The sequence below is a fragment of the Pipra filicauda genome, unplaced genomic scaffold, assembly GCF_003945595.2.
Source record: "Pipra filicauda isolate LSUMZ 115617 unplaced genomic scaffold, ASM394559v2 scaffold234_size1211729_pilon, whole genome shotgun sequence".
Taxonomy (NCBI): Eukaryota; Metazoa; Chordata; class Aves; order Passeriformes; family Pipridae; genus Pipra; species Pipra filicauda.
The window spans coordinates 1-133,162 of record NW_024104348.1 but is presented as its reverse complement, the minus strand read 5'-3'; the positions used below and the strand labels follow the sequence as shown (position 1 = coordinate 133,162).

Here is a 133,162-nt window from a genome sequence, read left to right as displayed (position 1 = left end):
TGGGGGCAAACTTCCCAGGCGGCAAACTACTCGCCTAACAGCAAAGCGATGTCCCCTGTGGGTTTTCTCAGTCTCACGTCGAAGCTGCTCTTTTCCTGTCCGTTCATACAGCAGTGCCAGCGTGCTGCGCTAGAAAATGCTGATACCAGGCTGAGCAAGTTTAGTAAATGTAACTACATCCTAGTAGCACGTCTGGGAATGCAGCTACATCAGCAAAATAAACTTTTCCACGGCTCTAGCAGGTAACTTTTTCAGAGATGCCTGGTGTGCATGTAACTACCTGCGAAGAGTTATAACATAGTTGGCTTTCTTTAAAACTTCAGTATATTGTAGAAATGGATTAAAAAAAAAAATCTCAGTTTTTGGTAAGAACTTAAAGCTAAAAAAGTTCGTAACTCTTTCAAGTTGCAGAGAAAAGACTGAAATCAGGTCCTAAATGTGGCCTAAGGCCTCAGAAACCAAGTGGCAAACCCCATCAATTTCATAAAAATAAGGTTTTCTGATACAACCGAGAGTACATACAATATAAATAAGATGATGTTACAAAATTCAATGAAATTATTTTGTGTGGTTTTTGTTTGTTATATAAAGCCCTGTAATGATTTAGCCACTACTTCTACCATGGCCTATTTAAAAACATGCAGTTTAATAAAAAACCATATATGAAAGGTAGTTCACTTCTCATCACACATATTCACTGCGAACTCTAGGCTAGGTCTCATAATTATGTGACTAACATATTGTTTTGCTCCCATTTCCTTGCCAAATCAACACAGCTCAAAGAGAAGGAATTGAAACCTATTCCTTCCTGTGAATCATCACACAGATTGTTTGCAGGACTCCAGTCAATTGCAGATGGAAATTCACTCAGGAGAATGCAAGTTTTTTAGCGGTGGGTTGATTTTCTTTTTTCCTTTATTGGAGGTAATGTGGAAGCAAACTATTCCACTTAGAACAGAAAGCAGAGAGCTGGGCAAACTTAAGAGACTTAATTCCCCAAACCTATCTGTATTCTATCTGAATAATTTTGTTATGCAGTTTATAAAATAAAGCCTTTTTTCCCATAGTAAATTAGTATTACCTTTCCTTTAATAAAAGGCTCAATTCAATTAAACATTAAAAAAAAAATCCTTTGCTTTCTTCATAATTTTCAGCTGTTTTCTTACAGACAGTGCAATGGTTCACCTTCTTTGGAAATGTCAATTGAATCAAAGTAAATGATCACAAATTCCAGCCTCTGGAATACATCCACCCATTTATGTAGTCTCTAAATTGAACTAAATTACCAGAGCAGGTTATGGTTACCATAGCCTTTACCTTAATGCATTCTGGTGAAGTTAGTTTGCTTTTGGTTTTTTCTCCCATTTTGGGACAAAAGAAGTGAATTCCAGCTTCCAGTGAGAAAATAATAATTCTATATAGAACACATTAAGGGATGTAATGAGAAGACAGAAACTCTATAGACTGTACAGTTCAAGAGATACAAGAGTTAGCAGTGGTACAGGGTCTCCGCCTTCTTTCCTGGCAGGGCTTTCAGCCCCAGGATAACTTCAGGGTCTTTCTTAGTTCTGAACTAGTTCCAAACTGCAGTTGTGTACAACAGTTTGACACTGTGGCAGAGAGGATGAGATTCCTGACTCTGCCAAAGAAGGAATCTGTCCATAGGTCCATTTCACAAGACTACACACAAACTCTTAGCTCAACTTGTAAATCACAGGGAAGGTTTTGCTTGTCTTCTGTACCGGGAACAGGAAACCTAATTCAGTGTCAACTGAGAGATTTAGAGAGCTGTTAATACCAGCGAGTAGAGGAGCACACTAAGTAAAGTATAATATAATAACTTTGCCAACAGTAACAAACCCCTATCCTACTGCTACCAAATTCAGAAGAACTTCAATGAGAATGAGACAACCCTAAAAGAGTAAGAAATCATTCCCTGTCTTTTATGTTTCTGAACCAAAGAGCCTATAGCAGCCTAGGAGCTGTTTCCATCCACTAGGCCTGCCTTTAGGATTCATATTGAACAGTTTAATATGCTTCCATCTTTATTTTAAGATCTCTCCGGGATTTCAAGAATGTTGCATTTGCACGTATGCAACTAATATTACTGCTTTAAGAACAAATGCCCAGTAGTATTTCCTGCTTAGTTTCTCTCCCAACTAAGACTAATTTGGGTCAGATCAAAATGATGGGAAAAACAGAGGTGCAGAAAGAATAGGACTTACACATTGAGAGCTGTGCCAGTTTCTCATTATCAGATCCACTTACTGAAGTTTATACATATCTCAGTAGAAATAGGAAAAAATAACCGCTTTGACTTGACGTTCCCTTGTATTACTTCAGTTCTTGTTTCAGAAAAAATCTTATTGTACTTCAACACTTGAATGGGTTCAGATGGAAGGTAGGAAAATGCATTAAGAACCATCTCAAATGCTTTAACTGGACACTGGGAAAAACATTAAAAACATGGAGCAGAGAAGTGGAACTAGCTTAGAGAGAGAATCAAATGGAAACCAAGAACTTTAGGGGAAGACCTGGTAACAGGGGAGGGAAGTATTAGAGAGACTAACCTTACATTTATTCCCAGACTTCTAAGTGTATGGAAAAAAACCAAACACTACAAAGAAAGAGAACTGAGAATTACAAAGGAAAAGAGAGAGTAAGAAGAGAGATGAGATTCAAGAAGATGGGAAGAAATTGAGGTAGTATCTCATACAGAAGGAACAAAGAAAACCTACAGGTGACAGCAAAATCCTGCAAAAAATAAAATAAATTAAAAAAAAAAACAACCCCCCAAAAAACTCATTTAGAATTAAGGATTTTTCAATATATAAATTAGTTTATTTTCATTTAGATATAAAAGTTATAAATACAATTAATGTAAAACAGTATCTGATAAAGAGCACTGAATCTGTTCATCTGTCTGTATAATTTGACTGAGAGGCCCTGACAGGATCATTGATGTCAACAAATAGCTTGAAGAGCCACTTCTGACAGGCCTAATTGAGTAAAGGGATGTTACCGTGGCCTTCTGAGGACACAGAAAATCATCTTGAATTGGAAATTAGCCTTCTACCTTCAGGTCATCCCAAAATAACACAGGGCAGTTTCCTTCACACATTCCCAGTCAGAAAAATAATCAGACAGGTACACAAATGGATGTCATTTTTCTGGACGCGTAGCAGGAATGCAGAACCATCAGCCAAGACCTCAGAAGAGCACAACTGGAAAGCACTGCCAGGTCTGGTCCCCAGCCTGATGAGCAGGAAGTACACAAAGGCACAAGAGAGATCCATCAGGATTCAAGTTCTCTTCACTGACTGCTTTTCTGATGAGATCATCTCAAGACAATGGCTCACCAGCTAATGCAGAATGGTCATCTGAGAGATACCTGAGATGGACTTCTCAGCATCAATTCATAAGTTACAGTTAAATACAGAGTTTACACATGATTACCATAATTATTTTTTCTGGCAATATCAGAAAACGTCTCCACAAAATTTTGTTAATTTGAAAGAGTGAGTGATATTCACCACTGCAAAGACTCCAGAGACCAAAAGCAATGTATATGCTCTTTGCAGCTTAAAACAGAGTTAGTCTGCTGACGAGGACAATACCCAAAGCTGGAGAACAACTAATTCTTGTCTCAATAGAAAGATGGTCTTTTCCAGGACCATTATGACTATGTGTAATGGCCGTGAAACAGGCAAGATAGGATTCCAAGATGGGATTGTTGCAAGATTGTTCTCTGCTTCAGTAGACAGCAGGTGTGTACACTATGAGGCCTCCATGTCACACTGTGCAGCAATCCACTCTGATGAGTTAAGGCCATATGAATCAAGAGGTGTTCCATGCTGTGACCTACAGACTCCATATTGTACATCCAGTATTAAAAATGGAACACTCGAAGGACACATTGCAAAGCCTTATGATACAATTCCTTTAAACTTACTGATGCCTTTGAAAATACCTGTAATCTCTTTTTGAGGTAACTCCTTCTTATAGTCAGGTTAAAATTATTTATACAAAATCTACTTTAATATGTCATGACTTGAGATAATCTCATATTAAAAAAATGAAATTGGTCACAAACCTATTCCTAGAAATGTAGCAAATTTTATGAACAACAGACAATTCAATCACAACACTGCTTTTCAGGAACAGTACTGTATATTGTTACAGTACTACCTTCTGTCAAATTCAGTCAGATTCTATCATCTATTCAGTCTCATTTTAACAGAAGCAGCAATGAATACAATATCACCATCTGAAAAGGCAGTGTTTGAGATTTGATTGTTCTTTATTTGGTAAAAAGACTGTCAAGGGAGATAGAGAGCAATTAGAATACTGAAAGGGAAATGGATTATCAGCCTTAACAGAGAATCATCTCACAGAGTAAAAGTGTTATATTAGAGCCAATGTCTTATTCCAGCTGTTCCGTTTTTTCTGAATTCATCTGATCAGAAACTCATGAGTAGCATCATCTTCCAGGCTTTAAGGAAGTTTCAAGGGATAGGAACACTTAGCCATTATTTTTCTATCCTAGATGCAAGGAGTTCCAATTAGTGGGCTTAGCCCACTGTCATGCAGCATCTGTAAACGAAGATTCTGAAAGCAGAATCAACACCAATGACAAAACCATCACCTATATTTCTTGTTCTTCCACAGTACATACAGAGACTGCTCCCAAGGTGGTCTACTGCCAACACTCGCAATGCTCTGAGGGCTGGAATGTGCTTTCTAATAAGCCTGTAGAAGCCTGTCCTCCATTTCCCTTCCAATATGCTCTTCATTACTACACCTGGAACTCCTACAAGATGCAAGCATGCGAGTGAGTTCCATGTTTCAAGTCTGTTGTCTTATTCACAGACCAATTTACTGTCAAAGCTGGAGAGTCCAATAGCAAAGGCCTGAAGAGCACAGAGGGGATAATTATAGTCCAGAGTGAACACATCTTCTGCTACACGACCAAACTGCATCACAATGTAGTCAGCTGGGGAGAAAAGAAAGATTCAGAGATGAACAACTTCACAGTGAAGTGAAAAGAAAAAAAACAAAAATCAAATAAACAAAAAACTCCAAACCAAAATAAAAAAAAAAAACAACAAAAAAAAAATCCAACCAAACACAAACAACCCAAAAAACCACCACAAACCAAAAAACCCAACCACAAACAAAAACCCACTCATCTGGCAGTCCCAAATATATTTGGTTGATGTTTCCATCCTTTCCCACCGGAGTGGCCTTGAAATCTGTTCTCTAGAGTTAGTGTGCTGTTCCAGATTACTTTTCTTCTCAGATCCAAAGCTCAAACCACTCTTTTGCTAGGCTGAAAGTGCTGTATTAATCCTTTTCCTTCTCTTCAGGAAGTTTGCATTCGCACCCTCCTTTGCTGCAGCAATGGAGAGCACTGTCTGCACCCACCCCAGAAAGAAGGAGGCCTTACATAATTTTCTCAACAGCTTGCAAGTCCCCAGTAATCCTGAGCTAAATTCCTTCACCCAGCTTCCCTTCTCCAGGAACTGTGTCCTATTCCTCCCAACCCTTATGAAATGAATTGGGTTCTCCCTGTTCAAATAAGTCCCACACACTCCCCATCAGATTCTTACGGTCATTGTCATGGACAATCTGAAAGTTCTTCACTGAGGCCTGAGTGACTCTCCCATGGAAGTTCAAAACATAGGACTGAGTATCATCATTCCAGACTGGAGCCTTGTTGTGCAACTCAATGAGGTTCTCCAAATTTTTGTTTTGCCATTTTGACAGCAGACCCTCATGTTCCTGTTCAGAAGAAAGAAATATATTTATCAGATTTGGAATTGCTCCGCTTTTGAGTATTGCCTCTTGTGTATGCACTGTCACTTGAAGGCCATTCCCTGTTTAATGAAACACAATGACAGCACTTAAACTCAGTCCTACTGAAAATTTCCTGTAAGAACCAGGAAGATACTTTCACAGATTCCCAGTCCAAGCATTTTTTCCACTCAATAGGCTATCACCATATTTCCATTCCAAAAAAGTAAAAAGAATGAGAGAGAAGGAAACGTGTGTGTACAGGAAAGGGAGCAATTCACAGGTCACAGATGACTGCCATCCTGCTGACAGGAATCCCGTCTGAGTCTCATAAGCTTTCTCTGATCCTGTTGCATCCAGCTTACATTTCTAACATTCTGAACTTTAAAATAAAATAATCTACAACTAACTGCATAGTGCCAGGCCCTGACGTGATTCAATACAAAGTCCAAAGGCTGCAACAGGCTGTAAGGTTAAATCTCATCCTATTGGATCTAACAAGTGATGCACAATGTGAAAGAGAGATAAACAAAACAAGGAAGATACAAAAAGGAAGTAAACCAGTCCATTAAATTTGACAAACAATTAATTACAAAGAGGTTCAAGTTGTAGTGAAACATGATGTATAATTTTCAAAGTTCTGCAACAAATAAAATCTGAACTGAAATAATATATACTAAGAGAAAAAATCCAAGCTGAAATTACTAACAGGAAAAAATGCTCATAAAAAAACCTGTTGCTTAGGTCTGACTGATAGGGCTAGTATTGTATACAGATTCAATAATGGATTTTTGAGGATAATCTAAAGGAAACTTACTGTTCGGTTTAGTTACTTTATATCTTTGAATTTATCTTTATTTACTGTTTAAAGATGCAAAAATGACTGAGTACTGGCACCAACACAGTGCATTTAGGCACAATTTTTCCTCCTTTGAAGTGGGGGCAATATTTCTTAGTGGCATTACATTACAGAAAAGGAATGATAAAAACAGAGTCAAACCTCTACACTGAAAGCTTTGTCAACTTTCCAGAACAGCTTTGTGTTTCAGTCTTGTCCACTGTCAGTATGCTTGTCTGATAGCAAAACAGTTGGGAAAATAGGGGAGAAAAATAAAGGCAGGGCGATGGAATCATTACTGTACTGATGGGGGAGATGACGATACCAATTGAAAGACAATGAATAAATGTTCACAAACAGACACAATTTTCCTGCCCATTTGCAAAATTAAATCTCTTTTCCAGTCTCTCATGAGGCTGAATTTCCATTCTTGAAGATTTTTTATTCTGATATCAAGAAATTCATTCTTCTCCTACTCATATCTACTCACAGCATGGCTACAAAACCCATTTTCTAGCCTAAAATACTGGCCATGTCTTAGCCCCTGTTCTTTCTGCCTTTTGTTCTTCTATCACATCAAGCATAAAACCCACATTAAGGGAACCAAATGTTTTTTATCATACACCTTAATATATCTTCAGATACAGGTCTGTAAGCTTTTAGCTATAATGTCCAGCACATGTATGAGAAATACCCGCTAAATAGTCATGACAAAACTTCATCCTTCTCATCCTTCTTTCTTCTTAAAGAATCCTCCTTTCCTGTGACTCCTACAAAGAAGCTGACAGCATTCTGATCAAAAACATATTTACTCTCTTGCTATTACACCAGCCTACCACAGTATCTACCTGTTACCTATCGGTTGCAATTCATATCCTGGCCAAGAATGCAAGCTCCTGGGAGAAGCAAGTGTGCCCTGTGTTCATCCAACTCTCAGCATAACAGGGTCCCACCATGAGGATGGCTTGTAAGTGCCAGAGCAACAACATACAGACAAGTAAATAATATTTAGGCTGACCAAAGGACACGTAAGGATACAAACACTATTCAGAAGGATACAGATTAGGTAAAAGGCAAGAACCAATTAATCAACACATTTAGGCTACATTGTATTTACTCTCCATGAGACTTACTAAACCCCAGGCTACTAACAACCTTGCTCTAAACCCTGATTATTAGTAACACTCACACCTCTACAGGGAAGTTTTAACCTCTTCCTCCAACCTGAAACATGACCGAACTCCATAACTCACATTTCGTGGACGGATTGGAATTCGCTTATGATTCATATTCATTCCTGGAATGATCACAGACATTTTTCTGGGACCCTTGAATCCTAAGATGTTGGTTTCCTGAAAGACAAGGAAAGACATTATTTTCAGTAAATTATATACATCCCAAAGAAGTAAAGACAGCAAAACTGAACTTGTGTCCACATTTTTACTAGTTCTTAGAGTTTTGCTGGCTACAACTGTAGTAGCGGTTAAATAACTCCAACTGTGTTTAATCACTGAGAACTGCTTTCTCTCCCATTTAGAGAACACCATTATAAGACATATATGGTATTAACTAATTTAGAGCAATCCGTTATCCCACTGAAACATTTATAACAAAATCAGACAAGTGCAATTTCCAGGCATAAGTTTTTGCATGTGAGGCAATAATGTGCTGAAATCTTGCTAACAAGCTAACAAGTATGATAAAAGGCAAATATCTTTGACCTGAGTTTATGTTATCTCTATATTACCAGTTAGTCTAAAATGTTCCTGAACAATAAACAAACATTCTTCTTCTGTGCTGTTATTTGTGTTCAAGAGAATGCCTACAATTTTCTCTCAAATTTCTCTCTGTTTTGTAAATGATTAAGAACAGACCCAGAAAGGGAAGTATTCAGCATCTATCCAAACTTCAACTTCAAGTCAAGCAGATTTTTCCAGAGTACTGCAGGAGACTGCTCCAAGTACAAAAAGCAAAGAAGACCTGGTATTCTCAAATCATACGCTTAATAATGTCAGTCAAAATCCAATGGTCCATTTAAAGTGTTCAGTAACAATATCAGTGCTAACCTTTAAAATTCCCAAGGACCAATTAAAAAGCTAGAGTCTTTCAGAAGTACCAAACTGATTGATAGAAGTGATACAGCTTCTTCTAACACGTTAGTGCATTTTGCAGACACAGACAAAGGTCTCTGGATTGCACCCTCTATTATTTCACTTCAGAAAATCTAAGGGCACATATAAGAATGAGGGTACTGATTTGATTCATATATAAACTTTACAAACTTCTTGCAGATAAGTTCAAAATTTTGAAAAGCTGACTTAATATTAACTGCTGTGCTCATTTTAACACCTTGCTGCATTCAACTAGGTAGGGAATTGAAGAATACTGTATACAAAGAAAATATCCAGTAATATTTCCGTAAACAGAACAATACTGCAATTATCACATCAATTCTTTTCCCCCCAAGTGCCACTGAGATCAACAGCAAAAACAAAAAATCAAGATAATGCTCCAGTAGGCTAATGCATCTTTAAATTTCTGCTCCCATACCAGTGAGAAAAGTAAAAATCCTTCCACTTGGCAGCCATCATTTTGTAGAGAACCTCAAATTTTACTCAAACTGTAGGACTGGAACATGAAACAATGTAACATGAGAACCCTCACATAATTCTAGAGTGTCCTTAAGTGTCTCCTCACTCTGAAGCCTTGCCTGAGGTGATTCACAAATTGTGAAGACAATATCTCTAGGACAGAGCTAACAAACTATGATTTCCCTAGAACCACATCCTTATCAACAACAAGCTGCTACAGAAGTAATACCAGCTGTCTCCTATCCTCAAATGCCTTTGATTCTTCAAAAAATAATTCTACTTCACAGGATACTCCCAGTTCCTTCTCAGTGTCCACCAGACACCGGCTGGGCAAGGGGCAGTTCATGCTGTGGCTGGTTCCATGTAAATGGTACGCTGACTGGCCACACACTGAACAATAGGCTAGGTAAGAAGGTCATCAGGATGTTAGTTTGGGTCTTTCTCCCTCCCAGATTTTTGGCACTGATTTTTTTTTTTTCAATAAACTCTCAAGAACTTATCTTTGAGGCCCTTTGTTGTATCTGGTTGAAATTGGTCGCTTGCTTCCAAAGTTAAGTGGGGGAGGCTGACAGAAGCACAGTTTTGTAAGCCCCATTTCATCGTAACCAGGCACAAAGAAGAAAGGGGCAAAAAGAGAAAGGCAGTACTTACATAACAAATAGCTGCAAGTTCCTGTCTTGTATGAGCCTTTTCCACTAGACTTTGTGCCTTGATTGGGTTAACTCCATGGTCATAGACTGTAAATTTAGTTCCCATGAGGTTTGACCTAATGTCAGGTTATGGAGAAACAGAGAAAGAGGCATCAGTGGAAAGTTTTGTCCTCTTCTGAAGGTATTGGTACAGCACAGCGAAAACATGTATCTCCTGCCATCTGAATCTTCCCATTGCCAGCTCAGTAAGGAGCTTCCATGCAGTGCCCACAGTGAACTAAGCCTGTAACTTATCCTGGAAAAGCATCTAGACAGAATTTCTTCTCTGAATTGCCACAGTGAATGGTAATGCTGAAGAAGGCTGCCAACCCAAGTGAATACAGATTACATTCAGCAGAACGAAGTGAGCTCATTCCCTCTGAATCGATACCAGACTGCCAGCCAAAACCACAACACAAATAAAGTGAAAATCCTATCTCGCCTGTCTATAGTTTTCATCAGTGATCCTCACCTGAGTTTTCCAATGAAACTTTCCCCTTTCCGGGATAAATCAGTTGGGTCAACTGATATGAGGTAATTCGATGTTTTGCTCTTCTTTCTTTTTCTCCCTGCAAGAAGGAATGTCTGGAAATACAAAATTTTGATCAAGACTGGTGCTTTGTAAGAATGCACAGGCATTGCTAGGCATTGCTATCCAAACTGTTATCTCTCCATTTGCCATATCCATTCCCCTTTTTGTTCCATGCCAATATTACTGTCTCCACAATTTTGATCTCTTCCAAAGTGCACACCCTGAAATCCTATTCCTCCAATCAGCTCACTCAGCAGTCTCGATTTAACAGAACTGTCCTTTCTAGTCTTCCCTCCTTTTCTTCTGGAGCAGCTCAGTCTTCTTGCTCCTTTTTTAACATTTAACATTTTTATACTTTTTAAATTTCATTTTTCATTGTATTATGGCCTTTAAACCTGCTAATTCCCTCTTAGTGCCCTGGCCAAATATAAGCCATCCTCAACTACATGATGGCTTTCCTCAGCTACTGGTTTCTTACCAGAAGCTCTCCCTTGCACCAAAACTATTATGTGGTAGGAGTATAACAGCCAAGAATGCATACTGTTTCCAATACCTTTCTGTTGTCATCCCTTTCCAGATGCATGTAGTAAGTAGGGAAGAGGCCCCGGTCCATTCCCTTCTTATCTCTAGTAATTCGACACTTGACACTAATACCACGGGGTGCCGGGCGTAATGCAAAATCCTCCAAGTTCTCTACTTCTCCCAGCTGTGCATCTGCCTGAGGGGAGGGACTACAGGAAGCACCTGTTTCCTGTGGGAAGAAGCATCATATTAGCAAATTAATATCCGACTAGAGACTCTGGTATTCCCCAAGAAAATAAGTTTGTTGAAATACAAGTTATCATAACCAGAAGATACTGGGGAAAGGAAGGTTAAACAAGCTACCACCTGTGTTTCTCTGAAGAAAATGGCTGAAGACTTTTACTCTGAGAAACGACTAACCCTCCAAGGGGAATGGAGAAAAGTACCTGTTAACCAGACATAAGTTAATTTCTAGGAAGGGGAGGACAGAGTGAGATGCTGTAAATATTCTAAGCAAAGAGCCTCTCTGCTTTTAGAACTTCAGACTCTGGGAACTAACGCAGTACGATAAAAGCGGGACTGATGGATGCTGCAGTAAAACAGGCTGGAATTTCTGTGACTGAAATGAGCACTGAGATTATGTTGGTTCAGAACAGTAGCAGAAATGGAGTAAGCTGCTGGTGGAACCATATCAACTAAATGTTGGAAGAGCCTTAGAACAATGTGTACAGTGAGGATGCAAGTTATGGTCACCAAAGGAATTGAAATTCTAATGAAAATCTGGTACAGGTCATTAAAGTAATTTTTTCTTTAGGTAGCTGGATCTTGTGAATTGCAGCACCCAAGAGATTCCTCCTTTACTGGGCCTTGGAGATGAAGTTGCAGCTTTATCCCTGTTTCCAGCTACAGCCAGAAGGAAGCCTGAGTCAATAAGCACAGACACATGCACATAGACTTGAAATTCACCAGTGGCTCCCACCCTCTCCCGCCTCCAGCACCCCCACCCCGTATTTCCAGCGGTTTGCACCCACAGCCTAGTCTCCCAATTATCTGACACCCTGAACACTTGTACTACTCCCCCACTAGTGTAACACAGCAAATACATGGTCACCTCGTAAATATACTCAAAGAGGTCTTTCCAATAGTACCATGGACTTTCAAGGGTGTCCAGCATTCATGCCCAAACCCTATGGCCTTTATTTGGTCTGAGTTAGCTCAGACCCTGGGTCTTCCTCATGCTGGTCTCTTCCAACTCACTGGCTAGTACAGCATATAATTTGTCAACATATGTATGTATATATACCTCACACACACACACAAGAAATAGTTAGAAATGGAATCTTAGAAGATAGTGGGACACACTGTCATAATCAGGCACAAGACTTGGGCAGACAAGCACATTGTCTTGCAGCTGTTTACATGCATCTGATGCCTTTTACACCCTTTAATCCCTGTTTTCCCATGCTTATTACTCCCTGATCCACCTTGACACCTCTCTTTTCCCTCTTAAGTTCCTTTCCCTAAACAGTCCATAAAAAGTTTGTCCAATCCTACCACTCTGTTCAATCCCAAAATTCTGTTCCCCCTTGCATCCAACAATAAATGCTACAATCCTTCAGGAAATGATCCCTTCTAAGTTTGCATGGCATTTCAGAGCTTCTCTGAGTCATTTTGGTGGATTTTGCACCAGAGACAATGGCCCAATCTGTCTCCTTTGAGGGTCATAGTGCTGATTCACTGTGTTCCCATCTTCACTGATTAGAGCAGAATTTGGGATTCTCCACCCACTATTGTTCCTTTGATCACTGCTAGGTCTTTGTGTTTAACTCAATAGCCCTTCAGTCAGATAGCCTAACAATCACTACCTTCCTCTGCTTTCAGGGATTAATATGCTGGTTACCATAGCTGCAACTACTGTATTTTAACCCATTGATCAAGGGGTTAGTACTAAAACCAAGCATGTGCCCAGCACTTATTAGAAATAGATTTCAAGACACTCACTGCGAAAGATTTCTCACTGGATGCAGAACTAGGCCTCTCAGATTCAGGGTGTGGTGAATGAGATGCTGGTTTTTTACTAGCTTCTTCCTCTTCTGTGTCCTCCTCATCAAAATTCAGACTGTCTGAAATTCCTGTCAAAATACAAGATCAAGCATGTAATCTCTGAAAGAAGGTTCGTGTCACCACTGATTCATATATGACTCTTGAATAGCTATTCACTCTTTTAATTAATTTCTGTTGTTTCAACTGTTGATTTTCTTCATGTGCTATATTGTTTCCTGAGCCTTGTAATTCAAATCCATAGTGACATTTTGCAGCTGTCACCGTGCAGATGATTGAGCAGCTGTCAGGCCTTTAATAATACATATTTCACATGATATTACATGATGTAACATATTGCTTTAGTACATGTTGTCATTGAATTGATTTTGCCTATTTTTATGCAAAGAAGTCCTTCATGTCTTAAGAACAATAAAAAAAAGTAAATCCAGATCAATATGCTGACACCTATCCTGTACATTAGACTCTGTACAGTTTACATCCTTTATTATTTCCCCTTAGTCTTATACACACTGAAATGGAGTATATTAATTTTTTCAGTAGCAGCCCCTCCTGTTCTTACATCAGTACCAATATAACTCAGGTCTTGTGAACAATATTAACAAATTGATTTTTAAAATAGAAGCACAAACTAAGTAGTTCCAGGACTTATTAATTAAATCTTAACCTAAGCACAGTTACATAGAGTTGACTGTAGGTATATAACTAAAATAACTCTGGATTTATTACAGCATTTATAAAGAGCTTCTGTACATATCACTGGTGTTTCCTTCCACTTGGAACTGCACCATTTTGTTCTTTTATTCCATTATTTAATTTGGCTGTAGAATGGAAAAGCACAGAAAGCATTATAGAAAATGAACAGATTCAGTCTGCTAAGCTGACTTATTTTCTGAGAGACAATGTTATAACAGTGCTCCAACATGGCACTGCATAGAAGGAGCACTGCTGGAAGTCTCAGATAAAACAGAAAAATCTAGTCTTAACAACCTGTCAGTAAACTTCCCAAAGGACGTTTGGGAAGAGGAAAGGCGTTAACCCTAGTACTCCAGCCAATTTCAAAATTCACTGTTTATATTCTACCTCCACTAGTTTCCCTTGAAGTTACTGGATATTCTCCTCTGCTTCCTTTCCTAACTCTTGTGTAATGTTGCTATCCATAGGTAAGCAGCTGTGGCATCTGACAACTGGATGGGAGTACTGTATATGGTAGTATCTCAATACATAAAGTCTATTGGAAGCATTCTGGGAGACAAGCTCTGCAAAACAAAAACAAGCTGGGTATTATATTAAATGCTAGCCAATATTTTGCTGCAAAGTGGTTAGGCTGCATACAACAAAAAAAGGCTTCCCGTAGTACTGGCAGCAACTTAAGATACTTGGCAGACAGAGCTTGACACTCCACTAGGAAACTACTTAATGGGATATAACTATGTTATAGGTTATAAACCTGAGAGGTGAATTTTTCTTTCCCTGCTTCACTGTAAGAAAAACAGAGTTGGGAAGAGGAAGGGGGAAGGGGAGGTTATTAGCTTTACAAAAGGGATAGCCAGCAGAGTTGCATTCCTAGCTAATGGCCCATTCGAAGGCTGGAGCTTGAGATTTTGGGGGTAGCTGGCCGCTCTTAGGGAGGAGAGGTCAGACGGCTAAGTTCTCTCGCCGGGACAGAGACAGGGACTGTGTCCGGGCATTTCCGCAGGAAAAGCCTGGGAGCCAGTCTTTCTGGTTCTTTCGTCCTGGTGAGGCCTGACCACCGGCCTTGCACCGCCACTGCCTCGTGACTCCAGCCGGGATCTCCTGGGTTTTCCATCGGAGAGGTCTGTGCTCGCTGGGAGAGAAGGGAGAGCCTTGGAACACCGTCAGCTCGGAACAACAACCCCCTCCCCGCGCGGGGACCGCCAGAGCCCGACAGCGCCCCCTGCCGGCCAACACAGGGAACGGCAGGCCCTGCACCGCCAGCGACCCGACAGCGCCCCCTGCAGGCCACGGTCAGGACTGCGCTGAAGGACAGAGAAGTATTCGTTCGGACTTTGGTGGTGTTGGTTTTTTCCTTTGGTTTGAAGGGGACTTTTGGGTACAGGACTACTGTCTAGGGGTTTTTTTGTGTTCTGTTATTGTTTTTGCCAACATACATATATCTTTTAATAAAGGGTTGTTATTTCTTCTGGTTTTTCCACACTTCCTCGATTAAAGCCCCTTAATTTTGAATTTACGATTGCTGAGAGAGAGAAGTTTGGTCTATCTCATAACTCATCCTCTTTAGCAAACATTCCAGTCTCTTCAGACTGAGACATTTTTCGCGTCCAACGTGGGGCCTGGAAAGAGGAAAGGTGGAAAAAGGATAACCACCCTTTGTGTGAGTTACGCACATTTTGAACCCCTAGTGTGATTGACACGCGTTCTGAACCAGTAGGCACCATGATGTTAGGGGTTGTTGCTTTCCTCTGGTATATAACCATGCCAAGATATCTGTCCCACCTGTCAATGTGTTTCAGTTCAGATACTAGTACTCTCATTGCGATAAGCACCTTTGAGTTTGTGCATTGGGTTTATGATACGGCAAACTCAGTACCTGTGATTTTCATCCAGAATATGTCCTCAAGGATGCACTACTGTTCTAGCCTAAGCTGTTTCCTCTGGGGTTTTAAGGATAATAACATCCATTCCTATGGAGAAACACAGGGGGATGTATTCGCCCAACCCTTTATTCAGTTTCTTTTTGGATACAATACAATGGCCTCTGGGAAGTTTAAATCCTCTTCAGATGTCAGAGACGTTTTACTTGTTGGGCTCTCTATCCTAGTTTGTGCCATTATAGTATACCTAATATACAAAGCCAAGGCCAAGAATTACCGAGAAGGCGTCCAGAAGCCTGCCCCAGGGGTGGAAAACATCGAGTGGCATGGGTTATGGGAGGACATGGGTAAATTCTTAGAAAGTTGCTCAGCTCCCATAACATGGAAGCTTACCCTTGAACAACTCTTGAACCCTACAAAAGTAATGAAAGCCGTGAGGGAGAGAGGCCGTGACGGATCCATGGAGAGGCAGTTGGCAGCTGCATGTGGGGCTTTGGCCATTGCCTACCGGAAGTTGCTCGGTATAGTGCAGCACTTCCAGGGAAAAGGAAAAGAGGAAAACAAAATGCCTAATACCAAGGTGACTCAGGATAAGGCCAAATCAAAGGGGCAGACCAAGCCAACGGAGGTTGTCCCCATCCAAAAGAAGAAATATAAAGCCAAATCAGTTCGCCCAGTTGACGATGATGGGGAGGCAGGACCCTCACAGGCGACTGCTCCAGAGCCAGAAATCATCACTGAGTCTTTATCGTATAACAACCTCCGGAGCTTACGGACAGACGTTGCTCGTCGTCCGAATGAGCCCGTTCTGGCCTGGATGATCCGAGTTTGGGACTCTACAGGTGATGCCATAAACCTTGATGGTGGTGAAGCAAGGTTCTTGAGGTCTATTGCCCAGGATGGGGGTATTGAGGAGGCGTTTGTGAGGGAATCTAAGTCCCTGTCCCTCTGGGCACGGCTTTTGGATGGTGTGAGGGAGAGGTTCATCTACAGAGATTCCTTGCAGGCAGATCATTATACCACGGGCTGGAAGACCATAGAAGAAGGGATCCTACGTCTGAGGGAAATGGCACTGCTGGAAGTATTGTTTGGAGGGGATGGGCAGCCCACCAATGATCCTGACAGGGTTAAGTGTACACCACAGATGTGGTGGTGCTTCACACATATGGGGCCGTCCACACATAAAGGTTACCTGACATCATTGCAGGCTGGGGAGAAGCGGGAGCCAGTGATGTCTGTAATAAATAAACTTCAGTTGTACGACAGTATGATCGAAGGACCACTATCTGGTAGAGACATATGACTCATATACCTACTCTTTATGGCAAACATTCCACTGTTTTTCTCTTCACCTGGTGGCGCTGAGGACTGGAGAGACCTCAAACTGTATTGAATATAAAACTCTAAAACCCTTGATTGTGACAACCTCTGGCTCAGAAAAAACACCTTTTCTGTTAGTGTCCTAAAGAATTAAATTACAGCATTTACTGGCTATAGATAGCTCTGCTGTTGTGAAAGTATTCAAGCATCTTATCCACATATAACATATCTGGAATAAAAATATCCCAAATTTTAGCAAAATCTAAAGTATAGCGTTTTGTCAGCAACTTCCTTGGAAATGCCAGAAGTTATACCGCATACTGATAAACTCTTAAACATAAATGGTATATTCCAATTCATGTCACAAGAAGGAACTACAGTACTGCATTTCCACATGTAGAATCTACTAGCTGTGCATTTAAAAGTGATATCCTATGGACGCTTACTTCGTGATTCCTCATATTTTTTAGGTTTCTTAATGGTACTGAAAAACATTATAAAAGTAAAAGAGTCCTGAAAAGACATTTGCCCATTATTAACTCTTACCTCGTTTCTGTAAGATTTCTTGCAGATCTGGCTTGCCTGCTGTGTCTGTTAGAGCCTCTCCATCATTTTCCTTATCTGCATTTTCTTCTGTTTCAGTAGATCCAGCAGAGAGAGCTTGAAGCTTGGTCCCCAAATCTTGCACTTCTGATTTCAGGAAAGCAGCTGGTCCATCAATGCCTACAGGCCAAAATGAAACAGAAATATAAAATTTAATTTTTACAGCTAAGGATGCATCCCAGGATCGTGGCTCTTTTCACCTTCCCCTGCTCAAACATCCCTTTAAAGTACTGAAGTATATTTGTTCAATTTTTGTCAGAAGACTTGGGAGGAGTCAGGCCTAACTCTGGTACAGACTGCCTATTACTTTAAACACACCAAGCATCAGTTTCTCCCTATATAAATAGAATGGTTGTATCTACCTTTTTCCGAGGGCTAAAGCAATTAAAACAAGTTGTATTTATCATGCACATTGCTACACTTCAATTTATTTACAGGCAAATACTCTATTTTCTTTTCTTTCACATTCATTGTTTGCTCCTGTGCCAGTAAGTGAGGGCTCCACAGTGAACGTCACAAATCAATTTGATAAAAATATTTACAGCCACAGGCAGAAAAAACTGTAAATGGACGCTCCCTATCTTTTTGTTAGAAATGAAATTTCCATGTTTGAACACACAACAGAGCTGTGCACCACACTTTGTAACTGGTGGAGACATCTTGATGGCAGGGTCTGGCATAATACTTAATATGCATTTGTGTAGCACACAATATGTAAGTTCCAGCTTTGGATTTATTACTTTCCTACTGTTTTCCTTCTTAAAACTTTACTGCTTTATCTAGTCATCATATTTCTGACATGTTTACTCCTGTTATCTCTTCTTAACAGTATTTGTTGCACTGAAGAAGCCTCAGAACTACTGAAGCTAGTAAGTGAGCAGTTAGTTTTCATTTCAGTATTACCGAACATTACTGCCTTAGAAGTTATATCAATCTTTTCTCTCACTCTCTTTTTGACTTGAAAGCATCCTTTAATACAAGCTTTCTTATACTTGATTTTAAACACATAAATGCTACTATCCACATCACCACTTTCCTCCCCATCCTATGATTCTGAAAGACATCTGGAGAATGAGAAAAATATTCAGGAGAGAGAGAACAGCATAGTTCCAAATGTGATCTTCAAAGCCAGTAATACTGGTTTGATTGGGTCTTTAAAATTCTACTCTGCATATTAACTTGTTATTACTACAATGCTTGCATTATAAAATCCTGCAATAGCATGCATCTCGAAGATTTAGAATGTTTCCTGTTACTTTTTTGATAGGCTGATGGGATCCTGGCTCTCATAAACAATTTCCTGACATTTCCACTGAAGTGTAAGGATTTCATTGCTGCTCTTTTTTCCTCCCTGTGACAAGGGAGTCTTAAGGCTCTCAATATTGTATTTCTTTCTACTTCTAAAGGAATGATCATTATTTTACTGTAATTTTTTACTGTTTTGAGATCACCAAGTTATTGCCTTTGGCCCTGATACCACTTTGTGCTTTTGACTTTGTGGACCACTATAGCTTGTTTGTCATGTTTCAGTTGTCTCACTGAAGCCCACAGAAAACCCATTAAGAACCTAATTCAGTATTTATAACACTTTTTTTTTGCTTTTCTCTATCATTCAGTCATATGCAACCTTGAGACAGAGTACGCCATGACAACATAAGGAAAAGTACAAGCAGTCACTCTTGAATTATTTTCTTTTCTTTGCCTTACAGCTTCAGAAGATTTTTTCTTAATTTGGATTTGTATCTCCCTACCTTTGTAGACATTCCTAGCTCATTTCTACAGTTCTTCTAGCCTAACACAAGGGAGAGATTACTCAAGGGCACATGAAGATTTCCAGCTGTCAGAAAAATTCAAGGTGAGGTTTTTGTTTGCTTTTGCAGTTTAGTCTTGCTCAACCATACTGTACTAGAATTCTACTTCTGTACATAGAAAGTTATGCAGTCAATCTTGTTTATCACTTGGCCACTGCCACAGCAACGTAGGTGCCCATCTGTGACATATAATGCATGTACTGGCACTCTGGGGAACATTGTTGCAATTAGGTTGATTACTCACCATGTAAAACAACATCACTGTGGACAGGGGTAGGAGTTTCTACTAAAGGAGTCTGCTCCTCACACCCTTTGGGCTTTGACCTGCGCAGCTTTGCCTCGGGATTTGGCTGTACCATCAATGGATCAAGACGTTTCTTCCTCTGCTTCTTCTCTAGAAGAGCTCTCTGTGGATTGAAGAAAAGCATGAAAGAGATGAGTAAACACATCTACAGAAAACATGCCTCAGCTCTTGGCAATAACATGCCAAGACATTCTCACTGACCAGAACCTCAAACAAACCTGAAATATTCTTGTAATCTCTTACAAAAATCATTGTGTCTTTGGAGTGAGATATTGCCTGTGATTCTCCATGAGAAGTTGATGGGTGACATGGATACCTGTGTATTTTTGATCTACCCTGAGACCACCAGCAGATAATGTGAAATCCTTTCATCCACTCTAAAATGCAGCAATCCTTAATACAAATAGATAAATTCAGCAGTCATTTATAGTCCAATATGAAACAGTCAGCACTTGCAAAGGAAAAGGTTTTTGCCTCAAAAGTCATCATCTTACAGGGAGAACTTAAATAGTTCCCAGAAACCAATGTTGAGAGATAAGACTTAGAGTGGGCAAACAAATAAACAACAATAATTAAAATAGGAATGATTCACTAAAAGGAAAATTGATCTACCTTGTTAAACTTTTGCATGTAATTCAGGACTGAAAGCAAAGAGTGGTAAATCCACATGTTAAAAAAAATTCCAAGATACACATACATTTGATATTTATAATTTATAATTTCCTACTAAACAAGAATAGAAACAACTTCTAGACTTAAATCAAGGCAAATGGGGACATTGTACCACTTTAAAGACAGACATGCCTAATCCTTAAAACCTAAGGCAATGCATGAAGAATGAAAAATCATATTTTAATATTCTGCACCATTATGCAAACAATATGCAAGCTCCTTAGTGTAGATGCAGTTTATTCATGGCTGTACCTTTTTCTGTACCTGAGCACCTCTGGAAGTTGTTTTTGATGACAGAAACCATTTCTCCATTAAATTATTTGGAGTCTTGATGGACCCACCAGATAAACAGTACCAACAATTCAATCCTCTTGAGACACAGACATCTTTGGAGCCCTTTCCTTTCCCATCATTTTTTTCCTCTTGTTAGTTCTTCCCTCTCCTATTAGGCTTTTTATCTCAAATGAGATCAGTTTCTCAGGCAACCTCTCCCCGAGGAATTCCAACATAACTCAGTCCTTGGTTCTTTATTCTTTCTCCTTTTTTCACTTGTCTGAAAAAAAAAACCAAAACCAACCACCCCCAAAAAACCAAATTGAAAAAAAACCAGAAAACAAACACCCAAAACCCAAACAAAACCAAACATACAAAACCCCCAAATAAACAAACAAAAAACCCAACAAAAACCTCAAAACAAATTTACTTTTTTTTTTTTTCTTTAAACTCAGAATTACACTCTGAAGACTGGACTGCAATACAGGTAGTGTTTGCTATTGGAGAATTATTTGCAAGGATTGTCCTGCAGAGCAAGAATTACATAGAATCCCAAATCACACTGGTTTAGAATGAGTGAAGAAAAATAAGCAGTAAAATCAGTTTCTTAGAAACTGCTAATTGTGGATATGTTCTCTAGAAAGGTAGTCAAACCTTCCAGAAGAATTTACATTGGTTTGTGTTGTTTATTTTTTAAATTAATGCTGAGGAAAAGTAAAAAATGTCATGATAGTTTATAAATCTCTAAAGGAGAGAGGAAAAACAAGAATCAGAACATTATACTCAGAATAAGGATTTGAGAATTGTTGTCAAGACTTCTCCACTTGACAAGTAGACAGGCAAGAAAAAACCCCAACAAAACAGACACACCCTGAAGGCAGTAAAAAAATAAGAAAATGCACAGCTACTGCTAGAATGCAAAATTGAATTTGAGATCAACGTAGAATATAATAACTTTAAGACTTACTTAATGGATTATTCTATTACATAAGCTTCATTTCACTGCACACCAGTCTAAATTTATTATTATTATTATTGTACATTGCGTTTCATCACAGAATTTCTAGGACTCACCAATCCAACGGCATTAGTTTATATTAAAACACAATTTACTGCTGGTAGATGTGACCAACCTTCTTCTTGCAAGAATTTCAGAATAATCAAAGTGACAAAATCCGATAGTAATTTGATTTATTTTAAAAGGGCTTCTCTCTAATACTTTGCTTACTGAGCAGGAAAAAACATCTGCAAGTCCACTGACAGGACAGTAAACAGTAGTTCATTTTCTCTCCATACGGTGGCAGCCTGCTCTTCAGTACCATGTATTCCCGGTCTTATTCCACTACAGAAGCAGAAAACAGGAAACTGTATTTTGTTTCGTTTTGCCTACTAAGTAGCCTTTTCCTCCAGCTCTGTGTTACAGCAAAAATTCATATAATATTACAACATAAAATTTAGACAGTTTATGAAATGGACACCAAAACACATAATCCATTAATTAAGTAACAGATACAGATTATGATGATTTGTTCAGCATTTTGTGAACTCCATGCATCAAATACTTTCAGAAACATTTTCTTTGCACCGCAGAAAACAGTAACATCAGAATATAGGACAATTAAAAGATCACAAACCACCAGCTCCTAATGAGTTTTCAACAAGTCAAGAAGTCAGATGAATATATCCTAGCAAACTAGTAAGACAACTAGTTGAGTATTCTGTCTACAATTGTGATGATGGGAAGATGGTATACAGGAAGGTTCCAACTACACCATCAAAGGTGCAATTATTTGCATAGTCCTAACCTTAGCAGGCTATAGAGGATGGATCCTAGCTTGGAAACATCCTTTCCACTCTTCCAGCTCCTCCTTAGCTCATGCTGGGGCAGCAGTGGCAATGCTAGTGATGGTGGCATTAATGAAACTTCATGTCAAGAGTAATGCACCCCACCAGGTGCATTCAGAAACATGTCAGGCTCCATGCTCTCCAGGCACAGGGAGATGGCAGCATTGCACTTGGAGCTGCAGGCACCTCCTGTGCTCAGGCACATGAAAACCTTCTACTAATGAGGGACTAAGCACTGACTGAGCAACCATGTGCTCTTGCCTCACCTCAAGTCCAGGAGAAAAAAGCATGCTGGTTGGCAGAGCTGGCCCACAGATGGAACTTGATGTCATGCACTATTATAAATAGTATTTTACTGCAATTACAGGGTTCCCAAACCCATTATAAAGATGGATGACAGGCATATCTCTGTGCTGTGGCAAATGCTTATTCTAGATTCTCTGTCTGACCAAAGATTTTATCCATGGCTGGATTAAAACATCTTGCATTTATTTTATCCCAATTCTTATAAATGTTTATGACAAATTAATCAACCAGGGCATCAGCTACAACCAGCAATGAGTCCCTCATATCTGGTAGTGACTTCTGTTTCTTCAGAATGCATAGTACTATTCATGTACAAGTCGACTTTAAAAGTAATATTCAATCCCAATTACATAATCATAAATTAGAGAGTGTTAGCATTTCTCAACAAGTCTCATTTGCAAGGGACAGGGGGGTTGTTAAAACCTATTTCAGAGATATTGTCTAGCTGTTGGTTTTGTAGATGATTGCAATCTCAACCAAATCCAAGAAAGATGGAAACAAAATTGCAAATGGAATGCATAATTTAAACTGAACTCTTCATGATTTTAACTGACAGCTGCTCTGAGGGAATTTGTTTTGGTGGAACAGCCATGCATCCCCATGGCAAGGTCTGACACTAGGCATACATTGATCACAGTGCCTAGCACTAGAAGTGATTACTACCAGCTTATGACCCAAGACCGCAGTCCTAAAATAGACCCTGAGGTTCATCACCAAGCATTCAGACCTTCCTTAGTTTTGGAACATCTCACCAAGTGCCATTTGTCAATAAATGCTCCTTTACTGATTACTTGAAATAATGCTTTCTATTTTTTAATTATTTGTTTTTAAACAAGTGTTACTTGATAGTCTACATGTAAAGGACTATCTTAGCTTCCACAAATATGACCAAAGATAAATTTTACCCCTTGACTGAAACGTTTTAGGTAAGAGCCTATATAAACACAGATAAAGTTGGTGATAAATTCACTGTCTGAAGCCAAAGCTAAGCAAACTCAGACTACAAATAACGAATAAGTTCTGGTAAAGAGAATTATTATCCATTGCAAGAGTAGCCTGAAGACTGTTGTGTCTGGATTTAAAGACCCTCAGTTGAGAAAAGGCCTGTCTAAAAACCATACTTTAATTTGAACAAGATGAATTTAATGTAAGACAGTGATTTGTGGTCCATATGAAATGGTCAGCTAGAGAATCTTCTAATCTATTTATAAGGATTTGAAATTTTACAGAGAAAGAATATTAAGGATGAATATTTTATTGCTTTGAAGAACATGGTGATGTAAACATCCAGCAAACAGCACTTCAAAAACTGAGACCTATAACCTAACATCTGACCCATGCTTGGCTGTAAATATTTTCTCTGTAGGAAACAAAAAAAGGTCAAAAGGTGCTGGAAATCTTTCTCAACAGCATTGTTAAGGAGATTTTTCTGTAGGTTGGGGAAACTTTTTCTTTTGCTCTGATGCTTAAAATCAATAATTCCCTGCAGTCTCCCTATCTTTCGATTCATTCCTGTGTTCTGGTGACTCAACTGCAACAAAATGAGAGGACATATGAAAAATGAATGTATCAAATACATCAAATCTACAAGCCATGGCAAGGTTGACTTAAACTAATGAAAACCGTGAAAATCTTCAAAGAAAAATATTAGCAAGTTGGTCTTTAGACCAACCATTTTTAGTACTTCATCCCCATTTCTCAAGTCTCTAGATGGCTGTTTGTTTTCCTATACTTATTTTTACCAGCTTCAGTACTATCATTTACCTGATTCTGTAGTTTCAGCTGTCGTAGTTTCATGCTTTCATCCTCAAAGATGCTGGGAAAGGGAAAGAAACAAATTCATTAATTGTTGCTATTAAACAGTTTCCATTACAAGAGCACAAGATATTCTCAGACTGCAACTTTGCCATCAAGACTTAAAAACAACTGTTAGACATTACTTCTATCCCACTAAAAGACCAAGACACAAGGAATTAAAAATAAAACATACTTTGTATTCTGTCAGAAATAGGACAAAAACTGTAGCTGAATCCCTTTAGTAAACTGCTCTGAAAACATTTTGTAAGCACTAAAGGCTTCACTATTGGTAGATGGATTATGACCCACTACTGAGGTGGGGCTATGAGACAATTTATACCTGAAGGTTTAACACAGTTCAAACTGATTCAGTAAAGTCCCTGCGCCGTCATAAGACACCCAATTCTAAATTAACTCAGTTCTCTCTTGGAGTTAAACCTACATAATTTTCTCTTCCTATTAGACTTTCCAAAACTACTGCTAATACCTGAGAGAATCTGTATTTGCAACATCTGATATTAATTCTTAGAGATAAAATATAATTATTTCACTATTTTGTTGGTTTATAGATAATTTTCATAAGAACTCTAGCTTTTCATTCTGAGTTGTGTTCCATATAGATTTCCCATTTCCTTTTGTATGATAATGGATTACTACATAAAGTGCAATTTAGAGCAGCTAACCCTACATAGGGGAAATGTTAATTGACAATTAAGCACATATTCTGCCTATCACAGTTGTGCACTTCCTCCAACACAGCTTTGACAAAGACCTCTCTGGAACTGAGAAAGCATCAGGAAGAAGATACTACTTGATGTGGGAAATGGACAAATGTTATATATTTTATTAATAGCACACAGAAAAGCAGGGCAAGTCAAAATTTCAGTTTAAACAGGAAATTCTGTCTGGTTTAGGTATCCATAAATGTCCAGTGATGTGAAGCCACAAGCTGGCAGACAGCGCTGAATATAATCCTAACAAGGAAAACCAGAGAGACAGCAAGAGACAGGGAGAGAGGAGGGTGGGGTTTCTGCAAAACACATGCCATGGAAATTGGATTACAGCCCATAGAGCTGAAGAGTGAAAAAGGCCTGAGTCCCCCTAACCTATAGTAAACCCACATTTGTCTCAGCTTCCAGGCAAGCAGATGACAGATCAGAGGTCCTTAGAGACAGCCTACCCTGGCCAACACAGGCCCTGCTCTGGAAGGTGGAATTATGCAGAGAAAGAGTTCTATATACACATCATATATAACAACTTATATGATCTAAAATTTATACTAGTTCTTGAACTAATAGTATTTTAAAGCAAGCTATGACTGCTATTTTTTTTATACACTTTGCAGTTTCGTCATTTCTGAACTTTTTTTTTCTAATGTATTTGAACTATCATCACACAACAGGTCTAGGACCTTGAAAATATCTTGTTTCTGAAAACTGATGTTACTCCTTACTTGGATCTTCAATACATAGTATCTTGGATTCAAAGGCAATGGAGGGCCTGGAAAAATTAGTGTCTTTCTTGAAGAGGAATGGAGAGCTATTGCACATCCCCAAAACAACAGTTACAGTAATACAGTTGTCTTCCCTTGAAAACAGCCACAACTTAAGAAAGAAACAAGCAGAAGCTACTGAGTGCAGCAAGATATACAACAGTTATTGCATGACACTTCAGCATATTTATTATTTATAGCATAGGTGATGGAAAAGGCCATCTTTAGCAAAGTTTGAAAAATGCCTGAAAGCTCCACTTAAGATGTTCATGATAAAAAAAAAAAAAAAAAGAGGGGGAATATTCCTTTTCTTCTCATATACCTACTGATTTAAGAAATAGATTATATTTGTTAACTGCAGTCAAGTTTGTTATAAAGCCATCTGTGTATCTCTGATCAGCAGTAGGCTTACAGACATATTCTTATGGACACAAAAGTGTCCTGTGTAGATACAAGCTACTGCTTGTGGTTTTGTTGTTTTTCCTAATAGAAAACGCATCCCCAAACAACTTGAGTCTATTCTTCAGAAAATAATAAAAAAATACAAACACTACCATTTTAGGAAATAAGTTTCCAGGTTTTCCTTTTTACCTGAAAGTTGACAAAGTGCTGAAATACACATACACATCTTGCGGAAATCCTCAGTGAAAATTATTTACTTCATATGCTAAATTATTTTCTACTCACACTGGAATAAAGTTACACAATGTAACAGGAGTATAAAGTAGACTACACAGCGCTTCACCTCTGGCCACTTAATTGACGCTCAAACATGGCTGAAATACAAAGTTTCTAACAGGTCACAGAGCTTGACAGAGCAAAAAGATTACGAGAGTATTCTCTCTTACAATTCAAAATTGCCTCATAGTAGGCCACAAAAGGAAAGCAGCCATCAATCCATCCTTCCCATTTTAAAAAGCAAGGATTCACACAAGGATCAAAATAAAAAGAAACAAAGCCACGAGCACTGTGGCTCTATAAACAGTTGCTAAAAAACCACAGTAATCTTACAATATTTTTATTCACTCCTCCTTCAACCTTTCCTCGAGCAGTCGGTCATCATGAAAGTGTAACATAATAACCAGACAAAAAAAGAGCTTCCCACACTTCAGACCTTTTCCTACTCATCAGGGCAGAGTTGGTGTTATTACAAACTTTAACAGGAAAAGGCTGTTCTAGAGTCACTCCTGCAACTCACTGCTAAGGAATGCAAGTAGTGTGCTAATCCAGCTGCAGGCTTCAAACAGGAATCCTCCTTCTACTGGGCTGACAACACAGATCAGTGTCTTTGGACATGCCCACACAAAACCACTGTGCTCTTTGCTTTTCTATTTGAAGGGTTTATATGCAAGAAGACTTAAATATCCAGCAGGAACAGGAAAAATTAGCAGCAATTCCATAGCTACAACAACACAGTTCAAAAAATGAAAAAACCCCACAGCCATCAGACCAGTCAAACCACCAAACAAGTAAACTTGTCAAATTTACTTTTGACAAATAAGAACTGAAAATGTGACAAGTAGCCTGTCACGATCTTCCTCTTCCCAAGCACTGCAGTCCAGCAGACTACAAGAGACTCTGCCCCCCCAATTCCTCTGCTGTGTTTATCAGAATCCACCAACAATCCTGCTAAAGCTGTGGACACATGCCAGAGAAAGGAAAAATGACTCAGAATGTAACATACAAGAAAAGACTAATGATAATCCAGGATACAGAATAAAAATGAGAGTGGGAAAGTAATTATTTAACCAAAACACTCAACTGAGAAGACACAACAGCATGTCTGGATGCGGGAGAAGACAGCAAGATATAAAGGGGTTCACGGATCCATTTCCAGATCTGACACAGACCAACATGAAGCAAAGTTTTATTTTTAATTTATAGCATCTCAAATTCCTACTGAAATCAGAATCAGCCTGGTTTCCATTTCATAAACAGAAATTAAAGTGTTGCAAAAGGAATACACAGCAAATTTTATTATAAAAATGTTAATTTAGTCTTTCCTAACCATTTTCAGAATATCAAACAACGACAATGAACAGGTAACTCAAAAATTATTTAACAGATATTCATATATGCAATTAAGGCTTCCTTTTTATGTAGTTTATTTTCCATTCTGTAAAAAAGGCACACTACATCTACTGACACTTCTTTCAGAATGGACATACTGTTTTTCAATAACACTCCAATTTTGGCATTACAAACTGTGGAAAGGCAGAATTTACACTCTTGTTTTCATTGCAACTTTGCTGTGTGTCTGAATATGTTATACTTAAAAAAAAACCCCAAAATAGTTATGTTCTAAACAGTTGGCAATAATTACCATTGAATCAGCCAAATACAAACTCATAGTATAATGCAACTCTGAGAACAACGAAAAACCCTGCTATTGAAGCAGGAAAATGTAGAAAACAGGACAAGAAAGCAATCTATCAGCCTGAAAATGGTCTTCCATTCTGTCCAAGGTCCACACAAGAAAAAGGATTCTGAAAACTGAAGAGGGTTCAGCAGAAAGCTGAACAAATTGACCAAGGATTGGTTTATTCAAAAGAAAAATCAATATGCTCCACTGTATTCCATGGATTTGATGCCACAAATGACTATTGATGAGAGAAAAGACAACAAAATCCAGCCATACATAATTGAAGCTAAACAAATTCAGACTTCAAATAGGGGTTTTTTTATTTAATACTGTGACCATAGAGAGAACTCATGGAGCTGTGGATTTTGAACAGAAAACAAGGGGTTTTAATCAAGGTTGAATATTATGTTAAAAAAAGTCGCTGTCATAGAGTAAGGCTACGGTTTACCTCAGATTTCAGATGTGGTTATCACACAGAATGGGAGAGCTAAGCATTCTTCTTTTAATTTATATCAATTATGTCCCCCTTATATACTGACTGTTAAAGCTATAAGGAATCAAAAAAAAAAAAAAGGCTATTTCTATCATGGACTAGTTTTGCAAGGAATTGACTGGTTGCAGCTGTGAATGAGAGGCAAGAAGCAGAGAAAGTAAGAAAAGCCACAGGAAAGAGGAACTTGTAGAGAGAAAATGAGTGAGAACTCACTGGAAAGACAGATTTGAAAAGATGTTAAACAAAGGAAGACACCATCATGAAAGTTCTTCCTGCATTCAACAAAATGTATGTTCCTCATATGTCCACTAAGAAATACTATACTCAGTTTTTCCTCCTAAACAAGCAATGCAACAAGGCCATGCAGATTTAAAAGTTTCCCAGATGGTTAAATCTATTCTGCAAACATTTGATAATAAAGAGTCCCGGTCTCTTAAAAGAGGAAGGTCAGATAAGCTGATTGAAACAGACTCCACCTTAAAAGAAAATCTGACCCAAGAGAAGCAAAGATAGCTTGTTTTGCTTTTTAATTGTTCTAAGCATCTTTAGAGCCTATATTAGCACTGTATATGCACTGAACTCTTGGTGAGAGAAATTCAGGAATTATTACCTACTTTGCACAGCTCTAGGGAAGGTATTACAGCTTCAGATAGTCCATAGTTTGGCAGGGAGATTCAGGGAAAGTGTCCAGCAGAAACGTCCAGCTCATTGTAAAGTGAATTAGATTTTGAGTTTACAGTGCCTTTTACAAAAAAGCTTGATATTTTTATAGCATTCTGATGCATAAATCCTTTTAACAAACACAATCTTTTGATCTAAACGGGAATATGAATCTATACATTAATAATCAAGATTCCTAAATTTTTAGTTGTTGCCATTGCTCTACTTTTTTTAAAGGAGCTCCAAGGCACAATAACACCATTTCTGTCCACAAATATCCCCAATTTTCCAATATGTTGTGTTCCATTTCTCACTCCACAGAGGACTACTTCCATCAGGAGTCTTACAGAGCCCATGTAGCATCTTTTTCCTTTGCAGGACAGTTTATTAAAGTTGTAGCAGCAGTTATGTCTCTGAGCAATACTCCCAGAACTTAAGAATCAGGGAACAAGAAGTGGCTTGTGGCACATATCTTTGTCCACTAGATTTTATTTTTAGGTGTAGAAGAGCAAGTAAAAGCAACTTCAGTAAGAAATGTGGAGTCAGCTGGTGTGAAAGTGTTTTCACTCTTAACCCTCCAGAGATCTTTCCTGAGGACTGTTGTCCTCATGTGAACTACAGCTATGAAGGAAAATAGAAGCTGTAGAAAAGAGATCAGCTGAAGAAGGATTCTTATATTTTGAAAGATATAAGATATAATCCAAACAGCAATTGCAATACCGTTTCTGGAAATGGTTGAGGAGCAAAATTTATCTGTAATGCACCTTCCAATCCACAAAAGGGAGGAGTCCCACTGACACAACTGTAATTGCACATTTCTGGGAAAACATGTAACATAGCATCCATGAGATTGAGGATTATCAATTTTTTCTGCCTTTCCCAAGGCAGAAGAGTGGGGCGGGGTTGGCAAAAACTTAGTATTTTTTCCTTCACAATTAAATAGCAGTAAGTCTTCCAAAGTAAACTGATCTGCTGCAAATCGGCCATAAAATGCCACATATATTTCTAAGTGACATGGCTAAGGTTGCACCAACATTTTCTTTACAAATTGATATTTCAAGAAGGGCAAGTTTTAGTCTCTATCTGCCTTTTTTACATAAAGAATCCTTTCCTGATGAAATTAGATTTACCCTTGATTTCTCCCCACCCCAAGAAACATGCACAGATTACTAATGCAAATAGCCGATTTGAGAAAGATTTCACAAAATTTGTTTGGAAGCTTTACACCTACTAAACATATTATGAAAACAATGACACAGCAACAGTTAACACAATTTTGGAAGCAATTCTGAATGAGTCAATAAACTGTTGTTAATAAAGACTGTCTTTGATATGCTTTAATATAGAAATTATGTCCCACATAATACAGATTGAGTAAGCCCTATCTCAGAATATTGCAAAATAAGTATAACATTAACTAATAAGAACAATAAATTATGTCAGAGCAGGCTGGAGGGAGGGAGCATCTAGAGATAAGCCTTGAGATCTGTATGTCCTACTTCACTTCAAAATACACCTGAATCCTCTGAGTACTACATGTTCCTGCCAATAACTTGTACCAACTATCTGAACAATTTACAAGTTACTAAAAAAGATCCAAAAGAAACAAAAAGGCAAGTTAGTCCTTTAAAACTTCTGCTTCTACCTACCTCCAGGTTTAATAATGTTACTTTATAGAAAAGTACCTGATAATTTCACTTTAAAGTCACATGGACTAGAAGCATGCCAAAACCACACAAATCAAAACATCCACTACTCCCTCACCCCCCCCAAAAAATCCAACCCCAAAAAGGTTGGTGTTCTGAAGATTATATATACATAAATATCTCAAGAAGCCCCTTCCAACCTCCATGATTCTGTCTGTTTGGGTTCTAGAGATCACAAGATAAATGGAGATAGTTTAGATCCTGAGAGAACAAACTAGATGACAATAAAGAATACAGACTGTCACAAGAAAATGCAACAGGAACAAAAGCATCATGAAATAGTTACATTCTAAGCTCAGAACTATTTTGTCTACTGTACTTCTTAGTGTTTGCATGCCATTCAAAAACTGAGTCATAAAGTACCAAAGACTAGCTCCTCCTAGGAACAAGGGAACAGAGCAATGAGAACAAACAGCACTCTCTGGACAGAAGCTACTAGATCTTCTATTTGGACTATAAAGAAGAGCGCAAACAAAAACCTGTGTCATTCTCTACTATACTATACTGGAAGAATGGAAAGGAGATTCTTGTTTTCCTTAGCCAAAATCTCAAGTAATTTGTTTCACCAAACCTAAAGTGAAAGGAGTATTCTTTTCCTGGAAGGAAGGCCAAAAGCAGCCAGAAATGCACACAAGCCATCAACCATTAAAGCCATCACTGATGCTGGGAAGGTGGCACAAAGACAACTATAAGAACGTTCACATAAACTTATCTTTAAGTGTGTAGCCAGACAGGGGTTTTCAACTGGCATTTTATTAAATACTTTCAAGAAAAGGGAGACAAGGAACCTCCTGCCAGGCACATTCCTTCAAGAGTTCACAGCTGGTGACTCCTTGAGTAAGGACTTTTCAGCTCAACTACCCCTACAAATACAGAGCATTATGCTTCCAAAATCATGTTTATTCAGGTGAACTTAATGAGACTTAGGTTTCTCCTAAAGAAAAGAAACATTTATTCCACAAGCAGAACACCAGCTTTCTATTTAATGTCCTCTCAATTACGTGCTCCAAATCCCTATGGTCATTTCACTTACAGAAATAGCTCTGCCCAAGGAAAAGGCAAAGCAAGATCCACAGGGGCTTGGAATTCTGACTCCTATGATCTTCTGTTAGTAAATTATTAAACCCTGACTGTCACTTTTGTTGATGTTGTACCTAATTACAACATGAAACCAGTGAAATGTAGAGCAGTCTCTATTCTTTCCTAGCAACAAAGTCAGCAGTTAAATGGCACGTGGTATGCTTAACCCAGACCAGGTAACAAAACTCAAAGTTCCCTGAAAATAATTTGCATCACACTTCACACCACAAACTGCACTTGTTTTATAGTCTTTTGAATTAAAAACAGGAAAGAACATGAAATTTTCTGAACTGACGCTCTAGAACTGATTGTGGGCTTTTATTTCCAGTCCAGCATTTTTTACATTTTTAAAAGATTGAAAGGGGAAGCCATTAAAGAGATAGAAACAGTGCAATGTAATTTCCATCTCAAACTGTGTGACTCAGCAAGATACCACTGCTAGATTTAGGTTCTTGTTCTTTTTTTTGCCTCAGATTTCACACAAGAATGCAAAGTCAGAAAGGAGCGCAAAAGCGACCACAGACTCCTATTACAATAACACAGGCAGCTAAGAGTTCAAACATCCCAGAGGTTATATGTTTTAAAGAGCTCTAGAAGTAAGTGTAAATGTTCTTGGAGTAGTCTACAACAACTTCTCTAAGCACATCAGAAATCCACTTAGAAGAGAATTCATCCCATGACTCAATTACAATACAATCAACAGTTTTATTTTGGAGATCAGTCAACTGTGCCTCGGTGACAAAACACGAATCTAGAGCTATTCCAGTGCAAGTCTGGTTGCAGAAAGTTTTCACACATACAAAGCCATAATTATGTTAAGTCAGGGCATTTGTCCCCTCTACAGATGCCACATTAACAGTGTTTAAAAAAGCAGAAGATAAAAATAATGGTTCTCTATAAAAAAATAGTCATTTTTTTGCAACCTCAAAACTAAGTAATAAGAGATGGGAGAAGAACTTATTAGAAACTGAAGAGACAATTCAAACAAGGTTCAACTTTAAGACACCTCTTTGCAATTGCAGTTACCAAGTGAATTTCAAATTGTATTTGGAAATTTCAGTCACACATTGTTGCTACATTTTCTCTCTCGACACTGCTGTCTACCTGGTAGGAAGTGAGGTGATTCTTTCTTCATTCACACTAAAACTGCAAAAGATTTTTTCTGTTGAATCTGTACTCCAACGAGTAAATATAAACCACATTTATAAAATATTTACAGATTTATCTCACTTGGGACAGATTTCTTGATTATAATGTTTAGCGTTGAAAAAGGTGAAGCAAACAGGATACTAAACCAATTCTCTTTTATCTAAGGATAAGATTTGCAGAATTACAAGTCCTACAAAACAATGCTTTTTAATTTGAAGGAGCTCACTGGTGGCAAAACAAAAACATCCAAGGACTAACAGAGATGACGATGGGCTTTTAAAAGCAATTTTAAACTTCTGTCTTCTCTGGATTACAAGTATAGCTAAAATAATAAGCGAAGTATTTTGTCCTTTTTTCCTCAATATTATAATTATGGTGCACCTATACAAAACACTCAAGCCCAGCAGCCTCTGAGATTCCTGTCAATCTCAACTACACTAAGGTTTTTCAAATACGGAAAGGGCTTTTGGCTGGACACCAATATTACTTTTGAAACTAGTTTTGAACCTTTCTCAGTCTGGGGGCTCATAATATTTTGAAAATTGAGCTTATTGACAACAGGCTCTTTTTATTCATTAACTTTTGAAGACACTGAGGAAGTACCCCAGAGTTCCCGAGTTCACAAGCTGAAAGCCACTAAATCATGCACGTCTAGACCCCGAGGAAGCATCCAAATGACTGTAGGACCTCTGTAGCTGACATCCAGTTTTGTAGTCTCTGTAGACTCAGTCAAGATTTTTGCACCCTGAAAATTATCATCTTCATACATGACATCTGCAAGTCGGAAGTTGAAACACATTGGGAATGCAGCATGTGGGAAGTTTTAAGTATTCCCACCTATGGTGTAATTAGTGTACAAAAATGTGAAGTCCATTGTTCCCCAAAATTCTAAAATACATACTACCATAAGATCCAAGTTTCCTTCTCAATATTTTAAAAGCTTACAATAGTTTAGAATTACTTTTACCTGAATGTTTCTACTGTATTCAACATTAGTAATTTCATGTTAAGTCTCAAAATGGACTTTCCCAAAGGAAGAAAGAAAGTATAGCACTTATCAAAACTATGAAATAGCACTACAAGTTTTATAATCTCCTAAAGCATTAGGATGGTTGTGCCTTGTCTCCCTGAAAATCAATCAAACTCTAAAATAAAATGAACTTGAGCAATTTCAGTTGTAGCCACCTCAAATGGAAGATAGATTAACCAGGTTTCAGAGATGGCCTAAAGCCAAGATCTTTCCTCTTTATCTATCATCATGTATCCCACAGCACATTTACAAAACTGTATGCATTTATTTTGGCTTGTATCCTTCACCTCTATCCACTAGAAATAAAATACTTTTTATAGTTTTATCTGTATTTTACACATTGCCCAATAGTAAAGGTATTCCACCTCTGGGGGGGGGGTGGGAAATGGCAAAAAAAGGAAAAATGCTGCTAATCAGTTCTCATGTACAGTCTTTCTAAGCTTTCCAGTGTAGTATCTTCATTGCTATGAACAGTGACTTACTGCACACCACATTTACTTTTCCTCTAAAACACACTGTTTGAAAAACTGACAGTTATTTTACCAAACGAGTTCTAGTGACTAGATTAGTGATTTAGGGATCATTTTACTATCTCCATCTCAGAAAGAGAAGATCCTTCCTAAGAATACAGACTTTTGTCTTCCTGCAATTTACTACAATGCCGATGAACGTGGTAAGTTCAGAGCTGGACCCCTAAAATAACAAACCTTAACGATCTATTTTAAAACTGTACATTTTTATTTAAGTTCGTGTATTCTAGTTCTGTTACTTTAACCATGGAGACTAATAAAGTTAAAAAATTGATTGTTTGTTTAATAAACTGGGGTGGGAGAGAAGCAGCTGTCACATGAACTGCCATTATTGCTATGATATTTCTGTGGGGGACCCATAAAAGTACACAAAACAAATTTCTTAGCAGAAAGAAATTATACCAGTAGAACTGTTATGAGAAAAACAGCATTATTTCCTGTAGCTTCAACTCTTAACTTAAACATCTAATATCTATGCAAGAAAATTTACATGTATCTGGTCATCAGTTTTTCAAAAATTGTTTCCAGAACTGGTACACAACCCTCAGTCTTTAAAGTCTGCATAAAGAAGTAATCTTCTACTGTTTCATAGCATATTTGGTGCACCCAAGCGGTTACAGGACCTTTTCTCTTTTGCTGCTTTTCACTCTCAGCTAAAATTACAAAATCTAATAATATATGTATTAAATAAATACTATTTCTCTTCTACACCGTGTTCCTTATAACTACTAGAAGTGTAGGTGTCTCTCTTTACTTGCTTCACTTCTCCCTATCCAAACATCTGAGGCACAAGATATAGGTTTTCCTGTGTTTTTTACAATCACACTGATTCTGTCAAAATCCGTTTTCGCTGCCTGCCTGTATCCTCACATTTCATTTCAAATAATTTCGGTTTTGAGCTAGTCAAGTGCCACAGGCACAAACTCTCCAAAACCTCCACAGTTCACAGCTGCTTTTCCTATTACATCAGCTAAATTCCTTTCAGTTATTTCTCCTTTTTCCCTTGCAAAGGCACACGGATTATGTCATCACATAGCCCAAGAGTTTCACGAGGGACAGAACGGCTCAATAACATCGCGAAAACGCTTCACAGCGGCGCCTAGAAACGAAGAGTGGACCGAGACCCCACAAAACCGGTTTAATGTACAATTATTTAGATGATGCACAACAGACAGTGCTGAAGAGTGAAGCACATAAAACACAACAACACATAAATCAGCAGGACGGCGGCCGCCCGAAGCGGGACACGAGTGTTACGGGGGCAGCGCCGACCCGCGTGGCCGTCGCCGTGCGGCTCCGCCCGCCCGGGCCCCGCTGCGGCCACTCATCCCGGCACCGGGCGCTGCCGCTGGGGGCTGCCATGCGAGGCAGCCCCGGCCCAGGTCGTTTTGCCGCCTCCCCAGGCCCCCTCACCTGTGGCCGGCGGGACCCCCAGGCCGCGCCGCTCCCTCCATCGCGGCCCCGCCGTTGCTATGGGCCCCCGCCCGCCGCTGCCCTTAACAACGGCGCGCGGCACTGAGGCGCGCCGCCATTGGCCCGGACCGCGAGGACGCCGCCCGCCCATTGGCCGCGGAGCCACGCACGCGCAGAGGAGCGATGGTCGCCTCCCCTATCGCCGTCTCCGCTGCAGTCGCGGGAGGAGCCCCGGCGCGGAGCCACTGGAATCACAGGGCTCCCCCGGGGACACTCCCCACGACAGAGACACTTTTCCCCAAGGAAGCCCGGCCCAACAGACCCCCGTCGCCAAGGCGCTCCCGCCCCGCCCATGTCCTCAGTCCCGGCAGTGCCGTCGTCCGTTCGGGCGTGTCCTCGCACGTAGCTGAGGTGCCGCTCCCGCCGGGTCAGGCGCTGGCCTGTCTCTTCGAGAGCTCGAAGTTTGCCTTCACCAGGATGTCGGCAGCGCTCAGCTTCCCTCGCTCCCGCAGGTACTTCATGACGTGAGGTCGCCGTCTCCAAGTGACCTTTACTCCATACTCATGTTCGGGAGTATCTGTAACCAGCACTGCTGCCGACTTCCCTCTCCCACAGGGATCAATACCAAATGCCAGCTCTTTTTCTGGATGCCAGGTATCACTACTTTGTGACAGAGTGTTGCTGCATCTCCAGTTCCTTAGGGAAGGCACCTGAGGAGCCTCTGCATCTGGTAGACTAAAAGCTTCTTGCTCCACAGGCTGGAGAGCAGGTTCTGTACAGTCCTCTGGATCCTGCACTTGGATATTGGCATTTGCTGCTGTCCCTTTCTTGAGCTGGCTGTGAGAACACTGTGTGTCCTTCCTCGAGTGCTTTGGATGATCCAAGGGGTGGCCTGCATGTCCTTCTGGATTCTCAAAAGTTAAAGGAGGAAATTTGCAGGCTGCAGCTCTTCGACAAGGTCCTCCTGCATGAAGTAAACTGTGGTTGGCATCCTGATTCTGAGGCCTGTGAGGACCACGGTGCTTCTTCTGGCACGCTTTCAACACCACTGGCTTAGTTGTTTCAAATTGTGGGCACACCTGAAAAAAAAGACATAATAATCAGATAAAAACCCAGCCATTTTCTCCAGACAAGTAATGCCAACCTGATTCTGCTTCGCCACCTGTCCCATCTTTTTTCAGTGTGTTCACTGAGTAAGCTGGTCTGCTGCAAAGGGAGTCACTAACAAAGCTGCTATGGAGCAGATGCCTCATGAACATCACATTCTGCCACTCTCCTCAGAAAACTCATTGGGGTGCAACTGAGCTATTCTCTGGCAACTTAGAAAGAACTCAAGATTTGGGTTTAAAGGAAATCTAACTGTTGGCTACTCCTGTAACCCCTGCACATTTAAAACAGTTCAGAAATGGATCCTTTTTCTTTCTTTGTCTTAGCATAACTCCAAATAGATTCAGTGAACTAAATACTCAGTCTCCCTGAACAGGTAGAGGTTGAATTGAGAGAGTGATTAAAGGATGCCCACTTAGCTGAGTGGCCTTAGATTACGTTAATACAGTATTCACAATTTTCCCCCAAAACATCCAGATCGCCCAAAATCCACTTCTAAAATCAGCTTTCTATAAGAGGTGGTCCAAGCTCAACAATCTACGTTTCTTTGAAAGATTCTGGACTCTTACTCAAACCCTGGAAATCCTTTTTTTGCTGTGTTCTTTATCTTCCTGGTTATCAACAAAAAAGAGTCAGATTCTGTTTCAAATTGCAATTTGTTTTCCTCCAAGGGACACCAAACTGGGTTCTCGCTATGGTAACTACAATCTCCTTCAGCATTCCAAAGTTACAACATAGTTCCTCAAAAAACTAAGTACAGTTGAATTAAGGATAGCAATTGTCTGCTGTACAACTGAACTGCTTGAATGCAAAGCCTGTGTGCAGGAAAAGGAAAGTGATTCCATGATAATTGTATCCTAGCACATACTCAACACAGGTCAATCACTGACTTTGAGGACATGACCTCCTGGCTTCAGAGAGCATGTATGGTAGGAGCCTAGCAGTCGAGAAGGTATGAAAAACTTAGATAACATCAAGAAGAGAGGAGCAGAAAATCAGTTCTCACTCAAACAGGTTGACACACACTCTGCAGAGGATGCCTCCAGAAGTTACAAACCTACCACATTTTCAAACTGAAAAATATCTAACATTTTAAGCACTTCAGACAAATTTTAAAATCATTGTATGTTTAGAATCAAAGAGCTACCAATGTGGATATTTCCAACTCTTCCAAACAAAAAGAATGCTTATTCACAGCAGTTATTTTACTTAGTATTTCAGAAGCCACAAAGCTAACTGCCTCAAGCACATACAAAAAAAAAGTTAAAGGGAAAAGATGGAACGTGTTCTACTTCAAGATTAAGGCATCACAAAAATAACTTCAGGTCACCAGGAACAAAGGAATGTCTCATGCAGGTTTGAAACCACACTTCCTGAGCTTCCTTTGTGAAGAGCAGAGTTGAGCAGTAAAAATGCTTAAATGGTGCTGAAATGCTTAAAAGAGCTCCCCTAGGTGATGACTGCTGTTGTATAGGAACAGTCTGTCATTGCAGCACCTGTTTGTTTAAAAAAACCCTATCCTTACATGATAGAAGGAACATCTTAGGAAAATACAAGCAGTCCCAGAACAGGAGTCCATCAGACCAGAAAAGGGGCCCGTAAGAAGATTGATATAGAGAGAAACTATTCAAAAGACAGAATAGAAAAGAGGACAGGTTAGAACAATCCTGAAGTGAAAACCTATGTTCTCTAAGTTTAGCAGTGTCAAATTTAAGCAAAGCAACTAGTACTTTAACGTGTAACATTTAGAGTTCAGCAGTTATTTTGAGCAGTAAGCCAATAAAATTCCCCTTCATATTTATAATGTGCAGGGTTTTCAGTTGCCATAGAAAACAGCATCTTCCTGATAAGAATTATTTTCCCAGAAATAGTCATATTAACCAGTACAGACTGCACACAGTTTTACACCTTCAAATAACCAAGACCTTAGTGGTTGCTGTTAGACTGTGAAGCAACTCATAAGCACTTATTTATGTTTTAGGCTGCTACAATGAATTCAAGTCCAAGCTACTAATTTTCAGTAACCAGAACAGATAAATTTCTGTTGAGACATATGGGAAAAACTTGAAAATCATGGCTGTGGGACACAGGGAGAAAGATAATCTATACCAACCCAGGCAGCAGAGGTGCTCCGGTCTACAGGTTTTGTAGGCACACGTCTGGGATTCTGGGCCAAAGGCAGCGGAGTTTCATAGCAATGGATGGGTCCTGCCCGCGGCTTCTCAAGGAATACCAGCTCTGCCTTCTTGGCCCTGTGGGTACATTTCTTCTTTGGAGGCATCAAGAGGTATGGTAAAACCACTTAGAAACCTCATGATGCTTGTTAGAGCCAGTTGGAGAAAGAGGGAAGCACCCCAAGGAGATGCTGAAGTGCTCTCGATTCTGTAGAAGGCAAATAAATGTATTTGAAGATAGACTTGTTTGGAAACCTCAGATCTAGTTTTTAACAAAAGCAAAACATTTATGAGCATACAGGTCTCTAGGCAGACTTCTTCCTACCAGTAGTTTTTGAACCTTCTGTTGATTTCCAGGTAGATTTAGAAATGCACAGCAGGAATTGGAGCAGTTGACCTACTGATCCAGCTCTATCAAATCAGCTATCAAAAAAAAAAAGTCAGAAAAACTTGCTTTCTCTTTTCAATTTAATTTGGTTTGTAATGCCAAGAATATACTGTAGGGCCAAGGTAACCAGCAGTCTTTACATTTCTAATTGCTAACTACCTTTTTAATTAAATACCTTTTAATTTCAGGAATTTTAAAGTTTTTTAGTTTGTTTCTGTTACAGGACAGAGTTCACATTTCCCTCCTGTATTCTACAGATCTTGCATTATTTTTTTTTTTACCTAATGAATAAATTTGAATTGAAGTAACATTGAATTTAATTTTCCATTGAAAAACAGATCACAGAATCAACTAGGTTGGAAAAGACCTCTGAGATCATCAAGTCCAGCCTGTGACCAAACACCACCATGTCAACTAGACCATGGCACTAAGTGCCACATCCAGTCTTTCCTTAAACACCTCCAGGGATGGCGACTGGAGCAGCCCATTCTGGAGCCCATTCTATTGTCTAATCATCCTTTCTGTGAATAAATTCTTCCTAATGTCCAACCGAAACCTCCCAAGGCACAGCTTAAGGCTATGTCCTCTTGTCCTGCCACTTGTTACCGAGGAGGAGGCCAACCCCTGCCTGGCTACAACCTCCTGTCAGGTAGTTGTAGAGTGCAAGAAGGTACCCCCTGAGCCTCCTTTTCTCCAGGCTTAACACCCCCAGCTACCTCAGCTCTTCTTCATAGAACTTACTCTCTAGACCCTTCACCAGCTCCATTGCCCTTCTCTGGACATGCTCCAGCACCTCAGTGTCATTCTTGAATTGAGGGGCCCAGAACTGGACACAGCACTCAAGGTGTGGCCTCACCAGTGCCAAATACAGGGGGACGATCACTGCCCTGGTCCTGCTGGCCACACTGTTCCTGATACAGGCCAGAATGCCAATGACCTTCTTGACCACCTGGGCACACTGCTGGCTCATGTTCAGCCAGCCTGAATCACCACGGGCGAGCTCAGAAGAGGAACTCCAAAAAGAACATTTTAGGAGAGGGGTATACGAATGCAACATCCTGACTGCTTACCAGAGGCGCAGCCTCCTCGGGGCGTCCTGCGGGTCCCCGCAACCCAGTATAGCCGTGACACACGTTAAACGGCGAAACTCCGCGGCTCTTCACCAGGGGCCAACGCACGGCCGGCGACCCGGGCACAGAGCAGGGCTTCCAGGCGGCGCGGCTGGAGGGAGCTCCGGGGACTGCCTCAGGCGAGACGGGACGGGACGGGCGCTGGGACCCCGGTACCGACCCCAGCCCGACCGCTCCGGCCCGGCGCGTCCCGCCGGCCCAGCCGTATCCCCCGCCGCCACTGTCCATTGGCCCGCGCTGCCACTGCCCCGCCCCCGCCCATTGGCTCACGCCGGGCCACCCCGCCCCCGCCGCCGCTCACTGGCCCAGGCCGGCACGTGACCAGGCCGGGGCCCCGCCGGGCGCCAAATTCAAACCGGGGCCGCCCCGGGAGTGCCGGAGCCGCCGCCACTTCCATCGGCCCTGCCCGCCCTGGAGCTGGTGAGTCTCCACCTGCGCCTGCCCCACCTCCAGTATCCCCCTGCAAGGACTGGCAACCCCGGGCGGCCGCGCTAAGACCGTAAGGCGCCCGGGAGAGGGAAGCGCTTAGGCTCGGCCTGGGGCGGAGGGACCCCGGCGGGGCAGGCGGACTTAACGGCGGGCGCGGCGGCGCTGGGGCTGGAGCGGGCGGAGGAGGAGCAGAGAGCCCTTTAGCGCTGCCCCTCTTACCAACCCTGAGGCCTCGTGTGCACAGGGATGCTCCTGGGCCTTTACTGGTGGCAGCAGCTCCAGGCCTGTTTGGGAAGTGGTGCGCTCCTGTAGGGAACGCAGCCTGTTGGAGGCTGGCTAAAGGCTCCTCTTTGGGCGCTGTCTAACCGGGATGTCTCTTTAAGGGGGTGGAGCTGATCGCAAAGGGCCGTACGTGTGCGTGTGTGCCACGACCCGCATGGAGTGCGGAGCGTTCCCGTCGCTGCCGGGTAGCCCGCGATCCCGGGGCTGTCTGATCCCTGCGCGTAGGGCAGCTCGGTTTGTTTTCCGCAGGACTCTCTGCTTTGTATCAATGTAGGTGACTCTTACTGAGAATTTTCTCGTTTACCTGCTGGCCCAGTCCAATCTAGCAATGTAAAAGGCCTCCTTTTTTACATTAGGGATGCCTGGCATCCCTAATGATAAACAAAAAGTAAAATTTGTGTGTTCTCGTTCTGTTATAGTTTGCTGTAAGACACAGGTTCCACCAAATTCTTGATGGCATTATAAGCAGTATTCTCACTGCATCTTGTCCTGGAAGCAGTATCTATGAATTTTATTTCCTCTGCTTCCTGCTTTATAGTCTAAATTGCCTGTTGTCAAAAAGTTTGACATTTAAATGTATGCTGCCCAATGAGGAATTTATCTGGTTCTTGACAAATCTACAGAAAAAATGACTAGAACATTTACTTTACATCTGTTTTAAAGCGCTTAACTTCTGCTGCTTTTGTAGTGTTTGAGATAATCTCTTTTTCCCAGATCTTAAACCATCTGTAAATTCCCTTTTCACTCAGGTTGTGTAATCTTCTATTAGAATCAGGACTGCTACTTCTATGTTCTACTTTCTATCCATTCCTGCTTGCTGGCTGATGCTGGCCAAGTCACATTATAGCAAAGACTTCCTATAAAGTACAAATACACACTTTCCTCATTATTATGTACTTTGTGATGCAAATTATCTACTGTGCAAATGTCTCTCCTGTCCTGCTTACACAAGGTGCAAGTAAAGGAGGTACAGTATGACTTTTCAGTAGCCTTGCCAACCTCATTAAACACTTTTGATTTTATTTTCCTTTTGTGTTTTTGGCTTTGTAGCAATTGCTGGGAATGTGTGCTCTGTGGGAGACCTGTGATGATTTGCTGCACTCTTTATGTTGTATCTTTTGTTTTACAGGATTTGTTCCTCTCCCTTTCAATGGAGAGTGACAGTATAGATCAATAATGAGGACCAGCCCTCGCAGGCCCTTAATTCTCAAAAGACGGAAACTGACCCTCCCACAGACGGATGAATCCAGCACTTCAGCAAGAGATGAGAACAGAGGTCAGGATGAAAAGACTCCCAAGCAGGAGCACAGCCAGGAGGACCAACACAACAGACAACCCAGAGACAAAAGGGACTGTGGCCTGCAGAAATTCCCAGCGGGAATAAAGATAATTGACCATCCTACAATGCCCAACACACAAGTGGTGGCCATCCCTACAAATGCTGATATCCAGAGCATCATAGAGGCACTGACGGCAAAAGGGAAAGAATGTGGCAACAATGGACCCAACAAGTTCATCCTCATTAGCAGTGGGGGCACGTCCCGTTCAGCAGGTCCAGCACCATCACAGCATCTGCCATCAGAGAAGAAAGCCAGTGCAGCAGTCAAGGCTGCAGATGGTGCAGAAAGAGAGAAGAATGTTACACAGACACCTGGTCTTGCAGGCGGGACAGCGCTCTGGCATTCAGGAGTTGATTCTGCGGGTGGACAGGAACAGGAGAGCAACAGTATGTAGTCTTTACCAGGTTTCTTTTGGTTGGTTGGTTGGTTGGTTGGTTGGTTTTCTGTCCTGACAGACAAAGAGATGTGAAGTGGGCCAATGAGTGTAGTGCTTGAATCTCGGTACGGAGTAACAAATAATATTTAGTTAATTACAAAATAGCCTATAGATTTGATTCTAATAATCTACATAGCTTTGGATATCTAGTGAAATCTGAAGGATCACAGTGCATTTGTTTTTAGTGGAAGACATCTGAGCTTCTGACTTGGATCTTGTGCTGTGTCTTTTGGTTAGAGTCTGTCATCACCACCCTTGGCTTCTGCTTACTAAATTCATCCTTTAGCTAACGATATTCTTGAAGCACTAGATCAACATTGTCCTGTTTTGGTTGAAAGCAGTAGTCTGGTTCGAGTGTTCATTTTTAAGGCTGCAGCTCTTTTCAGAAATAGGAAACTTCACATGAAATCAGGAATTCAAGAGTAATTCCTTCCACGACATTAGCATTGCAATACCATCTTTTACTGTGTGACTAAATGCCTTCCTTTTGACAGTTGAGATGAAGGGTTAAAAGGGTTACTTGTAAGTAAGCAGAACTATGATAAGGGGTTCTGCACTTCGGTCACAATCCCATGCAGTGCTACAGGCTGGGCAAAGAGTGGCTGGAAAACTGCCCAGCAAGAAAAGGACCTGGGGGTGCTGGTCAACAGTGGCTGAACATGAGCCAGCAGTGTGCCCAGGTGGTCAAGAAGGTCATTGGCATCCTGGCCTGTATCAGGAACAGTGTGGCCAGCAGGACCAGGGCAGTGATCGTCCCCCTGTACTTGGCACTGGTGAGGCCACACCTTGAGTGCTGTGTCCAGTTCTGGGCCCCTCACTACAAGGAAGATACTGAGGTGCTGGAGTGTGTCCAGAGAGGGGACATAAATCTGGTGAAGGGTCTAGAGAGTAAGTCCTATGAGGAGCGGCTGAGGGAACTGGGTTTGTTCAGCCTGGAGAAGAGGAGGCTCAAGGGAGATCTTATTGCTCCCTACAACTACCTGAAAGAGGTTGTAGCCAGGTGGGAGTTGGCCTCTTCTCTCAGGCAACTAGTGACAGGATGAGAGACCATAGTCTTAATCTGTGCCAGGGGAGGTTCAGTTTGGACATCATCAAGAATTACTTCCCTAAAAGGGTTGTCAAGCATTGGAACAAGCTCCCCAGGGAGATGGTAGAGTCACCATCCCTGAAGGTGTTCAAGAAACAACTGATCGCAACACTTAGTGCCATAGCCTGGTTGCCAAGGTGGTGTTTGGTCAAAGAAAGGACTCAGTGATCTTGGAGGTCTTTTTTTAACATAAATGATTCTGTGATTCTGTAATATGGGCTTGCTATCCCAACAGGCAGTGGTGAGACAATGAGCTCTGTGTTGGACAATAGTCTCACTAACATCCAGTGGCTGGGGAAGATGAGATCTGATGGGCTAAATCCCTCTTCTGTGAAGCAAGACACAGAGAAGGAGAACCAAATGCCTCTGCAGGAAAGAATCAAGGTAAGTAGGAGAAGACAACAGCATGTGCTAAAATTTTTGGTAAGGAAGTAATCTATGTGGATCAGAAGACTTCCAAGAACTAGGCATCGCTGTCTCTAAGTAACCTGGGTTTGGCCTTTACTGATTTGAATAGAACATGGAGGATCCAGGGATCATTCATGTATCGCTCCTTCTGTCTCTCAGACTGAAGAAGAAGCTGCTGCTGCTATTCCTACTGCTGCTGCATCCTCATCATGGCAGGATTCAGTGTCAGAACGACCTCCTTACTCCTACATGGCCATGATCCAGTTTGCCATCAACAGCACTGAGAAGAAGCGTATGACTCTGAAGGACATCTATACCTGGATTGAGGATCATTTCCCTTATTTTAAACATGTAGCTAAGCCAGGTTGGAAGGTAACAAGCAGGCCTTCAGGTTGCTGTGGGCCACAGGGTGATGTTATAAGCCTTCTGGATCAAAATGAAAAGTTTTTCCCCAGCCTGCAGAGCAAGATGGAAATTCATTTAAACATCCCACCCCAAATACCCTCCCATTCCAGATGTTCACTCTCCCACTTCTTGTATCCCTTGTCTCATTCCTCTTGAGCAAGATGATGGTATATTTGATCATTGGACTAAGAATAAGGAATTCAAGAGTAAATAGAATAAGAGACTGATGACAGGGTTGGCTGGGTATGCTGTGAATATGAAAGTTCAGTGTTGTCTACCCTTTGGAATCTAATTCCTCTGCTAGGCAGTCATGTTTGAGGTAGCCCTTGCTGTGCTGATAACAAAACTACTGCTTTTCAACTCCCCTCACTGCTTTCTCCCCAGAACTCCATTCGGCACAACCTGTCCCTTCATGATATGTTTGTCCGTGAGACATCTGCTAATGGTAAAATCTCGTTCTGGACTATTCACCCTGATGCAAACCGTTGCCTAACATTGGACCAGGTATTTAAGGTGAGTTGCCTCATGCAAAGAAAATAGGACAGGTTATCCAGTTTCTAGGCAGATGCACCTTATTTTAACTGTAAAGTTAAGCTGCTTTGACATCAGCCTTTTTGTAGAAGCTGTATTCAGTCACTTCTCTTGACAAATAGACAAGCTCTGCATTTGAAAGAAAAGGTGCTGTGGTTGTGCTTTTGACCTGGAGCTTTTGTGGAACGTGTTCATTCTTCAGATGCTGTGCCAAATGTAATAGTCAGCTTGTTCAACTTCTTTCCATGGGCCTGATTCAAATTCCTAATGAGAAGCTTTCCACTGAAGCCAACCAGATGTTCCTACGCTGTTTGATAAGTCAGTCATAGGATGGAATTCTCCTATCTGAACTAGGTGTTTTAGGAAGTATCATTTTGTGGGGGAAATAGAGCTTGTGAGTCTGGTATAGATGTGTTTAGACTCCTCTGTATTTTCTGCTGGATAGCCAGATTGACTTTTGTTCACTCAGATTGTGCAAGTTTAAAATGACCCATTTGTCCCCCTCTTTGGTTGATAACTTCATCTTAATTTTTTTCCCTCTCAATGCCTTCTGCCACCAGCCGCTGGAATTGGGGTCACCAACATCGCCTGAATGCTCTGAATCAGTAAGAATTACCCTCTGGCTTGGGGCTTGATCTTCCATTCTCTTTTTGCTAGTCACTGATGGAAAGGATAAGAGGCCTTGGGAGGGGGACTGGGTCACTGTTGCACCTAATCGTACAGCTCCATGCACACCCTTTTTGGGGAAAGAGGTTGAGCCAAAGGTTAACTGCCTTCAGATGATATGCTCTCTCTCTAGCTGGTAGAGCTGTACAGCTTTGAGCAACTTGTAATTCTACTGCTGAAGTAGGCTGCAATGGTGACCAATAGGCTTCAGAGAACAAGCCCAGAGATTTCTGGCAAAATTATCATCTCCATGGCAGCAGTCCCAATCTGTTCTGGGGCTCAGATCCAGAGAGAATAGGGTTTCTCTGTGTTGCTTTTTCATTTTGGAACCCAGCTGCATTGTGGCTCTGAGAAGGATGAATCCGTTTGCTGTCGCTCTTGCATTCGGCAGTTTTAACAGTGATGGATTTGCAAGTGTCCGGTCAAACACTTCTCTTGCAGCTACAATCCTGGCCTTCCTTCCATCTGCTCAGAATTCTGATTCTTCTGTTGCTTCTGCTATTCCATTTGAACATCTACCTGGTCTATGGTTTGTACAGAGATCCCATATACAATAAAGCCATCCTAATCACTGTTCCTCAGGCTCTGAGGATGCCAAAACCAGGTCCCTTTTGCAGTAGAGTCTGCAGCTGAAGCAGAGCTGTCTTTTTCTACACAGCCTTTGGTTGGCAGCTGGCTTTGGGATGGTATGGCTGCAAAACAGCAAGCTGCAGGGACCTAGAGCTGACATGAGGGCTGGGTGCTAACAGCTGCTCTCTCTACATTAGCGCAGCCCAAAATTCTGGTTTCACAGTCCTAAATGAGGCAGAAGAATAAATATGGATTCTTTGTTTTAATCTCTTTCTTTTCTCCTTCTCCTCTTTCTTGTTTCACAATGACTGCAGCAGCAAAAGAATCGTCTTCCAGATACCCTGAAGAACGTGGGAAGCAAAACTGAACCCCAGAATTCACGTGAGTGTCTACATCGGCCTAGGCCAAAGAGAATCAATTCAGTAATCTGGGGCACTCTCTCAGATTCCTTTAGGAATACAAGTTGAATTTGTTATCCAGGTTTGCCAGCTTTTATGCTCCCTATTGTCAGGTCTGAAATTGAAGGCAGTATTGCTGTGTCTGAGAGAGGATGTGATGGGGAGATGGTGAGGATTGGGTATGCAAATAGAGTGAGAGCCCTAGCTTGAGGGCTAGGATCTGTATGAAGGACTATTTTCTTGTTAATGAGGCCTTCTAGCTTCATATTTGTATTCTCAAAGTTAGCAGAGAAGGCAGGTGAGCCCATCTGATTGAATGTTTGTTTTGGGGGGTTTAGAAGGACTCTGTTAGATGCCTGGGTTTCAAGAGGTAGTTGTAGAGGATAAGAGGCTACTGAGTCCATTCTTCTCCCTTCCAGGCCGAAAGATGAAGCCTTTGCTTCCCCGCGTCAACTCCTACCTGGTTCCAATCCAGTTTCCTTTGAGTCAGCCTCTTGTCTTGCAGCCTTCTATGAAGGTTCCTCTATCCATGGCACAGGGAGCATCCCTTAACAGCTCAGAGACTTTGCAGAGCAATAAGCGTGTGCGCATTGCTCCAAAGGTTGGTTTCTTGTTTTCCAAGGTTTTTTGTGTGGCTTTTTTTTGGGGGTGGGGTTAGGGGGTAGGGTAGGAAGGGTGGATGGGTGGGTGTGGTTTTGGGGTTTCATTTGTTTGTTTTGAGTTTTTGTGGGGTTTTTGTTTGGATTTTTTTCTATATCTCTTGCCGCCAATAGACCTGTTCTTCATATGGTTCCTTTGTGCATCTCTTCTAGGTGCTCTGAAACTCCCAAGTTCATACTAATCCTTACTGTCCTTTACTGTCTCTAGGCTAACTATTACCTGCTAGTTTACTTGCTATAAGGATGTTTCTATAATTTATCAGAGGAAGGGACTTACGGATTGGTTAAAACAATTTTTCTCTACCGCTTGGATGTGAAGAAAAAAGAATGAGAGAAGTGTCTTTTTTCTGATCCTAAAACATTCGTATTTTTGATAGCACTAATCACATGTAACATAAAGAACTTTTTCTGAAAGAGTACTTATTTCATGTAGTTTCTTCCCAGAGGTTTTCTGTATCTGCTGTTTGCTAATTTGGTGAAGTTCCCAGTTATTCTGGGCTCAAGAAAAACAGCTATTAAACAGGTCTTTCTCTTGGCATCTCACTGACTGCTCTTGTATGCTTAGACATTGTAAAGCTTTAGCTTCTTCTATTTGATCTAACCATAATTCTGTTTCCCTTTGTGTGACTGCTGCTTTATGTCCTTCCCTGCTATGATTTATCTTTCTCCTGTGCTCTTTTCTTTTGATAACCTCATTTTTTTTCGTTTCCTTTTCCTTGGTTTCTGAGAAAGCTGTCCTCATTCATTTTGTTATTCACATATAGACAGTATAAGAAGAAATCAAAGGAGTTACATTTTTTCCACAAATATTTGGCTCTCCTTCTGCCTGTACTCCTATAAGTTGCTTATAGATGAAGTGTTGTGAAGGGAATGACTTTCAGTCTCTTAGCTAAAATCCTTCCCATGTGATCTGTAGGCTTCTTTCTGTTGACTTTACCAAGATCAATCTGTATCTGTTGTTATAGTTACTGCTTTCCGAAGATCTTCCTCTTACCTTTTTCTGCTGATCTTAAGTGCCAATCTTTCTTTTCTTCTTTCTACTCTTATTTGCATTTTGGGTGGGTTAGATCCTTGCTTACTGACTGCATGTCACTTGCATTTCTTTATAGATGTCACTGTCTACAGAAGAGTCACCCTCTTTACCCACGGCTGCTGTCAAGGAAGAGGGTCAATGTGATGAGGGTTTATTCTCCCCAGCCCATTCCCTAAAGGAGAACAGCTCCCAGCCTGGTGAAGAATTGGCTTCTTTCCCTGAAGGTGTCTGTATAAAGGAGGAAGAAGGCTGTCAACTGGATGACTGGCTGTCCCCATTTGCCTCAACCATAACGGTAAAGGAAGAGCCAGGCTTATTCCTCCCAGACTCATCCACAAAGGAGAAGAAACAGTTCACCACACTGAAGTCCCCACCTAGGGCTGTTTCTGACTCGTTAGTTATAAAGAGGCGGGAAAGGGGGGAAATGGGCAGATCCAGGAGGAAACAACGTCTAGCACTGCCTTGCTCAGAAGAACCTGTCCTTGTTTTGCCAGAAAGCAACAGCTTTGACCCTTTTCGGTTAGCGGCAGACTGTCCCTTCCCACTGGAAAGCCAGCCTCTTGAACAGGTATCACAGCTCAGCTGCTCGCAGGGAGAAGAAGGAGCCTTTAAAACACCAGTCAAGGAGATCTTCAGCAAATTGCCAGTTTCTTCCACTCCCAGCAAAGTCTCAGCCACTACTACCCCCTCTCTAGAGGGCCTTGACCTCTGGAAGTCTGCTTCCTTAGCCAAGGGAAGTCACGAGCTGGACTTCAGTCCAGTGAAAACCCTTCAGTTGCCATTCACACCCCTCCAGGACAACCAGGACTTACTGGGTTTTAACAGCACACCCCTTAAAAATCCACTCTTTGATTCTCCTCGGGAATTTCTCAATACAGAATCCAGTGATATGGCTCATGCCCCCCTCACAAGCTCTCCAGCGTTGGTTCGTGAGTCCGCTAAGCAATTATCTGCTGAACTGACAGCCTCTGGCTTTACTGAAAACCGGTCACTCATGGAGGGCCTTATCCTGGACACCATGAATGATAGTCTGAGCAAAATCCTTCTGGATATCAGCTTTCCCGGTCTTGAGGATGAAAATTTAGGAACAGACATTAGTTGGTCTCAGCTGATACCTGAACTGAAGTAAACTGGCCTGAGGGCTGAATTTGGCTGGTTCTGATGTTACAGAAAGCACTCTACATGAATGGATCTCAGATGAGTAGTCTAAGACAACTCCTTTGACTAATTCCCACAATAGGAATAATAAGAGGGTGTAACTGACTCCTGCTAAGCTGGGAGACAGGCCCATCAGCTGCTATGAGCTTCTTTTATAAGATGCTATAGACTTTGTGTAGAACAAGGTAGAACTGCTCTAGCCTTGTGCTAGAGATAAGAATCCCTGGAGAGAGGTTATCAAGAGAACATCTAGGTAGGCCCTGAATGGCATTTGCTCCTCAGGGTATCAGAGGAAATGAACACACTCCTCGGTGTGTTCTCAGGAAAGAGCCTAGGAACCTCATCCTAGCTCTATCTTAATTTCCTTTACTTTGTTCCCCTATTACTTAGTATCTTCTGTCTAGATTTAATGGATGTAAATACTGTACATTCCCTAAATTAGCCCTTAATTATAAGAATAATTTTATTATTGTAGGGTTACGGGAATATTTTGACTGGTAAGGGATTGACCTAGAGTGTTGCCCGTATGTTCCACACCTCCTGTATTCCACCCTAAATAAGACCTCAAAGTGAGAGGCGTGAAGTACTTATGGAGAAGAGCTCACATCAAGCCATATAGCTCTTTTGATTCCAGAGTCCTACTATGTACCTGGAGGACTAGGTAGAGACACTGTTGCAGTAAGATGGACCTCTATTGAATTGTTAAAGCTTCTCTCATTACAGTCATCAGTTGAAAATGTAAAAAAGAACCTCTAAAGCGAATGCTGATATTTCCACTGTAAAGTGACCTCTGGAAATACAAGGTATGCGTGTCTCGGTGCAGCAGAACAACTATTCCCAGCTCTCTAGAACTTATGTCAAAGTAGGAAATTGCCATGGAAAAGATCTGATCCTTCTGCTTTCAAACAAATGGTGACTCCTGTATCTACATACTCAATAAAGCTTCTGTGGGAACACAGCTGAGTATTATCTGTACCCCTCTTAGCTGGGATTGGGCCATAGCATGAGCAACCAATTTTTGCACATCTCGTGTGTGTGCTTTGTGATCACTGAGCAAGTGGTCACTGGGATGTTTTCAGTATTCCTCAGGCCATGTTGACCAAAACACATTAAATTTGGTTACTCAACCCATTGCTTCATACAATATACTTTTTCCTGCAATTTGTGGATAAATTCTGACTTTACAAGTCAGAAGCATACAATCTGAAACATCACAACACCACCAGCAGATGAGTTTCTCTATCTCGTAAATGCAAAAAAAACCTCAATCAAAACTCTGTATTTCTACCTTCCCTTAAAGAGATAAAACCAGTTTTAGATACGTGTGGTTTTCAGAACTGCAGTTCTCTTGTGTGCTTGTTAGAGGTGTTTGCTCTCAGAAGATGTTTCAAGAACTTTGGTTTAATGGTTATTATTTCAGTTTCTCTGGTTATGAGGCTGCAGAGAAGGCCTGGTTTGTGGCATACTTTCTGTTAGCACATCTTGTACAGCTGTCAACACTCTACTTGGCTTTCTCAAGGTATCCTGTCATCCTTTGATCTCACTTCTCAAGCCTGAGAGGACGTATGCACACAGCTGACATCCAAGAGCCAGCTATTTGTCTCCAGCAAATAATGAAATGTTCTTGTCCTTTGTGTCAATTCGAGGCAGGTGATCCCCTGCTGTCCCTATCAGCTGAGGTGCTTTGATAGCCACCTCACATTATGTTTTGAACATAGTAGTCCCAAAGTTTAGTTTCCCTTCCTGTTAAGTGTTCCAGTGAGAGCACTGCTAGAGGGCAGTTATATGAAAAAGGTGGGAGGAACAACAGAAAAAATTCCAGAATACTGCTCCCCAGCAGATTTCTCATTGTTTGGGCCAACCTAGTTCAAAGCCCCCGTTGGTAAGGATTTAGTTACAAAATGTTTCTCTATCTGTGTTTGCCTTATATTCTGTCTGGATCCTTTCCTTAAGGAAAGGTAGTTATCACCTGTCCTTCTGCAGGCTCAGTATTTGAATTATAGTGTAGAGGTGTGATCTTGTAAGACAGTGGATGCTTCTGTCCACCCTCTTTCAGTAAGAGCAGAGCCATACTTCTTGTCTTTTCATGAACCTGTTGCAGCCCAAGAGCAAGTGGGCATAGCTCTTCACACCCTTTGCATAGCACCCCCCAGATCTTCTCTGAATGATGTGCAGGAGCATCCCAAGACTGCCCTTAATTTCTGATAATAGAGAAGACTGTTTAACACCTAGCCAGTAAAAACAAACATTAATTTAAGAAACAATTTTTAAGAGACCTGGGACACACAAATCTACAGGGGGACAGCAAGTGCTGTGGATGCTCTGGTCCTCTGAAAATTCTGCTCTACACCTGGCAGGAAGCACAACAGATGCAAAGGGGAAGGTAATTCCCCTTCATTGGTTGAGTGGGGTTTTTCCTACTATGTTATGTCAGCTGAAAAGGACTGGATACCCCGTGACATGAGGTGAGCAAGGATGATTGCCACCTTTTTGATTTTGCAGCTTGGCTGGCAGAGGAAGAACTCAATTCCTTCCCCATACGGAAGAGAAGAAACCCTGTTTTACGAAGTAGCAGTCTTTTTGTGACAGTGTCAGGCCTTCATTTCTACCGGAGGGCTTTACCAGAGCTCTAAAGAAAGGTGAAAATTTCTTTTTCAGTAAAATATCTAATTTCCTCTCTAAAATGCAGTATGGACTCAGAGAGCACAATGACAGGTTTGAGAAATGTGAGCTGGTTCCTGAACAGAAATAGCATCTTTCCCCCCTCCCCTTTTTGTGACAGAGGTGAGCTACGACTGGATAAGAAGATATTCAAGGCATAACAAAGTATTAGCTGCTTGAAATTAAGAAGAAAATGTCCTGCTTTACCAGTCATCTCAGACTGGTTTCTTGCTTTGAAACAAAGAGAGTTTAGAATGTAAAGGCCACGAATCTGAACTGCTGATGCAGGTCAAATGACACATTTTTCCTTGAGTTTCAGCTATGACTTTCCTTGGAAAAATAAAGATCATGAATACCCTGATATAAAGCTTACAGACAATTCAGGCAAAGCAGATTCCATTCTACACCACAGAATCCATGGGAAGTCGTTATATAGATCACACTGATGAACTGTTTACATAGAAGGTATATCATCAGAATTTATCCTCCTAACTTGCTTCCATTTTTTTTTAATGCACCCATTTCAAAACAAACATTTAATGACTTTATTTAGGGAAATCAAGGAAAATGCCACAAATTATTATAAAAATACAGTCAGACATGGGTTTATGCTCCCCTCCCTGCTGTAGGTCTCTATTAACTTCTCATGGATGTATAGGAGGTTGCTGCCAATAGGGCCTTTGTTTATTTAGTTACGTAACTTGTTGAAGGTAAGTTTTCTTATACTTATCTGTGATTACAAGCAAAAGACCTGCTCATTAGAACCATGACTGTTCAAAGGATGGACTAATTTTCCAACAAAAACCCCCCTCATCTTCACTGGACTTCAGAAGAATCTCTTAATATTGCTGGTGTTTTCTATAGAATACTGGTTTTCACTACCAGTATGTTATCTTTTCTTGGTGTACTGTGTTTTTTCACATTTGATGCATTTTTGTGTAAATTTTAATAAAGACAACGTTTTGGAAAATACACAACAGGCCAGAACATTCCATCTCAACTCTATGCTTTGCCCATGAAGTAACACGTTTAGATTACTTATATCTTTTTTTTTTTTTGTATTCTGAATTCTGAGATTACATTTTTTCTATGCACAAAGTTATTTTGGATTGTGGAACCGTATTCCACCTGCAATTTCTGTTCTGGATAATGCAATTGCGAAGCCCAGAAACACTTGATTTAGGAGTGTTTATCTGAGTCTTGTGGTCTAATCTGCCCTGAGTTATCAACACGCATTTTCCACTTTAAGGTTTGCTTTAGAAAAGTTTCTGTTTGGAGCAGCTGAAGTTTAGCCTGCTCTCATGGTAGTCTTAAAGTTTCAGACAATTAACAGTGTTTGATATATTTAGCATCTAATCCAAACCCTCCAGGAGGGGAAGAAAGGTCAGGAATGCAGCAGAAACAAAATCATAAAACACATTGCTTGGAACGTGTGGGATCACTGAAGATGCCTTCAGGATCAATATGGTTTTCCAAGTTTTTGCAAGTAATGATGTCATTGACACAGAATGGTCTGACCTGAGGAGCTCTGATCTGTCGCTAATTAGTTCTTGACAGGCTGCACTCTGCAAGCATACCCATGGGACTGGCATGCCACAGTGATAAGAGCTATTTTGCTGTTTCCCATGGCTGAACCTCAGTTTTTATTTGTTTGCGGTTTTTATTAAAATCTTGGAGTCAGGAGATCATGAAATAATCTCAGTTGTCATTCAAATCATGTCAAGGCCTAGCCATCAAGAATGTAACAAACAGCTGGTGCGTATACAAATGCATCCTAAAGGCTAGGAAACCAGTATTTATAATCTAAAATAAAATTACATTGTTAAAGCATCATTGTTACTCATCAAATCCTTGAGGTGATAACACATCCCTCTGTCTTCCTGTCACTGCACGTGCACTGTGTACACAAAACACCTTCTGTACTAGAAATACTGTACTAGAAGTGCTGGGGATTCCATCATAAAATCCTGAATTGTCTGAGCAGTAAATAAAATATCCATACTGAATTCAGCCTCAAGGTAGAGTTATTCTACTGGGGAGAGAAGGGGCAAGAAACACAGGGAAGGTAGTTCAAGCAGTCCAATTCCTTCTATAAATGAGAGCAGAAGAATGTTTTGCTCAGTTAAAAAAAATCCTTTTAAGCAAATCTTTTCTTGAAAAGACCTAAGGCCTCTCTGCTTTTGAAGGATTTTGTCAGGGTGTCCTTCTTGACTTTGATGTTTCCCTTTTTACGAGCTGAATGAAAATGTTCTGGTTTTTGACTGTTATGAGCATTCTTTAAAAAAATTATTTCACATCTTTAGCCCAGTCATAGCTGGCAACTAAAATCTGAGAAGAGATTTATTCAGTACAGAGTGTGCTCCAGTACAGACCTTCTGAAGTGTATGGGGATTTCTTTCTGAACCTGCTCTTCACGACTGTCAGCAGCTGAGAATGGCAACACGAGTGCTTGTGTCCTAGGGACTTGTACTGGGCTTCAGGGAGTGGATGATGCAAAGGAAGACCTTGATGAGAAGATGGTGTCTCAAAGAGTCAAATGGAGACAGGGTTCAGAAGACAAAGAATCACAGAGTCATAGAATCATCTAGGTTGGAAAACACATTTAAGATCATCAAGCCCAACCATTAACCTGACACTGCCAAGCCCACCATTAAACCTAAGTGTCTACAATCTACATATTCTTTAAATATCTCCATGGATGGTGACTCAACCACTTCTCAAGGAAGTCTTTTTCCAATGCTTGATAACCCTTTCAGTGAAGAAATTTTTCCCAATATCCATTTTAAACCAGCCCTGGCTCAACTTGAGGCTATTTGAGAGAACAAAGAAGAGAAGAAGGTTCGACAAGGACCATCATAGTCGTCGATTCCACAGTCTTCATGTTTAAGGCTGGGGCAAAATGATCAGCTACCAGAGCAAAGCATGAGAGATGTGAAATACTTATTTCAGGTCTTGGGTTTGACTGGTTTACAAGGGAAGGAGAAGCAAGGAGAAAACACAATGTGGAAAAGGTGACGATTCACTAAGCAGGACTGAGGTATTGCTCCTGAAGAACCATCTACAACTGCAGCATGACTAAAGATTTGGTCAGCAAGCACTGAAGCTTGAATTACTGCATCTCTAAATAAGAGTCTGCCTGAACAAGAGAAAAAGAGGTGGGCTGCAACACCATCAGAGTGGCTGACTTCACCTAGAACTGAGTGTGTTTGAGTGGCCCTGCTACAGTAGAACTGCTCAGTCATATTGCATCAACCAGAGACATGCTACACACATAAATATACATGACTTCAACGGTGTATATTGACAAATACACCTGGTTAAGTGATTATAGTTATTTTCAGCAAGTTATACTGCTGATCGATCAAGAATTTGACTGATCTCAGTTGCAGATACAGATACAGAACAAGCCATTTACAAACAAACACGGCAGGAAACACTGCAGCACACCTGGCAAGTGCTGATAGGAAAGTTTTCTGCAGTGTCTGATGGCGGACTCTAAAAGTAAAACCTGTCCCCAAAGGAAATGAGACTGGAGGCAAAGACAGCCAACAGAGACTCCTACCTTCCAAGGACTACATCTGGGCTTCATTTTGAGCAAGATGAGATCTGCTCTGATTCTACAGCTAGCTGGGCACAGGCAAAGAGTGTATAGGTGGTTGAATTCTTTTTTTCTGTTGTTGTTTATTATGAAAAAAAAAGGAGGTTTTGACAGAATCCCATAGACAGCCACTGAAAGCACCTTGCCAAGACTTTAGTAATAGTCCCATACATATACATACGAGATTAAGCTTTTCAAGGCAACTCTAATTGTGCTGAGTTTTACTGTTTGAGTATTCAGCTTTGAGGACACCCTCTGAAAGGAGATTTAACAGTGCAAAATCATCATTATTATTTTTATGACATTATGTAGAGACTTAAATTGTCTGTGTTAATGGCGAGTTCATTCTTAGCCTCAAGCTAAGCAGATAATGGAAATGCTGTTGTACCTACAGATAGAAAGTGAAAGGACAGTGAAGAAAACAACCACCTAGAGAGACATACAGGAGACATCTTTGAGGCTGCATGCTTCCAAGTACTGTGCTATTGGCCTTAAATACACAACTATCCTTCATCTCAGACTCCTGCATACTTTTACTAGTAAGCATATGCCTAGCAGAAATTATTCTCTGCTTTAAGCCTCTTCATGAGCACAGAGAAGCTCTAGCATGAGGAAGACAGTTGCCATTGCTATGTGCATTAGCACTCGGAAGTGGATATTCTTTCCCCTTGTGAAAACAAAGCCAAAGTTTTCTAGTGTGATTCATGAAGCTGTGTAATGGAATTTTGTATTGCCTGCTGCATGATCAGCAACTGTTCTGTGGCAATACTAACTATTCTAACCAAACGGAAAAGGCCCCTTTTCAATGCAGTTTAGCTCAAGCAAGGAAATCAATACAGACAGGACACAAATCATTGCAAGCAATATTTATATAGCAGAGGGATTTCATATTGGACAATGTTGTTCTAAGTTTGCTATGGTGTAACCATAACTCTAGCCCATATGGCAGATGACTACACATTGACTGTAAATTACCTAATTAAGGAAACTATTTTACTTTCTGACTGACCTTACTGGCAGGACACACTTCACTATCCAGCAGCCAAGCTAAATGTTATGTACATCTGAGATGACATTTATCTCAAGGAAACTTGCCAGACATATTCACAGATACAAATACTGTAATTTATTACTTATTATTTCTAGAGTATGAAGATAATTTATTACACAAATAATAAAAGTGGAGGGAATTCAAAGCAGAGGAAGCTTTTTTTTTCAAAGACAGAAGGGGAGAGAGAAACATGCATGATTTGCCTGAGTAAGATTTGTCCTCTCATCACTCCTCTGCACCATCTGTGCATCCAGAGACCGCGCACAGGCTGTGACAGTGAAAGAGAATGAGCAGAAAGTCACCTCATTGTGATTCTGCACTGGGCACCACAAGGAGTATCCTGGTCTTGACATAGTTGCTACACCCAGGGCCATTTTTACACCCACTTGAAGCTTGCACTGCCAAACTGAGACAGTACATTGGAAACTGGTGTAATGTAGAAACAACCTTTGGGCTGGTTACATCATGTGGGCGCTATTGTTGAGCTCTTTAACAGCCCAACTTGTCACAAAAGAAATGCAAAGCTCTTTATCTACAATCCACCCTCACACCTCCACTGTGTCAGCTCTCAGAAGGACAAAATAATAGTTTTCAAACTATTGAAAGAGAAAAATTGAAAGCTGAAGAGAAATATCTAAGAAAGAAACAACCATTCGAAGTTGCAAAAGTTGCAGGAGAATATTTTAAGGAGGAATGATTTAACCTAGTCATTAAAAAAAGGTAAAAAACTGTGAAAAGGTAAAGCTTCCTAGAAGTGAGATAGAAGGGAAATCTCTGGTGAAAGAACCTCAGTTTGTGAAATTTAAGTCAAACCAGTGAAAGCCCTCAACAGAGCAGCTCCTCAAACAGCTAGGGTACTCAGTAAAATATTGGTCTCATGTGAGCAAATCTGTGATTTGCTTCCATCAGCAAAGGATTCCATTTCTCCCCTTCACTACTCCAGGTACTCTTCATGAATTTCTTCCAACAACGGAGTAGCTGACTGGAATATTGATCCTCTCTTGTTTCTTGGCTTGGCAAACTGGCTACTGGGAAATGCTGCTTTTCAGTGTTTTTCCTTAGAAATATATGCACTACTTCTGAATTCTTCACTGTTTCTGTCATGGAGGTGGTCAGGATCAGGAACCAACACCCGTAAATATAGATAGAGTGCTGTAGCTTTGTGATTAGAACCTGGAACCTTTTGCCCCAGAGCTCTCACTGACCTGTAACAGCTTTGAGCTGGAAGGCCAAGCTGTGGAGCAGGGAGAAGGGCATTTATCTTCTGTGGAGGCAGAGTGGTTCTTCTATTGTCTTAATAGCACTGTTACACATCCTGTAAGGATTTCTGTATGAAGAGTGCAGAATAGTGAGGTAGAATGTGCTATGATTATTGTATGTGACTGGATCAAGAAAGGAAAATAATTTGTCAGTGTGTATGGGATTGTGCATCAATATTTTCATCTAAATCAGTTTTATTTATCTAACAAAGGCCCTTGGTGAGTCATATACTATTTTTCAGGGCCTACAAAAGATGACTGGGAAAGGTATAACCGGCACAAAGAAACCCTTAAAATTTGCTGCACTCTGATCTGATTTTCCTGTAGAAAACCTTTAAGAGTGTCCATTCTGCAAAAAAACCCAACCAACCAGAGAGCACCTAACCTACTTAGTAAACGGGCTCTGTTTAAGAAGAACAGGATGGAAAAAATAATAGCTGAATAGAAAAAAAACAGTGACCTAGAACCTAGCATGCCTCTGAAGGGAGAAGATAGTGTTTTAGCTGACTTCACCTCCATAAAAATGCTAGGGTTTTTTGCCGGGTCTACAAACTAACACATCACAGGATATAAAGAATTAAGTGACATGCAGTTAGAAGCAGAAGGCGTGAAGGAGGGGAGAAAGCTTTAAATAAGATTTGAAGGTTTCTCCTCTTTGAGGCAAAAAGAGAGAAATATTTTGTGAGTTAGGGACCAGGATTAACTGGAATGTTATCTGTAATGTCTGTAATATTGGAATGTTACATACTACTAAGCTGGAAAACAAAATGGAGGGAGCAATAGAAAGTCTCCTTTTGCTGTAACTTTCATAGTTGCTTCTAGTCCTTCTGTGTTGCACATGAAAGCTGTTTCACCCCTTGCTGGCTTTCATGGAAAGGTAGTGCTGTTCTCAGCTTCACAACTGAGTAAAATTTGGTTTTGTCCTCTGATGTCAGAATCCGTGCTTAATGGGGCAGTGTATTAACCAGTGAACAGGAATCAAAATAAAGCAGCTTCAGTTCAAGTTGAAACTTACTGTTTCAAGCAGGATAGTATTAAGGCAGAACGTTGAAAAAGTGAGCTCTGCCACGTCCTTTCTCCCCTGAGAGGAGGGATGTCTGCCCTGGTCCAGACATCCCACACTGCAGCAGTGTCAGCACTCTCTTAGTGTAAACAGGGAGTCAAGTCCCCTGGTATCGACAAGTCCATGATTTTAGGCTTCTGCAACATTGGAGGGGATTGCTTTAGATGGAGTGGGGTGAAAATGAGAGCAGAGTCGGGCCCAATACAATTGCCCTGGCTGGAAGCAGAGAACAGACCTTCAGCATTTCATTCAAGCTACACAGAAAAATCCTTCAGTGCAGCCTGTTCCAAACGCATGACAGTCTCTGCAGAAAGGAGACTGGGCATGCCTGCCAGGAGCCTTGAGGAGGATGCTCTCTCCCATTTACCACGGTACTGCATCATCTCCTAGGCTGAACCGTGTTGCTGCCAGTATTTGCAGATACACTGAGATGCGTCAGAGCCCCCTGGCAGAGCTGCTGGATCGCACAGGCTGCCGCTGGGAGATTTAGTGTGTCTCCAGAGTGCTAGGAACAGGGAATACAGGAATACACACACGGGCACACGCGCGGGTGCGTGCGCGCAGCCCGGGGAGGTAAGTCCAACCCCCGACAGCGGGGCCACCCTTCTGCTGCTGGATTTTTCCAGCCAGAGCATCTCGCCGGCTCTGCTGTGATATGGAAATCGGTTTCTGACGCGGGGCTTTTTCTGTTACGACAGGGACCCACGGACTGGAGGAGGTAGAGCTGCAGTCAGGGCAGGAGAAGTGAGGGAGAGGAAGAGGCGGGGAGCAGAGGGACACGGGGGACTGGAGGGGACAGACAGAGAAACCGGCACGGAGACAGTTCAGAGATGGGTGAGTTATAACTAAGAGCAGGAAGAAAGTCAGAGAAAGCAAGAGAAGGAGAGCTGTGGGGAAGGGAAAGGAGATCAGAGACTGAGTCAGCCTCCAGAGGGCAAACGCCAGGAGACGAGTTCAGGGAACACCCCAGCATAACAAAAAGGACCGGTTCTGTCTGAATCTTCACCATGAGCACAAAGAAGAGCTGCCACCTGCCACTGGGGCAAGGAGACCAGGAGGAAAAGCAGAGTGAGGGTACTCCTGAGCTGGAGCGACAGGAGTGTGAGATGGAGCTGAGGAACAAAGCTATTCTGCAACAGAAGAGACGCCTTAAACAGGCCACCCAGTTTGTGCACAAGGACTCTGCTGATCTGCTGCCCCTGGATGGCTTGACAAGGCTTGGCACTTCCAAGGATCTGGTGAGTCCAGTGGGACCCCATCTGGGAGGGAGTCCTCCTAATAGCTTTCATCCCAGTTGGGAACTGCTGTCAGGTTTCTGAAAGGATCATGGGCAAAGATGAAACTTCCCTTCAGGATGATCTAGAAGCAGGTCAGGGTAGAGCAAAAGAGTGAATCACTCATTTAGCTGACTATACTATACATCTATACTCTCATACATCCCCATAGGAACCAAACTCCTCACAGAGGCAGGCAGATATGGACTGGAAGGACTCTCCAGTATCCAAGTTTCTACTCACCAGTACCTATATATGTTCATGTGACATGTATATTTCCATGTGGGACATATCTGAAAACCCCCATCTATTCCTGCATGATCCAGCTCAAAGGCAGACTGCTTTCCAGACTCAGCAGGGAGGAAAGCACAGTTCATAAAACTCTGAGAGGCTTATGTTTGACCTTGTCACCTTTTTGCATTATTTTCTCTCCCCTCACTCTCTGGATTTGTGGAGGGGCAAGCACGGGGCAGGACCACTAACCAGGCATGCAGGCAGATGCAGTGCCTGGCACTTGTGGATGACACCTTTGGGGAGGTGGCATGGGAGTGTGGCCTGTGGGCATCTCCTTGTGGAGACGTGGAGCAGGAAGCATCAGGAAGGGAGATTTGTTCCAGGAGCCTGGGCAGTCTGTGGTCTGGAGGGACTTTCCCAAGGCTAGAAGCAGTTTCCCCATGGCATCTCTTGCTGGCTCAACTGTACACATACTCCCCTTGCTCTGGCAGTTTTGCTGTCTAACTTTCCGCTGTGGAGTTTAGCTGCTCAAGGATGCAGAGGTCTAAACTCTTTTCCTGAAAGAGTGCCTAGGTCTAGTTGTGATGGGGGCACAATCACTTATTCCATCTGTGCCTGTGAGTGTCATAAAAGATCTTGCCCCTCCTTGCAGTCTGTGTTTCCCTCTGTATCCTCAGACGATCGCAACACCGCAGATGCTCATGTATGTGTGTCTCCCATCATTTCCTGGCTCCCGTGGCAGGCTCCAAGGCTGCTGGAAGCAAGGCACACAGGAGCACGTGTGTGTGGGATGGGCAGGGTCCCTGGCACTGGGCCTTGCTGAACCCTTCAGCTGCAGCAGCTCTGCCCTGCGCAGACGAGGGGTCAGTGCCACATTCCCATGCTGGCACACCCTCCTGTCTCCCACACCCACCCCACAGCTGCCTCAGCAGCTGCTGAGAGTCTGTGGCTCAGCAGGGTAAAGGGTGGCTCTTCAAAGTCACCCTGAGCTGTCACCTTGTGTTCTGCCGGCCCTTCACAGCTGCACACACATGGACGTCAGCAGGGACTGGTCTTGAGTGTCCCTCTGGCCCTGCACACTGTCACTGCTGAAGTACGAGAGGGAAATCACATAAGCGCTGCCTTAGCAAGGAACAGGGACTCTCCTCCCCACAGGGAAGGAGGTCTGGCCATGCTGGAGCCCCGAGGGCTCCGCTCAGGCTGGCAGCACAGGCAGGCAGGCACAAGCCCTGCAGCATTGCAGCTCAAACATCCCCTCAGGAGGGCATAGCCAGACATACCCCTGGGCCTGTCCCTGGACAGCTTTTGGCAGGGTACGGGAAGAAGCCACTTCTGAGTGTTTTAGTGTGTGTTTGTTGACCCCAGTCACCAAGGCAGAGAGAAACATGTCTACCTGCTTTGCTTGGAATTGACTCTTGTCACACCATGCCCCAGAGTGACAACTGGCACCCTGAAGCCACAAATGCTCGCTCGAGCAAGGCAGTCCTTGTCCAAATCACTTGCCATGAGCAGCTCTCCTGGTTGAATTAACCATTCTAAGCGGGAGAATTCCCTGTGCGTAGATAGCATGCAAAACACTGCAAAACACTGCATACTTCATGTTTGGTCCACAACAGGATAGCTGAAACATTTTTACCATGGATCTAGGGGGCAGTAAATAAGGCATAACATCTTTTTTGACGTGGAGGTTTTGCTCTGGCATTAGAGGGCACAAAATAAAGTGTGGCCCCTGTGCAAAGTTTGCATACATGGGACCCGTGTGGTACCTCCATTTCTGCTTTACCTTGGAGCAAGAGGAGAATTAAGCCTGAGTAATTCAGAAGTTCCTGCAACTTGATGGGATACTCTGACATTGCTGTGACACTTTGGGGACTGCAAGTTAGAGTCCAAAATATGCTTTTGGCATATATCTCCTGGCATTTCTCCAGCCGTATGAAAACCCCATCTATGTTTCCTAAATTTATATGGATCCCTCCTGGAGGATAGGAATACAAAAAAGGAATGTACTGAAAACAAAGCAACAGTAGGAAGTGCTGGAGAGTTTGATCTTGGAGAGAGAGCAAAACACCCCAGAGTTCTATAGCACTTACACTAGGAGGAGAGTTTAATTGATTCCCCAAAACAGGTCTCCATTGACAGTACCAGAGACTCCAGCTGTGGCCATCCCAGATGTCCTAAAATTAGAGTAAGGCCTCGTGTAATTTAAAACTAAATATGTGCTTTCTTTTGCAGTCACAGGCTGTTACTTTTTGCCACTCCTCTCTTGTATTCTGGGTGTGCATTCAGCTTATGTAATGCATCCAGCAGTGCCTGGGATTTGATGGGCCCATCATGTCTCCAACAATGAGTAATTACACATTTCTATGGAGATCTCACATTTCCAGCTTTGTAGCAACAAGCATGATTTATTTTTTCCTAATGCCAAAATAAAATAAGTAGCTACATGAGCTACATATTCTGAAAGTACCAAGAAGGTCTGAAGATCTGGCTTCTTGCCTCCCAAAAATCAAGTTCCCCAGCTCGTACAATGTCACTAATCATAGCAAGGCCTTGAGATTTCATACTAGAGAGCCTGAACCTTCCCTAAGTTGCACTGGCAACCTGCTTTGACCCTTTTAAGTGCCCTGAGAGGGCCTCCTTTCCAGCTGCTGGCCAAAACATCCTTCAGGTCCTCCCTCACCATCCTCTAAATCTAATTGTTTCTGACCAGCCCAAGAGAGACAACAGTCTCCCATTCTCCATCTTACTGGTGAGAGAGAAGATAGGAAGGGCCCCAGGAGTCTGATCTTGATCAGATGACTCCACATCCCAGCAAATCCCCATCAGCACTTGGCCTCTTCCCAGCCTGAGTGACAAGATGGGGACAGAGGTGGCAGCTGCAATTGGCCTGCTCTTTCTGTGGGAAAGGTTGCAGGGAGAGGGAAAAGTCCTTTGCATGTCAGATTGTGAGAGATAGGAGGGAGGATGGGAATTCAAAGACCTGCTGTTTATTCCCTGCCCTTTTCCCATGGCCCAGATGTTAGCTGGCAGGCAAACTGGCACTGTGTTCAGAGTACTTAGGGAGTTAAGTACAACAGCCAGCTGTGCTGTGGGCCGGCACAGTAGGCTGGGAAAAGACTGGGAACAGAGGGATATTTTTACCTCACTTTTTCAACTACCGCAGTGCCTCCCACGCAGCATGTGAATGATCTGACCCTCACCCCTTGAGTGACAAGGAAACAGAGGCATGAGGGACTTGGCATCTTGCAAAGAGCAATGCTGAGTGTGACCAAAAAGCCAGTAACATCTGTCCTGCTCCAATCACTTGCCAAATATGACCAGTCAGGGTACTTCAAGTGGCAATTTACACACTTCCCTGGCCTCAGCCCTCTGACCAAGCATGAAGCTGGTCTGAAGCACATGTATGCTGTGGGTACCCAGCTCATTGGCAGGTCTGGTGTAATTCATGTGTTTGGGCTGCACATTGGCAAGATCCTACATCAAGCTGCTGCACAATCTAGGATTTAATTTATCTTTTAATTTTTTATTTTATTTTTTTTAGAAAGATAAAAGCAGCAGTTTATGCTGTAGCACATTAACCCCTTTAGATTCTTTGCCTTTCTTCACTTAGGCAGTTGTTACTGAGAATGCCATGGTCAGCTCTGAGCAGCTGCTCTCCTGGAGAAGGGCCATGGGGCCAAGTACATGGAGAATGGACAAAGCTTCCTCCAACAGGCCTATTTCATTGGTGTTGCCCACTGTTGATTCAGTAGCAGTGCTGGATCAATACTGGACAAAAGCTAGAGCATCTCATGTGGGGGAGCAGAGACAGACTACAAAGAACATTAAAAGGTAGTTTTAGTTTAGTCTTCAGGGGAAGCTTTCTGCTTCACTACAAATAATTGCTTGTACACCTAAAATTTCTAGAGTCCTGCCTTAATACCCACAGGTACACATCACACACATGCTGCATTCCCTGTCCCCTCCCACATTAGAAGGTGTGAATGTGCCTTGTTGGTTGTCAGCACACACACTCAGTAGTGTATGGCAGTACCTGAACAGGTATGAGACTGCCCAGTGCATGTTTAGCTGAAGGAACAGATATGTGTGGGGAGACCATGCATCAGGCATGTTTTTCTCCTCCAATAGCTGCATTCCAGAGATCTGCCTGTCACAGACATCCCAACACTTTAACATCACCTTAGTGGCTACAGAAAAAAATCTTGGGATTTAAAGAAAGTTTTTTGGGATAAACCTGTCTTTCATCAGAATGATCAGTTGGGTTAGGCATTTGCAACCTGCTTCCCTGAGCTAGCAAATGTCCTTGTCCTTAGCTCCATTCTTAGCTGGGATTTCTCTTTCTTTGTGATGGAGACAGCAGCCACACAGTGTGGTCCAGCGGCGCCTCTTGGAAGGCAATCTGAACAAGCTACGGGTTCAGTCTGCACGGGTTCAATCTCCGCTGGCAAAAGACCAGGATGAAAAGATGGAAAAGGGAGAGAACAGGAGAAAAGAGACTTCACCCCTGCTAATACAGTGCCAGGTAAGGCAACAACACGGTGCTGCTGATTTCACAGTGATGGCAAAAGCTCAGAGCTCCAGCTGCCTCCCTCCTAAGGGCCATGCTGAGTTATAAATTGCAATGCCAGCTGCAGTCAGAGAGAGCAGATTTCATGCATGGCCTCTCCTAGAGTCTGGATTCAGGTCTTCCAAAGCCAGAGGAAAGCCTTTCTGCTACATGCATTCTAGTTGTCCATATTTGAGGATTCATTACCTTAATCACATCTCCTTCCTTTGAAGGTCAGTTTTCCTGTGATAGGAGGTATTTCATAACTGCATACAGAAGCAAGGAATGTCTCCTTATCACTTAAAGACAAGTGACCCTAGTTGATTTACACTTGCTGGATCCAGTCTGGTCTGATTCCCTTGGGTGTCAGAGGACCTCCTCAGAAAGTGGCTAAATGTGCTCCGAATTAGCATTGCTGCATCTCTTGATGGAAGCAGTATTTTTAGCTCCCTTTTCTTCTTATACCTTCCTATACAGCAGAGCACACTAATCCCTGACCCTTGTACTTCAGAAAGCACATCCAAAAGCTGTGCTCCGTGAAACAAGGCTGCATGGTTGAAGCTGCTCAGTAATATGCAGATATGAGACTCACCAAGATATAGACCTGGTATAGGGTGGATACAAAATACATTTTAAAGTTTTTAGCTGTTTTTAATTCAGTTACCTGTCCTAAAAACATCTCCCGTGTTGGAGAGTAAAGACTACACTTCCAAGAAAAACACATACACCTTTTAAAATTCAGTTGGCACAATAAATTACAATATGAACACAGCATGGTAGCAAGTTTCTGAAAGGCTGCAAGCAAAGACACTGTCTAGTTTGTTTTGCAGTCTTTACTGTTGCAGTCAGGCATTGCTTACCCTGGGTTTTAGACCTTAATGTAGCTAGGTTAACATAACCGTACTTGGGAACAGACTAGTAGGATAAATGGCTTTTTAATATAATTTTTCCAAATACCTGGAGCCTGGTTTTGAGCAAATGAAGTTGTTTCTTTCTCTTTAATAATCACTCTTTATTGTTCTGTATGAGGAAATTCAGTGACAAAGTGTGGGGGTTTTTGCCAGGCATGTACATTGAGCAAGGACAAGCACGTACAGGTGTTGTATCCCAGGGGCAGTAGTTAAGTCAGCAGCAGGGTCCACTAGTGAACCGTTTGTGTTTCTGATGGACTGGACCCCAGCTGTCGCACACATTTTATTTTCCCTCACAGAGGAGGGTTAATGAACATCACAGTCAAGGAAATAAGTCTAACACAACCTGAATTCTGCACAGGCATTTCTCTCTTTTTCTGCCCTTCTTAAGAGCCAGTCACTGTTTGTCACACTTAATCTTCTTACACTGAAGGAAGGGAAGCTCTCCTCCCCTTCTTTTTAGTCTTGTTGCTTTTGATGTTCTCATTTGTGAACTTCAAAAACCCTCTCCTGTCAGTAACAGAACTGTGGCAGGAAATAGGACTCGGGCTGCCAGTTCATTTTAACCAGAGAGGTGAGCTGGTACCTTTTGGAGAACTGCTTGATTATGGTCCAGTTTTTAATAGAAATGGAACACGACCCCAGTGATGTCTTTTTTCCCTGACAGCACCTCCTGAGAAAAGATAGTCTACCAGCTTAAAGCTGCCGTTTACACACAGACAAATACGCTGAAAATTTCAAAGTGCTAACAAATGCATTACCTAACTTGGAACTGAACTTGCCTGGGGAATAAGTCTAAATATCTGTAGACTTCAGTGCTACAGGGAGATTCAGGCAAGAAGTGTTTTCATTCTAATAGGTTATAGTTGCCCTGTGCCTAAGGCCTTTTTAAGTCTCAGAGATCAGAGACAGAGCCAATCTGTAAGAGTTGTACTGCAGAGTCCTCCTATTTCCTTAGGTGGCTTGCCCACATGGTATTTTAGCAGAATTGTCCTTTTTTGTGACAACTTTTGCAAAGCACTTTGGAAAGCTTATCATGACGGAGATGCATCACAGAATCAAGCTGTTATTTTTTTATTGTGGAGCTTGTCTCCTGTTGGCTTGGAAAAAGATGATGAAAGATTCCACTGCTGTCCCAGTCCACTTTTCCTCTATGCCAAAGTAATCTGGGGTTAATCAGCCTTTTGTTTGTTACAGCAGCTTCTTGACTTTGGAACTTACATTATTTCAGAACACACATTTCTTTATAAGTGGTGATCCTTACTGATTCTCCTTCCCCTCTTTCTTGGAAATCCCCATAACTGACATTTACATAAAGACTAATGGTGACTGGTAGCAAACTGAAAATTCTGGAACACAGATGAGAGTGGGTAATGTGATGAAAAGTCCTCTTAGGCCAGGAAGGCTTGCAGTTCTCATCAGCTGCCTGTGTAGTCCTTACCTCAGCTGCGTTGTATTTGTGGTATGCTGGATGGAGGACTTTCCTCAGGCTCCTGGTGAGTTCTCTGGACAAATAGTTAGTGGTGTAATTTGAAAGTGGATAACTTTTGTGATGCTGCTGGAACTGATAACTGTGCTGGGCTGTTTACACTGAATGAGATTAAATGTCATTTTCTACAGAATAATCACTGTCCTGTTATATGCTAGCAAGTTTCTAACTTGCAACTTTCCCAGCCTGCTCTGAAACAAAACTCAAGAATCTGCCTAGTGATAGAGTTTAGGCTTATTATAACAACAGCTCATGCATCTCAGGTCAGCCTGCTTCCAAAGTGATTCCCTAGTAACTGCTATCCATGCTTCAGGTTTTCTGTTTCTGAGAAGCTGATACAATGCTTTTTCTCCAGCTGGGCAATAAACAGTTGGCTTCTGTGAGCCAGAGGGATGGTTAATGCTTTCCCAGTAGAATCCATGCCTGTTACTGAGGAAGAGCTGTTTCAGCTGGACAGTGTTGGCAGGTTGCAGCCTGGGCTAATGTGGTGGCACACGTGACCTGAGACTCATGGTCAGTATACCCACTTAGGTAGTGAGGAGGCACAGGGAAGCCTCTTCTGTGAAGCACAGTAGAGAGGATGAGGAGACAGGCATTTAGCACACATCTGCACTCTGTGCCTTTATCTTACCTCTCTGCTCAGTCTGGCCACAATCCTCGTAGGCAGGGCTGATACATCAGTGAGGACAAGACAGCACAGACATTGCAGAGCTCTAAAATCAGAAGGGAGGTATTTTGTTATAGAATCACAAAATTATTTGGGCTGAAAGGGACCCTAGTGATATTGTGTCTGTTTGCAGCATTCCAGTATTTCTCACAAGAGATATTTTGCTCTTGCTTTTTATAACTGCTCACAAATAGTTCATTTTTGAAAATGGAATCTTGGAAATACTGGAGCTCTTGGAAATCTTGGAAATAATGTAGCTCGCTCTCTGTTATGATTAATAGTCAGAAACAGATTTAGTTAAGAAATCATGAAATTGAAACGTTTTCCTTGACCCTACTGGTGCTGCACTGAGTACCTCATAGCCATGCTGGTCTGCTTGAGGTGATCAAGCATTTAACCTTGTTAGGAATGAGCATAAGGGTAGAGGAGCAGTGGGAGGTCTGTTGCTGCTTCTGAGTGACTAATGGCACAGAGCACTACAGTGAATGGAAGAGAGGGAATCACAGGAAAAACACAAATGATAGTAGGGAAAAAAAAAGAGCCTCTCTAAAGGGAAGCTTTGTGGATGGTTTTTTGTGGGTGTTGGTGCAAGACAGAGCCTTGAAGAACTAGGCCATCAGGAATGGATATTAGGCACTAGAGACAGGTGAAAAACATATTTTGTAGATGGCAGTTACCCCATCTTTTCCAATTCCTTTACTAAGTCCTGCTCCTCCTTTTTTTTCCCTGAACATAATTCTTATCAATGTCCTTGATAACCCTATTTTTTCAGACCTCTAACATATGTAAGACCTGCTGTTACTTCATCACCTCTGGCCTGCCATTAAGGACCTTTGTGCAGAGGGGGCAGAAAACATATGGCAAACACATTTCCTTTTCCCTTTCAAGTGCAAAGGGGTGAAGAAATGAAGTGAGCAAGGCACTGGGGATTATTCCAGTAAGATCAAGCACAGGTGACTGGGGTGCAAGGCATCCAGTCTCTCCCTTTGCTAAATGACACCAGCTGTTACTAGTGTAGTTATAATATCATGTCATATATCCTTGAAGAGCTATATAGGAACATAATGTAAGCCCTACACAAAATAAATACCTTCTGATTAGGTTGTGTCTTGTATTCAGGAATCATTTGAATTTGTCAGTTCATCTCAGGGATATATGTGCTATCTGCTTCTGTTTCCGACTTCTCCCTCTGGAAGCTCTTCAACTGAAAACAAATGTCTAGCCCTTGAAAATTGTTACCTGCAACATCAGAAGAAATGGAGAAATGACAAAGGCTGTAGCACATGCCTGTATTCCTTTAGAAGCTTTTGTCATATCAACTATTGCTCTGCTAATAAAGTCCATGGGGGTTTTCTGAACAAATTCACTAATTATGCATCTCTTGGCAGGAACACTGTTAAGGTAAAGTCCCTAAAAACAGATAAATGTCTGGGCAATCAAATATAAATGAAAGAAGACAAATTCAAAAAGAAATCTTTGACAGAGTTTTGCAGAGCACTGTGGAGACCACCATTGTCTTGGATAAGTCTCCTACCTTCTGACTACTGCCTAAAACACCACATCTTTGGCTGTGTTGCTCAGAAAGTTAGAGGAGTGAGTATGCCCATTTTGAGCCCACAGTAATCATCTGTTGTTGTTTTTTCTAGTGCCAAGGTCAGGTATTGAAAGCGACTGTTAACACTGGGTGTCTACCGAACCTCATCTCCAAGAGCTGTTTAAACCAGCTGGGGTAAGTCTTTGCACAGTAGAAGAGGAGAGATGACTAAAAGAAAAGCTATGGCAAGAACCTAGGCACCCTTGATTCCCAGCCCCAATGATAATTACCAGCAGCTTTGCACGTGCACACGGCTGTTTAGGAGAAGGTGCAGAAGGTGGGATACAGGGCAAGGCATCAGGAGCACTGGCAAAGTTGTGTGAAGACCCCAGACTGGGAGGCAGAGCTGTGTCATTCTGTCTGTGTGTAGTGCAAGGCAAAGCTGCCCAGCTGATGGCTAGTGGTGAGGTTTTGCTTGTTGAATCTGCCTCCAGACATACTGCGTGAAAGAGATTCCTCCTCTTGTGGGCCTATTCCCAATGAGAACAAGAAGAACTGCCGTCAGGGAGAAGTCCTGTTTTTCCTACTCTTCCTCCACTTGAGGCAATAACACTTCTTGTGTCCCACAGGCTGGAAGAAGTGTCTGCCATGGACTGTGGAGACCTCTCTCTTCCTATCCCCAGCGTTGTTGGCCGAGTAGAACATATGGAGTTGCAATTTGGCCCGGAGACAGTGTTGTGTTCGGCACTGGTTGTAGGTGAGAGTGCCAGCCCCTCATCTCCCCTATTTTTCCTCTGTTGCTCTTGCACTGTCAAGGGCATTTAGAAGGACCTTTAAGAAGAGTGTAACACGGTAGGAGGTTGGTGATGTGGTCGCTTCCACTGCTGGCCAACATCATTATGCGCTGTGAACACGTTCAATCTAACCAAATGCAAAGGGCATAGGAAGGGTACAGAGAAGAGAGAAGACACGGAAAGTGGGAAGAAATGATGTGATTTTTGGTCTTAAAAAAGGATGTGGAAAATTCTCATTTACATTCTAAAATGGACATTTCTTAAAATTATGCAGAAGGCTTGATTAGTCCTCTGGTGCCCTATGTTCTATTGAATGGGCACTTGTATCTGTGGCTGAGAGTCATCAGAGAAGGCAACAGAGGGTACAGCTTATTCCCCAGAGCGTTTCTCTGTGTACTCATCTGCTTCTGCTGCAGGGAGCACCCTGAAAGAACCTGGTAACCACAGAGTGCTGAGTCTCCCTCAGTGTCCTGAAGCAGGACCCTTAGAAGGAAGGAGCCATAGTACCCAAGGCCAAGTCAGCAGGTGCTGAGGCACGCCCATCAACCAGCAGAAAGGCTGCATGTTCCACATTCACATCAAGCTGTGAATATGCTGAAAACAACTTAGTTGTCTTTTTTCCCCCTTGTTCTTTATCCCTATTAATCTCCCAGCTTTACTCTCTTGCCTTTGTTTCCTCATCTTTGATGAGTACTATTCATCTTCCAAGACCTTCCTTGCTCCCCCTTTTCATGCCCATTCTTTCCATGTTCCTAGTCATCTAGAAAGAGCTTCCTCCTCTTATACACTCAAGTTCACTCTTCTCTTCTTTTTTTTCCTGTACTAGTTCTTGTCCTCTATGGAGAATCTGTATTAGTACCATCACAGGTGAATTTAGCCCAGTAGCATCTATCCATTTTGCTGGGATGTGGAGATGTCTGCCTGGAAGGAGCAAAATTGCTACCCTTGTGTCTTATACCTCCCTGTACACACAGTGCTCTTGCTTATGTCATTATAAATAAATTATAAATTATAGTCACTTGTTACAGGGCAAGCTGGCATTCAGGAGGCATGGGAAGTGTTAATGATATTACTGGTGGCTCCTGATTCCTGCAGACTCCAGGACCTGGAAATTCCTCCTTAGCTGCCACTCAAGTCCAGATGGGCAACTCTAAGATGCAGGTCACTCCCACCCAGTCCAATGCATGTTCTTAGTGGCAGGTTGAGGTAGTAGCAAGGCTGAAGGTATATTCCAAAGAGGCACACAGAGAAAGGACAGAGACAAGGCCAGCCACACAGATCACCGCATGCAGAGTAGTGCCTTTACCAGCAGGCACATAAATACCAGCACAGATAGCCTAGCCCTGATCCTCCTCTCCAGCTGACCAGGATTGAAGTTCATCATCAGAAGTTCACAGATCCTCATTCTCTAGATTCACAAGCACACTTATATTCACAGTCTTCGAATAACAGCACAGCTTCTAGGTCTGTTTTATATCCATGTCGGGACCATAGGCCCCCTACCTAGCCACTGACCCAGACCCTTGAGTACAAAGCCACAACCTCATAGGATCAAATTCATCAGGAAAACATAAACACACCCAAGTCTTTCTAGTTAGTGGCATTTAGATCTCTCATGGTCGTGCTCTGTCCTCTTCAATTGCTGACTTATAAACCCAAGGCCCTTGTGACCCCAGTCAGAGCAGGTAGCCAGAGCTCTCTTGCATGCTGAGCGCTCCAGTTGTTGGCACCAAGACCTACAAGCTCTGTGATCCACAGTCTTTATTCAGTTACTGGAACTCAGACCTTGCAGCACACATCGTAATCCCTCCATTGCTGGCACTCAGGTGTATAAACTCTATGGCACCCAGACTTCTCTTGCACACTGGTGTCTCTGGGTGCTGGCACCTGTGAGCTACATCCTTTTCTCCAGTTGCTGACACACACCTATGAGCCCTATGGCCTGTAATCCCTTCAGTTACTGGCACCTCCCTTGCCAGTCCCTGAAGTTAGTGACATCTACAGCTATTTAACCCATGGCATGTTCTACACTTGCTGACACTGAAGACTTGCAACAGTCAAATGTAGGATAGAGAAGTTACACAGAAAAATTTACTTAATAAAATTATCTAATAAGATCGGATAAATTGCAGCCATTAGGTGCAGGGTTTGGTCAGACAAGTGAACTGACCAACTGCCTGATTGCATGTGACTGCCCCCTTATCCCCTCTCCTCTCCATTTTTCCATGATTGTTCTTCCCTGATTCACCCTGCTGCTTGCCATCCCCTGCCTTTGGTCCTTCCCTTACACAACCCACAGTAAGTTTTATGAGATCCCACAAGCCCCTTCTGACATTTCATATTAAGTTTCAAACAATCCCACGTCCCCACTCAAATATCTCATAATAGTCAAGATAATCATGGTTTCCTCCTCTTATCAGCAACAAAGTTAATTTTGACCATCTTCAGGACTGTGCATAAATAGCTCCTCTAATGGCTTATCAGTCAGTGCCAGAAGAGTGCTGACTTATTATTGTCACTGTTACCACCTGCTTGTTAGTGTTCGTGTTTAACTCATCATTTTCCTCATTATTTTTTTAATCTACTTTATACTGAAGAGACCATAACCACATAAGTTTATGAATCAGATGTTCTTGTATTCCATATCCTCTTACAGGAGAAATACTCTTTGTTTAGATGGGTAGTATTGTATAATTTTAAGCCTGATTGGTGTCTTGTCTCTTCTCAGATGATGAAATGCTGGAGTTTTGCATTGGTCTCCAGACTCTGTGGTCTCTCAAGGTAAGGAACAACTCCTTGCTAATTGGAGGGCTCCTCTCAAGAAGTTCTCCAAGATCTGATTGCTGTAAGCATCTGAAATACTTAAATCCAGGTCTTTCAGGGCAACACTTGTCACACAGCTGCCTGACTGGCTGCAGTATGTGCCGAGCCACTGATTCCTTTCCACTCCCTCTTAAGGCTTTTAAGAAAGGAAACTCCCAATAGGATACTATAACATCACCCATTCTTTATATTCCTGACCATACAAGTTGCAAACAGGAAGAAGAAACTGAAGAAGAGACAAGAAAAGGCAGTACACTAACTCTGTCACGAGATATGTGTCACCTTCTGAAGGCAGATGTGAACAAGCTCTGCTTTTGCTTTAAGCCAAATGAAGCTGTATAATCATATACAGTATCCAACACTAGCTGGCCATGAATGGAAAGTGTCCTCTCCTTTTATCAGCTTGGCTCAGGGTCAATGCTCTGCTGAGCCTGATTCCCGGGTGGCTCAGAATATGTCTGCAGCAACCTGGCTCCTGCCTGTCACATATTTATAGCCACATCTCAGACTCATAAAACAGGAAGAGCATTGGGTTGAATGGCTAACTGGTGTGAGGACATCAGTTCAGAGGGAATCGTAGGAAGAAGGGAGGGGAATGGCCCTGTGAAGGGTTTAGAAAGAAATCCATTGTAGGAAACAGGACCAAGGAGAAGGCATGGAGAACACAAAGGGAAACTAAGGTCTCTCTAAAACCAAAGTGGTGTTGCAGGTTTTCTCCAGTCATAGACATCATGAGATTTGTGATCTGAAATGTCCAGCAAGTAACTGGCTCTCCCCTTCTTTAGTGTTGCATCGACTTGGAGGACGGAGTCCTGAGATTTAAAGCACTGAGTCAAGAGCTGCCTTTTCTACATGCCTCTGAAGAGCCTGCTCAGTGACTAGCTGTGTTCCCCATGTCTGGGGCTGAGGAGACTTGCTGCCATGAAAGAGAGATGAGGGCGAGGCTCACATGCCCCTAACCTTGCTGAGTTCTAGGCTGAGGCATTCACTGGGGAGTGAGAAAAAGGCAAGTGGGTGCTGGAAGCTGTTGTTACTGTGAGTGCCTCAACTTCAGAGATGTCCCTCTTTTCAGTGGACCCTCTCGCTTGTCCCAGTGTGCCGAGTGGGCATTTTGTTCTTGCTTTTCTATTTGTCCCTAGTCACTCCAATTTCTGTTTCTGTAGTAAATTTACCCTACCCCCTTTAATGATTACAATACCCTCTGTTCACAAGACAAGAGAGTCTCTGTGAACAATCTCCAGTTGCTTTGTGGACAAAAGGATGGCATTTCTCCAAAAACCTCCAAAGACTGCCATGAATGTTTCCCTTCTCTTTGCCTCAATGTGAGTGGATACCCGTCCCGTTTCTTTGTGGGAGGGGCCCTGTTCTCCTTGCCTGTACTATGGCAAGCTGGATTTTGTTAGTTTTTTCTGGCTCAGAGCAGAACAGAATATTTTCTTGGGAAAACCCCGCAGCAAGAACATTTTTAGAGTTCTCCATTCTGAGAAACCTTTGCAAAAATGCTGAGTGTAGATGCCTAAAGTACACACAGGGGCTTGGGCTTTGTCACTGCATCCTTGGGCACTAAGCTATGTTATATGCATGGCAATGCTTATCATCTCTTGGTGTCATACATAGTAGTCAGACTTGCAGACCCTGCTCTTCTGATCAGGCCTTTCCTCTCTGTACTCCAGCTGCTAGAGCTACATTCTGTTACCTCTGCTGCTTCATCAGAGATCCTGTTGTTCACTTTAAGTGCTGCAGTGAATTATAGCACAAAGTCTTCTGCTCTGTCACCTCCTTTCTTTCAACTTGAAATCTGGTGACTGAATACAGATACATCATCAGCCTCAAGTCCTGGCATCACACAGCCCATCAACTTTGGTACTCTTGCACAAAACAAGAACTGGACTTCCTTGCAGTACCCGCTCAGGTCAGAGAACTGTGAACTCATCTGAGATGTCAAGGGTGATTATTAAGTCACTTAATAATTGTGTTTTGTTTTTTTTTTTTAATTTCCATCCTAGAGTGTAGGTGTATTATTAATCCATGGTCTATTCTTTACTAGCTCTAGGAAAGATGCACTAGATCAGGGCTTGTTCCATGCCTCATGACTACTGATTCACTATCCACACTCTCCAACATGTACCTTTTTCCACCCTTAAAATGTCATGATATCCCAATTTTGCCTCTCTTTCTGGATTAAATACTGCTAACTCTCTTCCTTTTTATCAAATTGTTTGTGTTGTGTTTCTCAAAGAAGTTGTGTATGCATTTTTGCTTTTATTCTGTTAGTTCTTTCCAAAGTCAGATGCTGTATGCTGTAGTTTAACACATGCTAAGCACAGCAGAGTACAGCCTGACTGATATGATTTGGGATTCACTTACCAGTGTTAGTTGATATGACTAGCATCTGCTCCTCCTACATGGAGCATAAGACTTCTACTGTTAGTCATCACATCTTGCATCTTCTGATCTTCTGATCTGTTCCATGACTTCTTTTCCACTCTTCTAGTTGTGCATCTGATTATTTCTGCATGAACTGCTTTCCATGAATCTCCCGAATGGCACCAACAGTTCTCTCATTTAGTCAGGAAACATGCCTACTTGATGAGTCTGTCTTCCAAAGTACCAGTAATTCTTCCTGGATTTGTATCACTTGCATGGCTAACTGGCTCTTTATGACAGTTTAGACTTGTACTGAACCATCCTGTGTGTCAGCTGGAATCTATGTGGTACCTGGGTCAACTGCTGAAAAAAATCTTATTACTGATAGATGAAACACCTGTTCCTACATGCAGCAACTCACCCAGTTTCCAACTCTCATTGCCCTCTAAAACTGGCATGTGGAACAAGGCAAATAATCTGTTAATTATCTGATAGATACCATATCCATTAAAATTCTTATTAAAAAAAGGCAAACTCTAAACCATAACCCTAAAGCTCACTCTAGCCCTAACCCAAACATTAAATCCCAACGACTCTAAATTTAACCCATAAAGCTAAACATAACATTAAACTTAACCCCTAAACCAAACTCTAACCCTAAAACTTAATGCTAACCCTAACCTCTAAACCAAACCACTACGTCCTAACTGTAAAACTTGACACTAATCATAACCCCCTAAATTTAACCCTGTAATCCCAACTCTAACCATCTAACTCTAAACCCAAAACATAAACATGATTGTAAAGACACTAACTATAAACTCTAATCCCAAAACCTAATCATAATGTCCAACCCTAAACTCTAACCATTAACCCTAAAACCAACCCTAAACCTAAACTCTAAAGCTTAAACCTAACTCTAAATCCCAAACCATATAACTAAACCTAATTCCTAACCCCAACTCTAACCATAACCCTAAGCCTACACGTGACCTCAACCACCTAACCTCTGAAGGTTTTTGTCAGTGCCCTGTTTCCCTCCAGAGTGCCCTGGGGCTTTTGCTGGGTTTTGCTTTGGCCTGCAAGCGGCGCTGCTGCCTTCCAGAGTGTTCTGGGGTTTCTGCCAGGCTTTGTGAGGCCCACACAGGGTCCTGCTTCCCTCTGGAGCACCACAGGGCTATCGCTGGACTTTGCTGATGCCCAGGGAGGTCTCTGTTGCCTTCCGAAATGTCTGACAGCTTTTTCTGGGCTCTGCTGGTGCTCACAAGTGGCTGTCACAGGAAGGAGAAGGTCACCAATAGCTTTCAATCCTGGCTACTTCCTTGTGAGAGCCGTGCCTGATGGGTGTCCATTTTGGAGCTGGGCTCTGGCTAGGATGGGAGTGTAGGTGAGTAGGAGTCTTTAAACTGAAGCCAACAGGAATCTTTCCAATGATTAAAAGGGTGTTGGATGGGATTCTATAGAAAATTGGCACGACTTTGAGTTGACAGTTCTATTTTGACTACTGACTGTCACAGCCCCGCAGATACTTGCACACTAGCTGCTGTCTGAATTCATTAGGCGCTGTTCCTACATGTCTGTCTTGGGATAACTGCTTTTGCTCACATTTAGAACATTCTCCAGTCCTTCTGAAGACTTTCTGCGATTCACATGCCTCATTTCTTAAAACACTAACTGCTCAGGTTCCTCTGTGAATTAATGTGCTACAGCACTAGAAAATCCCCCGCCCTCCCTGTCCCTCTTTTCTCTGCATAATAAATCCTTCTTTGCATCCTCCTTTCCTTCCCCTCACACTAAGCAACAATTTTGCTTTTTCCAAAAGGAATTCTTTCCCTTTACATAATCCTTTTAACACTTTCCTATACCCTGGTTGTTAATACACTTGCATGTTGTGCCACAACTTTGCCAGCCTTTCCTCTTTGTTGTTAACAAAAGGATGTATAAATGTAGACTGTGCCACTTCTCAGTGACAGAGAGGATGTTTCCAAGAAAGCACCAAATTAGCACGTGAGAGTTCTTCTCTCAGCTTTGAAATCAGCTCCAGGGCAGAAGACATGCTTTTCACCTTCCTCCTGTCCATGTTAGCTGAGCATGCAGACCCACACAGTAAAGGTCTCTTTCACCCAGATACTGAGGAATCTGTTGCTAACAGTTATCCTGGAACATCCACATCTCCCTGAGATTAGCTCAGTTGGTTACAGCACGGTGCTAATAATGCCAAGGCGGTGGGTTAGATCTTAAGATTCACTTTAGAGTTGGACTCAATGATCCTTGTAGGTCCCTTCCAACTCAGAATATTTTGTGAGCAAGCCTTGCTGCAGGCAGAGCTTGCAGAAAACCACATTTATACGACTGGGAACTGCAGGTAATAATGCCATAGCAGACACCTCACTTCAACTCATTCCCTAAATCACAGTCTAATCCTAGTGTCAGTACCTGCTTTTCTCATTGACAGAACTTCTGGTGGGTTTCTATTGCCCAAAGTTCCTTGGCATTACATTACATGCTGTTACTGACTTGATCACATATATTCTAGCCCAAAACGGTGTTTTCTCCAAAGATGAGCATTTTTGTGTCATTACACAGAAATCTCAGCTTCCACTGTGAAAGAAAGAAGTCTTGGCTTTAAAGAATATGATTAGAAAATAGGACTTACAACATCTCAAAGAAGCCAACTCAACTCCATCTACAAACATGGTGATTTTTCAAAGTTTTCCAGCACAGGAAGCCCAGTAAGTAATTTTTGAGTCGGTTGGCAAGGCTGAAGATTGTCTCAAATGTAGTTTCTTTCGGTAAGCCTGTTTTACAGATACAGTTCCCTACTCCCAGTCCCAGTTATCTCTATTGCTTTTGGCAGACAAAGGGAATGAAGGAGCTATCTAAAGGCCTTTTCCACTGAAGATCAAAAAATATTAATACTTTCATATGGAAAGTAGAAATTCAGTACAAACTGCCAGCTCAGAGCAGGGCATAGGCACATTCTGTATGTGTCCAACACTGGCTTCCTTGTGATGAGGCCCATCCCTTCAATATAGACAATGGAATGTTATTATTTGAGGGACAAACTCTTTGAACTGCCTTGGTGGTCAACTCCTACTTGGGTTACTTTTCAATAGATTGGGCACAAGGTTGTGGAACACTCTGTAGGGAAACATCCGTCAAAGCAAATTTCTGAAACAGAAGCAAGTGTGGGATACACATGGCTGAACCTGCTCAGGAATGGGGAGATGGAGTTCCGAGGCCCCTTCCAAGGCCTACGTGCAAGAGGTAAATCTATCCTGGGAATATGCACTCTGCCAAAGCCATAATCAGGACCATTTCCAGGAGCTTGGGGTCACTTGGTTTTGAACACAGTGGGAGCTCCAACCATACACATTCCCAGAGACCTGCTCCTTCTTTCAGTACTAGAAGGTGACCTATGGAACTGAAGACCACTGAGTCACATATGTATGTTTGCAGTCACTCCTCCTTTCAAGAGACTTCACTGGCAAATGCCAGGATACACCTGAAGAGTTAAAAAAATAACTAAATTCAGCAAAAATAGCATAAAAACAAAGGCAGGGGTGGCCAGCAGGTTTATTATGTCTCAGGAAAATAAGGCAATCCCCTTCCTTTATTTTTTTGCTAGTAAGTTGACCATCACAACCAAAGCCATGAATCATTTATCTGCAAATACCCCCAGTGCCTGAGAATGCTGTCAGACTCCTCACTTGCTGTGCGCTGGCACTGGGACGTACAAAGGTGTCTGGCCAATCTTGCCAGTTGAAAAGCTTCCCATCACCAGTGGGTATGCCAATCTGCTACAGAGTAGGATACAGTGAACATTTTCTGCTGTGTGGGAAGGAATCACTTCTAATTCCAACTCTGTGGCTTGTGTCGGCTGGCAAGGACAAACAAGAAATTAGTTACAATGAAAGTATAATGTAACTCAGGCCAAAGACAGAGCCTTAACTGGCCCCTTTCCTGAGAAAATGTAGACTTCACTGGAAATTGTTGCCAATGGAAGTAGAAGCACTCACTTCAGGAAGTATTGGCTGTAGCCAGTCTATCAGGCACTTTGGAGTTTAGGGCAGGAAAAAAGAAGGAAAGTCATCTTTTGGCCAAGGAACAGTACAGATCTTCAACTAATTCTTCTTTTCATTCTCCTATGTGCACAAGGGGCACAGGAGCAAAATGCATCTGCTAGTTATTATGTGCTGCACGCAATATAAAACTGTCAGGGAAATCCTCAAACGTTAGTATTTTTCCTCTCCAGTGGTTTTTAAGAGATGAAGAGTTTTGGGGAATGGATGTTTTTGTAGTGTCCGTATCTTCTCACCTCTGCTTTCCACACTGCACATTGCCTGGGCTTGCACAGCACACAGCAATGTTATCCTCAGGCCAACAAAAGAAGAGGGCTAGGGTGCACAGATGACCCTGCCCAACATATACAATGGTTTTGCCCTGGTTTTTTTTAAAGACGGTCCTTAGATAAATGTCATCTCTCCCTTGGTAACCCTTTCCCTTTCTCAACAATTAACAGTCCAACAGTGGATCAGTTTGACCTTCTTTTCTTGGAAATCATTTGACCCGTACAGCCAAGTTTGTTCTGCGTAAAACAGTTTCAGCCATTTGTACATCCCTTGCGCTTGTGTTGCTAATAAAGGTTTATATTTGGTGTTGCTAATAAAGGTTTATATTTGGCACGGACAGATAGCATTGAGTTGTTCTCTCTTATAAGTGTAGGCAAACCTGTTAGGCTCTGACTATTTGCCAGAAACAATGGTGATTGCCTGCTGCACATCTCAGCATCATGGGAGCTGACAATTTGTTGAAGTTACACTCTAGATCTGAAAAGCTTCAGGACAACTCCTTGCTTTAACCCATGACTAGATGGTCTCCATAGCAGCTCTCCATAGCTCAAGCCCTGCTGCTCTCAACACCACTGTTAATAAGCTCTATTACAACTTGAAAGCTCCTGTCTGAAAGGTCCAGTTTTACACAAGCACTTAGTATGACAGGGGAACATTTAAAAATGCTTCTCAGTGAGGTCATTAAAATTGAAAGAAACTTCCACTGCAGTCAGAGAGTCAGAGGATATGGTGGCCTGAAAAGCAAGCAAGCTGATACAGAGTAAGTCATACCATTTCACTGTTCCACGTTTCAGCTCTCCCTACTGCCAAACACAGAGGACAGCGTATGTCCTCTATAGAGCTTATATAAATCTACAGATGAAAACTGCAAAGAATAGCTAATGCTTTTTATGTAAAGATCCTGCCCTTCTACCACGTAGGGCTACTCCAACAACAGTCATTTTAACCCAAGGGCAAGACACTCTTTTCCTCTATACAAAGTATGTTCTCCCAATTAGGGCTGCCCTTTGCAGAGTATAGCACAGCAGGTTTTCAACTGCCTGCAAGACCTTTAAATGCTACCATTTGCTACAAATCACTGAATTACGTGTGCTCTGACTCAGGCTGCCATAAAGGGGAAGAAGGGACAGCTCCCTCCATTGCACATGTCCAGTAAAACATCACTCAAGTGAGAGGAGATAATAGATGCAAACCAGCAGGTGGGCCTGCCACCCCTATTGATGCCTTAAGATCACTAGGGAGCAAAAAATTACTCACCAGGCAATTATTAGTAGAGAAAAGATAGAGAGCAGATTCTTTAATGAAGGCCTTCAACCATGGGGAGTACAGAGATGTGCCACATGTCCAGGGGTTCCACTATTTATGGTATCATCCATCCAATCCCAGAACTATCTGCACCCTAGATCCTCCCCAGTCCTGCTCCCGGCACGCCCCTCTGGAAATTGAATCGGGGGTCCTGAGACCCCTTCTTCCTCATCTTCCTCTTCTTTACAGTACGTACAGTCTTTTGGAGCTCCTCCAAGGTTAAGGATTCGAAGGTTCCTTTGACTATGGTGTACCTTGTTGCTCAAGCCACGGTGCAAATGTTCTTAAACAGAATGAAGGCCTGCCTTTAGAGAAGTCTAAACAAACTTAAAGGAATTTAGAAAGTTTGACATGAAATGGGGTAATAGCATTGGGTAAATGTAAACTACAGTGCTAAAGAGTGACAAATTATACAGCTACATTAAAATCTACATTTACTACACAACTACTTCTAAAATCTACAAAAAGCTAAAAATCAAAAAAATCCATATGCATCACTATTCTAATAAGCTAAGTTAGGCAAGGGGCAAGCAAGATAGGGAAAAGCACAACTTCAGCAGCATGCGTAAAGGTTTGTGTCTGGGCTTTTGCAAATGAGCAGCCTCGGTGAGTAACGCCCTTTTCCAGACTGCTCAAGCCAGCCAGTGTAACTTCACCTCCAGTCCATCTCTTTCAGTTGTGTAGGACTCAAAACAGCATGACATTCTCCACAAGAAGAGGCAAGTGTGGCATATTTATTGTAGAATGGCCAGGCTCTCACAGCACCACAGTTTCGTGGTTAAGTCAGATTCCTCTTACTATCCACTGCACAGCTGCTTTGTTAAGTCACAGCCTTCTCTGGGATCACCCTGACCAAGATGGAGACAAGCAATGCCTCTTGAGTACAGATGGAGTTTGCTGGAGCTGTTGCCTTTCCACATCTTATTAGTGCAAGTTGTGGTTCTTCTTACACCTGTCTCCAGCTTCTCAGGACAGGAAGTGATTTGTGAGAAACTGCTTGCTAGAACAGCAGTGGCAAAGCAAAGGCAATCAATGCACAGGTGTACTTTAACACACACCTAAGTGTGAGAGAAGGCCCTTGCCTGCTCCCTATTCAATCCCTCCATCAGCAATTCCTGCACTGTAATCCTGCTGAGAATTCAGAAGTAATCACTGGAGCCAGAATGGAGACTGAGCTCAGCTATTCTCTCCATCCATGTCCTCAGTGCTTCTTCAGAGTGACCCATAAAGCACTTCAGCGAGTAAAGAATATAGAAAGTGGCAATGGAAGGCCAGCAAGCAAGACCCTTGACTCTTTCTGTTCTGGTAGCTCTCTCTGCTAACAGAAAATGAACCCACCACCTACACTCAAGCCTACAAGCCAAGAATATCCCTCCGCAGCCTGTACACCCTTTCCTGTTTGGAACTTTTGACAGAGATAGCAAAAGAATAGTCATCTTCATTAAATGCCCCATTCCAGCTGCAGAAGAGCCTGTGCTGGTAGTCAGACTCCATATGACTTGTTATAAGGGATCCTGGATGACAGTGCAGTGGGCAGAGGAGTCTGTTCCAGGAGGATCCTGACACTGCGAAGGGCTGCTCAGATGATATTTCTCAGGAAAATAGAGGGTTTTGTGAATCAGATTTCTGAGGGCAGAAACATCATTTTTATCTATGGGAAAGAGAGAAAAACAGTTGTTCGGGATTCTCAACAGGCACTATGAAAGCCTCTTCTGCAAAAAATACCTGGAACTCTAGTTCCCAGCACATCACCTGCCAGCAGCCCTTCCTCTTTCTTCCTGTACACCCTCCACTCTTTTGTACTCACCTACACCCAGCTGTTGCAGGAGACTTGCAAACTCTGGGTCACCCTCCAGGATTTTCAACAGGTTGGTGGACTCCATTCTCTCCAGCTGCACATCCCAGTAGATGTAGATCTTCTGGCTGAAGCTGACATAAACCAGGCAGGGACTGTTGCTTCCTCCTTTGCATGCATAGAGGCCTGCAGAAAGCAGAATGCGGAGATCTGACTACTTCCAAAAGGACAGTGAAAGCAAATAGGTAACGTCTCATGATGAGGTACCAAAGCCGTTAGCAGAAAACAGCAAGCACCTGAGCAGAGACATGGGCTTGGGTATACAAAATCCCTTTGAGACAATCCAAGAAAGTGTCTCTAAACTGCAGGAAGCTTGGGGATTTGCAAGCTGCTTCTTGCAGGTCTGAAAGAGGGGACTGAGCAAAGCCGAGGCTCGGGCTGGTTCCATGGGGCTCCTTATCTCTACTTGAGAACAGCTTAGAAGTCTGCAAATTCAAAAAGCAGTGGGGAAGACAAGAGACTCCTGTAGTACTCCTGAAAAGGACAGGAAAAAAACCCCAAACCATCACAGAAAAACCTCAGCATCACCTCCTCTCACCCCTACTTTTCCCAGATGCCACCAGATGAAAGACTAACTGGGCCTTCTGCAGTACACACAGAGGGAAATTATTCTCCACGGCAGACAGACAAAGGATTCCAGGTCTCCTAGACAGGAGTAGTAGCTCTGAGAGAAAAATGCTGTGAGGGGTGGCTTTGCAGTCAGGCTCCCCACCTGCACAGAACGCACTGACATTCTCCTCTGCTTGAAACCTGGCAACAGTCCGATTGTGGTCAATGATGTATGTCTGACCATCCCACGCACAGGCAATCACCTCCTCGTGCCCATTGCCCTGCAGGAACCAGAAGACTGCATATTAGCCAGACATCACCTATTCCCAGGGACAGTCAAGAATCTTTCTTGCTTGTTCAGACAGAACACTAATGTCTGAACAAAATGTGACTTTTGGACATCATGTCCAGACATTTTGCAGTTTGAGATCATTTCTCTTCTCAATAGCAATCATAAGAGCAAATCATAAGAGTTTGTAGACAATCAGGGTATTAGGAGTGTGCAAAACCATTCAACTTTGCAATAAGATAAAAGAGTAGTTCGGGAAATAAATTTATGAATGGATCAGTGCAAACTAGGCTCAGTAGGTCTAACTGGCAAGCACAGCTCAACCTCTGGCAGGTGGACAGACTGACATGAGTGCAGAATATACCGCCGGAGTCAAAGCACTTTATGTCATCCTGAGATAATCCCAGTCTTTTTCAGCTGAGTCACACTCATTCTGCCCTTCCTAAATCCATATATACAAAGCCATGTTAAGTTTTTGTCTTCATCCCTCCCAGCCCTATTCAGATACTCACTGTAACATCCAGCTTTTCCAGAGCAAACAGCTGGTGATCAACCTGAACAGACCAGAGCAGCTTGTCTGCTCCCTCCATGAGTTTCAATGTCCCTGAAGGAAGAAAAAAAATACTGTCTTGAAGACATTAAAAGGGAGCAATATGTTTGCTTATGCTGGGCCCTACACACTCCTTCAACACTCAGGGTTGCTGAGAGTTGGCTGCTAACAGCATAGGCATGGTCTCTTGGCTGCTGAATCCATACTGGACACTTAACCCCACTTACCATTTTTCTGTTATCCAGATATACTGTGACAGTACTGGGCAGGGGGAACCAGCCATGAGAGTGGAACATAAACATGAGTCTGTCTTCATAGAGGCCTCCATGCCTTCATAAAAAATATGTCAGCAGAAGGAGTCTTTGGGTCAAATTCTCTTGCCTGACCCAGGACAGGCTTCTGAAGCCCTGTTTCACCTTCTTTCAAAAATCAAAAGCACTGAGCCCCTGGTTCCCTGCTTTGAATGAGTGCCAGGACTTGTCCAGCCCACAGGACTTTCTTCCAGGACAGTGGTAGGACTTACCATCCAGAGTACAGAGGGCAAAGAGACCCGAGCCACTATTCTCACTGGAGCCACCTGTAAGTGCAAAAGAAAATTGCTGGAGTTGATGCCATTTTATAAGTGTTGTCCCCTCTTTCTCCTGAAAACAATAAAAAAGATGCAGAACAAGCTGATCCATCCTGCCTTCTTCTTTTTGCCCAGTTGTGTGCAGGACAGCACTGACAAATGTGACTAGTTAAATCTCAAGAGGAGAGTCCCCTGACCACTGGGCTGCTTTGGCCCTTCAGTAAACCTCTGCCTAGCTACCAGTCAGCAAAGACATGCAAGGTCAAGTTTTAAAAGTGATATCACACTTGGAGAGAGAGAGGACTGGAGCTGTGTTCAGCTAAAGCTGCACTTAATCCTCCCAGTGACAACGTAGGAGAGACACTGGCTCCCTGAGGTCTGCAGGAACCCAGGAAACCTGGCAGTCGGGGACAAGCCAACAGAGCTGAAAGCAAATAGGCAGTTTCCCCAGAATAACTTAAATGCAAGCCTACCTCCACTGCCCACAGACAGCTCCAAGCTACAGACCCCTGCACACTCCTGAGTTATAAACTGCCCTGTTTCCACAGATCAGCTTAAAGCAAAGTCAGCTGTTTGAGTGCTCAATTGCCTCTTGTTGCTCATTCACTCAGACAGGCTCAAATCCAAAAGATCTGCAGTGTCCCCCTCACAAACTGGTCAGCATTGCACTCCTCAGCTGTTTCCTTACTGATGGTCCAGCATCAGTGGGCTTTTTTACAACCTTCTCTTCATCCCTTTTACTGTGTGCCTTCATTTTTCACAGACATCTCTCATAAGATGCAAGGCTTCACATGCAGTGAAATAATTGATTTCACGCTTTGTTGACCATGTTGCTCACAGCAGCATCAGAGATGCTGAAAACATGACAAGCTTAGGAATCAGGGAGGAAAGGTACTCTGAGGAAGGGGAAGGGGGTGGGAAGTGGGAAGTGGACTGCTCTTCTCCCCAAGCTCTTGGACAACCTAAATAATTCTCAGACAGCACTGCAGGGGGCAATACTTGCACAGAAAACAAGAGAAAGTGATCTCCACTTGGAATTTTCTGCTTGCAAACACACTCCAAGGGGGAGTCAAAGCTGCCTGCTCTCCATAGGTATCAAGAGAGGGTTTAGCAAGTGCACCAGGCACAGGTCAGAGCACAAAGCAGTTACACAAGGGAAGCAGTGGCAGTGTGTAAGAAAAGTCTTAAAGAAAAGACACAACAGCAGTGTGTCAGGGCTGAGAGAAGCCAGCAACTGTGGAGAGTTTAGATACAACTGCTGAACAGAACACAGTGGAAGGGGACAGAAGACAATGATATGGAATATGGAAGCAGCTCTGGAGATTGGGACTGCATAGGAGAAGGAGGAGCAGCATGTAGCTGCCAGGTATCGAGATTCAAATGCTAAAAAGTAGTAACAGATGAGGCTGTGGGAAGGAAGAGATGCATCTTGGGAATAAGAAGAAGGCATAAGCTGCAGTCATGCAAAAGCAAAGATCAAGGACATATGCAGGAGCACGGCATGGCAGCCATTCGGACGGACTAAATGCAGGTCAGCAGAGGCTGCAGAGAAACTGTTGTGCTAGGCAAAGAATAAGCACTACCTAGGAAAGGACAAAGGCTATAAAAAGCTCACATGCAAAAATCCAACTGTCTTTCTTTGGAAGCCAGCTAAGATAAGTCAAGATTCCTCTGCTCTTGCAGCCGCTTCCCACAGTTATTTTTCAACCACAGGAAATCCAATTTCTTCTTGGACTGATGTACTGAAAAACTGCCCCCTGAAAATCAGGGGCAACTGTTGGGCCACAGACCCCAAGCTGATAATCTCTCACCTCGGGCAATGCTACCAATTAGATGAGTGGAGACATTCTTGTTGTGAATCCGTCCAGATGTTTGGTGTAGAATAACATCTCGAACAGGAGCCTCACTAGGGAAAAGAGAAAGACATCAGGGACAGGTTAAGGAACCATGACTGAGTCTGTGCCACAACAATCTCAAGAGCAGTGTACTCCAAAGCTCCACAAATCCAGACACTGACAGAGTTCCAGAAGAGGTTAGCCCTTTAATGGTAAAGGGCTAAGTAAAAGGATATGTGCCACCCCAGGTACAAAAGGAACTCACAACTGTTTAAAAATCCAAAATAAGAATGACTTTATGCATCAAAAAAGTATGAAAAGAGCTCAAAACCAAAAAAGACTAAGGCATGTATTCCAATGAAGGAGGAAAAAAAGACAATTATTATTACTCACATAAACCTGGCTGCTTTTCACTCAAGAAGCATCTGCCCAGGGTTCAATAAGTTTGTGAGTGACCACATCTGGGCCTGGCTTCTGGCTAGGAGGGTACCATTCCACTGAGGTCTTTAGGACATCAAGACTTGCCTAGCTCCCCTCCTGCTGCAGTTTTTTGTCTCTGCCTTCAAGTCTTACAGAACACTACAGAAGCACCCCAATTCCCCACAAGGATTCTTTCAGCACCAAGACAATAACAAACACCTCATTACCATTCTGATTGCTCTGTTGTGATTTATAGCACTGGCTGTCAGGGGTCTCATTAGGACAGCCTCTAATTGCCTCACCTGGAAAAAAACCCAAGTAAATGAAGCTAAAATTTCATTCTGGGCTTCATATTAATTTGGCTTGGCCCAGCCTTTCAGTTGTTACCCTTCCCACCATTAGATAGGTCACTGGATTGCATACTACCCTCTCTCTGGAGATCAAGATTACTCATTTCCCTGCCTTAGCTCCCAGTAACCCCCTCCTCAGTGATCTCGTTTTGTCACTCTCCTTGCCCAACCCAAAAGAGTGGAATACAACAGAAGCAGTAGTACTCATCTTTGTGACATACATGAAGAGTGTTCATGGAAGCTCTAGTGCAGGTGGGCTTAAGTGACGAGCTGCCAGCAGTACAGCAGAACACTGAAGCAAGGACAGTGACAGCGCTCCCCGCCTCACAACAGCTGCGTGGTGGCACCCCCTTGTGACGGGCCTTCACAGCAGCATTTCCTCATGTACCCTGCAGGAACGCCCCTCACCTGCTTGAAGCAGAGCCGTCCCTTCCCGCAGATGTGTCCCGGTGCTCCATGTCCCAGGTGCACAGCAGGATGGCGTAGCCACAGCCTGGCTGCGACACCATCAGCTCCGGGGAGCCATCAGGGCCCAGGTTCACAGAGAGGCTGTCCACCTACACGGGCAGAGACAAAACACTGCCAGAGTATTTTTGAGAACTTTAAACACCTGAAAAGCTTACAGTGCTCCTTGAACCTAAATCTGGATATGGCAAATCTTCTGACACAGCTGAGCAGGAGCTGAACAAATTCAGCTAGAAGCAACATGTCCAAGTTCAGTAAAAGGCTGTTTCCCTACCAAAAACCACTTGTAGAACAACACTAGTACTTTCTGCTAATGCTCTCTAGTTGGGCGAGAGCAACTGTTTCCTAGACCAACCCAGCAGCTGTTCCACACGGACAACCATTGGGCAAATCTCCTTTCAAGCCACCAATGTGACAATTGTTTCGTTCATACAACTGAGATTTCATACTTCTTCCCTTGGAAGAGCCACCTCTTGAAGACTGTATGACAAGTACTGCTCTGAACATCCTTTTTTCTTACCTGGCCTTCTAGCAGCCATTTCTTCAACAAGAGCAGCTGCCCAGAGATGTGGTCTGAATTCTCTGACGAGTCCTCCCAGCGGAAGGCACGCACCACCCTGTCAGTGTAACCCACCACCAACTCACACTTCCCATCTCCATCTGCAGGGAATAGAAGAGGATAGATGGACTCTGTCAGGTTTTCACAGCCCCAAGAGCCCCAGCATTCAGAAACCACTGTGCTGGTTTCTATAGGTAGCATCCCTGAGGATCCCAATCCTGTAATGAAAACTCGCACTTCAGAAAAATTCCTGAAGTTCTTGCCTCTTTTCTCCATGACTTGGCTGTGGTTTCCTAGAGTTATCTTTTTTCAGCAAGATAGTAATTTCCTTCTGCAACTCCCCCACAGTTTCTCTCCCCTCCTGCCCCTCTCCCCCTCACCCTGCACTCCCACACCAGCTTTGTGGCTTACCAATGTCATTGATCAGCATGACCTTGGTGTTGGCAGGAATGTGCTGCTTGAACACTGGGTTCTGCTCTTCTGCTGCTGCCAACTCATGGTGGCCTGAAGCATCTGGGTGTTTTGGAGAAGTCAGGTCAAAAAGATGAAACCAGCCTTCTGCACTCACCGCCACCACGAAATTCTACAAGGAAAGAAAAAAACTTTTTGATTCTTTCTCTTTTAGAAACTGCAGAAGCTGTCTCACAGCATGGCAAGGGAAGATATAAGGGTAAATCCATCAAGATCAATGACTGCTACAGAAGGAACAGGAGGTTTTGGCCAGCATACAAACTACTCAGGTACTGGCAGGGTCAAAACTTCCTGTTCATCTTTGCCAGACTGTGCTATCAAGCTGATGTGTGCATGCAATCCTCAAACAATGTGTGGCTTTCTCAATGCTCATGTTAGCTCTGCTCCCCACTAGGGCAAACAGAGCAACAGTATTTTGGGCATGGTGCCTAAACTGGGACCTTCAGACTCATTGGTCCTGACTTAACCCCCAGAAACAGCAATCCAACAAAAGAAGTCATATTAGAGCCAGTGGAATTTGCTTGGGAGTCCAGACTATTCTGTATCTCAGTCTTGTTTAGATGACCTTAAATGCACACAGCCAAGTGGCAGAAGGGCCATGGCCCACAGCAGGCATCAGCACAAGCAGACCAAAAGCCACTGAGCAATAGGAGCAACCCTCAAACCACCAAAGCCTTGTGGTGCTCACACAGAGGCACGTGGAAATCAGTAGTGCTCTCTGAGTATAGGATTTCCTTGCTCACTAAAACCTGTATATGACTCACAGAAAGATACCAATTACATGTAAACAGAAGAACAGTTTAAAAACAGTAGTGCTAAAACTCTTTGAACGAGGGCAGATCCTGGTGCGAAAGCACCAGCAATCTGTCCTCCTCCACACTCAGTACATGACATAACCCTGATCTCCTAAGCACCTCCCACATGTCCTGCAGAGACAGCTGGGAAGAGTTTGGTTCCTCTCACCTTTCCTTTATTGCATACATCGCCCACACCAACACACGTGAGCTGCAAAAGAAAAGAAGGCCATACATAAGAGAAGGTAACTAAAACCAGCACTTTGGGCTAAGCCTCTGCCCTACCCCTCCTCTCTCATAAAGCATCTCTTGAACTCTAAACAGCCTTTTGAAGGATAAGAAGAGTAGAGTCAGGAACAGAAACACATCTGTCACACAACTGGTCAGAGCCCTGGGTCAAAATCCACAGCACATAGAGCAGGGTCAAGGTGGGACAGAAGTCCAGTTCCTGTGTTTATTCAGCTCGTTAACTTCCAGCCCATGAGGCCAGCTGTGGGCAAAAGCAGGGTCTTGCACAACTACATGAAAGGCATCAGATCCAGTTCAGGCCCGCCATTCCCCTCTGCCCTACATATTCCTAGGCTATGGACAAGGATAGCTGGCTGCACATACACCAAAAGGCCCAACCATTTAGAAATTTTGTTGAGAACTGACCATTCCTTGGCAAGATCGCACAGCCCAGGGTTTGCTGTCATCATTCTTGTAAACATAGAGTTTTCCATTGGTGTCTCCCACCACTAGTTCATTCAGCTGTACAAGAGAACTGGGTTATTAGGAAGAAGTCCACAATTACAGTAACAATATTCCCATACAACAATCAGAACTCACATCTAAAAATCACTCAGTGGGAAGAAGCAGCAAAACAAAACAAGAGTTAAAGGGACAGTCTTGAATCAACAGGGAAAGTCTGGGAAAATATAAAAGCTCTAGTTTTACTCTTGCAGATAGAAGAGATAGAGTGTCTCCTTAGAGCAATATCTCATTACCTACTGCTTCTCTACACACTGTTTCAGCATTGTGACACTGACCATTTTAACATCCTGCTCTGCATCATCACCCCACCTTCCATCCTCCAACCTAGATTGACTTAAATTATCCGAGGAAGATGATGACAATGAGGAAAATGTAACCATCAAGAAAGAGGCTGCAAGAACACTAAACATAAGATTTACACTCTATGTTTAATCTCACTGATGAAGGGGCAAAGGTCTTTCGGAATGGTGATTATTTCTTCAAAGATGACTGCTAAAAATCACCAACCGTCATTGCTGATGAACCTACTCCCACTATCCCATCTCCTGCATCATGCCTCTGTGTATTAAAATTGAGTGCATCTCACCCTGCACACCTTACCCTATATAACATAACTTCTTGTGGGAAAATTTGTTTTAATTATCTACCTCATTGCTAGCCATGGCACTTTTCAGCATAAGGCCGTAATAAAATTCGACCGTTGAGGAGAAGAAACAATTTACATATATCTGGTTAAGCTAATCTCTTCCTAATTACAGACAAATCAGCCACATCAAAACTAACCATCTGTGGTGGCTGACAGCAACATTCCCAATGCACATCCATCCCTCATACAGTTTAAGATCAGACACTGAGACTTGGCTCTGCCCTGTTTGTGATCTGCTGTGCCCCAGCTAAGTGTTTCCCCTCACCCCTACATCCCCACCACCGCCACAGCAGCGTGCCTCTCTTCGGGACCAAAAGTCAGCCTCCCCTCTGGATACACACCATCCAGGTCCCACGCCAGGGGTGACCAGCACGTCTGACGGTGATGCGAGCCCCGACCAGCTGCAGCCCAGAAGCACGGAAACATTCCCTTTGCAAGGGAACTCCAGCGGGCATTTGGACTCAAACCCTGCATCTCTGACACTGCTCCAGCTCCCTGTGTCCATAAGCGCGGAAGCCCCGCCAGCCCCCCGGGGCCGCACCAGCCCCTCGGTCCTTCCCCTCAGCCCCATTTTGGCTTCCTGAGGCCGCTGCCCCTTGTCCCGCCTGCGCCATGTGGGAGCGCGGCCCGCGGGCCCGCCCGGGGCGCTGCCCAGCCGGGCTCCCTCGCCCCGCAAGCGCCGCGCGGCCCCAGCCCGGCCCCAGCCCGGCCCCAGCCCGGCCCCAGCCCGGCCCACGCCCGGCCCACGCCCGGCCCACGCCCGGCCCCAGCCCGGCCCACGCCCGGCCCCAGCCCGGCCCACGCCCGGCCCCAGCCCGGCCCCAGCCCGGCCCCGCGCTCCGCCCGCAGCGCCTCCCGCCGCCCCCGCGCTCCGGACCGTGTCGTTGTCGGCGTCCCCCAGGCAGATGGCGTGCGGGAAGAGGCTGCCCGCGAAGTCCAGCGCCACGCACTGCACGTAGCTGACGGAGCGCATCCCGCCGCCCGCGGGACCCCGCGCCGGGCCCGCCGCACCCGCAGGCACCGAGGGAGTCGGGAAGCGCAGGCGCGGGAGGGAATCACGGGAGCGCGGGGCGGAGCTCCCGGCAAAGACCCCTTGTTTCCTCTTCCAGAGACAACAGTGAGCCGGGACGCTTCTGTTACTCCAAAAATACCGCACGGTTATTACAGGAACACCGCCCAGGATGAAGGGTTTATAAACCGAGAGAGACAGATGCGTGTGGTTTACAAAGTCAGTATCGTAATTGTTTATTTTAAGCATTTTTTTTTCTATAAGGACATACATAACGAATAGTTTATATCTGAAGTTTACATGCATGACCTCACTGATAAGCACTAGTATGCCACCTTCTGCTGGCAACTAGACCCATTTGTAACGACAGCACGGAACATCCTTTCAGCTGCCTGAGTAAAGCATGTTTAGTGTCCTTAGTAGGTTACATTCTTAAACACTTCATAATTTGTTATGTAGTAACAATGAGGGCAAAGTAGTACTTTCAAGACTGCTCACACTTAACATATCCACCACTGACTCTAGAATGTTTTAGATGTGCTACAGAAATCATCTGACTTTTTGCTTTCAGAAACACGTAGAACTGTCGTGCCTGTGGGATATTTTTGAAAACTGCTATTCAACAACTTATCATTAGGACTTGGTGCTATGCTTATTTTAACAGCAGCAACAGTTTTTGCCAGAGGCTGTTATTTCCAGTAATAATTACCAACAAATCAAGGTATTTACTTGCTGGAGAAAAAGTACTCTTGCTTGGCATTCCTGCCCCCTTTCACACTTTTCCATGTCTATTAAGCCCTTGTTGTAACTCCAGTCGACACACAGTGCTGTTTCCCACAAGAGGCAATAATGCTTTGGTACAAGTTTTTCCACATATACACAGCTCTTGCTATCAAGTTAGAACTCACGAAAAACACCTGTATTACCTGGCAGCTCTAAGATTTTATTAGGCAAATCAAATCAGCATTTCCTTAAACATAATGATCTACCAAACACTCTATCCTGCCTCTCTTCTCCTATCCCACCCCCACACCACTGAAGCGTAGGGCACTGCTACACTGTGTACACTGTGCAGAGCAGTGCAGCTCACAGCTCCCTAAGCCAGACAGCCCAGCAGCAGGTGGTGAATTTATTATCTCGGGCCCAGTATAACGTGTCAAGCAGCTCTTACCATTTTGGTGACAGTCCAGTTCTACAGCTGCAGCGCCCGAGCTTTCTTGGCACTGCTGCGGGGCAGGTACTGGCAACCCCCCAGCCCCAAAGAACCCCATAAGTAAGCACTTATACAGTATTTCTGTCTCAGGAAAGGAGACTGGGAATTCAAACTAAGATTTCTAACGTAATTCATGTTAAAACAGAGATACTCTCTGCAATATATACACAATTCCAGCCCATTGCATGCCATGCAAATCTTTCTCACCATAAAAAAAACCAAACAAACAAACACTTTTTTTCATCTGAGAAGAACAGATTATCTACCTTCCTTCTGCAGAGCAGGCAAAAAGTGCCCCTGCAGCTAGAATGGTCTCAAAACAGGACACTGGAGATGCTGAGTTTAACACTACACGACAGGATAAACAGAACAGCTGAGTTTGAGTACTGTGTTCCATGCCTGCAGACAAACAAAAAACCCACCCCAGCAGAAAGCCCCCACAAAACCCAAAAGCACACCCAGCCCCAAACAAGACACACAAACTGCAGAAAGAAGCAGAATACCAAGTAATAGCTTTCTTGTGAGATGGGGATAAGCAGACATTAGAATCACTCAGGAGTTTGTAGTTCATTAGGATTTAGAAGTATTTGTAATATGTAAACCATTATCACTTACTTTCTCTTCAAAGCCAGTCACTTTTAGGTATAAATATTGTGTTTTTTTTCCTCTGGTCCAATTCCACAACATGCGGGGCAAAGAGGAAGGTAGCAAAATAAACAGATAAGCTCTATACATAGGTTACAGACTTGCTTTTTGAAGTTTTCACCAACATATTTTTTCCTCTTGCAAATATATGTGTAAATATTTTACCAAATATTGGGGGAATTTTCTATGGTAATGAACAAACAACACAAAAAAAATAATCAAGACACTGTGGTTATGTGGATTAAAAAAACACTGAATGACCAAAGGACAGTAAGTTCTCTCAGTTCTGTGCAAATTCCAATAAAAACCCACGAAAAGTTCAGTTTTCTTGAGTTTAATTGGAGCTTTATTACTTAAGCTGTGACTTCAGTCTTCACCTTCAGCAATTTGCAAAGAGGAGGCATACAAGAAAGGTTACAATATTTAATAGAAGGGACTCCCTACTGAACATGGGGAAAGGGGGCAACCCTAGGGCGGAACTGGGAGTGCCAATTTGTTCTGAAGTCTCATGTGAGGACTCCTGGAAAAAGCTGATTACTCGAGAGAAGGAAATAAATGTAGAAAGCAGAACCTGGGATTCAAGTAAGCTGGAACCAGAAAGAAACAAACACCAATGACAAAATGGGAACTATCGACCTGTCAGCCTCAGCTCTGTGCCTGGGAAGATCATGAAACAGATCCTCCTAGATGCTATGCTAAGGCACATGGAAAACGGGGGTGATTCAAGACAGCCAGCACAGCTTCACCGAGGACCAGTCCTGCCTGATAAACCTAGTGGCCTTCTGTGATGGAGTGACTACATCAGTGGACAAAGGAAGGGCTACAGATGGGATTTATCTGGACTTCTGTAAAGCCTTTAACAGAGTCCATCACATTATCCTTCTCTCTAAATTGGAGAGATGGATTCAATGGGTGGGACTGTTAGATGGATAAGAAATTGGTTGGATGGTCACATCCAGAGGGTAGTGGTCAATGGCTCAGAGTCCCGATGGACATCAGTGACAAGTTGTGTCTCTTAGGGGTCCATATTGGGACCAGTGTTATTTAATATCTTCATAAATGACATAGATGAAGGGTTTGAGTACACCCTCAGCAAATCTGCAGATGACACTAAGCTGAATGATGCACTTGACACACCTGAAGGATGGGATGCCATCCAGAAGGACCTGGACAAGCTCGCAAAGTGGGCCCATGGGAATCTCACAAGGTTTAACAAGGCCAAGTACAAGTTGCTGCACATGGGCTGAAGCAAGCCCTGATACCAATATAGGCTGGGCATGAACAGATCCAAGAGCAGCCCTGCTGAGAAGGACTTAGGAGTGCTGGTGGATGAGAAGCTGGATATGACCTGGCAGTGTGCACTGGCAGCCCAGAAAGCCAATTGTATCCTGGGCTGCATCAAAAGCAGCGTGGGCAGCAGGTTGAGGGAGGTGATTCTGCCCCTCTGCTGTGCTCTGGTGAGACCCCACCTAGAGCACTGCATCCACCTCTGGGGTCCTCAGCAAAGGAAGGATATCAACCCATTGGAATGAGTCCAGAGGAGGCCATCAATTAGAGGGATGGAGCACCTCTCCTTATGAGAAAAAGCTGAGAGAATTGGGATTGTTCAGCTTGGAAAAGAGAAGGCTTCAGAATGACCGAACTGTGGCCTTCCAGTACCTGAAGGGAACCTACAAGAGACATGGAGAGAGTCTATTTACAAGGGCAAGTAGCGACAACGCAAAGGAAAATGGCTTCAAACTGAAAGAGGGTAGGTTTAGATTAGATATTAGGAAGAAATTCTTTACTGTGAGGGTGGTGAGGCACTGGAACAGGTTGCCCAGAGACACTGTGGATGACCCATTCCTGGAAGTGTTCAAGGCCAGGCTGGATGGAGCTCTGAGCAATCTGGTCTAGTGGAAGGTGTCCCTGCCTTCGGCAGGGGAGTTGGAACTAGATGATCTTTGAGGTCCCTCCCAACTCAAGCCATTCTATGATTCTATGAAAATGCAAATCAACCAAGCAGAGTAAATCCAGACAGAACCCAAACGGTAACAGAGGCTGAATGAATAAATAAAGTCACTAGGATTAAACTGGATTTATGCTGCCATTCAGCTTCTTGAACAGCCACATAAAGCTGTAACTGACTGTGGCATGGTGGCTTCAGCCTCTGCTCCCTCGAAGCCACTATCCAACCAGGTAGAAAAATAAAGGTCTAATTCACTGGAAATTCTTTCATTTACAAAACTAATGGAATAGGGTTTGTTTTTATGCTTCTGCTTCAGCTTCTGATTTATCTTCAACTCCATTCTGCTCATCTTTCATTTCTGCATCTTCAGTGTGGCTGGTCTGAAGAGTAGCAGCTGACTAAAGGGGAGAAACAAAGAAAATATATTAATATAATTACAAAACTGCTAGCACAAACACTGTTTGATTCTCATCACTAGGAAACCTAGTCTCCCCTGCAAGACTGAATTCATATAGTAGGAGCTTCAGCCAAGAGAAATTAAAAGTTTCTTTTTCATTTTTCATGCAACTAAGAAACCAGATGCTGTTTAGAAGAGGTTGAGATATAATATTGATATTAGGTGGTTATGATTCATAATGCCTGCACACGCTTGCCATACAACACTTTCTTAGAAAAGTCTTAACTAAAATTCATTTACAAAGCTTCTGCACATAACTGCTTTTGTCCTGCTTCAATATCAATGTGATTAATTTTTAGCCTACCCCCACCCCCCCAGTCTGTATGAGGTACACTTGGGCTCAGCATGTAAAGATCTTCGTTGGACAACTTCGTTTCATGAAGAGTGACTTCAACTCAACAACAGTGATTTGGATGTCATCTGTAAGAGCTTAGTTGGAAGAAAATATGATCTGACAAGGTGGCTGCTCTAAAGCCCTCTCCTTGCTGCATCTTCCAGTCCACATAAAGGTAGAAGGCAGAGAGCCATGTGGCAGGGGTCCAAGGTTAGGCTTTTCAATAGGACATAACCAGCACATCCTAGCCTTGCAATAATTTTCAAACACAGTAAAGGGAGGTAAAAATGTCTTGGTCTTTTTATCTCAAAAACTAGTGCAATGAAACTGCTATTCCACCTGCCAGCCTAGCACCTTGAACCATCTGTTTTATTATGATGTTGGCAGACAAAACCAAGCAAAGTCTTAAGCATGCAATGCTGGGAGAGGTGAATAGGAGGGGAAAAAGAGGCACAATCCTTTAATGTTACATCAACTTGGCTGCAACAAAAAACCAGTTAAAAGAACATCCAAGCATAAAAGGTCAACCTTTCATCCTTAGAAGGATTCTGTAAAGCACACAAGAACCAAGTCTTCTCTCCTCAGAAAACCTGTTAGCTAGCAATCCTGGGCTTAAAATAAGGTGACAAACATCCTGACCTTTAAAAATCCACACTTTACATATGTGAACTATTTGAATTCATGAAAGGAACTACTGATGCAAGAGTGGCTGGTGAATTCAACAGAGTGTAAGACATGCAGTATCAGGAATCTCAGAACTATGGTCCAAGCTACCCTCTTAGCAAATGGAAGATATCTGATAAACAAACCGACTTCCTCAGAACCCTGATGTTCTACTACCACCACTAATGGAGAAACTGCTGGAGCTAGAGTAAAGCAAAATTATAAATGCATTAACAGGAAAACAAGTTTTTCATGCAAGAAAACGACCTCAAGACTGACCTAGAGAGTAAGCATCCTTTACAGTTTACAGTTCCAGCAATCCCATTTCATATAAAATCATATCCATTTAAGGTAGGCCAGATGGCTTGGAGACAAAAAAACAATGCACATTCCCAAGATCAACTTACTTGTTGAGAAGAATTCACCAGGCCAATGGTATCCTGCCTCGTATCAGAAACAGTGTGGCCAGCAGGACCTGAGCAGTGATTGTCCACCTGTACTGGGCACTGCTGAGGCCACACCTCAAGTACTGTGTCCAGTTTTGGGCCCCTCACTTCAAGAAAGACATTCAGGTGCTGAAGCAAGTCCACAGAAGGGCAACAGAGCTGGGGAAGTGTCTGGAACACAAGTCTGATGAGGAGCAGCTGAGGGAACTGCAGGTGTATAGCCTGGAGAAAAGGAGGCTCTCTACAACTACCTGAAAGGAGGGTGTAGCAAGGTGTAGGTCAGCCAGGCTATGAGCGACAGGACAAGATGAAATGGCCCCAAATTGTGCCAGGGATGGCTCAGATTGGATATCAGGAAAAATTCCTTCACAGAAAGCCTAGGGCAATGCTTGAGTCACCATCCCTGGAGGTATTTAGGTGTAGATGTGACTCTTACGGACGTGGGTTAGTGGTGGACTTGGCAGTGTTAGGTTGTTGTTTGAGATCTTTCATTTACAGTCAGTAGGATTCCAACATAAAGGATTTTATGGCTTTAGGCTGATTCAACCCAAGCAGATAGGAAAACTGGAACTAAGTGCTATGTCTTTCCAGTATCCCAAACAGCCTGCAACGCAAAGATTGTGAGACTGCCTTTTGCCAAGAGTATTACGCTTGCTTCAGCAACCCACTCTTCCTCTCTCAACAGCAGATCTTGCTGTGTCCCACACCTAGAGGAGGAAGCAAGATTCCCAGCAGCTGTGCTAGCTGAAAGGAACCTTCACAACAGAGTCTGACAGCTGGCAATTAAACCCTGCCATTTCAAAAGTGAAGATGCCTAACAGTGAAATAATTCTAGTTTAGTTGCTGTATCTTTACCTTCCTGAGATTTTTTCATTAAAGCCTACGAAAACTAAGATACTGTGTGGCTTTACACCACTATATCTAGAAATACAAAATAGTTCCTTCCAAGTTCCAATAAGCAAGGACTGTTGACACCACGCTGCCTTAGCCAGAAAAAAAAAAAAAAAAGAGATGGTTGTGAAGTGTTTCATGTAGGAAATTGTCAGCTGACAGTCTGAGATGACTTAACTGTCAGGATACACTCATCTGAGGACACCAGGCCTCTGGAAAGACTCAGTGACACAGTTAACCACAGGTAATTAACATACCAACATCTAACAATTTTTTATATTCTCCATGCGTATTCTGGAAAGGTAGACACAAAGATCTGAGAAAATAACCTCACAAGATGCAAGCTTCTGCACTCCCCAATGTTACTGAGGCAATTTGAATATGATGTAAATCCCAGATTTATCTTAGAAGTTACAGGTCTACCTAGTCCTTCCGCACCATCAGATCTAAGGAAAAGAAACAACATTGTCTTAGGATATGTGATTTTCACTAGCAACTTGGAATGTTTCTTACTAGCTGATACAATCGTGTTATAACCCTGTATCCACATACTGCCATTATTAACTGAACTAGTATTTACTGAAATTCTAGTGAATGCTTATTATGAAAACCATCCATTCGTAGAATAATCAATCCATGACATTTGAAATGGAGACCATCAACCACTTCTTAATGTCTCCGTGAGAAGCAAGATGGTGCTCAGCACCATCTGTATGGCAGACATGAGGTCTCACTAGATAGGCCACCCAGGCACCAGAACAGCCTGTTCTTTAGAACAATTGGTTCAAGGAGAAAAGGTGCTTTTTTAACTGGAACATTATCATGTTTGTATCTCATCACTTCAATTGCTTTCTGATTAATACTGGTCTGTCGCAAATTCAGTTGAAATAAGTAAAAGCATTCTGTGCAGTGCTTGGTACTGCTAGCTTCTTGTTCAAACAAGATGGCCTCATAATTTTGACTGTTGGCTATTTTGAGTTCAACCTCTGCTTCCCAAATGAGTCTACTTGAGTATTCTCCTGCTATAATTATCTGTTCTAAGAAGTAAGCTGAATACCTAAACTACTGTTCCTTGTCTAACACGACACCACCTCTTGTAGTCTTCTGGAGCAGTGTTACTTACCTTTAAGTCTTTGTCTGCAAGCCTTTGGAACATGTTGGCGTACATCTTTTTCTCCTTCTCATGCTGCTCCCGTATTTTTTGCTGACAAGTTACCAGTTGCACTTTGGCAGCTTTGTTACTTGGATAAAGTTGTATCACTTTCTGGAAATCTCCTCGGGCCAACTCAAAGTCATTGACAGCCAAATGCGCTTCTCCACGCCGGAAGAGGCCTTTTTCATTGTTGCTATCCAATTCCAGTGCCTGCATTAAAAAAACAAAACCAAACCAGACACAAGAGCGATTTTTCTTTTATAAAACCTCAGAACACCAGAGACTGCTAGGAACTGGATCTTCTGATACAGACTCACGAGTCTTGTCAGGGCTTACTAGTAATGTAAGTAGAATACAGTAGAAGTTAGTACAAAGAGGAATGAATATAGTAGGCTATTTGACAGAGAACCAGCAAGTCTAAGACTTAGTCCTGGCTCTAATTCAGCTCTTTGAAAGATGTATGCCAACATGACTACCTTCACCAAGTGTTTCTAATTTCTAAACACTTGAATATTCTCCATGTAGCAGTGAGTTAGAAAAAGATGTGGACAGTAATTAAAAAAGTAATTGAAAATCTGTTAGGTATTTTTAGTGTATTCAGTACTATCCAAATGCCAGCTGATAAGAAAAGCCCAACACCACATGGCCTGTTGTTTGTCAGATTTCTAAAGCAGAAGATAAACTGCACAAGCAGTCTGACAGTTTAAGAATAAATAAATCGCTACTACCTTGTTGCAGTTTTCCAAAGCCTGTGAGTATTCCTTTAGCTTGAGATGGCACATAGCTAGATTAAGGTGGGCAGCAAGCCTCAAGCTTTTGGCTTTTGATTCCTCCTCATCAGAGAGTCCTGCTTCATGCTCCAGCCACGACACAATCTTTTTATACTGTAATGCTGCCCGCTTGTATTTTCCCTCCTGTAAACAAGGCAGTTCAATTATCACACAGCTCATCACAGTAACTTTTATATCCCTCTTGCCCCTTCTGCTTACCTTGAGCAATAGATCTGAAAAAAAAATTTGATCAGAAAATAACTTCTATCATCAAAAACATACTACTTCCGAAACCCACTCCTGCATAGGATCAGAATATCCTTAGGAATACCTACTGGTTCCCCACTAAAACTAGGGATATATGCCAGCATTGATACTTCACTCGGAACTCCCACCTTATATTCAACTTTTGATACAAAGAAAAAGGAAAATGGGGCATTTTTAGAATGTGTTATGAAGATAATGGGAAACTCTTTCTTTAGCTGGTTAAGTTGCTTGAAACAGCTTCTTCACAAATATCTACCCAAATGAATGTTGTTCATTCACAGCACTATCCCACAGCAGAAACTTAAATACTGTAACCTTGCTACGATTCCATGTATGCCCCAAAGTTATCTGTAGGTACAGCAAACAGCTTTAACAGAGAACTCCCTGCAGAGTCAGTTCTTTGGATAATCCAACTGAGTTTCTTTTTTTCAGACAACTTCCCCTCCAGTTCTCACTGTAAAATCTCACAGAATACCATGAACACCACTCAGAAATGACAGAAGCTGTAATCATCATTATCAATTCACGACATGGACTAAGAAATGCTATTATTACTTGGGGACTGTAACTCACCTTGAAGTACTGAGTGCCTCTCTCCTTCACAATGGAGCTTTGTTCCAACTTCTCATCTGTGTTCATTTCCCAAGACTCCTTAGCCTACCCCAAAAGGAATAGTTCAAGTCAACTTCAGTACAACAATACAACTTCTAAGGAAATCAAGTGGCTATGTTGCTTCCCATAGTGAGATAGAGATAGGTTTGGCTTTGCAGAGCTTTGCACTGCTGCTGGAAACCAGCCTAGAGCGCGAGAGACGGCGACGGACAGGGAACCAATAAGAATAAGGGCCATTTCAGCCAAGAGCTCCAGTGTGTCATCGTCTCTGGCAACAGTAGCCTCCTTATTTCAGATCACCATTCAAGGATTCCACTGTCCTTGTTTAAGCTGCACTCGCACTCCTCCCTCCACATCCAGGATCTCTTTGGGGTTTCATCTCTTGTTCCTACCTTTTCAAAGCTTTTGAGTTTCACTTCATACTGCAGCTCTGCATCTGGAGGGATCTGAAATTTCTCATTCCCAGTGCTTCCAAAGCCGTAGCTATAAGATGGGTGTGGGGTGGGGAGGGAGAAACAAACAAAGACAACAGTTCAGAACTGTCCATCCAGCTGTATTTTCTACATAGGAAGATGAAGACAAAACTCCATGCAAATCTGGGATGCCCACACATCATTATTACAAGACAAAGACTTCAAGAATTCTAGGTACGATTCTAAAATTAGCAAGCACAAGGTAGAAGAAAGCAAGAGAAACCTAGCATTGATTTCATTTAGCTCTTACCAGTTCCTATTATGTTTTTTTTTTTTTTAGCTTAGGTGAAGGAAAAGCAAGTTATCTCTCCAATAAAGAAAAAACCCAAACAAAACAACCAGCTTTCAAGTTATATGCATTTTGCTTTATATTCACGGTCTGAAACTGAGCGTTTCCTTCAGAGCACCTGTATTTTAGTACTATTCTTAGAAAAGCAAAGACAATGAATACTAAGATTAAGTGAACAGATGTACACTTAACACACTGCTAATGAACTGATAAACAGGGAATGCCTACAGAAAGGTTCTGTGAAGCAACTCCAGTAAGAAGCTGCATATTAGCAGAAAACCCTCAAGATAAGATTGCTTTGCTTTTCTGCTCTTATCAGGTTCAGTTCAAGTTTAAAAAACTTAATAAATACTGAAATTAAAATTAACATTTGATGAAAACAATCTGTGCAAATCCATTTCAGATGTGTTCTCACTGTAATGAGAAAATTCTGCTTATGTCTAGGACTATATATGCACTGTTATACAGTAAGTACTAACAAAGAGGGACCGCAAAAATCTAAGTTATAGAGCAACAATATTTTTTTAAATATTCACAGAGATCAACACTATAGAGATTTAAGTAAATCTTATTTCTTTTGTAGTGCTACTACTTCATTATGAAGTGGCAAAGCAATCTTAGCTTGATACTTCTCATACACCAGTTTTTACCACAGCACTGAAAAAACTGAAAAGTGTTATAACAAAGCACTTAATTCTTGCCAGATTCTTAGTATAGGCCCTTCAAGTATCAAAAGATCAGGGAAAGTGTACCTGGGTTTAAGATAGAACACGGATTCCTCCGATTTCTCCATTTTTTGAATTGCTTTCTCCAGACCGTGAGGAAGATCAAAGTTTTCACCTTCCCCAATCTCAAACCGCAATTCCCGCTTGTCAAAAACACGATCTCCGTATCGGCCTTCAAACTGGACTAGTAACAAAAAAATAGAACAACACAGATTGAAATCAGAATATATACATATACATATATATACGCACACACATATATATATGTGTATATATATATATGGTAATGGGAGAGGTAGCACAGGAGTACACTGGGAGTTCTATATAGGCAGGCAGAACATACAAAGTGCCAAAGCCTCCTTCTAAACAGTGATTTTTAACAGCTATCTATGCATGGTGGCTACTGGCAGGAAACAGAACTTCTGCTGTTAAATTTAATAATCCCTTTTTTCTGTTCATCTGTTTGTTTTTTCCACTCCAACAACAGGTCCCAGAATGATCCCCCTCTTGTTCCTCAGCAAATGGAAATACTTTAGTAGACTCATCAATCTTCTGTGATCAGATAAGCACTTTAACAGATTCAGTATCACTGGAAGAACACAGTTGCTGCTGGAAAATGTAAACCTTGCTAGAAATAAGAGAATGAAATCTTACTCTAGGTTGTTAAGTTACTTGATAAAAGAAAGAAAAGCCATGTATTCCTCTCTCTCAGGGCAAGGAGTTGTAGATTGTGAAACAGGTTTTGCCATCCCACATGGTAAACCCATTTACTATTTGTGTAACAACAAACTTACTCTCTACGAGTGCATCCTCATTGGGCTTGGAGTAGCCCTCCCCTTTTTTACGGATCCTCCGGATGATGCCACCATCTTCTTCATCAGTGAGGTCCTCCCCCTTGAACTCAAAAAGTTCTATCTGTGGAGGGAAGAAACATCTTGCATTTATTCTCACTACACCAATACAGTAACCCACAGAATTTGTTCTACAGTGATCTTTGAAACTACAGCTATGCAGGAAGTCACTATCTTAGTTAATGTCCTGTAAGATATGGGATAGCCAAGGCTCTGAAGATGATATTGGATGGAAACCAGTAGATCCTAGATGGAAACCTATTGAAGAATTTCAACTTTCAGGTTATATTCAGGCCTTTTCAGCTATTTTTTCTCCACCAATCTTGGTCTCCCAATACTAAAAATTAGATCCTTTAAATTAAAGGACTGTAAACCTGGCTTCTGAATAAAGCTTATATGAGCCACAATGCTTAGAGTTTACTTTAAAAAAAAAGATTCTATTGGCTTCTTTAATACTATTTTTGCCAATGTCTGTAAGCAAAACTATGGATAGTTGGTTTTGGTTGAGGTTTGATTTTTTTCTAATATGAGGGAAAATACCTTTTGAACACATTAAGGCAGGAGGAATTTACTCTCACTTGCCACTCTGCAGTGCTACCACACTGATCAGCCGTTCCACCTTCTTACTCTACAGTCAAGTAGAACCACCAGTAGTGTCACTGCATCCATGGGCCAAGGTTTTTAAGTAAGGCAAGGACAAAAGGAGCAGGACAATAAAACGAAGATGTAATTCTTATCCTTAATTCATGAATATACCCTTAATGTCATCAATGGTCAAATTGAGATCAACTTTAAAGTGCTTGGAATGGAGCTTTAACTGATTCCAAATGCTTGTTCTGAAACATTAAAACAAATTCAAGAATATATTTTCCAACTTCAGCCATTCCCTACCCATTTCTTCATCCTCCTACTCTTGTGCCACAGGACAGTAGTTTCAAAACTTCTGTGCATTCTCCCTTGCACGCCTGAACAGAGCCAGAGTTATCTTTTTACTTGTTACATTTTCCCTTCTAGTCTTGTACCATTTTGTATTGTGGGATCATTTCAGAAAAAAAAATACTTCCAGAAGAAGGATAAAACAAAAAACCATAATCTGACCCACCTTTAATCTAAACTCCCTGCTGCAATAAATTGTTTAGAATTTTTAAGAGCTAGTGTTAATGTAGGAAATAGCTATCCAGTCTGAATCTTCACATGCCCTCCCAAGTCTCTAATGTAAATCATAGTTTCATGTGGGAGTGCCATGATGAGATGGAAAAATAGTCTAGTTACAAAACATATTTGTTGTTGCTATGAAATGAATTAAAAGATATTTTGTATTCCATGTTTGAGTAAAACAATAGTAAAAACAGCACAAAAGAGCAAGCCATTATAATCAGAATTGTTTAGACTACCTCATTTAAAAAAAAAAAAAAAGTTCAGGGCTAATGCTGTGAAGGTTCCTCACACCGGACTTAAGATACCTGGAATGTAAAAGGAATTGAATATCCACCAACACAAAGAGTACTTCCACTTTTTATTTGATGGACACCTAGTAATGAATAATATTCTGGTCTTTCTCTTCAGTCTGTCTGAAAAATGTTAAGTCATTCCTGAACATTCTACTGATGGCCATACAGGTATATGTGTCCCTTTTGTTTCTCCCAAAACTGAACACCAGTATTCTATGGAATAATCTACCTATTTATACTGTTCTGCAAAAACAATCATGAGGAAATAAAAAAAAAAAAACAAAACCAAAACAACAAACCACCACCAGATCAAAAAAAAACCCAAATCATAGGATGTCCATTATTTCAGGTCATAAAGAAATGCTGATGAGATGACACACAAAATCTTTTCATTTAAGTTTTAGAGGGTGCTTTTTAAGGCAACTTGTACAAAATTTTGGTATGGTGTTAAGCAATTACAAAGGACCCATGCTGACATTGTTTCAAATAATAAAAAGGAAACATAGAAGCAAAACTAAAAAAGTGGAAACTTAAAAGACTAAGTGCCTGAGAGTCATACTAGTCAGAAATTACTTTTACCTAATAACACTTAGAAAAACTTTCTAGATCTAAGTTCCAAGCCACACCCCCGATCAGGACACACACAGCACTACATATTTGTTGCAGCCAGTCAGCTCCAGGCTGTTTTATTAGGGAAGCACAAAACCATCATAGGCAGCTTCAGTGCTTTTCTTTCTTTCTCCCTTTATTCCTTTAACATTACTGCTTAGGAAGGCATTAGGGGATATTAAGGATCATGAATGAAACACTGCTTACCCAGAAAATGATGGAGAGGTCAGACTGGCATCATTAAGAAAAACCCAGTGGGAAGTGAATAACCTGGATGACTACTTCAGATAGACTCAGTAATAGTCTCATGGACCAAATCCTGTCTTGCTTTGATTCATACTTTTATTTATCAAAACACTGGGTATTATCTCATTGCAGGGCAGTGAAAGCTTCTCTGCTTTGTACTGTCCATGCACATCCTGTGTACTCGTCCTAAGCCTTTAAGAATGCTCCATTGTGCTGCAAAGGTACAAGGTCTTGAGCTTTTAGCTTGTATTTGAATCATCAGCTCAGTGTTTTTTCTCTCCCCCTTATATCCTGTCCTGATTACACTTAGTATCACTAGCATACATGTGAAGCACACAGCACTCCAACCTGTAGTTTGATCCAATAAGTAAGCCATGAGAAACTTAAGATTTATACATAAGAAAATACTGTTTACCAATAGCTTTACAAGATACTATTTTTCAACAGCCAACTACAGAAATAATGGCATTAATTTTGATGTACTTAAAATGAGTAAGTTGTCATCCTTAGTGACAGTACCTATACTAGCACTATTTTTTTAATCCTTCTGCACAAAATACGTCTTTAATCCTATTACTCACTAGTCCATGGGAAAAAAAAAAAGAAATGCCAATAGACTGTCCAAATGCAATACAAATACAATATCCAACTATGTGAAGGTCAATGGCATCCTGGCTTGTATCAGAAACAGTGTGGCCAGCAGGACCAGGGCAGTGATCGTCCACCTGTACTGGGCATTGCTGAGGCCACACTTCAAATCCTGTGTCCAGTTTTGGGCCCCCCATTGCAAGAAAGACATTGAGGTGCTGGAGCATGTCCAGAGAAGGGCAACGAAGCTGGTGAAGGGTCTAGAGAGTAAGTTCTATAAGGAACAGCTGAGGAACTGCAGGTGGGTTCAGCCTGGAGAAAAGGAGGCTCAAGGGGTACCTTCTAGCACTCTCCAACCACCTGAAAGGAGGTTGTAGTGAGGTGGGGTCAGACTCTTCTCCCAAGTAACAAGTCCCAGGACAAGAGGAAATGGCCTCAAGGTGCATCAGGGGAGGTTTGGATTGGATATTTGCATTAGAACAGGCTGCCCAGGGAAGTGGTTGAGACACCTTCCTTGAAGGTATTTAGGTGTAGATGTGGTACTTGGGGACATGGTTTAGTGATGGACTTGGCAGTTTTAGGTTTAAACTGGACTAGATGGTCTTAAAGGTCTTTTCCAGCCTAAATAATTCTATGATTCTATGCATAATTTACCCTTCTTAACAGATGCTAATTGTTTCCAATAAAATCTAAATACTCCATGAGCTATTTTTACCTTTCTCAGATATTAGATAAAACATTCAATCTTTGAGCAATCATCGAGTTTTAAAACTTTCTGTATGCCCCCAACACAGGAGTCCATTCAATTGATTAAGTATTTTAGAGTAAAGTAATTTTAAAAATCCCACTTAAAAAGAATCTGCCTTCTTTCAGGTAGAATTTATTTTAAAGTAATTGTTGGAAAATTGAACTGTTTCAACAGTAGGAAAAATATATCCTCTCTGTTGAGACTGTCAGAGCATGCTTCAGAAACAGCTTTAGTATCATTCTCCATGGAAAAAATCAAACACAAGTCTCAGCATTCTGAGCAACCATTCTTGCTGTTGAAATAACACACAAGAGACAGCTGCTATTTCCACACTCTTTTGGGAAGAGGTTTGGGGGAGTGACTTAAAGATCAGCAGGAGACAAATTCTCTCCTCTCCTGGTGAGGTTAAGAGAAATAACTGGCTCCATTTCATTTTCTCAACTACTTCAGAGTCCATCCGCCCTCCCAGCCTGCTCTTTCCTACTGCAAATCATTCCATAACTAATATTAAAACTGAACATTGGAAACCATTCAAGTATTTTAAAAATGCCAAAAAAAAAGGAACCGAAGCTCTTGCAGATCAGTAGCAGCCAGACTAAAACTTTGCCCACACTACCCAAAATCGACCATATTGTTTTCTTTAGAAAACCTAACAATCCTTTCAAAACCCAGTTTTGAAAGCATATTGCATCACACATTTTCTACTGTAAAATATGACTTTTGCTTGTTTTTCAAGTGTACGGTTTTAATGACCGTCTCTCACTTACCTCAAAAATCAGTGTAGCATTGGGAGGTATCTTTGGGGGGCTCCCAGCTGAGCCATAGGCATATTCTGGTTTACATGTAATCCGGCAGATTTCACCAATCTTCATAGTCGCCACAGCAATGTCCCATGCTTTGATCACCTCACCTATACAAGTCAAATGTCAATCACATGATTGCAAGGCATACAAGAAAAGCACGATCAGCTGAAACTCAGGATCATCACTTTTAGTGTACAGAACCTAAGACAGCAGAAACACTGAAGGACTTGTGCTCACTCTCATCTACCTACATCAGTTTTAAGCCTAATCAAATTCTAAAGTTTCCTGGGACCCAAATTTCGCTATCTTTCTTCATTCCAGGTGTAGCAACTCTTTTCATAGAATCATAAAACGGGTTGGATTGGAAGGGACCTGAAAGGTCATCTAGTTCCAACCCTGCCAGGGGCAGAGACCCTGTGTTTCCTTCCTTAGAGAGAATACAAGTCATCTGAACACAGGCACAGGCTGAAGTGCTTGGCACAGTCTCAAGTGTGAGGAAGTAACAATAAACTCTTCAGAGAGGAAGGTCTCAGGGGTGAGAGATTGCCTGCTCGTGTTTTGAAAACAATCCAAACCAACAGCCTTTTCTCTCTGTACTTTATCAGTTGGCAAAGAGCAGCACTAGCGGTAACTAAAAGTTACAAACATTTGTAACAAAAAGGGGGAGGAAAATAGAAATAGTATTCCTTCCGAAGCCAAAAAGGAACAGAAGTTGTAACAAAATCCTCTTTTTCAAGCTCTCCTACTTGCTGCTCCTTTCAACTCGATCAAGCAGGCTGTTAATCCTGTATTAATAGGTACACTTAATATCTCAAATTTCAGTACAATGAATTAATCTCTTTTTTAAGAAAAGAGATAGTATCCATTTATTTAAAAGCAGCAGGGAAAATGTAATATGGAGGAATAAGATTTGCTGGAACAAGGATGCTTGGATTTTTGCATTCAAAAATAAAGGATTTTGATAATGAAGAGTTGCACTGCTCAAAGACTCATATTTGGGTTAATTTGGGAATTTTGTGGAAAAGGGAGTATATTTCATCATGCAGCAGCTGACAGCTGCTTCTGTGCACCCTGTCCCAGTATCTGGTCACAATTAAATACCCTTGGACTGGAGTCTGCCAAACCAAAAAAATCAACAAAAAAACAACCAACAAAATGCATACTCTGGCATATTTAACTACCCTTTGTCACTACACTTCAGGGCAGATTTGCCCCCCTGGGGTGCTTTGTCTGAGGCCTGTGAATCCTTCATCAGGCCTCAAGGGGCTACACAGTTTTCTCATTCAGAAAAATCTCAAAGACATTCTGACTGGGCCATTCTGAGAGAACAAAACCTGAAAACAAGATTAAGTAGTAACTTCAAAAGGTAAAGGAGGCTCACATGCCATGAAATCCTACCTCAATTATTAGCAAAAGTGATCAATACCAAACACAAGGTATTACCTTTCCCCAAGTCAAATGAAAACTTGTCTCTCCTGTCCAGACTGGAGTCAAATTTTGTGCCATCAAGAAGCCATCCTGTGTAATGGACAGTCACTTTATCACCTATCATTGGAGATTCTGTCCCACTGCCTTCTCTCTTAACAACCTGAGAAAAACATTAAGAAAACAGCATTAAGATCATGGAAACTAAGTCTGCCTATTGGACATTAAGTCCATTTACCTAGATGCATGCATTATCGTCTTCAGTAGATAAAGGATTTGGAGGTTTATTTCAGTTATCTGGAAATGGATTGATTATTCTGTCTGCAGATTAGCAGTGCTGCAAATGCAGAACCTCAAGATGGCTGTGCTGTGATACGAGAACTTAATTGGCAACAGTTGGCACCAGCTTACAGATCTCTGCATCTATAGTTAGCCATGTCACTTACCTTTGCTCAATTAGATTTTAAATGTTCTTGAAACTCAAACTGGTAAAGTATTAGGCAGGGGGTTTTTGCTTGATTCAAGTATTTGCCTCACCACCTTTCTATCATAACACCCCACTTCAGTGTTCTAGGCAGAGCATTTACACAAGAAAACAAGGTGGCTGTTTCCATACAAAATCTATACTAACATGTAATCTCAGATTACTTGAGTTAAACCAGGCAGTTTAACAAAGGTTAACAGAATCTCACCACATAGCAGGTTAGTTTTATCAGCTTACAGAGTAGTACTTAAAAATTATTATATTGCATTAATTTTGTCTCCCTGCAAATCTGACATGGATTGCCAGCACATCTCACATACAGCTGGCAAGGATCTGATCTTCTTCTCAAGAGGTTCCCCAGCACGCCTAGCAGGACCAGTATCAACTACATTTACACTATCCAAAAAGCAAGATTGGCCAACCTCTCTGATGTTCATTTGAAATTCACACAAAAATAGAGAATAGTAATGACATATCTCATAGGCAAGGAAGCGAAGCCTTGCCCATAACAGGATTCCTGAAGTTCAGATTTCAATTTTCTCCAATACCAATTGAAACCATCTAGCTCTGAGTCAAAGTTGTGCATTCCTTCAGCTAGGCAAAAATGGAGGACCCTATTTGCTTGGATCGTGGAGACCTGGAAAACATACTGTTCATACAAGATAAACATTTATTCAAGGCCACTTACTCAAAAGTATGGATTGGCATCTCTTCTTTAAAGAAAAGCTATACAAGTGTCATATTTCTACACCAATTACATTTTTCATTGAAGGAAGCAGACCCATGGGAGTCTCCTTCACAAATTTTAACTTCTTACAACCCACCACTGTCAAACTCCTACTTTGCCTCCCACCATCCCTGCAACTATACAACTGAAATGCCAGTACTCTCCATCCAAAGCCAAGGCAATGTCGGCAGTTTCTGTCAGACTCTTAACAAGCTGAAAGCACCTCACTGGATTCATAAAACAAAGAAAAAAATCCACAAATGAAGAAAATCCAGAAAAAAAAAATACTACCTGCTGTTTCCTAAGGTGAGAATGCTCAGTGTGAAAAAGGATGCCTGACCTCACACAGCACACCATCCCTTTACTCTGCACTGCATCATGCTACAGCAGCTATTAGCATGACAAAACTAATCTGTTGGTATCTCTTCCAAGGAAGTCGACAGTTCAAGAAACCACTCAGAGAGATAAGCAGAGACCTATGAAAAAAACCCTATGAATCTGGTAATCAACCTAATCTATGTAATGCTTATATATATATACAAAGTGGATCCAAACTACTTATTTTAAGGGAGCCAGTCTGAAAGGCTTTTGAAAAAGTAACTACATTTAACGCAAATTTACTAAGCTTTTCCCAATACCATATTCTTGCAGTGTCATACCACGGTACCCCATAGTAGTGAATACCTCTTTTTCATTATTTATACAGTATTATTCTTTTACAATTATTGCATTTTGAGGAGACTCAAGTTTCACTTTTTTCATAGACTCAATATGGTAACCCTATTTTCGGTAAGGTTTACATTTCCCTTTCATATGGAGAAACAGGATTTTCCAGTTCATATTGTGGATTTCAAATAGTTTATTTCTAAACTAAATACTTACACTAGAAATAGTGCAAGCACATTCAGCAGTATCGGGTAAAAACCTGTGGATAGTATTCTGATACAAAGCTAATGAACAAATAAGCACACTCCTGCAATCAGTGCAATGATAGCAGTACAAAATTGGTGTAGGTTTGTTCAGAGCTAGACCCCTAGTTTCAATGGGAGCATTCGGCACTCCAAAAATTACTAGCAAAATAAAATCCATGAAGGCTGGAGTTCACGACCTCTACAGTATTTTGCTTATCAATTCACCATCTCACCTTCTCTGTGGTTTTCACCACCTCAGTTATTTTGCTAGTATTTTTTACTCCCCTCCTTAAAAAAATTTGAAGTAAAAAAAAAAAAAGGCAAAAACCAAAGACGCCCCCCAAACACCTGCTGCTTCATCATCTAAAGTAGGTACTGCATGGATTAGGCAGACGATCACTGCCTTCCACCGTGCTCAAGGGACCGGAGCTGTGGGAGACCCACCGGCACCTTCTGGGCAACCGTGCAGACGAGAACTCTGACCTGATTATTGTGCTATGTGCAAAAAACAGAAATTCTCACCAAAGCATGCTAGCAGGAAAGATGGGAAAGAGTATAGAAGACAAAATCTAGTCTGGTCTCAGCTACCCCTCCTGAATGGAAGACGGCACCTCTATGACGAACCTAAAATTTAAAGCCAGAGGGCTCTAAAGGTTAAGACCAGAATTTTGCCTTTCCTGTGGCGTCACTTTTTTCTTCTGAATACTGAAATTTTACTGCGATCGAATAACGCTACTAAGGATCGTTACAGGTTTTAGCAGAGACTGAGGAAGTTTCTAGAGATATGGAAAGAGGCGACGTCTGACAGAGGAAGTTCGCGCAACTCCCCCTCACGGTATAAATTCTGCTGCCCTTATCGCCTGGCTTCCCAGTTTACAAAGGGGAGCAGCCGCTCCGCCGGAATGCGCGGCACCGCCGGAGACCTGCCCGGCCGCCCGCCAAGCGGCACCGCGGGGCAGCGGCACCGAGGGGCGGCCGCCCCGCTCCGCTGCTGCCGCCGTGCCCGCCCGCACCGCGCACCCCCGGGCCTGGGGGGCGGCCGTGCCCCGACGGAGAGCGCCGTGCCCGGAGCTCAAAGAGCTGAGGGCGGCACGGCCGGGCACCGGCGGGGACCTGCACTGAGTCCACGTGCCCGGCCCGGGCTCCATCTTTAATTCCCAGCCCCAAACACGTGCTGGCGGGGGGCGGACCCGGACCCCCAAAACCTGCCGTGCGGGCATAGCCCTGCCATGCGAGCCGGGCAGTGAGCCCGGCCCGGCCCTCCCATCCTTAATCACACCCCGCAGACCCGGGGAATAGCTCGAATAAAGCAGGAAAGCGCCTCTCCCCTGCACAGTCGTGTCCGTCCCCCCCTCTACCCCGGGCTTTCCCGGCGGGCAGCCGGGGCTCCGGCTCGCCCGGGCCGGGGAAGTTGGAGCCGGGAGGAGAGGGGAGCCGCCGCGTGGGAGCCCCCGCGGGCGGACGGGCAGCGCTTGCGCAGCCGGGGCGCGCTCCCGCCCTCCCCGCTCGCCGCCGCCGATGTTTAATCGCCCGCGCTGCGCCAACCCGGCCGGGCTGCCCGGGGACCGCCTCGTCCCCTTCTCCGCGGGCGACATAACGGGCCTGGCGCGGCCAGGGCGCCCGGGGAGCACCCGCTCGCAGGCCAAGAGAAACGCCTCCTCTCCCCGCCGGCGCAGGGACCACCGCGAGCCAGCGCGGGGGGTGAAGATGGGGAACAGCCGCCTGGTACCTTGAGGACGCCCTCATCCTGCTTGGGGGTGATGTCTGTCCCTTCCAGGGGAGCCCCGTCCGCTTTCATCTCCTCCGCCGTCATCCCGCCCGCCGCTGCCACCGCTGCGCAGGGAAGGGCCGCCTCGCGGGGTCGGTGCTGGACTGGGCACCGGGAATGGGGCTGGGGGAGCGCCTCGCTGCACCTCCGGCTCTGGGCACCGCGGGCGAGGGCGGGCGCCACACGCCTCCTTCCCTGCTGCTCTCGCCGCAGCGCCGGCCCCCGGTCGGCGGGGAGGAGGAGGAGGAGGAGGAAGGGGAGGGGAGAGGGAGGGACCGAGAAGTTTCTAGAGCAGCCGCCGGGCTGCCGCAAAGCGCCTGGTTGAGCCAGGGGCCGGGGTGAAGGTGTGCGTCGCCCCCGGGGGCGGAGAGGCCATCGCCGGCGGGGCGGGGGTAAGGCAGCCGCCTGGCCGCGTTACACGTCTAGGGCGGCTGGGGCTACGGAGAAGAAGAGGAGGAGGAAGAGGAATAGATTATTCATGACAGGAGGAAGGGCGCGCTTTTACGGCGCTGGGCTTGCGGAGCAGGAGCGCCCACGGCTCGCAGGTGTTGCAGGGGTGCCTGGCCCGGCAGCGAGGAGGAGCTGCTGCGCCCTGCCCTGCCTTGGACAGGTTCTGCTGGAAGCTGCGCCTAGAGTGAAAGTAACCCTCCTGCCCTCTCAGTAGTGGCAGCCCCCCTCGTCCCCCTTCGGTATGAGCAGCCCTGTGCAGGTGCGTGGGCTTGTATTCTTTTCACCCGCCACGCGGTCTTGGACGGTCACAGGAAAGGTTGTACAAGCGGGCACGGAAGCACTGTGCCGGCAACGAGCTCAGACATCCCTTCGCTTGCAGGGCTGGGGATCACGTTAGGACCCATGTACTTGAAAACGATTTGTTTCCCAGGACCAGGGAAGGTGAAGACGTGCTTAAAGCACAGAGTGTAACCTCAGTGTTTGGCCCATCTGTATCCGTCTGGATAAAGTCAGCACCGTTTTGTTCCTCAACCTGCCGGTGGAATATTTGGGGATGCATAAATAAAAACGGTGGTACGGTGCTTTTGGCCAAATCATTTGCAACATCCAATGATCTAAAATCAGACTAGAACCTTGTCCATGATCTTGGGCATAAATAACTAAAGCAAGAGCGTTAAATGGATTCAACCTTCCACTGCAAGCTATTAATACCGGCCGCCCCGTTCAGCTTTGCCCGCCCCCCGCATAGGGTGGCACCTTTCCCGGCTCTTCTTGAACTTTCCACTCTCTCCCTCCGCTTTCCCCCTGGGTGCTGGGCTCTGGGCGGGTGCGGTGGCACCGCAGCCCCGCCTGCCAACCTGCTGCAGACGCTCCTCCGCGCCGCCGGCTCCAAAAAAGCGCCGGGGCTGCGGAACCGCGCCTGTACCGCACATACTCGCTGAGCGGCGGAGGGATGGACAGCCGCCTGCTTCTTGTGCGCGTTCTGCCTTTGCATCTTCAGCGTGATGTTTGAGCCTTCATTAACAAAACCGGGCACTGAGGGTGAAAGGAAGGGGGTTCGCAGGCAGGTGTGCAGTGTTCCGGAGTTACTTTTCCCTCGCAGCACCGGCCCATACAGTGCAGACCTCTAAGTTCAGAAGGGATGCCTGGAAAGGCTGCAGAAAGTTTGGCAGTGTGTGAGCTTGCTCTGTGAGTCCTGATGCTGCACGCAACCTGGAGTTGTTCTGTGCCAGTATAAAGCTGTATCTGTGCATGGTGCACAAAAACTCCAGCACCCTTAGGTGGGCTCTGCTGATGCCGAAGGAAAGTAGTAGCAATAGAGCCTAAATAAAGAACCTGTAGTTACTTCAGCAAGTGGGTATAAACTGCAAAATCTACAAGTTTCCCCTGAGGAGGAGCCTGCTTTTCAACCCCAAGCAAACATACACTTCAGTGCACTTTCAAACTGAGTAAGCAGGGGGAAGGTGGAGAAGGAGAGAATTGTGGTTTCTGTGTGCATTTGGTCTAGAAGCTTCTAGCTGCTTTCAGTTTGCAATTTAACATGGATGAGTTATTTGATTGCAGATTAGATCTGTAGGAGGTTCTGTACATGGACTCTAGACCCCGATACACTGAGGAACACAGAGAGAAGCATCTAAGCTGGTTCTGGTCCAGCAGGTCTAGCAGGTCTTGTTAGGGGAGGCACAGCAAAAATATAGGAGATACTTCTTCATCTAATGAGTCTGTATGGCACTGAATTTACATTCTCCAGTCAGTACTAACACACAAGTTCTCTACAATCCCAGTTCATCAGGTCTGACCTCTCTCTTTTCATCTAAATTTTCTAATAATAGATCAACTATAGTTGGTTTAATATAAATTTTTGCAGATCACCTGCCTCATGTTTGGCAATGAAGTTTCTGTTTGAAGTTTCTGATACTTTTTCAGCCACATATTGTATATGTCATAATCCAGCTTTTGATAATTGCAGTATGTAGAAATGATGCCAAATTATCTACAACTGCCAAACATGCTAGAATCAAGTTTAGGAAAGTGATAAATAGTAGAAAGGAAAGGATACCTCTTAGTGGAGATCGCTTGCAGATGTTATATGTGTCATATTGTCAGCCATCTCCCTGTTTTTGGCATAGCAGTGCAAGCTCTTACATAAGTAATTTAAAGCAGGTACTGCAAGCTATGTCCCTTAGTAACTATCTAAGACTACACAGATACTGTTTAAGGCCTTCCTTAAGGGCTGTATGGGCAGAGTTTTATGGATCAGGGGACAGAGAGAGTAGCAAAAAGACAGTGAGTATTTTAGATTATGTCAATGTCATAATGCTTTTGTTAGGGTATGGATGGAGGGAAGGCAGCTTAAAAGAGGAGACGTCTTTAAGGCATTATAAAGGAGTTTTGTGTCAGGCCTGTTCTCAGAAGATACATTGTAGAGACAATTTTGAAACTAAAGACAGTCACTAAGCAAGATGGGAGAATACAAAGAAAAGATTTCAGAGCTTGATGGGTATGCTCAGGTGAAGTGAAAATGAAAAATCTGGCAATAGCTTTCAGGCAGAGTGGAAGACAAGTGAGATGATTGCCTCAAACAGCAAAGACTAGCCCAGGCAGTAAAATGTCCTGAAAAATATCTAATTGCAGCAAGAATCTGATACAGCCTCCCAAAACACAGAGCCAATCTAAACCTGGTCAGCAACATGCTAGAATTATGAATAGGCTTATTCAAAGACTAGCTAGAGATAACAAGGTTTGGACATAAAACATAAAAGATGGCATGGAGCAACACAGCTCAGCTGGAACTTTGTTGGCAGGTCCTACACAGGCAAGGGCAGGACTCAAGGTGGCCTATAGCCCATCAAGAAAGGAGGATCTTTGGGTTGCTATCAAATGGTCGACTTCCCAAGTATGTCATGGCTCGAGTCACTGCACTGTGTGGGTTGACTGAAGCCCCACCAGGACAGGCTGTGGCCTCAAGTTCACTTGCCCAGCTGTGTTGATCATGCTGGCAATGCAGACTCACTGGAACTAGGAAAAGGAGTGAGGAGTGCATGTCTGCACAAGCTCAAAGATGGCATTATGAGATAACAGCAAACAGAATAACCAAAAAAGGAATGACCCTGGCTATTAATTTGTGATTGGAACAGGAACTGAACCCAAGCTCATCATGAGCACTGTTTTCACCCTTGATTGGCTTGGAAGGGCTGAGCACAGGGTGTAAGAAAGGAATAAAGACAGAAGCCACACACTGTATCGACTTGGACTCACCACCAGCTTGCAGATGGACTGACAGCCCAGCCATCAACAGGGACACTCCTGATGCCAACTGTAAGGGAAGACAAAATTCAACCCTGAGTGGCTTGAGTGTGGTGAAGACATTCCTGGGGAAACTAGTACCAAAAGGAGAGCTCACAGGACATGAACGAGGGCAATAATTTGTGCACCCATATTATTTGAAATAAGGCTTTAAAACTTTGGTCGATTGTAAATATCTATCTAGCTGCAATAATGAAGAGCTAAGTAAAATTGTCAGGTTTTTTAGGTTAGTTTTTTTAAGCATATGTTTCTTCTGAGATATTGTTTGGTTAGTCTCAGAATCCAAAAGAAACCCAAGATGTTGATGTGTCACACTTATGCTGAGTTGGAAAAGAATATGATTTAAGACATCAGGGATAGCTTCTAGTTACTTCTACTTGTTGCATTATAAAATATAACAGTGATAAGGAGGAAATATGCTCAGTATATAGAATTGCACTTTTTTGTTGCAAGGAGTAATTCTATCCTTGAAGTCCACAGTAGGGCACAAACCTTCATCAGTCTAACCCTATCCCGTTATTTCGTGTGACATGCCTGTGACAGGCTATTAAGAATGTCACCTGCTGCGTACCACCTGCATTATACCCTGCCTGTTTTTCATTCTCAGCTTCGCTGAGCTGTCCCAGTATCCCTGCTTTCCCTTGCTCCCCAGCAGTGTAAAGCAAATCAATTCCTGTCCTTTTAGTTTAGAAGGGATAAAGTTGTTGGTTTTCCTTATCCTTTACCACATCATTACAGACTGTAGTAGATTGTCATGACCCACATGCAAGGAGCATCAGACCTCTTTTCTGTTCCTTTTCAAATGAAAACATAGCGATACACTCATTCCCTGCGTTAAAACCAAGCAACATTTAAAGGGGCGTGACCTGAGTTGTAGTATAGCAGGCATGCATGAGACTCAACCCTCCAGCACTGGATTGGAAAAGGGCTCTCTGTACCTGCAGTTCCCTGGGATTTCTGAGCTGCTCTGCTCCTTGTTCACCAACAGATGTCAACATTTTTCTAAAACTATGGGCCGTAGGATTTGCAGATAGGCAAGGTTTAATTTTTAAAAAATTATTTCCTGGTATGGTTATGATTTCTTCTCCTTTGCTTCTGTACATTCCCTTCTATTTTTTAGTAATTTCATTTATGTGATATATACACTGTCCTTTGTTGATCACAGATGTAGATTTTCAAAAAGACTAAACAGCAATTTTTTTGTATAGACATCTCTTCTGATTCAGCATATTCCTGTCTTTACTGTTCATAGCTCATCAGCCTAATTTCAATTCATAGAAAATTAATAAAATTAATTTTAATTAAGATGTTATTTACCTTTCCAGATGCAAAATTATTTTAAAATACCTAGTCAAGTTTCATCAGCTGCTTTCATTTTGTTCTTTCCTTGCCTTAAAAGCAATCAAGATTACTAGACAAATGTATGTATAGACATTCTGATTTTATATTTCTTTGCATCCTGTTAGCCAATGAGTCTACCCTAATGTGTGTGTTAACACTACCAGAAAGGACGGGCAATTCATATTTGCTTTTTATTCCTTAAAGCACAGCAACATTTCACCAGGCTTAGAAACTGTAATATTTTGTCATCTATTGCTGTGAAGTGCCATATGAAAATAACACCAATAACAGTAATTATGGATAGCAATTGCCTGACTGATTCTCCTGTACTTTTACTAAAAGATATTCTTTTTAAGGTTTTATCAATTTTCAATCTCTTTTCTAATAACTCTTAGGATTGTAATTGTAAAAAAAAATAAATACAGTAATTTTCTTTGTTAATTTCTTTCTTGATCTAATTTTAGAGTTCTCATTAATTTGCAACCTAATCTACTTCTTTGGCTCTATTTTCCTAGGATGTATTTAGATTTTGATTTTTTTTAATTTTATTATGTAACCTTGGAAAGGTTTTCTTTTAATGTTTTTTTTTCTAATTTTGTCTTTCCATTCAAGCTTTCCTGCTTGGCTGCCTGCACCTCCTCCATCTCTCTTCTCTGGCTGTGTCAGGGGAAGTTCAGATTGGATGTTAGGAAAATGTTCTTTACAGAGAGAGTGCTTGGTCAGGCACCAAGCCTGTCAGAGTACAAGAAACATCTGGGCAATGCTCTGACTCATATTGTTTAGTTTTAGGCAGTCCTGTGAGAAGCAGGGAGTTGGACTTGATGATCCTTACAGGCCCCTTCCAACTTGAGATATTCTGTGATTCTATGATCTGCACTAGGTGCCTTCTTTTGCCATGGTTTTGAGCACTTTTTAAGAAAGCTGGTTGTCCAAGTGTTGTGTTCTCTTTTGTGTGCAGTCAGTTGCACCTGAATCTCTTGCTTTATCTCACCACCTTTTTTGCCCATTGCTTGATCTTTACATCTCATGGCTTACCGCTTTAGCTTACCTAACATAGCCCAGTGGTAACTTCAGGGTGCTTATACTTTCACAGGTATAGGGCAAAGAATGTTCGGTTCTGGGAGTTGTCACATCCACGGAAACACAAGTTTGAGCCCATTCAGAAATGGACCAGCCTCACAGTTACCCTGGATGCTGTATGCATGGGAGCACACACTGGCTAAGACCAAGTTCCTGGTCCTCCAGCAGTGCAGGCTACTGAGCACATTACTGCCCCAACACCAGCCCAGGCTCTCGCTTGAGTGCTTAGACCAGCTGCAGAGCCCGCTTAGTCTTGCAATGTAGACACTGCTTTTCTTTATAAGAATGTGCCATAGAACTTTGAAGCATCCTCACAGTTTTTATGTATGTTAAATTTGTATTTGTGCTACACAGCACACAAGTCACAGAATCACAGAATGTTTTGGGTGGAAGGGATTTCAACGATCACCTAGTCCAAACCCCTGTCATGGGCAGTGATACCTTCTATTAAACCAGGTTACTCAAAGCCCCATCCAACCTGACTTTGAACACTTTCACTGGTGGGGCATCCACAGCTTCTCTGTGCAACCTATTCCAGTGTCTCCCTACTGTCCCTGTAAAAAATTTCCTCATTATAGCCAATCTAAATTTACCCTCTCTCAGTTTAAAACCTTGTTGATGATGAATAGGTATAATGAATATAAGTATTTTTGTCTCTTCGGCAAATGCCAAATGTCAGCATTCCTCTCCTTGCTCAATTTGTCAAAAAACATATAAAGAAGAAAGAGTCCATCAATTCCTTACTAGCTGCAGGGTTTGCAGCATACTTGGGTTTTGGTTATTGTGCAGAAGACAGGTGGACTGTAAATCTGAAATAGAGAAAAGAGTGGAAAGCCCATGGGTCCACTCTATTTAAGAAGAACAGCCAAGTACCTAGGAATTGTGTGTCTCCCTCACTTAGGCTGCCTGTGTTCTTAACACGTGATCCACCCCATTGGCTGTCCTGTGTCTTTTGTCCTCACAGGTTCTCCACAATCCTGTAGTTTTGACTCATGAAGATCCTCACAGGGTTTACAGGGACCTTGAAGGCTCACCCGGAGTGACTGACCACTTGACACGCAAAATCTGTTCCCTTACTCACCCTTAGAGCTCCCTCTGGTCATCTGTCTCACAGATATTCTTCTTGAGTGGACCAAGGGGTATTCCTTCTTTTGTAGCACATCTCTTTTGCTTGTGTGTGATGGCTTCTGGACAGCAGATGATACAATCTCAAGTCTGTATTTAATGAAATCCGATTATCTTCCCACAGCATTTTTGTCCCTTTTCCAGAGACAGAAAAAAGGCTGTGATAGAGTTAGGCATCTTGCAGGATTTATAAATGTATGCTTCAATACCTACTCTCAATTTTCTCAGCTCTGCAGGGAGTAGGAATTGTCTGGAGGTGAGAGGTATAAGGGGCAGAAGGGAAGACAAGGGATCAAGAATCTGTCTGAGACACTGTCATAGAGAATTTGTACTTCCATGTTAAGAAGGAAGGCAGCTAGCAGCCAAGATCTTCCCCTTCCTTCTGTGTGTGCCCAACAGTAGTTGTTTCCTCCTGACTGACACGAGAGACATACAGATCAGTCTTCTGTAGCTTCCTTCAATTCTTGTTAGCCATGTGTGTTCTCTGTCCCTGCTGTGTTTTCTCCTATCTCTCTCTTGAAAGAGATCATCTGTAGTTGTGTCTGTTCTGGATCTAGTGAGTGCACTTAATTCCCTCTCTCCACACTGAAATGCTTAACACAACTGAAATGGAGAAACTGTGATTACATAGGAATTGGAAATTCTCTTATATGGTGACAATTGCTTTCAGTTGAGAGAGTTAAAATCCTTTGCAAGGCAGCCACACCTTGCTCTGGATAAATGCCAGGGAGCAGCAGTCCTCCCAGATCTAGAGTCTAGGATGTTAGCTTTCAGATCATGTGATAAGAAAAAAGGTGGGGGCTAAGAAGTTTTCTAAGTTTACTTCAAATCTAGTCCTGTAGAGTAATCATCATGTAGAACACCTGAAGAACAATTCTAAGCACATATACAGGCTACATGGAGAATAAATTGAGAGTAGTCCTTCTGAGAAGGACTTGAGGATGTTGGTCGACAAGAAGCTCAACATGACCTGGCAATGTGTTGCAGCCCAGAAAGCCAATCATGTCCTGGGGTGTATCAAAAGCAGTGGGACCAGCAGGTTGAGGGAGGGGATTCTGCCCCTCTGCTTCACTCTTATGAGACACCACCTGGAGTACTGCATCCAACTCTGGAGTCCCTAGTGCAAGGAAGGCATAGACCTGTTGGAACAAGTCCAGAGGAGGGCCAACAAGGTGATCGGGGAGGTGGAGCACCTCTCATATGAAGACAGGCTGAGAGAGTTGGGGTTGTTCAGCCTAGAGAAGAGAAGGCCCTGGGGAGACCTTAGAGCCCCTTCCAGTACCTGAACAAAACTACAAGACACCTGGAGAGGGACTTTTTACAAGGACATGGAGTGATAGGACAAGGAGTACTCACTTTAAACTGAAAGAGGGCAAATTTAGATTAGATGTTAGGAAGAAATTCTCTGCTGCAGGGATGGTAAGGCACTGGAGCAGGTTTCCCAGAGAAGTTGTGTGTACCTCATCCATGGAAGTGTTCAGAGCTGGGTTGGATGGGGCTTTGATCACCTGGTCTAGCAGAGTGGAGTGAACAGCTCAGCAGCATCAATCCTTATTCAGACAAAATAGCTTCTCAGGTCTTGTTTTGCCCCCATTTTCTATTGTTTCAGGCCTGCAGAAACTTGTTTGCCCCATTGCTTTTGTTCTCCTGAGCCACACAGTCCAGTGGACAGAGAGGGGGTCAGGTGCCATCTTGCCTTTGTCTGAGAAAATGACGGCGGGTGCTCTCTATGGGAAGTGTTTTTGTTTGTTTGGCAGTGGATACGCTTTTGTGAGTAGAGCACTCTCTCTTTTGTTCCCTCTTTAATTGATACTGATGTGGTTATGGCAAGTTTTTCAGGAAAATTGTGATTCCAAGTTGTGGCCCCTCCAAGTGTTTCCTCCGTTGTTGTAAGGGATCAGGGGAGTGGGCAACTTGAGTGGGGTTAATTTTCCTGCTGGGTTTTTAAACCAGCACAATGGGAAGTGTAGTTTTTGTCCTATGTTAATCAGCATGTTTGACTCATAAATCTCATGTTAAACAACAGTGGAGTCTCATGATAGTTTGGATGGAAAAACAGAGCTTCCAGGCATGTCCAGAGGATAAGAAATGAGAATGATACTGTCATTCTTGATCAGGTTGCTGATCAAGCACTCTGGGACTTGTGACAAATCCAAATCAAGGATGCAGCTGCCCCAGGACTTACCATTTTCCTGCGTTTGCATAACAAGTATTTGCTTTCAGGGTAGCCAAATATGAAATGCATGTGAAGACTGGTGTTGGCACAGGATGCTGCCCAGGAAAGGGCCACGCCCCCATGGTGCAGCTCCTTTCATGCAGTAAGTGTTGCGTTCCAAGTCACTCCTCTGAGTCCTGAATGACAGAAACTGCGTGAGAGTGGGTTGTACTCTCTGTCTCAAAGTCTTCCTGTTTGCACAGTCACAGCTGCTGCAGCTCGACAGAAGACAACCTCAGGGAAAAGCTAAGCCAAACTTTCAAACTGAGGGAGCCTTAATAGCACGTGACACCCATAGACCCCAAAGGGCTTGGCAATCAAGGTTAGTACCACCCTCCTTACCTCGTAGATGGGAAAACAGATGAAACGAAGCTACAGAAAAGAGAAATTATTTTCTTGAGATTGCAAAGCAGTTTGGATCAGAGAACTAGGGCATGAATCTCCTGTGCCCAGACCTGCTCTCCTAGGTACTGTGTGACTTAAACTGAAGTTATTTCGGGGAGCTGGTTGTCTCCATTGTTTGTGCTTGCTCTCCCCCAGCCTCAGAGCAACTTCTAATACTAAGCAAGAGCTTATAGGGCCTAAGTGAAGGTAGAAAAATACAACTTTGGAACAGCATGTTGCAGCAACTGCGTGTAGCTCTGTACATATCCAATTAGGAGCTAAAATATGAACTGCATGTTTGAATTATGTTGTGTTTTCTGTTGATACAATCTTTTCATCTTCTGGGTGTTTCTGTGTAAACCACCTCTACTAAGCAAATTCCTAATAGACTTCCTGGAACATCTGGCACTCTCTCTCTCCAAATAAATTGTTAATGGGAAAGTGAATACCTGTATTTCCCTATTTTGTCCCATGGTACTTAGCAGAATTTGTTGAAGCAGTCATTTTCTTTGCCTCCATCATCTTGATATACTTGTCACTTTAATTTTTTAATTTTTAAATTTAAATTTTAAATTTAAGTTAAATTTAAAATAATTTTTAAAATTATTTAAATGGTAAATACTGTGATAACAAAGCCAAAAAAGCAAACAAAAAAAATACCAAATCCCCCAAAAAGTTGTGTCCACAAAGCTGATTCCTTTTTGTTTGGAGTTCCTACTAGACAAGAAAATTACTCCACAGGGTTGTTAGAGCTGTCCTTTATTGCTAAGCCATGCTGTAATGGATGATGGTCTTCTCTCCACCAGATAGGAGCTTCCTGAAGATGAAACCCTCTGCCGTCTATGAGCTGTTAGTGGACAGTGTTGGGCCATGGGACTTCACTGGCGGTTTTGTTCCTTGTGAACTGCTACTTGTCGGAGAGGATGCCTACCCTGTGCTCCTGAGTGCTAAGAAGCAAGTTCTGATTGCTGTTTCACAGTATGGGAAGGGCCGGATGGTGGTTGTTTCCCATGAAGGAATCTTGAAGGACTCCAAGTTTTCCCAGTTCCTCAGAAATGCTGTGGAGTGGCTTAAGCCTTGCCCCGAGGCCCTGGTTGGCGTTCATTCTCGGTTGGATTCCCTCTCCCAGGTGCTGCTCAAGGCTGGCACTAAAGTACAGGCCGGGGCAGAGCTCAGCCCCTCCCTGGGAGTGTACTGTGTGGATGCCTATGACAGCTCGAAGGCGAAAGACCTGGTTGGCTTTGTGAAAGGGGGTGGAGGGCTCCTCATTGGAGGCCAAGCCTGGCACTGGGCTAGTCAACATGGCAAGGAGAAGGTGCTGTTCGAATTCCCTGGGAACCAGGTGACCAGCGTGGCTGGCGTGTACTTCACAGGAAATGCTGTGGAAAAAGGCATCTTCAAAGTAGCTAAGAAAATTCCCAAGATCCCATTAGTTGTCCCGTGAGTATCTGAATTGCTCTCTATTTAAACAATGGTTCAGGTTGCGCAACTGAGCTGTTTATAGAAGATTCGTGAGGTGAGAGTTGAGGATGACGGTGAATACTAGTTCTTTAATAGCCAGGATGGGATGCAACTGTTGTCTTCCAGTTTAAAGGGGACCTTTCCACTCTTTGTAATTGGAAAGAATGGTGTTTTCTACTGCTTCCAGTGCGGCTGGGACAGACACAGGGAATCCATTCAGGGAGAAGAAAATGAGGGGAGCCATCTTTTAGAGCATTCTGCCTGATCAAGTGTACCTGAGTGCAACACACAGCAACAGAGGGACAGGAGGAGGAACTCCTTTCCCTCTCCCCACATTGTACAATTAGGGCAATTTTCCCATAGCTGAAAAACAGGTTGGTGATGAAGCACCAGGGCAGCCCTCTGGGCCAGGCTTTGGCTGACAGCTGCTAAACCTGTTTAGCCTGTTACTTGCAGGAATTCACCTTCTGCAGGTGAGACCCTGGGGCCGCCCCAGAGGTGAGGAAGCAGGCTGGGTGCCACCTTCCTTCTCAGTTCTGACCTGGGCTGAGGGCTGGAAATCTCAGTGCTCACAGTTTGTTTGGGATTCCAGCCTGTCCCTTTGAGTCCTGGAGCATCAGGTGTAAAACTCGGAGCTGACCAGTCGTTGGAGTCCTGGGCATTGCTCTGCCACCCTCCTCCCCTTGCCAGTGGCTGTGCCTGTTACCACTTTCTTCTGAGTTACACAAGGCACAGCAGGTTCTCCTAGGAGCATGAGTGCTGCTGCGCTTCTGCTGTGTGGCAGCTTAATTTCACTGTAGGGAAAGCCACAACAGTTGCAGTAAAATTCCCTGCAAGTCTTTCCTTCACAGCCTTTTCCTTGTGGATATATAATACTAAATTTCTAATATTTTCAAACAATTTGATTTGATACTTTCGGGATGCTCAATTTATTTAGTAATAAAGATAGTAGAAATCTTAGCTGTTGGATTCAGTGAGATGCTTAGAATACAGCTAACAAATAAAGTTATTATTTAAAATTTGCTGGTTCATTTTTGTCCCCACCTGTATTGCACAGGCACGTTCCCACTGCTTCATACACAGTGCATAAAAAAGGGAGAGGGCTGGAGAATTCAGCAGAGAAAAATTGCATCACAATTATTATGACTTTAAATGGTAACTAAGGTGAAATATACCTTGTTTAGGTTGCTTCTGTGGTGATTTTTATTCAATCCAGAGCCACAGAGAAATTTAGGTATCTAATTTCTGTGTAACACAACAGCTCTGTGCCTCTAGGCCTTCCTGGCAGCTTTGTGTACAGAGAATCTGACTGCAGTCTGAGGCAGGTGCTGTGACATAAGCCAGGGCACATACTCTGTGTGACAAAGGGTCTCAGTAAAGTAGTAACCGAAGGAGAGCTGCAGATTTAATTCCTGTGATACAGGTGTGCAGAAGGGCAGCATAATTTATTCTTACTGATTTGGCTGCGATGGCCACGTAACAACAGATACTTTACAGGTGTTGGGGGAAAACTGTTTGGCAGAACCAGGAGAAAGTGTGTACAAAGCAAATGAGAGTCATTCAGCATATCTATATCCACAGTGACATAAAGGAGTTATATCGAAGTAACAGAGATAAGAGGGCCTTGCACAGCCTAATCTCTTTATATTGTGGAAACCAACAATGTGAGGTAATGTGAGGTCTATGTTTTAGGGCTCCAATTCAACTTCAAATCACTCATTATTTGTCTAGCTGTGTGTCTGCCTGTCCATATAGCCCATCTGTTGTTGCTCTCCTTCTTCAATTCTCAGCAGTGGCAGAGGCTGGGAAATGGCAGAGAGAAATCTTTTGGGCTTGCCTAGTTGTTAAAGACTAGGGCGGGGCAAATGGAGAAAGTTTCTATTATAGATTTGCCAATTCCCACACCATTTGCAGTTTAAATCTGCGGTTCAAAAACCATGAAGGGTCTGATTTTTGAGTTTCTGCAATGTATTTAGATTTTCAACTGGCTCTTCAAAGTCAGAGATCTAGAAACTTCCTTTTGGCCTGTTCTTTCCTTTTTCTAAATGAGTGCTGAGATTCTTACAGATTTGATTGGCTATAGAAACTGAGGCTTTAAAAGGAAAAAAAAATGAGATATTGCTGTATTTTATTTTTTTTAATGAAAGAACTGACAGCATGATGTACTAGGATGAGGGAGGAAGAATAGGCAAGGATGGATGAGGTTGGTTTTGAGCCAAGAATTGTGGGATGGGGGCTAACCTGAACCTGTCTTGATTCTGCAGGCACCAGGCCAACCTCAGCCTTGATGCTGAGTTTCTCCTGCGTGATGTGCTGGAGCTGGACTTGATGACAGGGGGCATTCCCTCCACCTTGCTGGTGCATGGTGTACTCTCCTTCCCCCTCTGCCTGGACAGCTCGCACTGCTGCCTCTTGGCTGCAGCACACTATGGCCGAGGCCGTGTTGTGGTGGCAACCCACGAGAGCCATCTGTTCTCCCCAAAGCTGGCCAGATTCCTGCTCAACGCTGTCTGCTGGCTGGATGCCGGGAGAAAGGGGCTGGTGGGTGTGGATCCCAGCCTGAAGAAAATGTGTGGTCTCCTCTCTCTGGAAGGGGTGAAGTCGCAGGTGTCACAGCTGACAGGTGACCTCAGCGTGTACTGCTGCTCTTCTTACAGCGACAGAGAGGCGGAAAGGATTCACGCTTTCGTGGCAGAGGGAGGTGGCCTATTGGTGGGAGGCCAAGCCTGGTACTGGGCTTCTCAGAACTGCGGCAAAGCTGCTGTGGCAGAATATCCTGGCAACAAAATCCTGAACCGCTTTGGGCTGAGTATCCTGGGGCAGAGTGGCCAGGCGGCCAAGCACCGGCCCGTGGGGCCTGGGGAGCACTACCACTTCCGCAAGGCGCTCCTGCTCTTCAGCACGCAGGTGAACAAATGTGAGGAGCTCACGGAGCCCCTGAAGGACTGGCTGCAGTGCCTAGCACGGGACTGTGCTGCTTTCCTGCGCATCCCAGCCCACGACTGCCCAGCATATGCCTCGCTGCACCGCATCCTGACCAAAGTGCTTCAGAGAAGTGGGATCCCACAGGTCAGCAGGCACTGCCCTGTCAAGAGAAACTCCAAAGAGGCAGTCCTGCTCTGCATGGCAACCGAGCTGTCCCTCACCATGACAGACAGTGCAGCCCTGGTGCAGAAATGTGCTACTGGGGTCTGTGCCCTCCCTGTCACTGTGGAAATTGATGGCACAAACCCAGGTGAGGAGTGTATCTCCTGTCCTCTTGAAACGTCCTGTTGCTGGGGTCGGTGTGGTGCCCGGCCTCAGCATGCATCCGTCTGTGTATGTCTGAACATGTGCAATTTCACTGTGGGCTTGAGAGGAGGCCAACTTCTGTGTAGTGGCAGATGGGATCCTTTTGTGGCCAGCTCTGATTTCAGCACTCTGAAACACCCTATGAAAGTCCTTCTTCCTCACTGTTGGTGCACAGGCACCTGGGGAAGACAAACCCCTTAACAACTCTTACCCCAGGGTATTTGCACAGCACAATGGCTTTGGCAGTAAAGCTTCTTTAGGAAACCCTGTGCTCTACACTACAGGTTGCTGTTGTCATAGTTGTGCTGATACAGCCATCTATGGAGACATCCTACAAAGAGGTAGGAGTTAGAAACATAAGGGATTTTTGTTATCTAGATAATTTCAACTTGAGTTAGAGCACAGTCTCACATCTTGCTGTATCAGCACAGTTAGTGGAGTGAAGATCTGGTTTTGGGGGTGAAAACGGGAGGCTGGAAGTATGCTGGGAACTTCTAGGGCTGACACCACCACTGGAGCCAAGGTATTTGTAATTACACCATTAATGATTTGTCTACGCTTAGGCCTTGTATCTGTACAAGTTTGCTGAGATTCCTGCTCATAACTGATATGTTTAAACTCTAGGTTAAATTCCATTAGTAAGGTTTTATCCCCTGGACACATTAATCTTGAGATTTTATGGGGGGTTTTTTGGTATTAGGATATAATTTAGAGGAGTTGTTTCCAAACTGTTCTAATGAGATGAAGGAGACTGTTTCTGGAGTGGCAATGCCTGACTGCAGAGGTTATGCAAAGAGAAAAGCTGTGGAATAACTGCTCACTGGTTTTAGCATTAATGAGTCTGGACAAAAGGGGAAAATTGTTAGGGTTGGTTGAACTGAATGGATTGGCTCAAACACAGTATTTTGTTTGAAGAGAAATATTCAGAATTTGTGTAATTTCACATAAATAAAAAAGAAAGAAATGCTAGCAAACCCTGAACACCATTCAAAACTGCCTTTGATGCAAATTCAGCAAAACTGAAACGAACTGGTAAAACATTGTGATATAGTCTAATCGACATTTTTCTGTGGATTAGATTTTGCTTGACAAAACTGGTCTTGCTTTCTTGGATGACAGGAAGGGTTGTAAGCTGGGTGCTTTACGACAGTTCATCTCTTTTTAGGACTTCTGGTGTCTGTATTGAAACATGCCTAAGTAAACTTTATGTCAGACCTTGGGAGTAGAATGTACCCAATATGTATGGTAGAGATGGGTCAGTTTTGCACTATGTACTGCAAGTATTTAAAGAGATCTAGGATGAGGAGACTTGCTTTTCCAAGAGAAGACTGTCTAGAAACGTGCTGAATTGTAGTGACACGATGGGATACCTAGCATGGAACGATCTCTTTAGACCTTCTCATAACTTCAATCACCTAGAAATGGGAATTCCTGTGGGCTGCAGCTTGTGCTGGAAAAATACAGTCAATAAGGAAAAATGCAATGCTCCTGTCAGTCTGTTATTTGGGAAATATTTTATGACCATTACAACTTCAACTGTGTTTAATACCAGCATAGTTGGCACCCCTTATGAGGGCTTTAGGGTAAGAGGATCTGAGTGGAGGAGGTGTTGGAATTTTGGTTTCTTTTTTTATTATTATGTATTATTTTTAAAAGGTACTGGTAAATGCATTTAAGCTTGGAATTTCCAGAAGTTCAAATTTACGTGGGCTTGCTTATTAATGATTTGATGTTCTTGTTCATGCTGCTACCCTACAGCTTTGAAACTGTATTTCTGACAGGTTGGGTAAAATGCGAGACGGTTCTCTGAGTGTAGAGCAAGGGATAAGAAAAGGATGGAAGATTGTTCTCCTGCTGAAACTTCAAATCTCCAGAATCTATAATGGTCAGGACAAAGAAGTGCTTGACTGTTCAGGACTGTGTTATCTCTTACCTTTAGGTAAGACAGCCTGGAGGAGTACAGGACTCTACCTCCCTGAAGGGCACACAGCAGTTATAACATGCCCATGCCTAGTGGTCGGTGCTGGTCTGAAGGTAAGATCTCTCTATTTTGGCTTTAGTTTACACTTCTGTATTTGACAGGTGAGCGTTCAAAAATTTTCTCCTTAATGTTTTTTGCTACCTTTTCAGTCCTTTCCTACTGCTGCCACCGTGTGGCACTTCAAATGCTTTGTTATCATTTTTTCACCTCATGTTCTTACTCTTTTCTTTTGCATTCTTCCTGTTTTTGTGTGCTGGAGGGATAATTGAGTGTGGCCGCTGCTTGAGGGCAACTGTGTTTGTTCTGTTATTGTGCAAAGAGGACTGGGCCCTTCTATGCACCAAACTTGATTCCATCTCTTCAGATTTCTCATAAATTACTTTGACAGTGCTGTCATTAATGCTCGTGTAGATGTATCCAGAGCAGAGATACACTATTACTTGGGATCCCGTTCTCCACAAAATATGACACAGGTAAACGCTTACCTGCTTGAACATTTTTTGCAGTGTCCTTCCTGCAGCTGAAATGCAAAATTAATTCAGGTGATCTGTCTGATCCTGCAGCCACATATTGTTTGTTTTCCTACAAGAGGTCCAAGGAGAAGGCACAATAAAAGATGTAAGCCATGTGCACATCTCTCCATCTCCTGTGTTACAGGACGTGACTTTGATGCTGGTAAAGGGTAGAGGAATGACCAATGCAAGTACAGTGTAGTGAAAGAAGTCACTGCGGTACCCTGACCAGCTGGTGAAGGATGTAGTTGAGCCAGTAATAATGGGAGAATAGCTGTAAGACTGTCTGAGACAGGGATAGCATTGAACTTCATCAGCTTTTTTCATAATATTTACTGATCCTGGCCACCACAGGCTGAAAAGTTGAACTAGGCTGGAGCCGGAAGGCTGCTTCTGCGTGTGTACTCTGCAGGGACAGTGCTGTAGCAGAGAGTTCAGGATGTTGAGGTCAGGCTGCCAGGTTGCACTCGGACACCTTTGATCAGCTGTTCCTATGCTTCTATTTGGCAGGTGCAGATTGGGTGTCACACAGATGACCTCTCTAATGCCAAAGAGATGAAACGGGCACCAGTGGTAATACGCACCTGTGATGTTGCCTGCCAGAAGCAGTCCATTTCTTGCCTCTGGGGTGGCCTGATTTACATCATAGTACCAGCAAAGAGTGTCTTGGGGAAGGTGCCCATCACAGTGGAAGGGGCAGTCAGAGCTCCTTTCTTCAAGCTTGGTATGTTTGTTTACCTTAGAGCTTTTTTCCTTAGGGCTGCTCACAGATGCTGCTGTCCCTGTGACTGAAAGTAAAGATGGTCCCGTGCTTAGGAAGGTCTTAAAA

At 42.9% G+C, this 133,162-nt stretch overlaps 7 protein-coding genes across 17 annotated transcripts; 3 read left to right on the top strand and 4 right to left on the bottom strand.

Annotated features, from left to right (window-relative positions):
• Positions 1-2,817: 2,817 nt before the first annotated feature.
• On the bottom strand, positions 2,818-36,520 carry TULP3 (TUB like protein 3). The gene is made up of 11 exons (XM_027722119.2): positions 36,449-36,520; positions 24,501-24,552; positions 19,581-19,743; positions 17,469-17,645; positions 12,967-13,097; positions 10,997-11,194; positions 10,384-10,496; positions 9,874-9,988; positions 7,885-7,983; positions 5,610-5,781; positions 2,818-4,993 (listed from the first exon to the last, which is right to left on the bottom strand). Exons 1-11 carry the CDS (start codon positions 36,487-36,489, stop codon positions 4,860-4,862), a joined length of 1,395 nt encoding a protein of 464 aa, XP_027577920.1. The 5' UTR covers positions 36,490-36,520; the 3' UTR covers positions 2,818-4,859.
• On the bottom strand, positions 30,863-41,373 carry RHNO1 (RAD9-HUS1-RAD1 interacting nuclear orphan 1). Its single transcript, XM_039381623.1, has 3 exons — positions 41,188-41,373; positions 39,669-39,937; positions 30,863-37,527 (listed from the first exon to the last, which is right to left on the bottom strand). The coding sequence occupies exons 2-3, from the start codon at positions 39,834-39,836 to the stop codon at positions 36,877-36,879; spliced, it is 819 nt and encodes a 272-aa protein (XP_039237557.1). The 5' UTR covers positions 39,837-39,937; positions 41,188-41,373; the 3' UTR covers positions 30,863-36,876.
• Positions 41,346-51,607, top strand: FOXM1 (forkhead box M1). Of its 5 annotated transcripts, XM_039381621.1 has the most exons (10): positions 41,534-41,667; positions 42,060-42,228; positions 43,088-43,684; positions 45,057-45,205; positions 45,389-45,601; positions 46,019-46,147; positions 46,726-46,770; positions 47,716-47,782; positions 48,219-48,400; positions 49,568-51,607. In XM_039381621.1, exons 3-10 carry the CDS (start codon positions 43,135-43,137, stop codon positions 50,618-50,620), a joined length of 2,388 nt encoding a protein of 795 aa, XP_039237555.1. In that variant the 5' UTR covers positions 41,534-41,667; positions 42,060-42,228; positions 43,088-43,134; the 3' UTR covers positions 50,621-51,607. The 5 variants fall into 5 exon arrangements, with proteins under 5 accessions (XP_039237556.1, XP_027577945.1, XP_039237555.1 ...); XM_039381622.1 differs by lacking the exons at positions 41,534-41,667; positions 42,060-42,228 and adding an exon at positions 41,346-41,366; XM_027722143.2 differs by lacking the exon at positions 42,060-42,228 and having other exon boundaries at positions 47,719-47,782.
• A 9,098-nt stretch (positions 51,608-60,705) lies between these two features.
• Positions 60,706-81,609, top strand: NRIP2 (nuclear receptor interacting protein 2). 2 transcript variants are annotated; one of them, XM_027722118.2, is made up of 7 exons: positions 60,706-60,854; positions 60,980-61,519; positions 66,147-66,311; positions 71,049-71,131; positions 71,566-71,693; positions 74,459-74,511; positions 75,339-81,609. In XM_027722118.2, exons 2-7 carry the CDS (start codon positions 61,289-61,291, stop codon positions 75,429-75,431), a joined length of 753 nt encoding a protein of 250 aa, XP_027577919.1. In that variant the 5' UTR covers positions 60,706-60,854; positions 60,980-61,288; the 3' UTR covers positions 75,432-81,609. The 2 variants fall into 2 exon arrangements, with proteins under 2 accessions (XP_027577919.1, XP_039237554.1); XM_039381620.1 differs by lacking the exon at positions 60,706-60,854 and having other exon boundaries at positions 60,876-61,519.
• ITFG2 (integrin alpha FG-GAP repeat containing 2) lies at positions 66,877-93,689 on the bottom strand. Of its 2 annotated transcripts, XM_039381619.1 has the most exons (13): positions 93,559-93,689; positions 91,937-92,032; positions 91,452-91,493; positions 90,429-90,600; positions 89,979-90,118; positions 89,402-89,550; positions 88,200-88,294; positions 86,344-86,397; positions 85,783-85,874; positions 85,145-85,262; positions 84,385-84,558; positions 70,493-70,641; positions 66,877-69,448 (listed from the first exon to the last, which is right to left on the bottom strand). In XM_039381619.1, the coding sequence occupies exons 1-12, from the start codon at positions 93,652-93,654 to the stop codon at positions 70,538-70,540; spliced, it is 1,332 nt and encodes a 443-aa protein (XP_039237553.1). In that variant the 5' UTR covers positions 93,655-93,689; the 3' UTR covers positions 66,877-69,448; positions 70,493-70,537. The 2 variants fall into 2 exon arrangements, with proteins under 2 accessions (XP_039237553.1, XP_027577914.1); XM_027722113.2 differs by lacking the exons at positions 66,877-69,448; positions 70,493-70,641 and adding an exon at positions 82,540-84,228 and having other exon boundaries at positions 93,559-93,686.
• A 3,287-nt stretch (positions 93,690-96,976) lies between these two features.
• Positions 96,977-115,399, bottom strand: FKBP4 (FKBP prolyl isomerase 4). Its single transcript, XM_027722115.2, has 10 exons — positions 115,149-115,399; positions 111,316-111,460; positions 109,837-109,979; positions 105,371-105,491; positions 104,604-104,760; positions 103,482-103,572; positions 103,051-103,134; positions 102,169-102,354; positions 101,411-101,650; positions 96,977-97,894 (listed from the first exon to the last, which is right to left on the bottom strand). Exons 1-10 carry the CDS (start codon positions 115,230-115,232, stop codon positions 97,796-97,798), a joined length of 1,350 nt encoding a protein of 449 aa, XP_027577916.1. The 5' UTR covers positions 115,233-115,399; the 3' UTR covers positions 96,977-97,795.
• TCAF2 (TRPM8 channel associated factor 2) lies at positions 114,970-133,136 on the top strand. Of its 5 annotated transcripts, none has more exons than XM_039381618.1 (5): positions 114,970-115,144; positions 125,895-126,528; positions 128,814-129,784; positions 131,780-131,874; positions 132,844-133,136. In XM_039381618.1, exons 2-5 carry the CDS (start codon positions 125,912-125,914, stop codon positions 133,123-133,125), a joined length of 1,965 nt encoding a protein of 654 aa, XP_039237552.1. In that variant the 5' UTR covers positions 114,970-115,144; positions 125,895-125,911; the 3' UTR covers positions 133,126-133,136. The 5 variants fall into 5 exon arrangements, with proteins under 5 accessions (XP_039237552.1, XP_039237551.1, XP_039237549.1 ...); XM_039381617.1 differs by lacking the exon at positions 114,970-115,144 and adding an exon at positions 115,469-115,896; XM_039381615.1 differs by lacking the exon at positions 114,970-115,144 and adding an exon at positions 123,935-124,807 and having other exon boundaries at positions 124,908-126,528.
• The last annotated feature ends 26 nt before the right edge of the window (positions 133,137-133,162 follow it).

Excerpts from the sequence above, each read along its gene's own strand:
- TULP3 (XM_027722119.2), bottom strand. The coding sequence starts at position 36,489 with ATGGAGGGAGCGGCGCGGCCTGGGGGTCCCGCCGGCCACAG. Across the intron at positions 10,497-10,996 it reads AAAGGGATGACAACAGAAAG|ACATTCCTTCTTGCAGGGAG; the intron begins GTATTGGAAACA and ends TTGTATTTCCAG. Across the intron at positions 7,984-9,873 it reads AACTTGCAGCTATTTGTTAT|GAAACCAACATCTTAGGATT; the intron begins GTAAGTACTGCC and ends CTTGTCTTTCAG.
- RHNO1 (XM_039381623.1), bottom strand. The coding sequence starts at position 39,836 with ATGCCTCCAAAGAAGAAATGTACCCACAGGGCCAAGAAGGCAGAGCTG. Across the intron at positions 37,528-39,668 it reads GGAGCACCTCTGCTGCCTGG|GTGTGCCCACAATTTGAAAC; the intron begins GTTGGTATAGAT and ends CTTTTTTTTCAG.
- FOXM1 (XM_039381622.1), top strand. The coding sequence starts at position 43,135 with ATGAGGACCAGCCCTCGCAGGCCCTTAATTCTCAAAAGACGGAAACTG. Across the intron at positions 45,602-46,018 it reads TAGCTAAGCCAGGTTGGAAG|AACTCCATTCGGCACAACCT; the intron begins GTAACAAGCAGG and ends CTTTCTCCCCAG. Across the intron at positions 46,771-47,715 it reads CGCCTGAATGCTCTGAATCA|CAGCAAAAGAATCGTCTTCC; the intron begins GTAAGAATTACC and ends CAATGACTGCAG.
- NRIP2 (XM_027722118.2), top strand. The coding sequence starts at position 61,289 with ATGAGCACAAAGAAGAGCTGCCACCTGCCACTGGGGCAAGGAGACCAG. Across the intron at positions 66,312-71,048 it reads CCCTGCTAATACAGTGCCAG|TGCCAAGGTCAGGTATTGAA; the intron begins GTAAGGCAACAA and ends TGTTTTTTCTAG. Across the intron at positions 71,132-71,565 it reads AGCTGTTTAAACCAGCTGGG|GCTGGAAGAAGTGTCTGCCA; the intron begins GTAAGTCTTTGC and ends TGTGTCCCACAG.
- ITFG2 (XM_027722113.2), bottom strand. The coding sequence starts at position 93,654 with ATGCGCTCCGTCAGCTACGTGCAGTGCGTGGCGCTGGACTTCGCGGGC. Across the intron at positions 86,398-88,199 it reads AATTGGTAGCATTGCCCGAG|GTGGCTCCAGTGAGAATAGT; the intron begins GTGAGAGATTAT and ends TTGCACTTACAG. Across the intron at positions 84,559-85,144 it reads TGTCAGTGCGTTCTGTGCAG|GCCTCTATGCATGCAAAGGA; the intron begins GTGGGGAGCCTG and ends TGCTTTCTGCAG.
- FKBP4 (XM_027722115.2), bottom strand. The coding sequence starts at position 115,232 with ATGACGGCGGAGGAGATGAAAGCGGACGGGGCTCCCCTGGAAGGGACA. Across the intron at positions 102,355-103,050 it reads GAGGCACTCAGTACTTCAAG|GAGGGAAAATACAAGCGGGC; the intron begins GTGAGTTACAGT and ends CCTTGTTTACAG. Across the intron at positions 101,651-102,168 it reads CTTTGGAAAACTGCAACAAG|GCACTGGAATTGGATAGCAA; the intron begins GTAGTAGCGATT and ends TTTTTAATGCAG.
- TCAF2 (XM_039381615.1), top strand. The coding sequence starts at position 125,873 with ATGATGGTCTTCTCTCCACCAGATAGGAGCTTCCTGAAGATGAAACCC. Across the intron at positions 126,529-128,813 it reads AAGATCCCATTAGTTGTCCC|GCACCAGGCCAACCTCAGCC; the intron begins GTGAGTATCTGA and ends TTGATTCTGCAG. Across the intron at positions 131,875-132,843 it reads TGGTCGGTGCTGGTCTGAAG|GTGCAGATTGGGTGTCACAC; the intron begins GTAAGATCTCTC and ends TCTATTTGGCAG.